This window comes from Phoenix dactylifera, unplaced genomic scaffold (genome assembly GCF_009389715.1).
Source record: "Phoenix dactylifera cultivar Barhee BC4 unplaced genomic scaffold, palm_55x_up_171113_PBpolish2nd_filt_p 000144F, whole genome shotgun sequence".
Taxonomy (NCBI): Eukaryota; Viridiplantae; Streptophyta; class Magnoliopsida; order Arecales; family Arecaceae; genus Phoenix; species Phoenix dactylifera.
In genome coordinates, this window is record NW_024067699.1 from 465243 (window position 1) to 609421 (window position 144179).

General features: G+C 40.8%; 4 protein-coding genes across 9 annotated transcripts; 3 read left to right on the forward strand and 1 right to left on the reverse strand.

Annotated features, from left to right (window-relative positions):
• Positions 1-9712: 9712 nt before the first annotated feature.
• Positions 9713-14318, forward strand: LOC103714798 (alpha-galactosidase 1). Its single transcript, XM_039116914.1, has 15 exons — positions 9713-9893; positions 10184-10242; positions 10351-10407; positions 10530-10564; positions 11120-11223; positions 11375-11450; positions 11632-11690; positions 11836-11901; positions 11995-12078; positions 12206-12270; positions 12558-12640; positions 12734-12824; positions 13250-13299; positions 13386-13526; positions 14001-14318. Exons 1-15 carry the CDS (start codon positions 9754-9756, stop codon positions 14091-14093), a joined length of 1203 nt encoding a protein of 400 aa, XP_038972842.1. The 5' UTR covers positions 9713-9753; the 3' UTR covers positions 14094-14318.
• A 7239-nt stretch (positions 14319-21557) lies between these two features.
• Positions 21558-29119, forward strand: LOC103714800 (alpha-galactosidase). The gene is made up of 15 exons (XM_008802216.4): positions 21558-21839; positions 22088-22146; positions 23225-23281; positions 23419-23453; positions 24561-24664; positions 25261-25336; positions 25485-25543; positions 25698-25763; positions 26776-26859; positions 26949-27013; positions 27139-27221; positions 27343-27433; positions 27530-27579; positions 28509-28649; positions 28818-29119. Exons 1-15 carry the CDS (start codon positions 21664-21666, stop codon positions 28902-28904), a joined length of 1233 nt encoding a protein of 410 aa, XP_008800438.1. The 5' UTR covers positions 21558-21663; the 3' UTR covers positions 28905-29119.
• Positions 29120-34505: 5386 nt separating this feature from the next.
• Positions 34506-49407, forward strand: LOC103714799 (WAT1-related protein At3g02690, chloroplastic). Of its 4 annotated transcripts, none has more exons than XR_005507321.1 (8): positions 34508-35254; positions 35432-35479; positions 41707-41829; positions 46773-46943; positions 47740-47911; positions 48461-48521; positions 48774-48938; positions 49026-49407. XR_005507321.1 is itself a non-coding variant. In XM_039116915.1 (7 exons), exons 1-7 carry the CDS (start codon positions 34520-34522, stop codon positions 48880-48882), a joined length of 1419 nt encoding a protein of 472 aa, XP_038972843.1. In that variant the 5' UTR covers positions 34508-34519; the 3' UTR covers positions 48883-49407. The 4 variants fall into 4 exon arrangements, 1 of the variants encoding a protein (XP_038972843.1); XR_005507322.1 differs by having other exon boundaries at positions 34511-35254; positions 46794-46943; XR_005507323.1 differs by lacking the exon at positions 49026-49407 and having other exon boundaries at positions 34506-35254; positions 48461-48696; positions 48774-48915.
• A 7315-nt stretch (positions 49408-56722) lies between these two features.
• LOC103714801 lies at positions 56723-79521 on the reverse strand. 3 transcript variants are annotated; one of them, XR_605274.3, is made up of 8 exons: positions 78941-79521; positions 78657-78840; positions 77672-77889; positions 77384-77570; positions 77217-77302; positions 76814-76905; positions 57444-57572; positions 57081-57340 (listed from the first exon to the last, which is right to left on the reverse strand). XR_605274.3 is itself a non-coding variant. In XM_008802217.3 (7 exons), the coding sequence occupies exons 2-7, from the start codon at positions 78744-78746 to the stop codon at positions 57084-57086; spliced, it is 930 nt and encodes a 309-aa protein (XP_008800439.2). In that variant the 5' UTR covers positions 78747-78840; positions 78941-79521; the 3' UTR covers positions 56723-57083. The 3 variants fall into 3 exon arrangements, 1 of the variants encoding a protein (XP_008800439.2); XR_005507324.1 differs by lacking the exon at positions 57081-57340 and adding an exon at positions 76519-76719 and having other exon boundaries at positions 57469-57572; XM_008802217.3 differs by lacking the exon at positions 57444-57572 and having other exon boundaries at positions 56723-57340.
• Between the last annotated feature and the right edge of the window lie 64658 nt (positions 79522-144179).

The window sequence follows — 144179 nt, forward strand, 5'->3', positions numbered from 1 at the left end:
TCTTCTGGTTCTGCTAGATGAGCTTTAGCCTTTACAGGATTCAGTTTTCCCGTTGGACTGAAAGGAAAGTAAAAAGAGTGGCCTCATGAATGATCTCATATTCTTAACAAAATAAGATCATTTCATTTGAGATATACTCACCTCCTCGACTGTATACACCTAAATCTTTTAATGATTTTCTCGATCTGGGTTTCTACTTTGGTTCTAAAATTTTGGAATCTATATAGAGCTCCATTCTTAGATTTGATTTAATGTTTAACAATATTGGGATAAACCATCTATAAGTGTTATAAAGTAATGATTACCTTCGCGAGTTAATGACTTAGTAGAGACACACATTTCACTATGAATAAGACCAAAAGAACTTGAACCTGTATGCATAGATTTAAAAGGTTTTTGGATAATCTCAGTCTAATATTTGAAATTTTTATCTAGATACACTTTAGGAATAAGATTTAAATTATCATGTGGTAGATTCAAACAAAGTTCATATGACCAAATCTTCCATGCCAAATATTGGAGATTCAAAATTAAGGACAATGGAAGAATCTTTACTCACATGCTTGAAAAGTACATTTTGTCATGCTCCAAATCTGAAACATATAACACATGCATGCTACCGACGGGTACAATTTACGATAACACAAAACCAACTATTACATCTTTGCAGGAAGAGGAGGAAGACTCTTGCAGGTTGAACGCGTGGTCAGCCCCTTTTTTGGCCGAGCCTGGGCTGGTCAAGTGGACTGGGCCTGGCCTTTTCACATTTAGTTTGAACAAGTTTTCTGACACAAAGCCTTTTCCTACAAATTTTTAATTACAAATGAATCCAATATCAGTAGATTTTGACAAAATTTTGTAACCCTTTGTAAAGTACCAGGATTTTTCCCAAAGCCATCTTCAGGTCCACTCATACAATTTGCCAGCATTTGTGTTGCTGAGACATTCCCAAAGCATCATACCCACTCTACATGATTCCTGAAAGAAGGCTCAGCCACATACAAACACTTTCGGGTTGGTGAAAGAGTCCTTATAACAGGATTAATTTCAAGGAGATGTCCAGAGGTGGAAATTTCAAAAGCATTCCATGCGAGGTCCCCGGCATTAATTTTTCTAAAGGTGGCATCTCTTTCCACTCCCATGCTCTCCTTTGGCCCTAATCTTTTGTCTCTTTGGCAGACGAAGCATCAAGCTCAGCCTGGCACTCTAAAGGTGGATAAGGTGTCTTTGACTACTGGCAGGACATGAGGGAATCTTGTGATAGTAGACTTGGTCAGCCTAATCACATTCAATAGAATTTGTTTGTTTTTTTTTATTATCAAGTATTCGGTAAAATTTGTTGCCACATGAGGATGCTTGCTTGGAATTTGTTTGGGCTTATTTGCTTTATAAATAACTGATGATGAACCTAAATAAAATCACTTTGCTAGCTTCATTCCACCAAGCAATCAAAACACTCCATTGAGCACTAAAACAATAAAAAAAAAACAAAAAAGACTAATAGAATAGAGCAAATTAAAGAAAGGATGCTTTTTGCGATTTTAGAATATCTGATAGGCACTTCTTTAGTTACTCATTTATCTCAATTAGTTAAATTGATAAATAGTTTTATTTTGACTTAATTAAGATTTGTTCCTTATTCCTTTGATTCATCAATTTTGGAAAAAACTTTGCAAAACCAAACAATGCCTGGGGGGCTCTCTTGTGCAATTGGACTGCTACTTGTAGTATTAGACCTGACATTTCTCTGTGTCTAGATGCGAGCGACTTTGATAAATACCTTATTGTTTCTGTTGCTTTGTGATTGTTGCTGAGTTTATGGTAACATCTGCAAGTCTTTTTTTTTTTGAGAAGTAACATCTAAATATCTTTTGACTTAGTCTAAAGTTTGGGTTGGTATGGTAGCTAATAGTTCCACTGGAATCTCATTAAAGCAAGTAAAGAGTAGGAAAAACCATATGTTTGAATTTATGCCTCTTAGACTCATCATTCAATTTGGTGATGAATACAATTTGACAAATTGTTGTCCAGTTCTATTTAAGTAATTTGCACTGTTCATGGTTAGCCAATTAGTTAATTGTACCTATCTCATTTCTAAAAAAATATTTACCTCAATATTTTATTTTAAAATATTATTAGCTCCCCCCCCTCCAAATTTTTTGAGGACAAACTATATTATCTTTCAATAAAAAATTTAGCATTTTAGGTTGGGCGTGAAGTGAAGACTTGTTTTCCATCTTGCCCTCGCTTGTTATCTAGTGGAGCTTTTAGATTTGAAAGTGGATTACCCAGAAGCTTTCAATTTGTCATGTAACATATAATGACAATCATGCATATCATAATCCACCATTCATAATTAAGGATAGGTACAAGCTAAGTTTCGGTTTCCAAGCAACCTAAACCAACTCTATCTTAGAAGTGCTTTGAGGAGGAATGCCAAGAGGCCAGGAGAAATTGAGGTTGTATTGAAATCTCTCTCTCTCTCTCTCTCTCTCTCTCTCTCTCTCTCTCTCTCTCTCTCTCTCTCTCTCTCTCTCTCTCTCTCTCTATATATATATATATATATATATATATATATATATATATATATATATACATACATACATACACACACACATATATTATCTCCAATTAAATTTTCTAGATGTATCATATTAGAACCCTACTTTACATTAGGTGAGAATTCTCAAACCACATTAGTACATAGATATATCAAAATTGACGATATAAACAAACCATGACAAGCATGCATGAGAAAATACATATACCTTAAGAATGAAAGGCACATACATAATACATGTTCAATATAAATAAATGTGTAGGCTCATGGTGCATATATGCTTTATTCGTATTGTTGTAGCATATTATTAGGATGGCAAATGTTTAACCATTTAATTTGCTTAATTTCTTTTAACTTATTGTAAATTAGATTAGATTATTTATTTAATAAAATGTTCAGTTTGTTGAGTAAATTTTTTATCTACTCAATAAATAAATTTTTAATCTATTATATATCTAATTCAATTCATATGTGTATCTATCTGATCTGATTGCCACCCTCGCATCCTCTAATCACATCAATGGAACCATCAATTCAAAGGGGAAGAAGATCTCGTGGGGAGATGTCACCATTACACGTTTTAGTTTCCCTTTAATCCTCAGTCAAATGGAGGACTTCAGATTGTTGCTTTACCTTAGGCCAATAATGGTGGACGAACTCATCATCCATTCTACCTATTTTATCCAGACCCAGTAATCGAAAGGACAATGAATACCGGCCATTACGAGCGGCCAAGATGCGTTTGCCGGTCCTCTGAACGGCGATCCCACATCTCTCATAGAAAATCTATGCGCGCTTACGTAAAATCTAGACACTTCGATTCGCCGAATCCAAGCCCCGCCACCGCGCCTCCCCGTCCGCACGCAATCTCTATCCACTACTAAATTGCACTTTCCTAATTTGTCCTCGGTAAAGATTCCATAAAATATACTTGCAATATCAAAAATTAAAGACTTATTCGGTACCAAAAATTTTTAACTGAAAAAAAATAAAATAATCAAAAAATACTAACCATCCAAATTAGTTTGGATGGCAATGATGCTTTATTAGATTACCAAATCAAACGGTTGGCTTGCTTAGTATATATTCGTAATTAAATAGAAAGCCTGGGCTGAAGATAGACTCCCTATCTCTCTTATCTCATTCCGCAAGCTCCTCTCACAGCAGTCATCCTCCGTTCCTCCTCTCTTCGTCTTCGCCGCTGGGTACTAGAGAGAGCAGCTCTACACCTAAATTTAAGCCCAAGCACATACGACGGAGATTATCTATATATGTTTATCGGACGAGTCTTTGATAGCTCAGAGGATCTGAGGCTCTACATCCGCTCTTATAGCGCCACCAACGATGTTTTTCATCTGGGAGCCTCCACCCTCGAGCTTCCTCAAAGTTAATTTTTATGGATGCGTGCTAGACGGTGGCAGAAGGGATGGTGCAGGTTTCATCATTAGAAGCCCGGACTCTAAGGTGGTTGTTATTGGTGGGTGCTGTATCTTTGACATAGGGTGGAGTTGAGGACAACTTGAGTTGGTCTGTGTCAAGCCCGATGTGTTCTGCAGGCCAACACAATCATGCTCGATAGTGACTCAGCAATGGTAATTGGTTGAATCCAATGGGGCATCGGCAGCGCGGTTGGGTGCCATCTCTTATTTCTGGACATTCGGGCCATGGTTGGTGGAGACGTCGCCTTTCTAAGCCAAATATGTATGTAGTGAGACCAATGAAACTATGGATTAGATGGCCTTGTATGTTATTCAGTGACTGTTTGTTATCTTTTAACTTTTCCAATATATATGTATTTACACTAAAAATGAATGTGTCATCCATTACAACAACAAAAAAAAAAAACCTTGAACCCGATCTCTCTCCAAACCCTAATCTTAACACAATGAGTCCACCGTCATGACTCCATCACCTCCGTGGTACTATTGGTTGTTTTTAAGCGAACTTATGGCGGGTTTTCATGGCAGACGGAGGAGATATGGGTTTCTTAGGAGCCTGTTAGCTTGCTCCCATGGCCTTATTATTCCCTAAGGGATGGGAAATGCCAGCCAATAAAGAGGAAACGCTTTGTACCAAAAAAAATAAAGAAAAAAAAAGAAAACAAAAAAGAGGAGGAAAAGCCCCAAGGGAGTAGGGTTCAACCGTGGAAGGATAGCAACAAGTTCACAGAATCCAAAGGAACCTCGGTCCATCAGGATTCTCTCGCGATCTATTACACTGTTGATACCCTGGTGTCTCGGTAGCTGGCTTTTTTTTTAAGGGGAACTTGCTCAGCGGTCCATTTATTGACCGAACTTTAACATTAAATCCCTGTTGACCGGTTGTTTAACAACCGGTCCATATATATTTTAACATTGCTTTATGGGACAAAAATGCCCCCGCCTCTCCCATTCCCACCGAAGAAGGAGAAGAAAAAGGCAGCCGCCGGCCACGGCCCACCCCCTCCCGCGCCTGCCGCCGGCCACGGCCCACCCCCTCCCGCGCTTGCCGCCGGCCACAGCCCGCCCCCTCCCGCACCCGCTGCCCCCTTCCGCGCCGCCGGAATTACCTCCGCCCCCACGGTGGGGAGGTGCCAAAGAAGAGGAGCCGCTGCCCCCCCGGTGGCCCCATCCTGCGGCCGCCACCGTCCGACCCCCTTCCGTAGCTGCCGGCCTCGCGAGAGGAGAAGGAAGAAGAAAGAAGGAGAAGGGAAGAAGAGAAGAAAAAAAAAGAAAAAGAAAAGAAAAAAAAGAAAATGAAAGAAAAAGAAGAAAAAAATAAAATAAAAATAAAAATAAAATTAACTGTGTTCCTAGACAAGCTAACTGTGTTCACAGACAACTTAACTGTGTTCACAGACCTGGAGTCGACCCCTTAACAGCACGAGTCGACCCCTGCTCACCTGGAGTCGACTCTCAGGCTTTCCTAGACAACTTAACTGTGTTCCCAGACAAGTTAACTGTGTTCCCAAACAACTTAACTGTGTTCCTAGACAACTGTGTTCCTAGACAAATTAACTGTGTTCCTAGACAAGTTAACTGTGTTCCCAAACAACTTAACTGTATTCTTAGATAACTGTGTTCCTAAACAACTTAACTGTGTTCACAGACAACTTAACTGTGTTCCTAGACAATTGTGTTCCTAGACAAGTTAACTGTGTTCCCAAACAATTTAACTGTGTTCCTAAACAACTGTGTTCCTAGACAAGTTAACTGTGTTCCTAGACAACTTAACTGTGTTCCCAGACAAGTTAACTGTGTTCCTAGACAACTTAACTGTGTTCCCAGACAAGTTAACTGTGTTCCCAAACAACTTAACTGTGTTCCTAGACAACTGTGTTCCTAGACAAATTAACTGTGTTCCTAGACAAGTTAACTGTGTTCCCAAACAACTTAACTGTATTCTTAGATAACTGTGTTCCTAAACAACTTAACTGTGTTCACAGACAACTTAACTGTGTTCCTAGACAACTGTGTTCCCAAACAATTTAACTGTGTTCCCAAACAATTTAACTGTGTTCCTAAACAACTGTGTTCCTAGACAAGTTAACTGTGTTCCTAGACAACTTAACTGTGTTCCCAGACAAGTTAACTGTGTTCCTAGACAACTTAACTGTGTTCCCAGACAAGTTAACTGTGTTCCCAAACAACTTAACTGTGTTCCTAGACAACTGTGTTCCTAGACAAATTAACTGTGTTCCTAGACAAGTTAACTGTGTTCCCAAACAACTTAACTGTATTCTTAGATAACTGTGTTCCTAAACAACTTAACTATGTTCACAGACAACTTAACTGTGTTCCTAGACAACTGTGTTCCTAGACAAGTTAACTGTGTTCCCAAACAATTTAACTGTGTTCCTAAACAACTGTGTTCCTAGACAAGTTAACTGTGTTCCTAGATAACTTAACTGTGTTCTCAGACAAGTTAACTGTGTTCCTAGACAACTTAACTGTGTTCCCAGACAAGTTAACTGTGTTCCCAGACAACTTAACTGTGTTCCTAGACAACTGTGTTCCTAGACAAATTAACTGTGTTCCTAGACAAGTTAACTGTGTTCCCAAACAACTTAACTGTATTCTTAGATAACTGTGTTCCTAAACAACTTAACTGTGTTCACAGACAACTTAACTGTGTTCCTAGACAACTGTGTTCCTAGACAAGTTAACTGTGTTCCCAAACAATTTAACTGTGTTCCTAAACAACTGTGTTCCTAGACAAGTTAACTGTGTTCCTAGACAACTTAACTGTGTTCTCAGACAAGTTTACTGTGTTCCTAGACAACTTAACTGTGTTCCCAGACAAGTTAACTGTGTTCCCAGACAACTTAACTGTGTTCCTAGACAACTGTGTTCCTAGACAAATTAACTGTGTTCCTAGACAAGTTAACTGTGTTCCCAAACAACTTAACTGTATTCTTAGATAACTGTGTTCCTAAACAACTTAACTGTGTTCACAGACAACTTAACTGTGTTCCTAGACAATTGTGTTCCTAGACAAGTTAACTGTGTTCCCAAACAATTTAACTGTGTTCCTAAACAACTGTGTTCCTAGACAAGTTAACTGTGTTCCCAGACAAATTAACTGTGTTCCCAGACAAGTTAACTGTGTTCCCAGACAACTTAACTGTGTTCCCAAACAACTTAACTGTGTTCCTAGACAACTGTGTTCCTAGACAAATTAACTGTGTTCCTAGACAAGTTAACTGTGTTCCCAAACAACTTAACTGTATTCTTAGATAACCGTGTTCCTAAACAACTTAACTGTGTTCACAGACAACTTAACTGTGTTCCTAGACAACTGTGTTCCTAGACAAGTTAACTGTGTTCCCAAACAATTTAACTGTGTTCCTAAACAACTGTGTTCCTAGATAACTTAACTGTGTTCTCAGACAAGTTAACTGTGTTCCTAGACAACTTAACTGTGTTCCCAGACAAGTTAACTGTGTTCCCAGACAACTTAACTGTATTCCTAGACAACTGTGTTCCTAGACAAATTAACTGTGTTCCTAGACAAGTTAACTGTGTTCCCAAACAACTTAACTGTATTCTTAGATAACTGTGTTCCTAAACAACTTAACTGTGTTCACAGACAACTTAACTGTGTTCCTAGACAACTGTGTTCCTAGACAACTTAACTGTGTTCCCAAACAATTTAACTGTGTTCCTAAACAACTGTGTTCCTAGACAACTGTGTTCCTAGACAACTTAACTGTGTTCCTAGACAAGTTAACTGTGTTCACAGACAACTTAACTGTGTTCACAGACCTGGGGTCGACCCCTGCTCACCTGGAGTCGACTCTCTCAGGCTTTCCAGAGAGCTGTTTTTTGCCTGATTTCAGGGGTCGACTCCAGCTCTTTAGGGGTCGACCCCAGCTCTTCAGGGGTCGACCCCAGCTCAGCATAAGTCTACAATAATTTTCTAATAACACTTAACTGTGTGCACAGTCGAAATAACTGTGTTCTGGGGTAGAATAAGTGTGTTCCGGGATGATTTAAATATGTTCCAAGCTTATTTAACCGTGTGTCATGTTAGATTAAGTGTGTTCCAAACTTATTTAATTGTTCCAAGCTTATTTAACTTTATTTTTATTTTTTCCTTTTTTCTTTTTTTTTTCTTTTTTTTTTCTTCTCTTCTTCCCTTCTTCTTCTTTCTTCTTTTTTCTCCTTCCGCGAGCTGGCGGCACACAGTTAAGTTGTCTGCGAACACAGTTAACAGGACTGTGCACACAGTTAAGTGTTCTTAGAAAATTGTTGTAGAAGTGAGCGAGTCGACCCAAGATTTTCACAAGTCGACCCCAGCAGAGCAGGAGTCGACCTCAGTTCAAACTTTTTCTTTTCTTTTTCTTTTTTTTCTTCTCTTCTTCCCTTCTTCTTCTTTCTTCTCTTCCCGCGAGGCCGGCGGCGCCGGAAAGGGGCTGGGCCACGGCGGACGCTGGAGGAGGGCGGGCCGTGGCCGGCGACAGCCGCAGGACGCGGGACGGCGCCCTTCTTCCTCTTCTTCGGCACCTTCCCACCATGGGGGCAGGGGTGGAGGCATTCCCGGCGGCGCGGCCGCGGGAGGGGGCTCGGGAGGAGGCGAGCCGGGCCGGCGGCGGCCGCGGGAGGGGGCAGGCCGCGGTCGGCAGCAGCCGCGGCTGGGAGATTACAGTTTGGAAAGTCTCTGAAATTCTTCTTCTTCGGAAGGATGGGAGATCATGAGGGAAGGGGCATTTTCGGTATCTTATTTCAAAATAAAAGGAGCTCAGGGACCGGGAATTACAGTTTGGAAAGTTTCTGGACCGGTTGTTTTAGATTTAATTAACAAGGACTTTTTGTTATAGTGGAGTCTTTAGAGGGATGGGAAAGTCAATTACCCTTTTTTTTATTGGTTACTTTTAACTTTTGAAGGGAGAAAGTGAGGGAACACTGAACTGAATATGGTCATGTGCCAGTTTTCTGCAATGGAATTGGATTTTGGAAGAAGGTCTGGGATTTTTTTTTTCCTCGTGAGAGGGGTGCTGGGAGACACCAAGTTCCATCCAAGCAGTCGTATAGATAAAAAATAGTGTGTTATGAAATTTGGCTTGTAGACTCGAGGTCAATTGCAAATCTTTCGAGGGTCACCCAGCACCTCATAATTATGATGTGATTAAATTAAATTTATCCAATTTTTTTTCCAAAAGCAAAAAAAATGAATCCAACTCTAAATTCGATCCGATTCGAATCCGAATCCGATTCGATCCGGCTCAACCTTCAATCGAGTCGGATTTGGATAAAACCAAATCGAGCCAAAAATATTCAGAATTCCATCGGATCCGACCCATTTGTCCCCCACGTCCCCAGTACTCAATGCTGAATCCCAGCTTCCAGGTCTCAATGCTGAATCCCATCGTTCATCCCGTACCTGACACAACCCAAACTCATCGTTTGATATCTGACACGTATATTTTATTTTATTCTTTCAAAGCTGGATGGAAAGTTCCGATGAATGGACGAGAAATAATTTTTAAATAAAAAAGTACAGATTCAGTTTTTTTAAAAAAAAATTTATTCAAAAGGGCAGTTGGATGGATCAGATCATTGTACTGATTTTTTTTAATTTTAAACCATCAGCCGGTGTAACCGGTTGATATTTTCTTTCTTCCGATTTTACCCTTGTTCCAAGTATATGGACGAGGTGAACCTTATGGAGCTGTTCATTGGTAGATTAGTAGAGAGAGAGAGAGCGAGAGAGAGATGGGGTTCTCGTTGCAAGACATTGTGGTGTTGCTTTTTCTCAGCGCCTTGATGAAGGCTGATGCGAGGGTGACGGCGGTGGACTCGGAGAGCAAGAGGACTCTTCTAGCCAATGGGCTTGGAATAACCCCTCCCATGGGGTATGTAATCCTTGTTACTGTTCTTCACATCAAATATGGATAAAAAGTTAATAATAGATTTTTATCTCCATGTAGTTGTTCCTTTTCCTTTTTGCTTGTTTCTTATGATGTTTTCTTTTAACAAAATATTTAGGACATGGATTTATTACTGTTTTGCTTTAATCTGTTGATGTTTACTTTGAAGTATTTATCAACAGTACGTATCTCTAGATTACCAGACAATCATTGAGTTATGTTGTTTTATGCATAGTTTTTGGTTATATTTATCTGATCTGAATGTATGAATGCAGATGGAACAGCTGGAATCATTTTAGTTGCTTCATCAACGAGACGCTTATCCGAGAAACTGGTAAAACTTAAATTATTTATGTATGAGTTTTGGCTATGATAATGAGAGATTTAGTTTATGTGATTCTTCCTTCTATGCTTTATAAATAACGTTGGATTTATGTATCAGCTGATGCCCTGGTGTCGACTGGGCTCGCAGAGCTTGGATATCAGTATGTCAATATAGGTAATTCTCAATCTTTATGTTCTCTGATGGAATGCTTATTAAGAACTTTGGTTTGGATTTTAAATTGGGTTTTCCTAATGGAGAAAAAACTAATGGAAACATTTTGCTTTTTGAGTGTTCAGATGATTGCTGGGCGGAGCAGAACCGTGACTCAGAGGTTTGCCTTTAATTTTCCTTCATGTCTAATTTTTTTTTTCTTTTTGCATTTATAAACTGTAATTGGGTTGAAGATTGCCTATTAGATTCAGAGTATATGGAATGGTGTAAATTATGTCTTGTTCGAGACAAATTTAGACATGTCTGTAGTTATCAAATGTGATTCGTTGAATTTAATCTTATGGATATGTTCTGTTATGAAATCACAGTCTGAGATGTTTCACATATTTTGAGATGTTTATTTTATCCTAGAAAAACAAATTTAGAAAGTTTATCACTATATTTCAGAAAAAAAATCTTTCATGAAAATAATTTACCTTATCTTTTCCATTTCAACAGATTTCTTTGCAACGAAAACATACCCTAAGATATTCTAGAAATAAATTCCTGACTAGCTTGAAGGTCCTTTTAACTTTAGGATTGAAGGTCACTATAACTCGGTGAAGTTAGCATCGTATGTGTTTTCTAAAGTGGTAATGGTTGGACTCCGAAAATATGAGCACTGTTTATTTCCAACATAAAATGAATGCTTAATAATTTATTATTGCATTCTCAGGGTTATTTTGTTCCAAAGAAGTCGACCTTCCCATCAGGTATTAAAGCTCTTGCAGAGTATGTTCACAGCAAGGGGCTTAAACTAGGAATCTACTCTGATGCAGGGTAAGTATATTTTGTTATACCATCTAGTTTTTTTCCTTTTCTTTTCTCTGTTTTTCTCTGAACAGTTGCAGCAGTGTTGGAAAAACTGGCTTTTGACCTACCACACATGGTTCCAGAAAAGAAACTTAAGGGGATACTTGGAAATTTGTAGGTACCTAACATGCTCCCAAAAGATGCCCGGGTCACTTGGTTATGAGCAGAAAGATGCTGATACTTTTGCATCATGGGTAAGTATAGTGGTATTATTTGAGTTATCACTTTCAAAAGTCTTTTAATTAGCAATATGAATCACTAAACAAGTTAATTTATCTTGGTGCTCTTAGTTAAAAGGTTCACATTCTTTAATTTGGGGATCCATGTATTTCTTTTGTAAGAGTATTTAATTGACTACATACTTGGGGAGTGCAGGGTATTGATTATTTAAAGTATGACAACTGTAATAACGGAGGTTTGAAGCTAATGGAGCGGTACTCTTGATACTCTTCTCTATGTTTCAAGCCTACTGCCTTTTTTCAGAAGTGTATTAATGAATTCTTTAATTTGTTGTCATTTGAGCTCTGTAGTTCATTGAGATTTTTAAGTCCTAGTCTTGTATGTGGAAATCTAACATAGGTACCCCATAATGACTCGTGCCCTTATGAGGACAGGCCGGCCGATCTTTTTCTCTCTCTGTGAATGGTAATAAAGCGATCTTTTTGGCGTCAATGTGCTTCTTGAGGTCCTGCATTTCTAAATTTGATTGATCGATCGACTATACTCACTGATGTTTAGGGGGGACATGCACCCAGCTTTATGGGGTGCCAAGCTTGGAAATAGCTGGAGAACCACTAGTGACATAAATGATTCATGGGAAAGGTATGCCATCCTTGTTGCTTAATTAATTTTCTAATGTATCGATAAATATGAAAGCAAAAAGAAGGGAAGTACTGCAACAAGTTTCGACTATCTTGACTGAAGTGGGATCATGCTGTTTGTATTGCAGCATGGTCTCAAGGGCTGACCAAAATGAAGTGTATGCTGAGTATGCCAGGCCTGGAGGTTGGAATGGTTAGTGTTTCTAATATTTAAACAATAGAACTGGAAACTTTCAAACTCTTGAGCTGTTAAATAATAGAACTGGAAACTTTCAAAATCATGAGATGCATTTTATTGTAGGCCCTCTCAGTACTCTTGAATTTTTATAATGATGTATTTGATGTTTCATTACACCATTCTATGCTCTGTACGAAGGGATTGTGGGGATTTAGATGGAAAAGTTGCATATATAGTATTTTACAGTAACTTTATTTAGGGGACAACTTACAACATCTTTTTCATATCAATTGTCTGATCAGATCCAGACATGCTTGAAGTAGGAAACGGAGGAATGACAAATGATGAGTACATAGTACACTTCAGTATATGGGCTATTTCCAAGGTAACATTATATGGTTCTAGGAGTCGACGACATTTTGAGTTTCTACTGATCTTTATTTCAGTCAATTTAAAGATTTCATGCCTTTTAATGCAGGCTCCCCTTCTTATTGGATGTGATGTACGGAATATGACAAGGGAGACTATGGACATCATTGGAAACAAAGAAGTCATTGCTGTGAATCAAGGTGAGGCACTGCTAGATGCCTTTACAGCAAATTAATTCTACACTAGGTAGCAAGAATTTTGTCAATGTTTGTGAGCAGAAAACAGTGATAAAACTAGCTGAGAAATCTTGTATTGTCTATGAGCTCGGAGGTTTTCAAGCCAACTCTATTGCTAATAAATATCTTGTTTTTGATTCCTCTTCTTTTACAAAGTCTTTGAACTTTATACTGTGGCTTTAATTGATCTTTTGTTACTTCACTTTGACCATAAGCAAGGTTCTGATTTTAGTAATTATCGTCATATGTAACTACTTTGACAACTTAACATTGTTTCACATTCAAAATGGATTTCAAGCTTCAATAACTTGGAGTCATGATCTATAGGATGGCTTCTCATGTACTTTAACATCATGAACATGCTTTAATATTGTGATTTTCACGGACAGATCCTCTTGGTATTCAAGCAAAGAAAGTAAGAATGGAGGGAGATCTGGAGGTAGGCTACTTTTTCAATATATCAGGCAATAGAAAGCTTTCTTGTTTTTTCTACTGGAAGCAGTCGTTAATTAGATATCCCTATAGGTTTGGGCTGGACCTCTTTCCGGATATAAGACAGCAATCGTCTTGTTGAACCGATCGCTTAAACCCAGTCCCATTACAGCCAATTGGGATGATATAGGTATTCCTCCGAAGACAGTTGTGGAAGCAAGAGACCTTTGGAAGGTAAACACTATTTTCTGTATGCATCATTTATGTTTTATGCCTACATTTATTTCAGCTTATCTTTTATCATTAAGTATTCTCTGTGATAATTACACCTCGGCTTGCATGCAAGACTGGACCACTTCTACGTCCAAGGAGCATATCTTTGCATATTAACCAAAACAAGGAAAAAACAAACCAGTAAAAAGCATTTTGGAAACAGTGTATGTAGTACATTAAACACATTTTAAACAATTTGTTAAATTTCAATCTATTTTGACAATTATATTGAATGCAGAGCCATGAAACCACCGCTAATTAATAATTTTCTACCTCCTTGAAATTGTATCCAGTAGTTTGTTGTTAGTAGCTTAAGCTTGTTTACCTAGACTTGGCAATTCTAAGCTTTTTGTCAGTAATCAAGTGAAAGGTTACATATTTTGTTCACCTTTGGAGAGCTGATATCTGACTTGATATGTCCATTGTCTCCTGCAGCATGAGACGCTGAAGAAGAAGTTCATGGACAAAATGACAGTTTCCATAGGCCCCCATTCATGCAGGATGTTTGTCCTAACGCCTCTGTCATAATCAGCATCTGAAAAATGGTGGATCGGGTCATAGTTTCATTTTAATTTAAATTTTTTCAGTCTCTCTTTGATAGATGGTTTATTGTGTTTACATGTAAATTGGGACTTCTCATTGAGATCTTAGATGGAATGAACTGCATGAGTCATCCACGGTTCCTATGCTCGAGGCTTAACTGTGTAATCATGGATACTTTCAGTTAATGAAGGGAAGTCAGTTTGAAAGGTACCTCATTTTTGTTGATAAGTTATTATGGGATGTGAATTTGCATCTGGCTGATGGTGTTGCAAGTCCTGGAATCCCACTGAGAGAAATTGTCCCCACATCTATGTTTTTCACATCGATTGAAAGCAGAACTGGATCAAATAGCATCCTGGACCATGCTTCCTGTGTGATTGATGAAGTTGGCTGTGAGTTTCCGAGTCTGATCCGACCTGATGACATTAGGAGCTTAAAAGAATTTGTTAATAACTAGGCATGTTTCTTACCAGGAGAAAAGAGTAGGTATGATCTTTTTTTCTTTCCTATAAGTTTTGGCCTAAATTTGTGTTAGGATCATTCTGTGGATATTTAACTCTCCATGTTGTTGTCTTAAAAAACCTGAGCTTCTTCATACAAACTGTAATTCCTTTTGTTGCCAGAGAAGTTTACATCCTAAGCAAATGCTATGTCCCAGTGTCATTTGAGGTTGATTTTACTTGGTTCCTTATAGGAATGGAGTCTTTTTAGATTCTCCATCCTTTTAGCAATAGTGTTAAGACTATCTTAGATTTTCTGTGATATTGCAATCAAGGGCAATAGGAGTGCCTCTGAAGCTGAACTTACCAGAACTTTCTAAACTGAGGCAGGGAAGGTATCTTCCCCTTCTACAAATTGCAAGAAACTGTCCAATCTAGCAAGGGCTGGGTAGTCCACTCTACGTGATATCTCTATCTTTGATCTCAAGATCGATAAGATGAAGAGAGGAAATGAAATCCACAAAGACAAGGTTTCATTGCACTCTAGGGATTACCTCTTCCGTCCAATTTTGAGTTGCTATTATTAAAATCTCCTCTAGTTAGCCATGGTCTAGGAAATTAATTTCCAATACCATTGAACTCTTGAAAGAAGTTCGTAGAGCCCTATTCCAGGGCCTATAGACAAACATCATGACCGATGAACTCTTTGGGTCATTACCATTGGCCTTGGGGTCATCAGTGCATATTAAACACCACCTAAAATACTAGTTGAAAAGTGTTATTTGGATTTTTCGATAGACCAGTGTTGCAATATCTCCTAATTCATATGGGCCACGAGCTGTGTCCTCTTTGATACTATTCATAAATCTAGAACCTCATCCTAAAAAACTATTTAGAAAGTGTTATTTAGGTTTCTTAGCCATATATAAGTATTCAAGATTTACTAGTTGTATAGCCAATGTGCGACTAAACAGGAACCTGCAGCCTCATGAGTGTTACTATGGAGACGAGGGAAATGTTAATATATCTCCTTAGTTTCTAATATAATTATTCTGAATGTCATTTACTAATTATTTTTTTTAATGCACACTAATACGTATCTTAGATGTTTGAAGCTTGGCTAGTTCATTTATGATAAGAAGAAAGAAGAAGAAGAAGAGAAATTTGTGAATGCACATGATGGAAATATTGCTATCTATAAAATCAGTCATACCAAATGCTACTATGGAAAATCTACTTCCATTTATGCCATAAGTTCACTTCCATCTATTAGGCGTCAAGGTTGAACTGCAATAACATTTATATCCTTTCTCGTTTTGAAGATGTTTGGATTACAATGTACTTCTATCACCTTATAAGTTAGGAGAGGTGCAGGTCAACAAAATCTAACACTCCTCATGTACCACACCAATCTTCAAATTAAATTTTAGAGAAAGTGCATTAATAGGGGCATTCGATTTTATTCGTTCCATCTCTTGTTGGATAAAATTGGCAATCTCAATATATTTTGATCCAAATTAATCTCTCTCTTTTTTTTGATCGTTGGATTGAGACCTAAGATTGGGATGGGATTTGAACACACAATTTACTTTACAAGTACTTGCAAATAGGTATGACTAATGCATGCTGTATACTGTTTTTCAAAATAGTTGGGTGCAACACAATCCACAAGGGTCATGGATATGTTTAATGCCTCATAGTTAGGGTTGCAAATGAAACAATATAATTTGATAGTCAAAATTGATTGGAATACTCTAATAACCAAATTAATAACTGGTAACTAGTTGGGTGAAGTTTAGATGATACCTCCCTCCCAGGAAATAATGGGATAGACAATCTGATAATTAGGTAAAAGCACAAACACTCAAAGACATATATTATGTATTGTTAAAAATTCCATGTGTCCACATATGCTGTTAGCTGAAACTACTTGTATAGAATATAACAATAAAAAAGAAATGGTATTATAAATATGGATACTCTAGTTATTGGATTAATAGCTCCATTATTATAATATGGTTGTCCATGTTTGAGAAAAGTGTTAAATAAAATACAAAAATTATTCAAAACTTATTATAGAGATATCGGTTATCTACTTACTGGTTAAAAACTAATTCCGATTTCAATCCAGCCTGTTAACATATATATATACACTAATAATTTGCATTTGCACTAAGGTCAAGATATCGGTTCGAATATGCACTATATAATATTTGTAAAATTTGATGTTATTCTCATGTATTGATCAAGATTTTCCAATCTTTCTTTTACAATCAAGTATAGATGTTTCAACAAAGTAGAAAAACAAAAAAAAAAAAAAAAAATCGAAATGGATCAATATCTTAGAAAGAACCGTTAATCTTGATTTTGTTAAACCAGACCGTCAAACGAGAATGTCCAAAGTTTTCATATATAAACTGAGATTTCGGAGTATCTGAAACATCAAAATTAGGAAATTTGGACAATAGCGCAAGTATGTCAAATGCAAAGCGTCAAACAATGCGTCATCTCCAATGCTGCCGGCTTTCTTCGTTTTTGTCTCGCCTCCGTCCAAGGGCCATCCATTATATATCCATTTGGATTTATCCTATCATACAACTTCCTTTGTTTTCTTTGCATGGCATCCATTAGCATCATTCCATATATATATATATATATATCCATACACGCCAGATCTGTAACTATATGATGGAGTTTCACAATGGAAGCTTTGTGCTCACCGTCATCCTCCAGCAAAGTGATAGTCCTTCAGGCTCTCTTTCTCACTCTCTCTCCTGCAGCTACGCTATAAATTAATATGCCATTGCCATCCCATTATTATGTGGACTCGAGCACCAGTTCTCTCTTCCTCTGAAGCGATCGAGAGATGCGAAGGCTGAGACTTGTGATGGGCACCCTCGTGCTGCTGCAGCTGATGATCGTCCTCATTGTGCTCCAGATGATGGTCATGACAGCCAGGAGAGAAACGACGAGCGAAGTAAGGAAAGCCATCAGGAGAAGCTTGTCAGATAACCGGCTCGGCCTTCCTCCTGCCTATCGCTTCATGTAAATCAGTTCGGCCAAAAGAAGAGAAATCTAATAAATGAGAAGCTATGGGAACGACCAGGAGCTGGTGAAAAATAATTGAATGAAGCTATCCTCTAATCCCTGTATTTATCTTATGTAATTGCATGGATCAATAGTGTATGCTCCCATCTCATGTTCTGAGAACGCAACACTTCCCATTACAAGTACCTTCCATAATAGCTGATGTACAACTTAGTGGATTGGACCATCTAATACTTATGGTCCAGGTTGCAAATGGATCGGATCGGGTTGGGTCATGAGTGACTTCGATCCAATCCGATTTTTTGTTCGGATTCTAATTTTGGACTTAGATCCAACCCAATAGAATATTGGGTCAGGTCAGGTCGAGTTCACCGCTACATTTTTTGCTTCAATGAATCATTCAAGTCAGGTCAAGTCCATATATAATCCGGACCCAACCCAAAAAATTCGGATCAGGGTCGGGTCCGGGTCGAGTCCGGTTCGGGTCAACCCATCTATAGCTTCAGAACTTCTTTGTACCTCCGTAAGTTGTGGCCCGCGGGCCTAAATATTTTTACAAATTTGGGCCGGATCGGATCGTAGGATTGAAAATCTAAAATTATTCAAATTTTAAATAGGTCAAATCGGATTGGATCGGAATTCGGTAAATCCAGATCCGATCCAGAAATAGAATGGATCCAATTTTAGGACCCGACCTAGTTCCACGGGTCCTCCAAAATAGGTCGGATTAGATTTAAGCAGGTTGGGTCGGATCGGATCACGGATCAACTCGACCTATTTGTACTCTTACCTATGGTGAAAAAATTGTGGGCGTGAAATCCAGCCTACAATCCTTGAACGATTATTAATGTTGCTTTTTAAAGCTTTTATTGAAGAATAATGGATTGACAATAAAAACATTAGCTAATGATTAATTAGAGTTGCATCAATCCCTTCTCGCCTTGTGTACAAGAATAATGGACCACCTAAACTGTTCATTTCACAAGCCAAACAACCTATAATATTCGTCTTACACTTTTTGGTTACCTCGATGTATCATGCGGGTCTTCCTACCTTTTTATTTGTAAAATTTTCGCAGGCCAACACCACAAATTGTATATCCAAACAAGCCCTTTGAATCTTTTCCATGTGAATTCTTCCATGATCCTAATTTGCCATTAAATTGTATTGCAAATTTATCCATATAGCTGCTCATTGTGCCACGACAGTTCATTATTTGACTGTCATTTACCTTGAAACTAATATTCTTGAAGAATCAAGTTCTCTTCCTCTTTTCCTCCTCCTTCCATGCATGCATGCATGCATGCATGCATCAAGGGACGGTGGCACCAATGGCCGGAAAAAGGGGAAAAGAGATCGAAAAAAAAAGGAAAAGGGGGTTTCCATGTCTTTTTCCAGTGATTCCATGCCGGAATCCGGCTGGCGGTGACTCAATTCAGAAGGGAGAAGGCCAAGGAAGAAGGTATAGGGAGATGAAAGCACTACGTACCTCATCTCCGACAAGGTTCGACTACAATCTCAAGAAGAACACAGACGGTCCGGCAATGAGAAGTCTCAAGAATTTGGAAGAGAAAGAAGAAGAGAGAATTGGCACAGCCTCTTGAGGGGCGATGGGGGTCCTAAATGGCTCAGTGATCCAAGAGAATGAGGAGTTCGACTCTTCCTCGGATTGGAACAGGGGCTCTACCCTGTTTTATTTGGAAACAGACCTTCGGGCCCTATTTTCGCTATAAGGCCGGGCTATCTATAGATGCCATCTGAAGCAGCACAACTATCTATAGATGCTACTACATTTGCCCCTAATGGTTGTTTTGATCGTTGCACGAAGTGCAGTTGAATTCACAAACTCTAGTTGTCGTGGGGCGTGCCATGCAAGCATGAATGCACTGGAAATTTCCATCATGCAGAGTGGCAACTTCCCTATCCATACATCATAGAGTGAAATCTGACTCCCATTCCCAACCTTCAGAACAAGCATTGTTTGAATAAGCCATTGTTATGCATCCTAGCAGGGCTGCATAACGATTCATAAGCATATAAAACAAATTTGAGAGTGTTGATGCTGGAACTCTCCTGCCTTGCAAAACAGCAACATGTCATCCGCAAATTGAAGACACTGAATGTGACCATTAACTTCGAGAGGACCAATTCCAGAGTTGAGATTTTCCGAATTGGCAAGCTTAAGAATTCCAGTAAGAGTGTCAGCTACAAATATAAAGAGAAGAGGAGATAAGGGATTTCCTTGCTTTAACCTCTTCTATTATTAATCACTAACACAGAGTTTGACAAGTGAAGTAGGGAGAGCATCCAGTCGACGTATTTCTTATCAAAACCCCTCCGGTTCAATGAGTTTGGCCAAGAACCCACGATTTGCAGTCAAATGCTTTTTCTAGATCACTTTTTACATAGGATGCCTGGAAATTTAGAGCGTTTACAAAACGAGATAATTTCTGAAGTAGCTATATAACTTTCAAAAATTATCTATCCTTTAAAGTAAGCTGTTGAGAGTCAGACCAGCTCTACAATCTTCTTTTGTAGACGAATGGATAAGGGTTTGGAGATTATCTTGATCATCCCATTCTCTATGCTGGTTGGGCTGTAATCTTTAATGGATTCACAGTCCTACTTTTTTTTTTTTGGAATGAGAAAGAGAAACGTGTAATTCAACTTAAAAAGGTCATATGGAGCGTTATAAAAGTCATTAAACAATTTAATATTTCTGATAGAATGACGCTTGAAACCCATGGGGATTATTTTTGACCAGTTACCACCATTTGTCGTCATCATGGTGTCCTCACTATCAATTAAATGGAATATGTTGTTGTGGTCTTACAGCACTAGCTAAAATTCTTGTTCTCGTTGTGCTTGCTGTCGTGGACAAGTAATTTGCAAGTGAAATCTCTGTGCTTTCTGGAAAAACATATATGTTTTTCATAAGAAGAAAGAGCGACCTGAAATGATCCAAGGAGAGTGAAAAGAAAATAAGGAGCTTTGGATCCGAGGAAGAGCTTGAGCACCTTGATAACATAGAGGCCAAGATACAATGATTTTAATGCCATAGAAACACATATCTTTATACAATGGGGAGGTGAAAATACGGAGCAAGGCTTGAATTTTAATGTCTTCATGGCCATTGGTCTCTAGAATTCTCCACACTGGCTGCCAAAGATGACAAAATCAAGAGAGAGAAAGGAATGAGCACTGAGGAAACTCAGCCCTCTCCTGCCTGCCTTTACAATTACAGGCACTACAACGTCGATGGTTGTATGAAGACCAATTACAACGGGCCATGATGTCTCTCATCCAGCTAGATCATGTCAGAGTTTGTTTGCATGAATTATATCTTTCCCACCTACAACACGTACACTGTTATCTAGATTCACACTGACGTCATCTCTTAGGTGGAAGGAGGGAACAATGACCTCTTCCAACATATCTATCTCTAGAGCTAAAAAGAAATAGATAGATCTTCGAACATAACCTAAAAGAAACTTCCTAAATCCGACAAAGCCTAGCAAACTAGATGCTAATAGCCACCGTTTTAATTACGCTCAGTCCACCAAGTGTCCTCCCACCGTCCAAGCTCCTTTCAGGTGTCGCTCCCCGGCCATGCCATGAGAGCCCCTTCTCCCTCAGGACCGGCCTACCCCTTACCTCTTTCTCCTAACACGTAACCCCACAGGCCACAGCCTCTCAAAGCTAACCATCTCTTGCCACCTTCCAGCAGGAAGACATGGAAGCAAACCATGAGCTAAGCTGCCTGTTTAATGTTTTGTTGGGACAGGAATGCACCGAAGATGGATGTGTAACCGGGGGTCACCCAACTGGCACGCAATACGGAGAAGGCCAGAGGACAAACACTATCCTAACCAAGGTTTACTAAATCCCAAGTTGAGATATGATAAATTACGGCAGTAGATGGCTTCCACCGAGTACTTTGGCCTCTATATAAGGCCTCGTACCTGGGACCATAGGGGCATCATCACTGTTTCACACGCTCTTGCTCAAAGAGTGGGTGTGGAATTACTAGCTCTGCCCGGCCGGCAGTGTAATTGTGCAAGCCAGCGATGGCACGACCATGGACCGGGCTGGGTGGGGCTATGGTGGTGGTATCCTTCTCCTTCCTGCTCCTTGTTTCGACGGCCGTGACGGCCGGTCGAGTCATGAAGGATGCCGAGCCGGTTTCCGAGACTTATAGGAGGACCATGCTGGAGAATGGCGTTGGCCGTACTCCTCAGATGGGGTGAGTCTCACATCCTTTTTTTTTTTTTTAACCAGTATTACATTTACTGTAGCTGTGCTTTTATATCATGGTAACTCTAGGCTTGTTCTCGGATTGTTAGCCATAAAATCCATTGGTTTCGAAGCATGAGCCAAATTATTTTGTGGTTGGTTTTTATGCGCCTCTAGTTTTCATCTACTTTGTATCTTTCTATGATTCCATTGTTCTTCTCGCCTTAAGACTGCGATGGATGAATTGATGGCTCGCAGGTGGAACAGCTGGAATCACTTCACCTGCAACATCAACGAGCAAATGATCAAGGAAACTGGTAGGCCTGCTCAAGGACTCTTTCTCTCTCTCTCTCTCTCTCTCTCTCCCTCCCTCCCTCTCCCTCTATCTTCGTGAGTAACGAGGGCATGAAGGTGGGATCCATGGTGGATTGGGAGAACGTGGGATCCATGGTGGATTGGGAGAACGCGGTTGGCGTTTTGTGGAGAGTTGGTATCCGTGGAAGAATTATTTAGAACGGACGCCGGCCTGGGTTGGCGTTGGTGCAGGTGCGTACGTGTGGGGCACTGTAATATTTGCGCCGACACCACCGACAGCATCGGCATATTTATACTTGATAAATGAGATGCCATCGAGCTAGTAACTTAACCTCCGTACTCGTTTAGTTTTATTTACGGGCCACGGGGTTGTGTCCATAGCCAAAGTAGGGAAGGTTCCACCATATTTGCTAAAAGATATATAAATAGCTAAGCAATTTGGCTGCTGGCGATCTTGGTCAAAATTAGCTGCATCTTGTTTTTCCAGTAAAACAGAAGGAAAGGAAGAACGAAAAGCTTTACTACATCAAGGTGTACTCTGACCATATGGTTAATATGTCAGGAGGACCGGGTGTGGATTCATTCAAGGGAAATTCTTTTCATTTTATGCAATCCTTCAAGCTGATTACCATCAACATTCCATGCAGTATGCGTAGCTACAGAAGAAAATTATCTTGATATGATATCTAACAAGCTCAAGCATTTCAACCTTCATTAATACCATTAAAAGAGAGGAGGAGGTAGTGTGATTTATGTGAACATCTACTATGTGCAAAGGTGTCTCTTTTTTTCCCTTTTGTTTGAAGAAAAAAAAAACAATGATAGATTAATCATTTCAAAAAGGATATGTTTAGGTCAAACGCTTAGGGAAACACCTTATAAGGTTTGAGGAATCTCCCCACTTTCCTTAACCAGATTAAAAGCATGTCCCTCTAACACTGTGGAAAATACTTCTTGGGTTCAAACATTTCACATGCAACTTAGCAGTGCTTTTCTACACTTTAAGCTGCTGATATGCTTAGCATGCATGCAGGCATCCATGAAATAGTAATCATGACTTCCATTGGTTTCTTGATGCAGCTGATGCACTGGTGTCCACTGGTCTCGCCAAGTTGGGGTATCAGTATATCAATTTAGGTCTCTCCATTCCATCCTTCTTTTCACTTCTCATTACAAACATTCTTTTTTTTAAAAAAAAATTATATGTACTTAATGCTACAACCATATGCTAAATTACTTTTCTTCTTTCATGATTTTGTTTGGGTAAATATCAGATGACTGTTGGGCTGAATCGAGCAGGGACTCAAAGGTGATCATGTCTCTTGTCTTCTTTCATTTTGCTTGGATTTTGTTAGGTATCATCCTGTGGCAAGTGGCATGCTGGTTCTCTAATACCTTCATTGTATCTTTACCAACGTAAGAAGTTCCATTATATTGATCCCAGGGTTGTTTGACAAGTGTTAGGCTTTGCTGGCTGACTCCCCTCATTTTCCGTAGTCCATAGCACGCAAAGTGCGACCAGGAGAGAGCCTTTTGCTACAAGAGGCTGATCATCCTTGTTCTCCACTTTAACACCTACAAGTGCTTAAAAGCACAAGTAGACGGGTGGTTGGTATTAGCTTGCGTTTCTTCCTCCCAAACAGTCAGAGGTGCTAACAAAAAGACATTGGTCACTATTTGTTTTGGATCATCACCTTTTTTTTTTGTTGTTGTTATTCTTTATTTTTAGTTGCTTTCTGGAAATAAAACTTAACATCTTAAATCTCTTTCTATTTATCATGGTAGGTTGGCCAAGCCTGGTGTTTCCCATTTGGCAGCAGCCACACATGAGCTGCTACTGCCGGAACATTCATTGGAGCTTTAACTCTGTCATAAACCATTAATGGAGAGGGAAAAAAACTTACTGCTTGCATTCAGTACTGTGAATAAAATTTATCTTCCAAAGAAGTTTTGTATAATTCCATTACCATAATTAACACACAATGGAGCAGCCTTTATCTATTAGGGGTTATGGTTTCTTAAGGCTAGAATTACAAGAACCTAATATTCTTGCTATGGTGTATTTGCAAGGCAAAGCAAATAGTTGGCGGAACTAGGAAGGAGCTTGTGACCATTTGTGTGAGCAGACAATTCTGTTCCCTTTCATGATTGAATCAATCAACTGTAGAGCATGCCTAGCGTTTTGGGATGTCTTTTGTGCAGCATTTTAACTGAAATAGGAAAATGATTTAAGTAATTAAATATCACAAATAATGAATTTGCTAATTAAGCTATAATTAACTTATGTAGTGGTACTTATTTTTCCTTCATGAGTTTTGGTGCTTATGGATCTGACTATATTTTTAACCTATTTTGAACTATAATTGATTCTTCTTGCCTTTCCTATACTAATTGCTACTTTATTCCAACTTTACAGGGTAATTTAGCTTCCAAGTCATCAAAGTTTCCCTCAGGCATAAAGGCTCTTGCAGATTATATCCATGCGAAAGGGCTAAAGCTTGGAATTTATAGCGACGCAGGGTAATGATGTTTAAGCAAAACTTAACGAGCAGATAAACTGACAATACATTTTACATGTTAGAATTAGTTATGATCAGTAAATTATTTTCTATGATAATGATTTTACTAGATGGAGCAACTTGGAATATATTTTGCACACTTGGTTTGTTAGCAAGAACCAATATCTTGCACAAGAGTATTCAGATTAATGTAAAGAGAGATCTTGACATTTCTTGGTAATTTCTTGAGATAAATAGCTAATCGGTCAATGCTATTTTTTGATTAAGAGAAATGGCTATTTTGAAACATTAATTGTTGCAGAGACTGTTTCCCGGTAGGCCATTTCGAGTATTACTGATTTATTTCTTATTCTACCAGCTTCAACAACATACAACTCCACATGACATAAATATAAAGCTAATATATTTGAGAAAAATGATTTTCAGAACATCGTCTATCATGATAATTGCCTAATCCTGCCAATCTTTTTATAAGTATGCTCTATTAGAGACTCAGGTCTCGCGAACTAGTCTCCACTTGTATCCTGAAGCTTTACCTTTAATTCAATATTTTTCCATTGTAGAGAGCTGAATTGTGGATGATGTCTTTCGTTTCAGGTTTTATACATGTAGCAAACAGATGCCTGGGTCACTTGGATATGAAGATCAAGATGCAAAGACCATTGCCTCTTGGGTATGTTCCATTTATTAAGCGTCAAGCTAGAAGAACTTATCCACTCTTATATGGAGTAACATCTAACAAAATATAAACCATTAACACTACAAGTTGGTATCTTTTATTGTTATGTCTTGACCGATGATTTTTATAATTTTATTTTCAGGAGGTTGACTATTTGAAATATGATAACTGTTATAATGATGGCAGTAGTCCAAAAGACAGGTAATTATCTAATCCTTCTTCATAAAATTAGTTGCTATTTTTTCTTCAAAAAAAGAGAGAGAAAGTTTTCATGTGATTTAATTAAACTTCACACATGGTTTAATTAGTCATGGAATGTATGAATCATTTTCTTAATTGTTTGATGACTACACAGATATAATAGAATGGGCAAAGCTCTTCTGAATTCTGGGAGAACCATTTTCTTCTCTCTATGTGAATGGTGAGTTTCTTTCTCCCAATTCAGTCATAAAATTTCAGTTATAGAAAGCAGACATGCAATTTTTATTTTCCTTTGCGGAGAAATACAACGAAATATCATAGAATTCCTAATTATACATGCTTACTGTTAGCTGTTAGAAGATTAGAAAATGATTAAAATAGAACCATTAATCTTACTGATACATGGATTATCCGTAGTGGAACCTTGTTCTTCGAATTAGAATTAACTTGTAATTGGGACACGAAAAGCACCATAACTTGAGTGTGTCAGCTGGTTGGGTTGGTAAATTCTCTTGGTGTTGATACAAGATACCTGTGTTCAACTCCCTCCACCACACTTCAATTATCTCAATAAATCATCAGTGGGCTTCCCTTTCTTCCTCTCAGGGGACGCATAAAAAAAAGGGCACTATCACCTTATAATCTTGTACTGCTTAGGAAACACAGTCACCTTATAATCTTGTACTGCTTAGGAAACACAGTCATGCTTCCTTGCCAGATTCATAGACTTTGTTATGCTTGTACCACTTGCTATTTTCTTCTATGAGTTTCTTTGAATTAATCAAAATTGATGCTCTGTTACATTTCTTTTTCAAATGATGATCTAGATAATAATAATCTTATTTACATGATCTCATAGAATCTTGTTGCAGTATGATTTTTCAATAAAACGATATTCAGTTTTATGCTCTTTTAGGCCCTTGCCAATTACATTTCGGGAGCTTGCCTCCCTTCTCCTGCTTCCAGTGTTGTTCCTCTTGCATCTTTATGAATATTTGGAGGTCACAAGTTGCTCGAGAATTAGACTCCAAAAAGCTGGGATCTAAGAATGGTTTCATCTCATAAGAGCTCATTGGCATTCCTTATACAATTCCTCCTGCATTATAAAATGATGCATTAACTGCACAAGAGCACTAAGGCCTAGATGTTTAATTTTGCCTAGTGTTTTATTATCATAGAAATATTTATAAAGACTCACTACTTGATTTAAAATGAAAAAAAAAAAACTGCAGGGGCGAAGCTGACCCGGCGACCTGGGCACGCGGCGTAGGAAATAGTTGGAGGACAACAGGAGATATTCAAGACAATTGGGACAGGTAGAAGCAGTTAACTTATATAAGCCTTTTTTGAAGCATCATGAATTTTTATAATCTGATTTGGAAACTGATGTTTCCTATGTTATTAGTATGACATCTTGTGCGGATGAGAATGACAAATGGGCAGGTTATGCAGCACCTGGTGGATGGAATGGTAGCTTCTCACAACCTTTTAGAATTTCTCATGTTGCTTATGATCACAATTTTTTTTTAGTTGTCTTCATTTGAGCTTATTTAGTATTAATTTCGATGCATTTCTCATATCGATGATACATTCAGATCCCGACATGCTTGAAGTTGGAAATGGTGGAATGACAACAGAAGAGTACCGCTCACATTTCAGCATATGGGCATTGGCTAAGGTATTCAATCAAAACCAAGTGTTTCATAATATGTTAATGAAGTCCTTATAGTTTCTTTTCTCATTTTCTAATAATCAAAGATTTATTTATCCTTGAGCCACATTACCTTGTATGTCTTCAGGCTCCTCTTTTGATTGGGTGCGACATTCGTTCGATGAGTGATGAGACCAAGGAGATACTAAGCAACTACGAGGTGATTGCAGTCAATCAAGGTAAACACCAAATGAACAATTTTCTGCATTTCAAATGTACATGATTAATATCGCATTAGATGAGTATTCCGATGTGATATATTTTCGTATGAACAGATAAGCTTGGAGTGCAAGGGAAGAAGGTAAAATGGGGTGGTTCTGACGAGGTATGGTTTCTTAATCCTCTTTTATCAGCATAATGTTACTTAAATTTTTAAATTTAAGCAACCCAATAGGTAGTCACAGATGATTGACAGTAGATTTTACATTAAGATTCATCAACTTTTCCAATATTTTACATGGTGGAGATTTTTTACTCTTCTCTTCTTTTCTTTTCTCTTTTCTCCTTTTTCCTTTATGGACCTCTCACAATGGAGAGGGATGCCAACAAGCCAAGGCTGGTTTGTTATATTCCTGCAGCTTTTTCAGATTTGGATATTTTGTGAAGCTGTAAATTTCAAAGTTTCACTTCTTTGCCTTTTTCTTTTAGAAACTTAGTTTTTTTTTAAGGAGTTTTTTATAACAAAATTTCAGTAGTGAAACAAGGTTGCGAGAGTGTAAAATCACCAACTCCAAAAATTGTACTGAAACTAGAAATAACTAATTTTGAGATAGCAAGCTTTCCTTTTACTTTTCGGAACAATCCAAACTTATCTTTTTTCTTCCTCCACCCTATAATTATAGTTTCTTTGATAAAAAGATGCAAGTAGAGACACGTCAAATCAAGGTTTGCCATCTTGGTACTGGACCCCGTACCGGTGCCATACTAGCACAGTGTATGGTATAGTACGAGATGTTTTGGACATACCGAGTATCGATACGCTTTCCATACGGTGTACCGGTACCGAATTGATACAGTATGGTACGACCTGTATCGTCTGGTTTGGGCCGATACGGCGAACCACACCTCAAATGCTAATTATACTATTGGCTATCTAACTAGTGAAATCCATGGATGGGTAGTATTCAAATTTTCAAAGCTTATGTGTATCAAATGATTCTAGATGCAGGCTTGCTTGGATTACATGTCTTATCAATTCTTAGTGATAAGTGAATTGCAGCTAAATGTTGGTCATCACTGCATTCATAAATGTAGGTTTGGGCTGGTCCACTTAGTGGTGGTAGGGTAGCTGTGATCCTATGGAACCGAGGTTCATCACAGACATCTGTCACTGCAAATTGGTCAGATATTGGACTTGATTCATCAGCTGTAGTTGATGCTCGTGATCTTTGGGAAGTAAGTTTTGGAAGCAATCTTCTCTTTTCTACTCCTCTCTCTCTCAAATGTCATGTCCATGACTTCTTATCTATGTTAGAAGCTACTCCGATAAATTCAATATAGATTTAACATTCCACTATAATATGTATATGTTCTTTTACTCCAATGTTTTTTTTTCCCTTTCAGCATTCAACTAAATCGTCCGTTCAGGGAAAGATTACGGCCACATTGGATGCTCATGCTTGCAAGATGTTTGTCTTGACACCAAAGTGATGCTCACCGTTGATGGATATTAGAAATAATGGTAGAAGACATTGGTTTTAGTTTGAGCACATCCAGATTTCAGATGTGCTACTCCAGTGGCAATTGTACCTACTTTTCATGATATTATTCTACCATCTTATATTGATAATATGGAGAATAAAAGAACTTCGATGCTCCTGCTTGGCATCTGATTGAATGTGAAGCACCTTTGTTCTTCTTCTTTATTCTTTTTGTGTTATTTCTTCACTTTAAATCACAAAATTAAAGAGAGAAAGATGGGAACCTGCTCGGTTTATGGCCTTAACAAAACTCTGAATCGTATAAGAGATAGGATTCAGAGGAAACGTAGAATATGTTATCTTGTACATTCTCAAGAATTCGGTGATAACCATTACTGAGACCATTTATATCACTAAATCCTGATATTCTTCTTGATATTGGGGTGTCAATGAGCTGGCTGGCTCCCTGGAAAGCCCATGGTCGGCCTCATGAAGACTAGCAATAATCTGAGAATAAAAGATGTGGTTTCGGGCCTAGGCTTGGGATCTCAAGAAAATTCTGTCCTGATTGTTAAAACAATCAGACCTGGCAAAACTTATTAATCTAGGGACAGGTAGCGCTTGGGTGCTATTTGGTTGGGTTGGGTCTGAGATTCAGTAATCTAGCTCTTGTAAGGTTTCCTGCCTAAATTTTATATCCGACATTTGAAGGATTCGGTAGAGTTTGAGTTTAAGTAGTAAAAATATAATAAGGCTTTGGGTTATTGGCTCGAGTTCAGATTTGTTAAGTGTCATAACTCAGGATCTTATCCAAAAAAGTTATCTGTAAGATGTTTTTTGGATTCCTTAGCTCTGTATAAATATCTAAAATGTACACATTTGTATAGCTGGATATAGGACTAAACATGCCCACACGGATCCTCATATGCTTTCCCCATTTAAGCCATGTCATTCTCATATTTGATCAAATCTAAGTAGCTATCAACATGATCGGGAGCACGGGTTCAATCTAAGTAGGGACAACATGATCTAGGCTGTTGATCACTTGATCTACTAAGATTAGATAAGGATCTATGATCTAGTGGCGTAAAGGCATTAGGGAGGAAAGAAAGAGAGAGCAAAGTGGAAATAGAGAGGGAGAGAGGGGTTAGTCCCTTCTCAACAACCTATGACACGACCACCAGGTAGGTAGAGTTGGCCTTGGTCACCTGAGAAGAGAGGGAAGAGAGGGAGCTGGTTTGATACCATTTGTCACAATATAGGATCTCACGTACCACAAATCTAATCACGAAACTATGAGTGGCCTGTGGTTCTGCCCTAATAATCCTATCTTGTAGTATCTTCTAGTCCACATGGGCCATAGGTCAGGTCCACTCTGATACTGTTTGTCACAACCCATGATCTCATGCAAAAAGCTAGCTAAAAGATAGTATTTAGGTTCCTTGGTTTTGTATAAATAACCAAGATCTAGCCAATATATAGCTGATATAGGACTAAATATATATCCACACAGGTCCTCACATTATGACCCTTACCTCTCCTGATATGCATTAGATTTAGGTCATTGTCGATTGCATATCTAGGTTCCTATTAGATACCAAACAATATACCTTGAACAAATAATCCGTCTAAGATCATTTATGTTTTGAGAAGTTTATCAATGAAACATTCAATTACATGATCCAAATACTAGATCATGAATAAGCACTTAATAGTGAACCATATAACAATGATTAATTAAAATTTGATGCTTACGTTGTAACCATGTATAAACACCCAAACATGTTATAACTTATAATTATTTTTATTTTTCAATCCTATTAAGTTATTGTTGCTCCCTTTTTTTCCTCTAAAGATGGGATAGAAAGGAGAACATGTCGATGGCTGGGTTTGGATAGATGTGCATGCATGCCACTAGTGTGTGAACTAGAAAGAGTTAGACGGTAGTGTGCCTACTCTCTTGATCTTTAAGGACTTTCTCTACCAGGTGTTGCCTTCTTAGAAAAGGAAGTGGTGACAAAGAGCTATGAGATACGAAATACGAACTACAACTAAATGATAATGATAAATGAAAGATAAAAGTAAAATGATAAAAAGACTAGTCATTGATTTTGGCGCAGGGCTTCTTCTCAAAGTTATAAAATATTTCTAAGTGGCTTCTGTTAAGTAATGGGATTTGTGTCACTATTCATTGGCACTTTTCTTTCTTAGTCTATGCCACGTGGGACACTATTTCCATACATAGCATTGACCTCCTTTTCACCACTCTTATATTCTGGATAGTGCTACGTACCACTCTTTCCATGTACTAGATAGTGGTAATATTGGTGTCATTACTCAATTTTGATACTTGTCATTGTTGGTTTGCACCACATGGATTGCTATTGTTATATATAGCAATACTTTCCTTCCACCATTACTATATTCTAGGTAGTCTTATTACTCTTCTCATATTTTCAATAGTGGTAAGTACTAGTTAGCCACCTTCTCTGGATTCCTCCACTAAAGGTCTCATTCTAGGCCAATAGCTCTCAACTTCTGATACCCTAGATACTTAGTTTGCACCTTAGTGTATCAACCTGCATCCATGATTTTTTGGCTTGCATCCTTAGTATTTTGGACTACACCTCAGGTAGTTCACCTGCACCTTTAGTCTTTTGGCGTGCTTCTTTGGTACCCGATCTCAGGTTGGCATTACAGTCATGTACTTCTGCCTGCTAAGCAAGTACAACTTTGGCATGCTGGCCGAGTAAATCTTGGCTTGCTATCTGAGTATAGCTTCTATTTACCAGCCAAGTACTTCAGCCTGCTGATGAAGTTTTTGGTTTGTACCGTGGTACTTGATCAAAGGTTGACATCCTTCTAAAATTTTTTATTCAGTCTATACAAAATGTCCTTGTTGAAGACCTACTACTACTTGGTCTATATTGGATGACTTTTCAAGACTTGTTAATTAGTCTACAAGTTTTAGCCATCAATTTGAATATGGTGTAAGTAATGCCCTCTAACATCCCATTAGTCAATGGTTTAGAGGGTGATAGGATAGATGTGGCACAACATCCATCGGCCTGATTTTAGACTTAGCAATTATCCATTTTGGCTGATTTGAAGGAAAAGTTGATCAAGATCTTGTAGACTTATCAATTATTTGCTTTACTTACTGAGGAGGCGGACATGGTCACCTCTAGAAAAGATGAACTTGAGCAATAGGTAGAGACCATAGATTCGGTATCCATAATTGATTTAGAGGGAGAGACAATCAATATTGTCGATTCCCTGAGTTCTTAAATTTGGAGAAACATAGGCTATTTGTTGGTACAAAGATGGCTCCAAAACTGTCGCATTAGGAGTGTGTACGGGATCTATCTTGGGACAACTCACAAACCAATATTGTTCCTTCTCACACTTTATTATGGATCATGGTGCCCTAAATTCATCTTAGGTTTTAAAGTCAGTCGAAGATTGACTAAGACATCTATGTAGTGATAACTTGCTCGACCTGATTTGTAGGACTCATATTTGCTGGGAGAACATCATCTCCATCACCTTGGTCCTTAGACCTTGACGATTCACCAATGCAATATTTGGCCTTTTCTTTTTCATAAGTGATATATTTTTGAAGGTCAAATTTTTCTAGTATCACAACACTTCCATATTGTAGATAAGAGTTATTATCAGCCACATTCACCACACGATTGACTAACGGATATTGTGGTATCTAGTATTGATTGGATAGTATAGAGACAAGTCTAGAAACTTGGTTTGCAATCAAAGTTGAGAGAGATTTCAACTGCTCTACAAATGGCCTTAACATACTGACCACTTGGCTTATAATTGTTTCTAAGAAGTCTCACTGCCTTTTTTCTACATGAAGTCTGAAATGCAAGACAACATTATGCTAAGAACCGACTAAGGGTTGAACTAATCCCACTTGAGGAATCTGACCTTTGAGGCCATGATCCCTTAGAGGGCTAGAACCAATTTGTGTGTTGAAAATCTCCACTCTAGGATAAGTCATCTATATATGCTCCTTGTTTATTTTGATAACTAAAAGCCTAGACTCTTTTATCAGAAATTTATAAAGGAAGGCATTAATTTTCATGGTTACATGAGATATCTTAAAAGAAACTATCATATAGGGGGATGCAAGTTGCTATTGTTAGTTGCTTAACAATGTGCTAGTTGATACCATGGTGATGTTACATTCCTATTGGTAGTCAGATTTGGTTCCAATTTGAAGGCTAAACATGGATAATATTCTGACTTCCATAGTGTAAATAAATAATTTTTCATTTGTTATTATGAATGGAGTTATCCATACATGCACTTCTTTATTTAGACAACCAAAAGGCTAGATTTTTTTTTATCAACAAAGGCGTTCCTTTTGCCTTTGCCTTGTGGAAGTTTTAAAGCATCGAACAATGTTAAATGTTCATGTGGCTTGTTCTAAAGAATATATTTTACACCTTGGAAGTTGTTGGAAATAAATACTAGATAGTTGGCACTATGCTTTCTGCAACCATTAAAGAGTTTTATGCATTTAAATCCAAGTCTTAAGCATAATACTTTTATATCTAATTCGATATGTCCTATATCACATATTAAATTGGAGGGCTTTTTATATGTTTGTTGAATGGAGAGGTAGGTATCTCCTGTTGTGCGTGATATACTATCGGCTTGTATAGAAACATGTATTAGGCATTTGTCTTATCTTTTCTTTCTGTTCTTTTTTATTTTGGAAACAACATTTGGCTTATCTCTGATGCAAGTGTTGTATAATGACCTTTCTTTTTATTTAATGTAGGGTCAACATATAGATTAATTTGAAGTTGAAAAAGTTTCATGCAAGAACTAAAGTGTATTTGAAATTGGCTATGAACCTAATGTGAACCCTCAAGAGATTTGTGCTAAGTTCCAATGCAAGACAAATGCAAAGTTTCAATTTGTTGTACGCAAATCAAGGTTATAAATCAAAGAAGATATTCCAACAAAAAGATGACAATTTTTAATATAGGTAGTTATGCTTATCTTTAAATTATGAAAAAAATCAAAATGTTAAATAAAGTGCAATCCTACCAAGTTGCACTGCACTGACCAATGGTCTTATCTAAATAGGCTGGCCAAAAGATTATTACAAAACTGCCCAAAATTGAAAAAAAAATCTATAGCTAGGTTATTAGCTTGGTCTTCTCTTGGACCATAAACAACTAGACAATAATGCATGAACCAACTTCTATTACATGTCTTACACAATAATTTCGGCCAAAGTCTAAAGAAACAATAATAACTCGGCACAGGAATATATCGATCTTAAACATGATCGGACCATTTAGTTGATAGTTGAATTACTCTTATGTAACTGAACTTTTTTAGCTTGTGCAAATGGTGATCGGTATAAAGATCCCTGCATGCAGAAATACATTGTTCTTCATGCAAACATTCAGGAGAAATTCTAGCAAACCATTTGAATTAACAAAATAATGTGAATTTCTAGATGGTAGTGTGAAGCATAATTATCAAAATTGCAAGGTGGAATGTGTAATAACTCCTTGCGTGGCTCTTCAAGAACCTGAAACTGGGAGATAAGCCCCCCCACACGTTCAAACTTAACGGTAGCCACTGCCAATGTCAGCTGGAATCCACCTTCCTCACCTTCCCATCATCATAACATCCCACCAACTCCGGTCTCAAATTTCTTGGTTCAAATATGATATCTATCATATAATATTATTATACTTCGTCGCCTTCGAGCTCAAGCATAACGGGCCGATGTCAACGGCCGCCTCCCTCTTTCTCCTACCAAATCTTTTATTCTCTCCACCAAAACCCCATGGACTGCTCCCCCTTCGTCCCAATTCCAGGGTTAGGGGTAGGTTTAGGGTTCCGAGTACCCTCGTCAGTTGCGGCACTGGTGGCGGCAAGAAGACGGCGGCCTCCCGCTCCGACATGGACTCGCCGGCCGTGGACTGCGTCGGTACCGGCGCCGATGTCGAGTGCTTCGTGCCTGAGTCCTCCTCCGAGGGCGACCAGCTGCTGCCGCCGCCGGCGAAGAAGAGACCGGCGGCGAGCTTCGAGATTGGGAGAGGGGAAATGGGGGAGGGTTCCGACGTTGGGTTGGTCCAGAAGGCTTTGGATTGGGCGCTCCTGGTGTCGCCCTTCTTCTTCTGGGGCACGGCCATGGTCGCCATGAAGGAGGTGATCCCCAAGACGGGGCCTTTCTTCGTCTCGGCCTTCCGGCTGATCCCGGCAGGGGCTCTTTTGATCGGTTTCGCAGTGCTGAGGGGGAGGAAGCAGCCGACCGGGGCTTTTGCGTGGCTCTCCATCGTCTTGTTTGGGGTCGTGGATGCTGCTTGCTTTCAGGTGCGCAGGTTCATCGAGTTTTTGCTGCTGAATTATTAAAATGATCAAGTAAGAACTAAGAAAATGTATTCTTTTCTCTTTTACCTTTTCTTTTCTTTTCGCCTTTTTTTTTTCTTGAATTTTTCATATGATGTGGTTTGATGGCAATATTGAATTCTCTGTTTTCTGTGATGGCAGGGATTTCTGGCTGAGGGTTTGCAGAGGACATCGGCGGGATTGGGCAGTGTAAGTTTGTAAGCTTTAAGCTCTTTGAACTTCTTGACAGTGCCGGGTTTGTTTCAAATGCTTACTATTACGTGTCTTATTGCATTTACTGTTGGACTTTAGCAAAAGAATTTAGGACTCTGAATTCTACTATTGGGTTCACTGAAAGGTTGGATCTTGCAACATCTATTTACTTTTTCTTTGTTTATGCGGACTTTGGCATAGTTCTAAGCCTTCTTTGAATCCTAGAATTAGCTATTGATCCTAGGAATTCTGTTAAAGGGTGTTTCTAATTCAATTGATTGGGTTGGATCGGGGTGTCATCTTTTCATTCCTTAGTATTGAAATGAGAAAAGTTCATTTGGAATAGTTGTCAGAGTTTTACAGGCCCCTCTGTCTCTGTTTTTTCCCACCAACAGGTCTAACTAATAGGATTCTGTGTGACTGGGACACCTAAGAATTAGTTTCTGGTCAATGTTGTATAAGCACATTCTGCATATTTGGTCCATTCTTCTTAAGTTTTTTCCATCTTTGAACAAGTAACTTATTTTCCAGTTATGCACCTGAGTTTGCTCATCCTCTAGACAACAACAATATGAATTTTTTTCCAGTTTTACTAGGCAATACACATGCATTGCACATGAGTTTAGTACAGGGTAACTCTGAATAAATCAGCTAACCGACAATTTAGAAAAGGAATGACTAAAAGAAATATATTGCTTATATGGAGCAGCACAAGAGCATCAACTTGAACTTCATGTACACATATTATATTACAATATCATATAAATAACAATTGGTTTGAAGACAATGAATTGAATCCTCCGAATATGATGTTGATCTGGCTCCAAAATTTTAGACCTAAGCATAAGTTGGTTTACTTTGGATTTCATCTATTCAATATAATATATATCAAGGTTTGCCGTTTTGGTACCGGACCCCATATCGGTGCTACACTAGTACAGTATTAGTATGGTACGGTATAAATTTTTTTGGTGTATCGAGTGTTGGTACGTCACTCGTATCGAGTACGGATATCGAACCGGTACGGTATGCTACGTCTCGTACCGTCCCGAACCGAACCGGTACGGTATGCTACGCTCCGTACCACCTGGTTCGGGTCTGTACGACATACCTTGATATATGTATCTTTTGTTTTTTCCTCTTTTTTGGAATTCAATGTATATCTTAGTTGGATATTTACCATATATTTGGTTTTGATCAAGCAAATGCTTTAAAAGGCAGTTGTGGTATGTGAGTGGTCAAGCTGCTACATAGCGCATATGCATTTTATGGGCTCTATGTGTGCATTTAGTATTTTAAATATTTAGAAATGTTTAAAACATATTAACTATAATAGTAAAAGCAATATTTTAAATAAATAGTAGCCATATTAACAAGAATAACATCTAGCGATTAGTGTTTACTATTTAGTATTAAATTCTGACTAGCAACATTTGGAGCAATTATTGTCGGTAGTACTAATGATATCATAGTCAAAATATTGACATTATTAATGTACATGTATCTGGCCTGTTTGAAACCCACATGCAACCTAACCATTAACTTGAACTTGCCTTGTTTACATAGGAAACTAGCCAAATATATGGTTGCACAATATAGAAGACCCACATATGCAATTGTGCAATGATAAGCATGCCATATATATAGCTGCAAAATGTTAGTCCTGCTGCATATGTGTCCTCAAAGTTCTAAGCAAACTATCTTTTTGGTCAATATGTGGCCCAACCAGATCTAGTAGTCGCATATAGGGTATGCTGCCGGAAAGCTGCGAAAGAAGGGCTCCGCTCGGATCCCTTATTTCGTTCGAAACAGGGCCTATAGGGGGCCGTTTTATTTTTGAAGTTTTTAAATGAAAGTCGGCAAAACCATTGCTGACTTCACTTAATTTTTTTATTTTAAAAAAAATTAAGTGAAGTCGGCAATGGGTTTGGCGACTTTCACTTAAAAACTTTAAAAATAAATAAAAAAATTAAGTAAAGTCGGTATTGGGTTTGCTAACTTTTATTTAAAAATCTTAAAAATAAAAGAGCCCTCTTCAGCTCTTGTTTCAAACGAAATAGGGGACCAGAGCGAGCCTTTCTTCCGTGGCTCCCTCCTCCGCGTGGTAGCTATTCGGCCTCTTCCTCCCTTTCTCTTTCTTCCTCTCCCTCTCCCTCCCTCTCCTGCTCTTTCTCTTTTCCTCTTTTTCCTCATCTTCTCCCTCTCTAGCACCGGTCTCATTTTTGTTGTCAGAACTGTCCCGATCCGCAGCCGGTACGGCTCGGGGACTGAGACGGCTCGGGATGTCCGGAATCGGGCGGTTCGGGACGGTTCCGCCAAACTTGTCATGACAAATTGGTCCATCTCATTCAAAGTTTTTGCATTCTTTATAGCACTATGTGACATGGTCTTCTTGGGGGCATATGACGTGAGACATTACATTTATAAACCAGACTTTGATATGTAAGCTTTGCTATAGAAAGCCTACAACTTGATGGGTTACCAACAATCACCCTTATATTTAAGGAATATATCAAAGCAGTATATAAAGTTCCTTTATCCACCTTCCTTGAATGTATGCGTCTTTATACAAATCACTTAGTTCTTATTTAAGTTGGGGTTGTATATTTGGTTGCATCACTCTGCTCGAATATACCAAAGCATAGCCATTGTAAAGTTGGTTATAAAATATCATAAACTAATAGTTGTATTAAAGCTGGCTTCTCCTTCTGGGGAAAGATCCCATTGCCCATGTTTTTTGGTTTGAAGAGACAGGTCATATTGCCAATGTGTATTTGCACAAGATCAGTTTGACCATGGAACATTTAAGTGTGGTAAAAGCTTGAATCTAAGGTAGATATGTTTGATCTGACACTGTGAGGGAACCCTTGTTTGTCCAACAAGTTTTACTTGGATGATGGAAACTTAATGTATAATGGTGATACAAGGAGCTTACTTATGTTTAGTATTATGAGATCCCTGTGATCTGGTAATTGAATCTAAGTTTTAGCCTATTAAATGGGTCTTTAGGTGGTACTGCTAGATGGAACATATTCACTTATTTGGGTGAGGCAACTGGATCACATAGATTAGAAAACATCTAGTTTGTTTCTCCATATGCTGGCCTGTTCTGGACCATGCAATGTCATTCCAATGACTGCTGTCAGTCTTCTTGGCAAATTGCGCATCTTCTTTTATATGATTATGCATGGTATGCAGTTGCTTATTTTGATACTAAGAACAAATTATTCAGATTATCAGTGGTGTTCTGGGTACCCTCTTAATGGGGTGTTTTCTTTCCAGCAGTGGGGTTGGCTTTGTGGGGTAATATGGATCAAGGGGAAGCATGTAAGAAAGAGCTGTGTATAATCTACAAAAGAAGTGAGTCCTCATGCATAATTTCTAGGACAAATTGATGATGTGTAATTGAGTTACAGGCCAATTTTGCCTTGATGCTGGATTATAAGCAGACAGGTCCCAAAAGTATTTCTAATTCCAACATTAAGGGAGCTTGTTGAGTTCCTGAAGGCCATAATGGCCTTGAACTTAAATTATTTGCTAAATTGTGAAGATTGAAGGTAGATTATAAGCCTTTTACAGATGCCATTTAAAAATTTTAAATCCTAAGCGATGAAATGGGACTGCCAGCTGGTCAGCCTATAGGGTAGACTTTTGTTATGTTGTCTCTAACAAGAATCTTAAAGAATAAAAATATTTGATTAATCTACTACAATCCCTTTTTTAAATTATAATCAAGTTAGATGTATATGTAACTGCCAGGTTTTTAAGAGAGGGACAAGCTAGTTGAAGTGGGAGATATTCATGGGAAAAAAGAAAAGAAAATAGCCTTTTCTCTCCATCCCTTTCTCTTCTTTCTTTTCCCCTTTTTCTTGAAATTGTTACATCAAATGCCTATTATTTGAAGATTCTGTCCAAAAGAAAACTAACAACAAATTACATTGAATATTCACAAAATCTCTAAGATCCTCTCAAATCTTTTATTGTCCAATGTCATACTTGTATCAGAACTCAATTCTGATGTGCAACTATTTTCTTGCAGGGATAAAAACACAAATTCCAAGTTGATCTACTTCTGATCCCACACCCCTGCTTCACTTATACCAATCTAACTGTTGATATCTCTTCTTTCCCTTATTTTCATTGTTTTGGCTATCCTGTCACATATGACACTGGGCTTTCCGCAAAAACTTAAACCACCTATTTTTAGACCCAATCTCCTGTCAAAATTTTAGCCCTCCGATCTAGCCCCAATTTTTGGTGATTTTAGTTCTCTAATATTCGCAATCTTTTATCTTCTTTTAATCTTATCTCATATCTGCCCTCGATATCCATACCAATCAGTCCTTGCTGAGAACTTGTAATTCCAAACCTAGGTCCTACATAAGTTGGTCAGCATTCAAAGAAGTGAAGGGAAAGACATTTTGTTAACATGTTAGCCTGTAGTTTTATTATGAGCCTCTGATGTGATGACCTAGCCATGCCTGCCATGAATATTGGAACAATTGATTACCACATCTTTCTAGGTGATATGTACAATGTCTTGGTGCTCTTTGAGACAATGAACAATTGCTTGCTCAAATAACAGGCAGAAAAGCATTCCAGTATATATGCTCCACTGCAATGTACACACTTGTGCTGGGTTATCTGTTAATTTTAGAAGATTGACAGATATGATATAAATCAGGGTTGGTCCATTGAGCTAGTTGCAATAATCATAGAGTGCTTGTAGCATGAAAAAGTATAAGAAAGAATGGAAATTGTTCAGTAAAAATTACTAGCCACTTGTTTTTTCGATAGGGTGTAAGATGGATGTGAAGTTAAACCCTGTCGAAAAAACAAGTGGCTAATAATTTTTACTGAACGATTGTCATTCTTTCTTATACTTTTCCATGATACAAGAGCTTTATGATTATTGCTACTAGCTTAATGGACTCGTAGATTAGGAAAAGGATGCATGAAATTCAGTGTTTGGAGTTTCAATTGAGACTGAAACATTTTGGCTGATGCAAATTAGTTTCAGCCAAAATCTATCTGAAACTTATTGTATTTTATTATCTTCAGCCAAGATCTGCAAATGTTGGTCGAATCTTACCATTTTTGTCCAATTTTTGGTAGTTCTGGCTGAAACTGCTTACAAATAAATATAAGTCCCCAATTTTCAGGTTGCTTCTTTTTTTTTTTTTTTCCCATTTCATTTGGAGCATGCTTATGGTAATAAGTTTGTTACGAGGCAATATTTGCAAGATAAAACTTGAACTATATGAGTTTTCAGTAGATTTGAGAGCAAGATTAGATTACAAGAAATTTAAGAGAGATGCACACACACATAGAGTAGATTTAAGAGCAAGATTGGATTACATGAAAATTATCGGAAATACACATTATGCATGTATGTATGTATATGTGTATAGTATGCATGTATATATAAATATTTGTGTCTATATATTATATAGACATCTTCAAACTTGTGTCTGCAGACCTTGCTCATGTTTCATAAAAAATCACAAGATAATTAAAATTCATAATATTTAATATAAATTCTATAAAAACTTAAAATAGATTTATTGGTTCAATATGAATTCATAAATTGTGTAACTTATTGTAATATGAACAATGTCTAATCTGTGTCTATAACTTGTATTAGTTTTCTAATTTTTTTTCTAGAGCTTTATGTATACATTATTTTTAATAATATATAACAATTGTTTGTAAACGTTCAGACTACTGAAATTACATACTTTACACCCATGGGTTTCAAACTATGATACTTTCTCTTGACTTGCTTAAACTTTTATCCATTTTTATGACATTTTATAATTTTTCCTGATGTTTCTATTATTTTTTGGCTAAGACTTCAAACTTTTAAACTGGAACTATCAAAAAACTTAGTTTTCAACCTTGCTGTAAATATGACATGTAAATATGTGCCAGGTGTTAGCACTTTATAAAATAGTTTTTGCAATAAATTATTGTGAACATTTCTTAGTTTTCTATTCTTTTGGAACATGTTTCTTTTTTCATCATCTTTAAAATTGTCTATATTGCTACTATCACCTCCTATTTTCAAAATACCAGTAAAGATGCGGAACATGATGTATCTAAACTCTTAGACCATATGTAGGGTTGAAGTTTTTATCTGCCTGATGTACATTATATAATATATCCATATACCCTACTATCCTTTACTATGCTTGGTAACTTCTAATTTAAAGTTAAAATTACAGGTCATCATTGATTCCCAGCCTTTAACAGTTGCCATACTTGCAGCGGTGTTGTTTGGTGAAACAATTGGTGCAAATGGAGCTGCTGGCCTTGTACTTGGTGTTATTGGGCTTCTACTTCTTGAGGTTAACTTCTAAAAGATAGTGACCTTTCTCATGAGAAATTCTTTCAAATACTTCAATAGAAACATCCATAATATTCATGAAACAGAATCAAAGGTTATCAAATTAGCTGATGTTTGCATATTTGGTTGGTCAGACAGATTTTTTGAAGAAATACATGCATAGGATTGGTCTGCGCCCTTGTCTAAGTATATGCTTTCGAATATATTCCAATGGCAATGTTTGTTATTCACAACTCTAAGAAAAGGTCAATTTTTTATATCACTTGATTATAAAAGAAAATGACATCATTTTGTCTTCGATTTGATATCAATAGGAACTCAAATATCTATAGTTCTAGTGGTGGCATTTTTAAGTTGCAAACTGATGGAAGCTGAATCTTATATGTTGATAAAACCTCGAGTTGTCAAACTGGACTTCTAATCTTGTTTGATGAGGTATTAACTGTTCTCTGACAGACAAAGTCTATATTAGATTCATTTTTCTCCCTCTTTTTTTTTGTGGTCATCTTTTCTTTTTTCACAAACAAATTGCTACTGCTTTCCTAAACTACCTTCCAATGATAGTTGTTATCTATCATCACAGTCAACATACCAACTTGTCAGGCCACAATATGTAATTTTGGCAATTAAGAGCTAGGTTTAGGCACCAAAGATTTACTTATCTTTTACAATTGATTCAATGTTTGTTTTTCAGTCCATTACTTTGAAATAGGCTCATTGTGGATTGTTTTACTTATTCGATCTTGTGTGTATTTTTCTTTTGGAATGTTTGAGAATTCAAGACCCAAGATATTTTTTTCTCACTAATTAGAAATGACTGTATGTTTTTCTCTGTAGTTTGTTTTCATCTTCTTCCTTCAGGCTTTCTTCGTGTTGTTGATTGTTTTCTTGTGGTCACTTTTCCCTATATAATTTTCTCTTTACTTCTGCCTCCTTAACTATTAAGATATATGTTTTTGATATTTTTGATATAGATATTATTATTTCTGGATTCTGGTTGACTTGTTACCTGGAGATGAAAACCTACTTTTTCCTCCATTTCTTTATTGAAGAAATATTACTGTTGGCTTTAAAGCATCTACTTGTTCAGAATTTTATTTGCTAAATCTTTATGTTTTAGACATTGATATTACATTTGTATCATTTCTTGGTCCTAAAATGAACTTGCTTTTGACATTACTTGAGAAGTCATGTCCCAAGTTTTATGATAGATGTTTGTTCTCTTAGAAAGTAGGTAATGAGATGGATGTGTCCTTCAACAATGTCTGCAGACAGTATTTGTTTATTCATAGATTGATGGTAAAGGATGGAAATGACCTCCATATATGTTATTGGTACCACAAAACATCATAGAATGAATTTTCAAGCCCTAGCAACTAAAGGTCCTATTCTACCTATACTTACCAGCCAATAAGCAAGCCTATTGGCTTCCTCTGCAAGTAGGAAGAAAACCATTGATGGTCATTCCCCTTTCTTTGAAGAAAACCAGTTGCATTAATGCTCTCACTCTCAACTAGGAAGTTTTATGATCTCATGGTCTTGGCGTGGTACATATCCTCCCAGTTGGCTTTAGATTTCATGATTGGGAGTTGGTGAGAAATAAGTACCTTTTCAAGGAGCGATGTTGGCCACTTGGTCTCTAGATATAGAGTTGGCACTACTGCTACCAATATGTTTTGTACCAGTTCATTCAGAATAAGCTTTCATCTAGTTGGTGGAAGGAGATTTCAATGAGATTTCTAGGGAGGGACAAGTGCTACAAATTTCCTGTCTAGGTGCTTCCTCCTTGATTTTGGGATGAGGAGAGGAGTATACTTCAGCATTGTTGACTATCTATAGGAAAAGGTCTGTTACTATTGCCTCAAAAGTTGATGGCTTTCATTTGCCTCAAAAGGTCTCATACTGAGGACCATGCCCAAAACTGCTTATACAAAGAAGGTAGTTTCATAGCCTTTCATTGAAATAACTCCATCCACTGAGCTGAGGTACTTCCTTGTCTGGATGGGCTGAATGATCTCTTTAATCCTTTTGTAAAATGGAAAACCGTGCTCGTTCTTCATCATGATCCCACAAAGGGAGTAAGTGGAACTATAAAGGATTCTGATCTAGCTTAGGTAACCATTTGTTAGGAGTTTACTTGTATTGATCGCTGAAGACAAGTTCTGATCAATCACCAAAAGAAAAAAATTTAAGTTTTGATTCCAAAATAAGTGGAAATTGTCCAAAGTCCCTCCCAATGCTCTTGGTGGCTCCATGAAGTTGCTTACCATGAAATGAGGTTCATAAGCTCCTTGCTAAGCATATGCTTGCATCTCACTTCCCTAGGAGCATACTTATATGGATCACTAAAGAAAAGTTTTGATCAACCACCAAAAGGAAAAATTTAGTTTTGATTCCAGAATAAGTGGGAAATGTCCAAAGTTCCTTCTAGTGCTCTTGATAGCTCAAGGAAGTTGCTTACTGCGAAACGAAGCTCATGGGCTTCTTGCTAAGCATGTGCTTGCATCCCGCTAATCCCAAAGTAACTTATCAATTGGAGTTCCAGTAGGGTGATTAAAATTTACAATCTAGCACATATTGCTTACTACCAAGTCCTTATTGCAGTTAAATGACATAGATGGTTCATTGCTTAGGATTATCGAAGCAACAATGATCATTCATGATGAAACTTTCACCACCTTCTTCTGACCACCACAACCCTTCTTGAAGAAGGGTGATGGTGTTTATGAAAGCTTTGTTAGACCATGAAGATTTGGTTTTATAGTAGATCAGATTAGTATTTAGCAAGTTCGCCAAACCGGTATCGAGGTCATACTAGCCAGTGACTGGTTCGGCATGGTATGGGTTTGAAGTTTGAACTGTGCTGGTCTGAAGCATACTGAAACAAGAAGAGGAAGGGGGAGAGGGAGAAGAAGAGGAGGAGGGAGGGAGAAGGAGAGGGAGAGGGAGAGGGGGAGAGAGAGAGAGAGAGAGAGGGAGGGAGAGCAGCCAGTATTGTTGTGGTTCGAGGAGTGGCCATGGTGGGATCGGCTCTGGTTCTTTGCGGTGAGGCACTTTCCAGTGATAGAAGGTGACTGTAAGAGGGACGAGAGGGTCTTCATCGAGAGATCAAGAGCCAACACGCTGGCAAGGGGTGGAGATTGGAATCCCAAGAGAGAAAGTGGGAGGGAGGGAGAGTGGGAGGGTGGCCGATATCGTCATGGTTTGAGGAGAGCAACGGTCGCAGGGAGAGCGAGCTCCGGTTCTTCACTGTGAGAGGCTTTCCAACGATGAAAGGAGATCGGAAGGGAGACAAGAGGGCCTTCATCGGGAGATCAAGAGACAATATGCCACAAGGTGGAGATTATAACCCTAGGCAAGAGGGATCGAGAGGGTGATTGTTTCGGGAGTTTAGGACTGCTGCGGGGCAAGGGGGTCGGGGGTCAAACCATCCGGATCGGCCAAACTGTTCCGGTTCTTGATCGGTTCGATTCGAACCGCCCTGTTTCGGGATGATTTAACCAACCTTGATATTTAGTATATCGTATTATTTTTGCAAGTATTTAGTATGCATTTTAACTTCATTTTGACATCTTTATTTTTAATTTATTATTATTATTCTTGGCGATTCTAATTGGAGATGCTTCCACCATTATTCTAGACAAACAAAAAAGAAAAAACGGTAGATATAGTGCTTCCAAATCCTCTTGGTGTTTGTGAATAATGACATTCTGCCACCAGAGTATTATTAATCAAATCAATATTAGCTAAGTTACCTTCTATGCTTTTAATGTACTAATTATTTGTGTTTTATGTATGCTACTAGGAGTGTTATAGGTGAGATCTAGTTTTTTAAGATAAGGTATGGTGCAATTGAGAATCCTGTTTTTTAAGATTGAATTTTAGAGAGAGAGATAAAAAAGGTCTGTTTTTTTGAGGGAATTCCAACTTAATTAAGTTTCTTTTTTTTTCCCATTATAGTCAATTTTTCTCCCATGTGAAGATTTTGCTCGATAATTTTGTTTTTTGTCTTACAAGTAATCATGTGAGATGGTTGAACTTTCAAGGGTGTACGTTCACTCAGGAGTTCCCATTATGTATAAAGACTGAGTTGGAAGATGTGTGGCATGGAGATGGGAGAAGAGGTGGAGATAGCAGTGGTTCTTAAGGCAGTTGGGAGAGAGAGGGGATTAGGATGAGAGAACTTTACATAAAGGTGATGAGAGAGGAAAAGAGAGACACTACCTAGGCTATCTTATCTTTAAATTTGAACAGGATTCTTATCCAATGAGAAAAGAATGTATTGTTGCATTTTTAATCATGGATATAATCTATATAATATAAAATTTAATAAACAGATTTATCAGTTTCAATAAACCCTAGGACCTCAACTCTTGCTTTTTGAAATGGTATAGATAATTTGACTTATTATGATATTTTATGCAAAAACAGATGGAGGCACACCTATTGATACAAAATTTGGAGATAGGATATCTTTCTTGATGTAATAGAATATTGCTTTAGTTCTTCTTGATGATCTGAGGCCGGCCTTGTCAGCTACAAACTTTGTTGGCCTTGGTTATGCTTTATGCTGGTTAAGTCTTACATATTAATGTGATATGCCCATTTATCATACTATAGTAACCTGATTTGTTACCAGAAATGATACTGTATTACCTAGACATTGGATACCTGTAGTAAAGATAATTAGGCACATAATTGCTCTTTAAACATTAGGTGGAGCATGTGTTAGAAAATCCAGTAGATTAAGGATGTTTACTATTTCTGTATTGTTGTCTTTTCAAAAAAAGTGTTTGGTTAGAATGTTGCAATGGTTTGTTTAAAGAAAATATATGGTGCATAAGAACCACAGATACATGAGATGAATTATATATTTAGTTCATTCTTTTGCTTTCCCCTCATAAGGAAAAAAACACTTTTGCTTTTATTTTTTTTTCCTGGCAGTCAGTGATGTCTATCCTACAGGTTCCAGCACTTTCATTTGAAGGAAATAGTTCAACAATATGGGGCAGTGGGGAATGGTGGATGTTTCTTGCAGCTCAAAGCATGGCAGTAGGAACGGTCATGGTCCGTTGGGTGTCCAAGTATTCCGATCCTGTCATGGCCACTGGATGGGTATGTTCTGTTATAAGTTGCAGCTTTGTTTGATGTGAACCTAGCAGATGGGGGATTTGGACTTTCAACCAATCTAGTAGAAAGCAAACCTTCTAACATAGGCAATGGTTTCCTGAGCTTTCTTCTTTTTCTTCTTCTACTTCTTGCAACTGTTGGCATTCCAAGATTTACCAATTCCCACTGCTAAAATGTTAGGGTGGTGTAGCATCTAAAGATGGCTGCTTTTCATAGTCTTTATAATTAATTAATCTAGTCAATGACCTATTGTGCTGGAATTTGTAGAGTTCAATTCCTTGCATGGTTTATTATATGAGTCCTTGCAGAGCATCATCGTTTGAAGAGTAAGCTTGTTTGGAGTGAATTATGATATATGAATGCAACAGACAATAAATATAAATTTGCAGGAAATGCTCAATATTACAGTTTATGTTGCGATGGAGCACTTGCCACAGTTAATAATATCAACTGATACCATGTTAATATTCATCAAGTTCTATAGAATTTCTCAGGCATTTCTGTACTGAAGAAACATCTTAGACTATGCAGCTACAATATTCTAACTTCTTCACCTTACATTTCTTGGAATCTGAGGCCAAAAAATATGACAACGAAATCTGGCAAGTTTACACACTCTTTCAATACTTTTTCTTGTTAATTACTTTGTCTCCAAAAGAATGGATCCATATTCTATCCCCAACCTTGCGTGAGAGTTTCATCATGTCTTGGTACTTAGTATACTACCTTCTTACAAGTGAAGCTGATTATGTATTAATTTGATCCTATTATTCTATCACAGCACATGGTTATTGGTGGGATCCCTCTGCTGGTGATATCTGTAATCAATCATGATCCTGCTACGAGTGGGAATATTATGGGACTAACATCCAATGATCTTTTAGCACTTTGTTACACCTCTATTTTTGGAAGTGCAATAAGCTATGGTGTATACTTCTACAATGCAACTAGAGGTTAGACTGTTCTAATTTATTTATGATTTCTACTAACTGCTGTACCATTTCAAATACTTGCTGCCACCTGTGGTTTTCGGTAGACTGTATATAGATTTCTGTTTATATGCTAGGCCATGAAATGAGGCCTTCATTTGTTTTGATTCTTAATTTCTATATAACTAACCTTTTGATGCGAAGTGGTGTTACTGTGTTACCATTCTAATGCACTAGTGCCTGTCAAATGCTACCTACTTGATATATTGAAGTATTTGATGATGGTGTGATCTATTCAATCATGATTATCCAATATAATTTGGAGCAGATTTGACAAATTTACTCCTAATTTTAGTTTATATACTTCGTTTCTTAAATTTTTCGGAGAGCATATATTAGATTCATTATTTATTAAATAAGAGTGTATTTATAGAATGAAAATGATGTGCATGGCCACATGCACAAAAATCCTGCCACTCTGGTTTTTGGGTAGTATTGTACAGATAAGTACTAATTATCTGGACTTGACTAACAGTTGATTTTTCTCTACTGATATGGCCGACATGCGTGCAGGTAGCTTGACAAAACTCAGCTCCCTCACATTTTTAACTCCAATGTTTGCTTCAATTTTTGGGTAAGAAAATCAGTATCTTTGTTTTGTCTCTTGTTTGTTTGAGGAAATTGCTGTCTCTTGTTGCATTATCAGGACTTGTTACTGCAGTACTTTGTTTTGCCTTTACTCTCTTTCAATACATAACATGTCTATCCAAAGAACTAGGGAGACTTGCTTTTGGTTTTGCTTAAGCAGGGTGAGGATTAAATTATGACTTGTTTTCATACACATGGATTATATGCTATCTTATATACAATGTAAAAATGTCCCCAGGTTCCTCTACCTAGGTGAGACGTTCTCACCTTTGCAACTGGCTGGTGCTCTAATCACAGTGGTAGCTATTTATATGGTCAATAGTCGCGACACTGTAGATGAAGCATGAAGAAGTGATTGGTCGCAGCTGGTGGTTGATTGATACCATTACTAGTGTACTTGCTGGTAAATGATTGTATTTGGTGCAGTTCTTTTGCAAATACGAGTAGGTATTGATTGTATTCAATACACCATGTGAATCCAAATTGACAGGAGACAATCCTGGTAAAGGCCTTCATTTTTCTTCGGCATGTCAGCTCCAGTTACCCAGTGAAGCATGCGAGCAAGACCAATTTGCCAGTTAATTCTTGACGTATGAAATCTTGAGATAAATCTCTCCTTGCTCAGATAGATAAAACAGGAAGTCATGCATATCAAGGCTCATAGGGACAAAAATTACAAGCAGCATTTTATGATTCTACCCTTGTCACAGCTGTGCTAGGTGGATATACTTTGGTTTTGTTCTTCTTCCAAATCAGAATACTGTTCAGCACAAGTGGCATGGCACTAAAAACTTTGCTCGTTGTGCATTTTATGTATACATTTGATTTTTGAGAGGAATTTATATAATGCAATTTTTACTACATACTGGTTATATTTCTTGTTGTATATATATTGGAGGAATGTGAGGTTACTTGTGCAGGAAGGGTTGAAATTGAGTAATGCATATGATTATTGAATTGAACCTTTTTTATTCCTTAAGGAGTTTGCAATGTTATTATGCTGTTGTATTTTATTAGTTATCAATAACAAAAACATAAACATCATCTAGTGATATTTGGTGGCTCTTAGATGGCATGCACATGTTCTTTAATAAACATGATTTTCTAACATTTTCTTACATTCATAAAGCATGTAGATGATCACAATGATATTTATTATCCATGGCATGCATTCCTCTTCATTGTGGAACTACATTGCTTGTACGAGACAATCCATCTATTTTGGTTTTACAAAAGATAGAGGACGGGAAAGGGAGAGAGTGAAGTAGAGGGGAGGGGGGGAGAGGGAGAGACAGAGAGAGAGAGCTGCTAGCCAGAATGGAGGTGGAGCTAACAAATAATAGAAGGAGAGAGCAGAGAGGAGAGAGGGAGACACGGATCTATCAGGAGAGACTGAGAGAATGGTAGAGAGAGGAGAGAGTAGCAAAAAAGAGAGTAAAGTGGGAGAGAGAATGAGCAAACAAGGGAGATGTAATATGGAGAGGGAGAAGTGCGTCTTCATTCTTCATCGATGACTACTTTCTCTCTCTTGCGGAGGAATGGGAAAGAAAATTAGCCGGATGTATATAGTGATGGGATTAAATCCTATATTTGGGTGGTTATAACCAAATCTACATCTTATATATATATATATGTGTGTGTGTGTGATGAGAAAATATGGGATATCTCGACCTCAGGCTAGATTGATCTCTCGACCTCGGATATGAATTAAGGTGAATGACTTTAGCTCTAACCGAGTCGCCAATCGAGGAGAACCATCAGCATGCAGCGATCAGAGCTGACAACCCTAACAACCGACAACCCTGGCAGTTCGTAGTTGTGGTAGCTTCACGTCCAGTATCAGACTTGCATTGCATTCTACCCACAAGGATTGAACTCTGCGTTGCGGCCATATCACTGGCCGCTGTTTAGCATTATTGTACCTCACGTTGGCCCAGATAACGACAAGACTGGCTTTCTTATATAAAAGAGGCAACCCAAGGGACTGAGGTACGCACATATCAAGCACTCACTATCACTTACAGAGACCACCCTTTGCTGAGATCTCTCTTTTCCACACTATTGCCTTGTTATTCCGACTTAGGCATCGTAGGGTCCCTCACCGGAAACTCTCCGGCAAGTGGATTTCTTGTAGGCCACCCAGTGGAGGAGACCGATTCCCGACACCTCAACCAGCTTGCTCAGCTCGCCTCTAGCTGACCTTAGGGTTGTTCGAGCTACACTCCCACCTCAGTGCAGATTTGGTGGCAACAGATTGGCGCTAGAATGAGGGCCCAGCCTTTAGCTATATGAACTTCAATTGGAGGGAGGGACAACTAGCATGAGGTTGCGAGGATCCCGCGATGCTTCGTGTGCTTCATAATACCGGCCCCAATCTCCCGAGGGTCGTTGCAGAGCTCCGAACCTACTGCACCAGAATGGCCCACCCTGGCCTCTGATCCACCACCTCCAGAGCAAATTGACAATCGCTCAATGACTGACGTCATCAACACCATCATTGGCAATACTTTAGGCGACCGAACCCCTCAATAGGAAGACCACAGAGCGGCCACAAGTCATGTGCGTGGATGGGTTATTGAGTCTGGGGGGCAGTGGGGTTAGTCCCACTCTTACTAGCCCTAGTGGAGTAATCATGGAGTGCCCCTCAAGTACGAATTCTCCATCTTGAGTAACGAAATCAAGTGCAAGGCACTTTGTACTAGATCTCAAGATCCAGTAAGCCTTCGGCATACAAGATAGGGACCTCGACGGCACGCCAATCTCGCGGGCTTGGATCTACGGCATTCTGCGCACCTGTCATCCGTAAGATTCACTATAGTTTAAACTTATTGCTAATAAAAATTCTCTCATTTTGTTTGTCTTTCAGATCGGACGATCATGACAAACATATTCTACTTGGGACACCTCGAGGATGCTTGGGACCTAATAAAGGAGATGCTTGGGGCCTCCCTAAATCAAGCTTGCTCAAGATTCCTCCGAGACCGCAATTCAGAGATGAGAAGATGAAGCCCACTCAAATTTTCTTTAAGTAGCCAACCCCAGAGATGCCTCCGGGAGCATGCTCTAGAGATGAAAAGACCGTGCCTACTCATATTTTCTCTAGGTAGCTAACTCTAGAGATACCTCTAGGAGCATATTTCAGAGATGAGAAGACCGAGCTCACTCAAATTTTCTTCGGGAGCCAACTCCAAGAATGCCTCAGAGAGTATACTCTCAGGATGAGAAGACCGGCCGTCGTGCCAAAGGCTCAGCGAGTCAACCAACTTCTTCAGGTTGATAATGGCCCGAGTAGGAGAATTGACCGTTGCGTCGAAGGTTTGGTGTGCCAACTGACCTCTTCAGATCAAGAATGGCCCGAGCATGAGAACCGCTCATCGTGCTGAAAGCTTGGCATGTCAACCGATCTCTTTAGATCGAAAATAGCTCGAGCAAGGAGAACCAGGCGTCGTGCCAAAAGCTCAGGGAGTTTACTGACCTCGTCAGATCGAGAATGGCATGAACAGGAGAACCGACCATCATGCTGAAGGCTTGATGTGCCAACTGACCTATTCAAGTCGAGAATGGTCCTAATAGGAGAATTGCCATGGCGTTGAAGGCTTGGCATGCCAACCGATCTCTTTAGGTCGAAAATAGCCCAAGTAGAAGAATCGGCCGCCGCGCCGAAGGCTGGGCGTGCCAACTGACCTTTTCAAGTCGAGAATGGTCCCGAGCAGGAGAACTAGCTGCCACGTCGAAGGCTTGGCATGCCAACTGACCTTTTTAAGTCGAGAATGGCCCGAGCAGGAGAACCGGCTGCCATGCCAAAGGCTTAGCAGGCCAACCGACCTCTTTAGGTCTAGAATGGCCCAAGCATGAGAACTGGTCGCCGTGCGGAAGGCTTGGCCTGCCAACCAACCTTCTTCAGATCGAGAATGGCCCGAGCAAGAGAACTAGCTATTACGCCGAAGGCTTGGTATGCCGACCGGCCTCTTTAGGTCGAAAATGGCCCTAGCTAGAGAACCGACCACTGCACCGAAGGTTTGGTATGCCAACCAACCTCTTCAGATTGAGAATGGCCTAAGAAGAAGAACCAGTTGCCGCGCTGAAGATTTGGCGTGCCAACTAATCCCCCTTAGGTTGAGAATGACCCGAGTAGGAGAATCGGCTGTTGCGCCGAAGGCTTAGCGTGCCAATCGATCTCTTAGGGTCGAAAACGACCCAAGCAGAAGACTGAGCCCATGCAAAATTCCTCGAGAGCCGGACTTTAGAATAATCAGTTGAAAAGCTTAAGACAAGCTAAAGCTTTACGAGTAGGAGGTTCAGTAAGACAATCTGAACTCGAATAAAGAAAAAAAGGATAACAAGTAAAAACCAAAGCCAGTTATTCGTTCACGTTATCTTTTGGCAAGTCCATTATGTCAGCGAAAACTAAGCAAAAAGAGCTACAGTGAGAGGTCGAGGCTTGGCGCAAACTCAAACAAAGAGCAAAGAGCAATACGACACAAATTAGGACCGGAGTCAGGTACTTGGGAACTCTTTGTTTTCAACAAAATTGTGAATTTTTTACATTGACCTCAACAGACGCTAAATAAAAAGAAGAGTACATTAAACTTGGTTCACCTAAGCGAAAAAGAAAAAAAAAGCAACGAGGTAAAGGGCTTCATTCCTCGCTTTCACCGCCTACGCTACTGTTGAGGTACCTAGTTTTCTTTGGTTGAAAAGATGCAGTTCTCGTGGAGAGCCCCATTGGCTAGGCTGCTGCCCAAGGGGTTCGGATCCTCAGATGCGATTTGTCATGTCAAGGCCAAGATCCAGGACAAGGAGGGCATCCTCCCAGATTAGCTCTGTTGCCCCTTCTCCTCGGCGCCTCTGTCGTTTTTGCCACTGCCGTCGGCCTCAATTTCTTCGTGGACTTCGGGGTTGACTCCTTCATTGCCACCTTCACCGACGTCGCCTCCGTCGTCATCAAGGATAGAGAAGTCCATCCCCGAGAAAAGCCGATGAGCTTGAGCTCAACATGCCTCGAAGCCCTTCCCAAAGGCATTAGCTGCAGTCTTCAAGGCCTCCTCTCAGAACTTCTCTAAAGTGTAGTACTCTTCGACCACTTCTGCGACCCTTGCCTTGGCATGAAGGGCCCACTCGTTGGCCTCGGCAACTCGCCAGTCCAGCTGCCTGAGTTGATCGGGCCATGTGTAATCTATGGTGCAATGAGGGCGATTCGTTGGATCACCATAGTAATGGCGTCTCGAAGTTGCCCTGCAATGATGACATCTCGAGATGGCCTGGATCCGGTGATGCTTTGAGAAAACCGATCGGCATGCTTAACACCTCTAACGAAGGTCTCAACCTCAATTGAGATAGTTGCTCAACTTCCATCACTTGAATCGGAATAGAATATGGTCTCGAAATTGGAGGGCAAGTGATGAAAAAAATATGGAAGACCTCGACCATAGGCCAGACTAACCCACTAACCTCGAAAATGAATCAAGGTGAATGACTTTAGCCCAACCAAGGAGTTGCCAGCCGAGGAGAACCATCAGCACACATCGACCAGGGCTGATAGCCCTAACAACTGATAGCCTTGGCAGCCGCAGTCGTGGCAGCCCCATGTCTTGCGTCAGACCTGCGTCGTACTCTGCCCATACAGACTGACCCTCACGCCGCGACCATACCACCGGCCGCTGCCTAGCATCATTACACGTCATGTTGGCTCAGGTAACGACAAGACTGGCTCTTCTATATAATGGAGGCAACCTCGGGTACTTGAGATACGGGCATAATAAGCACTCATTATCACTCACAAAGATCATCCTCTATTGAGATCTCTCCTTTCCACATTATTGCCTCGTTATTCTAACTTAGATATCGGAGGGTCTTCCGCTGAAAACTCTCCGACAAGTGGACTTCTTGCAGGTCACCGAGCGGAGGAGACCAGTGCCCAACGCCTCAACCAGCCTGCTCAGCTCGCCTCCAGCTGACCTCAGGAACGTTCAAGCTGCACTCCCACCTCAGTTCGGATTGGGCGACAACAATATGTATGTATGGTTAGGATTGAGTTACATCTACTATCTTTAAGATACTTACAAAAAATTATATGATTTGGAGGTTCATGGCATATGCATTAAAGTGGTCAAAAAAATGTATTTATTTTATGTTATTTAAATTATCCAAATATTGACCATTTGATATATAGACTAAGATCTTCAAATTATATGATTTTTGGTATATAAGTAGTTTAGAAGTATTAGATCAGATCCAATGGCTCGAATCGTTGACATGGGATCCATCATTCATTCAAAAAAGATATACTATAAAAGTTATATCAAATGTAACTTGAACCTGACTTTATATGTGCATATATATATATATATATATATATATATATATATATATATATATATATATATATATATATATATATATATATATATATAGCCGAATTTTTGGTCAAGCTGGAAACCTTAGCTATCATGTTTTTCATGTAGGATGACTGCTTTGAATTGCCAGGTATATAAGCACTATGCAACAAAGCAATTTATTGGACTGACTAATTTGAGGGATAGATGTTGTACCTTTCATATGGTAGAAGGATCCACCATCCTTCAAGCAAATCCACCATTGGATCACTCATTGTACAGATTTTGAGGTGCTGCAACCTCTACTATTCAACATATGTATACATCTCAAAATAATTATCGAGTCATTAGAAGGTGAATCCATTCCTGCGAAGGATGAAGGAGGGAGAGGAGAGAGTCCCGTCATCTCTCTTGGATTTGGATTCCAAATGGCAGACTCGAGAGGATTCCAATTCCTCTTTCCTTAGCTAAATAAGTAGACTAAACCACTCCGTCTTCCATCTTGATAAATGTGCGACAACGAAGACGATGTTGTTGTTGTCCATTACCGTATCGTGGTATCTTTATCATCATGATCATCATTACCATCATCATCGTCATTAGTATTATAACTTAGAAAATCTTATATTTAATCAATATGAGAATTTATTTCATTGAAGGTGTTCTGCTGGTTGTACCTAAGGCCTGTATTCAAATATAGCTTTCACCAAGATCTAAGAGATCATGGATATTTGGGGACAAAGGCAGAAAAAGAGAACGATAAATGGAGCGAAGATGGTTTACGTAATAGCGACTTCACTGATCATTAGCCATGGCTATATTAGCCAACAGCCAGGATCATGCAACGACCTTGATAACTCTTGGGAGATAAAAACATTTATATCTATAGATTTCAGGAAGCATAACTCTTTTAAAAACATGCTTTTATTCACATGGCACTTGCCACGCTAGTAGAGGTAAATCTGAGAAGGTGTGGAAGTTGATAGGCCAGCAAGATTCGATAGAAACCAAGCATAATCTGACTCATATACTGCACTGTCATGGCCAGTTTCTACAGTAAACAGCCATCCAGCATGGCCAGCCAGCAACTTATCAGTTGGAGATACCTGGGCTACTCTATCATAAAATAGCTAATCTTCCATCACTTTGGCCAGTCATATGACATTTGGATTCCCCATATCATATCCTTGTGAGGAGAGGAATTGTAGAATGGATGAAGGGGAAGTCAACATATTGGATCCCCCGATCCCATTTTCGATTCCAAATATCACCTTTTAGATGAACAATGGGATCCTGAACAGTAGCCTCCCCCTTCTCCCTCTTGCTTCTTGTCTTCAGACCTTCCTACCTGTGCTGTGCAGTTGCAGGACATCCAGACAGGCTCTTAGAGACAAAGTCACAAGCACGGTGTTCGAGAAAATTCAGCAAGAGATATAGATTCACGACTTAGAATTTAGTCATGATCGATTCACGAATAAATTGCAGGATCCATGTTAACTAATTATAAAGTTCTTGACCAGTTTGTGCCAAGAATAATACACAGAACATTAGGCAAGACAACTGAGCAATTCAAGAAAATTCATTGAATTGGAGAATGATGTTACAATGTTTCAAGATACTTCTTCAGATGACATTACCCTGCACAAGCTGTTCAATCTCTCTCCAGCTCCCCAACATCCTTTGAGCCAGGAGGATTTGTAGAACCACAAGAAGATAGGTGCCAACAAGGGGGCAGACAACCAAGTAATAACATCCAACCTGCAGTCATCAACATGAATGTGGCTTCGCAGCATGAGAAGACAAGAGCGCATCCATATTGCTATAGATTTGAGAAATGGGCAAGAGCTTTCCATTGAATATACCAACCCAAGATGTCATATATAAGAGTTCTGTACAATAAACAGTTTTCTTTCTGTTCCATAAGGAAAGTGAAAACTACCCAAGTACCCACCTATTTAGAACCACCACCTTCTGAAGACAAAAAGTTAAAGAGAAAAGCGAGGCCTAAGATCTTTCTGTTCTGTACTCCAAAATCAATCTTTCAATGATCCAATAAAGCCTTCTTCTTCACTAACATCTACAAAATCGACCGGATTCAGCTTTCTCAACGTTCATTGAGTAATCTGAATGCCGGCACAGCAATGTCATGGCATGGGGCCGGTCAGGAGGTTCTCAGAAAACTAGAATGGTTCGTATCATGCACAGTGGGGGGTTCAGTGAGTCACGAAGAAGTTGAAGTCATCGTGGTGAACTTTAAGCTGACTCAGCCAGCAGTTTGCAGCCTCGTGGAGGGAGGCAATTTTTTCATTATCTCCACTTTCAGGATTTACCCAAAGGTTTCCCCGTGCTCTGGAGGTGGTGAGGCCGAAAGGGTGAAGAGAGATGCGGTTGCTCTTCTCCTCAGATATACTTCCATTCCTCCAAGCTCCAGTGTGAGACAAACTTTTTACGGTGCTCCTCTGCATATGATCTGCAAGAGCATCACAGGAAAATGGTCAAGTAAGAAAATGAAGCTTGGTAAGATGTTGAACACAAGTATATATAAGATGAGAACCATAGAAAGAAAGGATAACCTTCCAATATACATGTTGCATTCAGTTCTCATAACACAGCTGACCGAAAGTGGATAAATTCCTAAGATACAAATGTCCAACTGAATGTTGGATTTGGATCCAAACCTGCCTGACGCACAGACTGAACAACTATTGGCAAGGCTTGTCATTAGAAACAGCAATATGATAGTGTAAACATAACTATGCCTCCAGGAAAAAAAAAATATAAACATAAGAAAAAGATAGTTACTGAATCAGAAAAATACTTGGTTGGAGTTATCTTAGAATTGGTTAATGCATAGCTGATAGTCATGACATGATAAAGAGAATATACAACTAAAACCCAACCTGTCACATGTGAGGGCACTGAGGTTGGGAACAGTCGCTATGTTTGGAGAGAATTTTCTAGATCTTTCTGAGTATAGAAAGCAAAGTTTCCATATTAATATATATTGTATTTATTAAGAACCACACGGTGCTATATCATGTTGTTTACCACTAGATACCACTTTAGTATAAGCTTCATAATTTTATTGTCAGATGATAAAGGTTATGAGTTAAATTTTGTCAACTATATCTTCTGCTAAGCTTTCAAATGCATATAGTAAAATGAAAAAAGAAAATCAAATAGGTAGACTATGACAGATAAGAATACATAAAAGAAAGAAAAAATCCCTACAGATTAACTGATCAGAGGTCTTGATATCAAGAATAAATTATCATTTAGGCAAGTCAGCTCAGAAAATGGATATGTTTAATACTCATAACAAATTGAATTGTTATTCTAAACTATAAATCTCAAACATATACAGGATGATGCTAAACTTAATCATAAAGCTTCCTTCGAGAAGCATTTATATGCCTATTGAAGCAAACTCAGATTGGACATTGAACTGCATCAGTCTTTTATCGAAAAGAAGAAGAAAAAGAAAAGGGACATCGGTCTGAGACTCAACCACCATACACCACAATTATCATATGCAACAGAGAAATATCTTTTAGTACTGAATAGTATTATTCCATACATTAAGTAGCACTCATTTAGTCGTATGAAGCTATCCAACATATGGATCCAAAGACCATAATGTTTCTGGTTCTTACTGCTTATGCACACATACCATGAATGACAGAGATATGGTCTCCATACTAAAAATGCACATTAATGGTGGAATTCTTTTTGGTCATTAATTTTTGGAGTATTCAGTTTCACAAGAATCTCACCATCTTGTCCATAAAACCATGCATGTAATGCAACATGTAGCTATCCATCGTCCTTCAATGCAGTCTAGCAAATGCTAATCCCTGCTCATAATTCTTCCATCCATAACCATGAACTATAAACTCTAACAAGAATTTTTTTTAACTTACTCATTGACTTAATACTTGGAAAGTGTGTTAACTGGTAAATATAAAATAGATGTAAAAAAGAGTGCACTACACAATTATCTTATACAAGGTAGGTTAATGATATGAGTGTGGAATCTTTGTGCTGCAAAATTTGCAATTCTCGCATGCCAGTGCAGTACCATGTCATACTGTCCATATTATATTGGTAAGGTACTAATTGGAGACCTTAAACCTTCATAAAAGCCTAACTTACAAAAAGAATATTTTATTCCACCTTTTACATCCAATATTATAATCGTAATTCTTCCCATCTTGGCATATTACCTTTCTCCGACCTCTTCTTTTCATTGGGTCCTCATGTCATCATTTTAATGAACTACGAAGCAATTAAGTTCTACCATGTTTTATGGATTATCTGGATCATGGTCCCACTCGTTGAAGCAATTATCTAATTCACAATTGTGGGTTGCAAGAATCCAAAAGCAAGGAATCAGAGGACATTAGAGATGGCAGGCCTGCTCTTTGTCTATATATTTTGTCATATCTGAACACTAACACTCTGCAGAGTTGCCAATGCAAATTAATCTTGCATTTAGGATGTGGCTTCCATAAATATTGATAATGTTCGAGTAAAAAAAACATAATAGAGAGATTTTTAGTGGATAAGTATATGGAAACTAGCTAATTGAAGAGGGAGACTATTATTGAGTTACAACTATCCAACAACATTAGGGAGGATAGTAGTTTTATATGCAATAGGAATGCAACAAGATTCCTAGACCCTTAGTAAGCATACAGTAAGATGTTTAACCCAGAATAAAAAACCAACTCACATTAAAGGCCAACTCCAAGAATCCACTGACCTATCAAATTGGTTGATAGTTTTAATCCAACAACAGAGTCATTCACTTGGAATGTTTAAACAATTAGCAACAACACCCCCCCCCCCCCCCAAAAAAAAAAAAAAAACAGGGAGAAGGATTTTAGCCTAAGTAAAATGGTTGTTCCTATCTATAGGATGGATGAAACAAATTATCATTAAAATTCTTGCAAAATCCTTGTGCATTAAAATAGTAAGGGATCAAGTAGAGATAACAACAGGTTGAGTTCCACATGCTTTCTGTTGCTGGTGGTCCAAACCGAGAACGATTGACACAGCGGTGTGAACGGGGTTCCGTCTGAGTTGTCTTGGTTAGTGTTGGTTACGCTCCACCTTCCACCGGGAAACCTGCGAGCAAGCCTCGCACCACCACTGGGGTAGTGGGGGCCCTCCGACGATCAAGTCAGAGGAGATTGGAGGAGAAGGAGAGATAATAATCGCAAGCAAGAGAGTGCTCTGGAAGATATTGCTTACCCCCCCCTTCTCCCCCCAGCCGCATATATACCTGGCTGGGGGGTCTCTGAGGGGGGTTTGTCATCGTGGGCGCGGCGGAGTGGCCACTGACATGGCTGTTACAGGGCGTCGTGGAGCAGCGCTGGGTACGGCCATGACAGGGCGTAGTGGAGTTCCGCTTTGTACGGCTGATACAGGAGATCGTGGAACAGCATCGGATACAGCCGTTGCAGGGAGTAGTGGAGCAGGAGGCCTCGGCGTGCCTCTGGGAAGCAGCCTGTCGTTATCAAGAGATCTCCGACTCGGGGTCGGAGTGCTGGATCAGGGGGCAGCCGACCCGGGGTCGGGCTGCGGTGCTGAGGATATCCGACTTGGGGTCGGATTGCTAGATTAAGGGGCAGCCGACTCGGGGTCGGGCCGCGAAGCCGAAGATGTCCGACTCGGGGCCGGACTGCTGGATCGAAGGGCAGCCGACTCGAGGTCAGGCCGCGAAGCCGAAGATATCCGACTCGGGGTCGGATTGCTGGATCAAAGGACAGCCGTAGTCTTCATGGGCGCGCGTGCCGGTCACGTGGAGCATGGCGGCTTAGTTCCCCCGTAACAGTAGCCCCCCACTTCCGAGCCTGGAACCAGAAGGGGAACGGGTGAAGGGAGTGATGCTTCGAGATTGCCGCCATCCCTCGGAGAGGCGCGCACGCTTCGAGCTCCCTGCCTTCTTTATGGCGTATGGCGGTTGTTGCTGACCTGGCAGTCTGAGGATTTCGGCGGACATCCTTCCTTAATGGTGTCGATTTGCCTTTGGGGCGCGAGCGACCCTTCGGCGGCCAGGCGTCCTCTGGCGTCATCGAGGCATCACCCGCCTTTCCGCCTATTTAACCGGGGGCCCTCCCCCGTCCGTCTTCCTCTTTTTTTCTTTTTAACTCTTGGCGGCGTCTTGCCGACTCCTGACTCTCGAAGTTCTTCCGGCCCTAAGCCAGGCATCCGAGGGTTAGGCCTCAGGAAATTCTTCCGGCGCTAAGCCAGGCATCCGAGGGTTAGGCCTCAGAAAATTCTTCCGGCGCTAAGCCAGGCATCCGAGGGTTAGGCCTCAGGAAATTCTTCCGGCACTAAGCCAGGCATCCGAGAGTTAGGCCTCAGAAAATTCTTCCGGCACTAAGCCAGGCATCCGAGGGTTAGGCCTCAGAAAATTCTTCCGGCGCTAAGCCAGGCATCCGAGGGTTAGGCCTCAGGAAATTCTTCCGGCGCTAAGCCAGGCATCCGAGGGTTAGGCCTCAGGAAATTCTTCCGGCGCTAAGCCAGGCATCCGAGGGTTAGGCCTCAGGAAATTCTTCCGGTGCTAAGCCAGGCATCCGAGGGTTAGGCCTCAGGAAATTCTTCCGGCGCTAAGCCAGGCATCCGAGGGTTAGGCCTCAGGAAATTCTTCCGGTACTAAGCCAGGCATCCGAGGGTTAGGCCTCAGAAAATTCCGCTCGTTGGTCGGCCAAAGCTGGCGCAAGCCGAGGCGACCGGTCGGGGCTTCAGGCTAGTCTGGTCCCGGGATGGTCATCGGGTTAGCCTGGCATCCGAGGACCGAGCCTCGGGAGATTCCGCTCGTTGGTCGGCCAAGGCTGGCGCAAGCCGAGGCGACCGGTCGGGGCTTCAGGCTAGTCTGCTCCCGGGATGGTCATCGGGTTAGCCTGGCATCCGAGGGCCGAGCCTCGGGAGATTCCGCTCGTTGGTCGGCCAAGGCTGGCGCAAGCCGAGGCGACCGGTCGGGGCTTCAGGCTAGTCTGCTCCCGGGATGGTCATCGGGTTAGCCTGGCATCCGAGGGCCGAGCCTCGGGAGATTCCGCTCGTTGGTCGGCCAAGGCTGGCGCAAGCCGAGGCGACCGGTCGGGGCTTCAGGCTAGTCTGCTCCCGGGATGATCATCGGGTTAGCCTGGCATCCGAGGGCCGAGCCTCGGGAGATTCCGCTCGTTGGTCGGCCAAGGCTGGCGCAAGCCGAGGCGACCGGTCGGGGCTTCAGGCTAGTCTGCTCCCGGGATGATCATCGGGTTAGCCTGGCATCCGAGGGCCGTGCCTCGGAAAATTCCGCTCGTTGGCCATGCGCCTGTCGCTTGCAGCCCGACGGGGTTTCTCCGTGGCCAGCTGCGATCGTGTTTCTCCTCTTCTCCAAGCGTTGCCTGGGGAACACCAGAAGGGCATTAAACGCTAATTGATGCGTTACCTGGGAAATCGGATCGCCAGTTGCTGCTTGCGAGGAGTGTCAGTTAAGCGGCCGCGATGCGCGCGTTCTTCGAGGCGGATGCGGCCTGGGCGCGGGCGGAGATACGTGGACCTAGGGGTACAGGGCACCCGGAGTGTCCTGCACAAAAAATGTGATTAAGGAGAATGACGCTTAGGAAATCGCGGGAAGATACGCCTTGAGAGCCGGATCGGCTCCGGATTCAATGCGCCCGCATTTATTGGAGCCACCCGTATCGGAACGACCGGGGGGCCGCAGTTTGGCTATAAATATAGGTGCAGGTGCGATGGAGCCTGCCAAGCCGGAGCTGTTCAAGTTGCCATGGATCGTGGACCTTCTCTCTGGCGCATGGCTGAGAGACTCCTGCCGAAGGAACGGGAGGCGCGCCCCTCGCGACTTCAGCCAACTAGCCGTTTCATCTGGGATCAGCAAGGAGGGTCTCCCCGGCGGAACTCCGCTCTAGGCGTTTCATCCGGGATCACATCTCCCCTCCTTGAAGTTCAGCCTCCCGATTGAGCTCTGCACCAGGCGCCTGATCCGGGACCGCGCCTCCATATGCTCTTCCCCCTCGTATTCCTTCTCTCCCCTAACACTGGGGAGGACCGGAATATCCCTTGGAGGTGGCGTTTCTCTGGAGGCAGCGGGAGCTTCGTCGGCGGCGGCTCCTCATCCTCTTCGTGGGGCGTGGATGGCGCCTCCGGTTGGAGGCAGTGTGGACTTCTCCTTCGTCCACTTCTTCTTCATCCGCGCCGGCTCTTCGTCTCTTTCGTGAGACGCCGATGGCGCCTCCGGTTGGAAGCACCCACTTCCGACGGGATTGCAACCGCTTCAGATGGAGGTTTCGGGATCCCAGATCTTCAGCTCCTCGGAGTCTCCACCTCTTCTTTACTTTCTTTACACCCTAATTCCCCCCTGGGAATTCCTTGTAATCACACGAGCACGCCGTTGTAACCAGAAATTATTGAAATGCAAAGCGTTATACATTTTTGAACTGTCTTTCTGGCATCGTCGTTCTACTGGTAATACATCCGCAGGTTAGCGGAATTCCAGCTCCTTAGAATTTCTCGACCATCTAGGGCCTCCAACTGGTAGGAGCCAGGTCGGTTTACCCAGCGAACCTTATATGGGCCTTCCCAATTTGGCGCCAGCTTCCCACCTTCCGCAGGTCGAGATGCTTTAGCTCGCCTTAGCACCAGATCTCCGATTCTGAAAAGCTTCGGTCGGACCTTGGAGTTGTAATATCGGGCCACCCTCCGCTGATACATCGCCATCCGAACCTGCGCCATTTCCCTCGCTTCTTCCAAGAGATCCAGGTTCCCTCGGAGTTGTTCCGAATTGGCCTCGGGTCGGTGCGCGGCCACCCGAGGTGAGGGGAGTCCGAGCTCCACGGGGACAACGGCTTCCGTGCCATAGGTTAGGCTGAAAGGCGTCTCCCCGGTAGGGGTCCGATGCGTGGTCCGATACGCCCAAAGGACATTCTCGAGTTCTTCGACCCAAGCTTGCCCCGTCCGACCGATTCGCGCTTTGATTCCTTGGAGGATTGTCCGATTCGTGACCTCGGCCTCGCCGTTGGTTTGGGGATGCGACACAGATGTGAACCGATGCTCGATCCCGAACTCCTCGCAGAAGTCACGAAAATGCTTGTTGTCGAACTGTCGCCCATTATCCGAGATGAGGACCCGAGGTACCCCAAATCGGACAATGATGTTCTTCTTCACGAACTTCCGGACTTGCACCTCCGTGATAGTGGCCAGCGGCTCTGCCTCCACCCACTTGGTGAAGTAGTCGATTGCAACAATCAAAAATTTCCGCTGAGCTGAAGCGACGGAGAATGGTCCGAGGATATCCATTCCCCACTGGGCGAAGGGCCAGGGTGCAGTGATTGGCGCCAAGGGGACAGAAGGGACTCTCTGGACGTTGGCGTGGCGCTGGCAGGCGTCACATTTCCGCACATGATCCTTTGAGTCCTCCAACAAGGTAGGCCAATAATAGCCTTGCCTCATGATCTTATGCGCCAAGGACCTAGCCCCCAGGTGCGATCCGCAGATGCCTTCGTGGACTTCGCTGAGGGCGTAGGCCGCTTCCGAGGGGCGGAGGCACCTTAAGAGGGGGGCGGTGAACGAGGTCCGATACAGCCTCCCTTCATAGAGTACGTAGTGGGCGGACTTCATGACGAGTCGCCGAGCTTGATCTTCGTCCTCTGGGAGTATTCCTTCGGCGAGGTAGGCGACGAGCGGGTCCATCCAAGATGGCTCCGGATCAATCGCCATCACCGCTCCGGCCTCGCCGATGCTCGGGGCATCCAGGGTCTCCAGGTAGATCGCCCTCGACAAGTTGTGTGCGTCTGCGCCCACCAAGCGGGACAGCCTGTCGGCCCTGGCATTTTCGCTTCTTGGGACCTGCTGAATGTCAACACTGCCGAGGTCGGGAATGAGTGCTTGCACCTTCCAGACATAGCTCTGCATGGTCGGGCTCCGAGCCTCGAACTCCCCTCGGACCTGCCCGACCACCAGCTGGGAGTCGGTGAAGACCTTCAAACGCCGGATGCCGAGCTCCTTGGTGAGTTTGAGTCCTGTGACTAGGGCCTCGTATTCCGCCTCGTTGTTGGTCACTGGAAATCCGAACCTCAAGGCATACTCAGCTATCACTCCATCGGGACTGGTAAGGACCAGCCCGGCCCCTCCACCTTCGGGATTCGACGACCCATCAATGTGAAGCGTCCAGATTGGGAGGTCGAGGCTGGGTGTTTCCGGCGGCCTAGGTTCCGCCTCCTGCACAGTGCACTCAGCGAGGAAGTCCGCGAGCACCTGGGCCTTGATGGCGGGTCGGGGCTGGTAGCGGATGTCGAACTCACCAAGTTCTACTGCCCACTTCACCAGCCGTCCTGCATTCTCAGGATTGCTGAGGATCTGCCGCAGTGGTTGATCGGTCAAGAGGGTGACGGGATGAGCCTGGAAATAGGGGCGAAGCCTCCTGGCCGCGGTGAGCAGCGCGAAGGCGATCTTTTCCGCCTTCGTATACCGCGTCTCGGCATCCCGTAGGACCCGGCTGATGTAGTACACAGGCTTCTGGAGCTTTGCCTCTTCCCGAACCAGTACTGCGCTGACTGCGGTTGGGGAGACCGCCAGATAGAGGTAGAGCATCTCCCCCTCTTGCGGCTTGGACAGCAGGGGAGGAGACGCCAAGTACTCCTTGAGTTGGTCGAATGCCACTTGACATTCGGCCGTCCAAAGGAAGTCTTTCGGGCGCTTCAACACCTTGAAGAACGGTTGGCAGCGTTCGGCCGATTTTGCCACAAATCGTCCGAGCGCGGCGACCCTTCCAGCGAGCTCCTGAACCTCCTTCACTTTGGTCGGAGGGGACATATCTTGGATGGCCTTGATTTTGTCAGGGTTGGCTTCGATCCCCCGCTGGTTGACAATGAAACCGAGGAACCTCCCGGCCGAAGCGCCAAAGGCGCACTTCGCTGGGTTCAGCTTCATGCGAAACTTCCGCAGGGTGGCAAAAGTCTCCTCCAGATCCACGATGTGCTGGTCGGCATGGCGGCTCTTCACCAGCATATCGTCCACGTACACCTCCATGTTCCGGCCGATTTGCCCTTTGAAGATTTTGTTGACGAGGCGCTGGTAAGTGGCGCCAGCATTCTTCAGACCAAAGGGCATTACTTTGTAACAGTACAGCCCCCGGTCTGTTATAAAGGCAGTTTTCTCCTCGTCCTGTGGAGCCATCATTATTTGGTTGTAGCCGGAGAAGGCGTCCATGAAAGACAGCAGCTGATATCCGGAAGTCGCGTCGACCAGTTGGTCTATCCGTGGAAGCGGAAAGCTATCCTTGGGGCACGCCTTGTTCAGGTCGGTGTAGTCGACGCACATCCTCCACTTCCCGCTCGCCTTCCGGACAAGTACGACATTTGCCAGCCATTCGGGGTAGCTGACCTCCCTTATGAATCCTGCCTCCAAGAGCTTGTCTACCTCCTGGTCGACCACTCGGATCCGATCCGGGGCACAGTGTCTCTTCTTCTGCTTTACTGGTCGGTGGGTTGGGTCGACGTTGAGGGCGTGAGAAATGACCTCCGGGTCGATCCCAGGTACATCGGCCGCCGACCAGGCAAATACATCAGCATTGGCTCGGAGGAATTCCACTAACCTGAGTCGAGCTTCCGAGTCGAGGTTGGCACCGACCCGGACCGTACGGTCCGGGCGACCCTCCTCAAGGGGAACTTCGATCACACCCTCGGCCGGCTCCCCGTGCCGCAAAGCCACCTCGTCTCTGGCGTCAAGGGACTCGACGCTTAGGGCCTCCACGGGCTTCTTCCCTTTGAGAGTTGCTAGAAAACATTGCCGTGCGGTCGGTTGGTCACCTCGGACCTCTCCAATCCCGGCCGCCGTGGGGAACCGCATTAGCAAATGGTATGTAGAGACTACCGCGCGAAGGGCGTTCAGTCCGGGTCGTCCGAGGATAGCGTTGTAGGCCGAGGGAACACGGACGACCAAGAACCCGAGCCGCACCGTGGCTTCTGCGGGTGCAACGCCCGCAGTCACAGGCAGCTCAACGACACCTTCGGCCGAGATAGCGTCTCCAGTGAATCCTATGAGCGGGGTGGATGTTTTGTGTAACACTTGTCGGGACAAGCTCATCTTTTGGAAGGCCTCGTAAAACAAAATATCAGCTGAGCTTCCACTATCTACAAGAACACGCCTTACATCATAGTTCGCCATAGTGAGGGAGATCACCATGGCATCATCATGGGGGGTCTGAACCCCCTTTACATCCTCATCACAAAAAGTGATTATATTTCCGACCCGCTGCCTCTTCGCGACGGCCACCCCTGATGCTTCCACCGAGCCCCCTGCATTCCTCACAGGCCGAGAGCAGCCCCCAGTGATGGTGTGGATCACGCCCGCGACGGGTCGATTCTGCTCCCGAGGCTCCTGAGGGGCCGGGTCGGCCGGGCGCGGGTCTGCGGGGGGACGTCGGTCGTTTACATATCGACCGAGACGCCCTCGGCGGATGAGAGCCTCGATCTCGTCCCGAAGCTGGAAGCAGTCTTCGGTGTCGTGGCCGTGGTCTCGGTGGTACTCACAGTACGCTCGAGAGGGCCTCCTCCCAGGGATTTTCTTCATCTGCCTCGGGACCGGGAGGTTCTCCCGCCCCTTGACCTCCATAAGGATCTGGGCCCGGGGGGCCAGGAGTGGGGTGTACCGGTTGAAGCGTCGGTGCGGAGAACGAGGGCGTGGGGCGCCGTGGTTCCTCGCCGGTGACGGGCTTCTGCGCCGATGTTGAGGCGTCGGGCTCCTCCTCTGGGGTGCCTCTTTTCGCCTTTTCTTCCCGAGCTTTAGAGGGGCCTCGGCGGCCTCCTTGTTCCGGTGGGCGGCTGCCTCCTCGGCGTCTGCATACTGGTTCGCCCGAGACAACAGCTCCGGGAAGCTCCGCGGCAGGCGTTTGTCCAGGGAGAAGGTGAGTCTGCCCTTCCGGAAGCCACGCTTCAGGGCTGAGAGAGCCACCTCCTGGCTCAGGTTCCGGACCTCCAATGTAGCCTTGTTGAAGCGGGTAAGGTAATCCCGCAGGCTTTCTCCCTCGTTTTGCCGGACATCAAAGAGGGAGTCGGAAACCAATCGCCGCCGGCTACTGACGGCGAAATGGCTGATGAAGAGGCGAATGAACTGGTCAAAGGACTGGATAGAGTCAGCCTCCAGGCCGGCGAACCACGCCCTGGCTGGGCCACGGAGGGTCGCCGGGAAGGCCTTGCAGAGGAGGGGATCTGATGCTCCATGGAGGAGCATAAGAGTCCTGAAACTCTCCACGTGATCCCGCGGGTCCGCCGCCCCGTCATAGGGCTCGATCGCCGGCATTTTGAATCCCGGCGGATTTGGGGTCCGCAGGATCCTCGAGGCAAGCGCCGGTTGGGAGGAGATCTCCAAGTCGGCGAAGAGATCTTTGGAGTGGCCCTTCAGGACCTGGAGTTGTCTGTGGAGATCGTTCACCCGCCGGTCCAGGGAGCGCGACCGGTGGGTGGGAGACAAGGAGCGGCGCGAGGGGGACCGACTGGAGTGCGGGCCCCTCGAGGACTGGGGGGTCGGAGAACGCGCCCGGGTCCGCCTCTCGTACCCCGCGCAGCTTCGATGAGAAGGTCCTGGCAGAATGGACCGTGCTCGAGAACCTTCCTCGCGCCGGCGCTCCTCCCCATGAGAGAGGAAGGAGCGCGGGTTGAGGAAGACAGGTGAGCGCTCGGGGGCAGCGGCTCCTGGGCCCGCTGTGGCGCTCGAGACATCACACCCTGCAGGTTCTGCACTACCTCCGCGAGGGTGCGAACCTGCTGGGCTAACTGGTCGAACTGAGCGGCTTCGACCATCTGAATGGGGGGTGGAATGGTGGAGTGTTGCTGAGAATGTGTTGGAGACGCAGCGGCCTCCCGGCCGGAGGCGCGAGAGGCCCCGTGACCGGAGGCATTGGAAGCTCCACGACCACCTCGCCGTGCCATTACGATCGCTCTGAGATCAGTCCCTTCCTCTAGCGCCAACTGTTGCTGGTGGTCCAAACCGAGAACGATTGACACAGCGGTGTGAACGGGGTTCCGTCTGAGTTGTCTTGGTTAGTGTTGGTTACGCTCCACCTTCCACCGGGAAACCTGCGAGCAAGCCTCGCACCACCACTGGGGTAGTGGGGGCCCTCCGACGATCAAGTCAGAGGAGATTGGAGGAGAAGGAGAGATAATAATCGCAAGCAAGAGAGTGCTCTGGAAGATATTGCTTACCCCCCCTTCTCCCCCCAGCCGCATATATACCTGGCTGGGGGGTCTCTGAGGGGGGTTTGTCATCGTGGGCGCGGCGGAGTGGCCACTGACATGGCCGTTACAGGGCGTCGTGGAGCAGCGCTGGGTACGGCCATGACAGGGCGTAGTGGAGTTCCGCTTTGTACGGCTGATACAGGAGATCGTGGAACAGCATCGGATACAGCCGTTGCAGGGAGTAGTGGAGCAGGAGGCCTCGGCGTGCCTCTGGGAAGCAGCCTGTCGTTATCAAGAGATCTCCGACTCGGGGTCGGAGTGCTGGATCAGGGGGCAGCCGACCCGGGGTCGGGCTGCGGTGCTGAGGATATCCGACTTGGGGTCGGATTGCTAGATTAAGGGGCAGCCGACTCGGGGTCGGGCCGCGAAGCCGAAGATGTCCGACTCGGGGCCGGACTGCTGGATCGAAGGGCAGCCGACTCGAGGTCGGGCCGCGAAGCCGAAGATATCCGACTCGGGGTCGGATTGCTGGATCAAAGGACAGCCGTAGTCTTCATGGGCGCGCGTGCCGGTCACGTGGAGCATGGCGGCTTAGTTCCCCCGTAACACTTTCTTTTATTGTACTTCATTATATTTTTCTCACCAAGGAAAGTTTAAGTGTTAATTAATCGCAATACCTTGATCTCCTTTCTATTGAATTCAGAAAGGAAGCTTTCCTCATAAAACTTCTTCACATAATGAAGTCTCTTCATTACCAATAAAGAGAACATCTCATTTAGGAAAGCAAGGGCTTAATCTTTGGTATTGGGGCTTGCTTTGAATTTCTGATCTGGGGCTAGGACGGTAATGATATGGACTAGCACAAACAGTTTGGAGAGATCCACGGCCTCAAAGGTGTCCCAAGACCCAGTCTATCTCCGGTTCAATATAGTAACTTTGAGATGGAATATGTCCTTAATCATTGTTGGAAAGTCTTAGGTTGCTCTTAAGGTCTGATTTGAAATCTATCAAATGATTCTTATGTAGAACTAGTTATGCAAAAAACAAAGGGTTTATTAACTAAAAGGAAAACAAAAAAAATATCACCATTATCTAGACCTCTTCCCATCAAAAAGAGATTTATGTGGAGTATAAGTATAAGATAATAAGGAGAAGAACAGAATGGGAAGAAGAACAGAGTCGAAAACGTTTCAGTCAGTGGATTATAATATTTTCCCGTTACACCGTTCTCGTTCACAGTATTCTATTTAAATAGGTTACAGAGTTTGTTTTGATAAGAAGAGGAAACAGAATTGGTTATTAGGTGGGATTGGATAAAGCCTGCCGTTGTGGTTCCGATGGCAGATGACGATGGCTCCCACGATATGAGGAACCGAGATCTTCAACACGCCCCCGCAAACTCAACGGGAGAGGGCGGACGTTGAGTTTGGAGCGCAGACATTGGAAACGAACCGTGGAGAGAGGCTTAGTCAGAGCATCGGCAAGCTGATCGCGGCTGGAGAGGAACCGCACGAGAAGTTGGCGTTGAGCAACTTTCTCTCGAACAAAATGAAAATCCAACTCAATGTGCTTGGTGCGAGCATGACAAACGGGATTGGAGGATAGGTAGGTGGCTCCAATATTATCGCACCAGATCGTCGGAACTGGTAGCTTGGTGAGTCCCAACTCATGGAGCAAGTAGCCAAGCCATTGAAGTTCAGCAGAACCATTGGCCAGAGCTTTATACTCTGCTTCAGTAGAGCTGCGGGCAACAGTAGCTTGCTTCTTACAACTCCAAGAAATGAGATTAGTGCCAAGATAGATGCAATATGCACTGATAGAGCGACGATCATCCTTATCACCAGCCCAATCAGCATCGGTGAAGGCGTGCAACTGAAGTGATGAACACGGTGAAATAAGGAGGCCAAAGGAGATGGAGGACTTCAAGTACCGAAGGATCCGTTTGACAGCTTGCCAATGAGATTGCAATGGGCGATGCATATATTTGCAAACGGAATGGACAGAGAAAGCAATATCAGGCCGAGTAATGGAGAGATACTGGAGTCCCCCAACAATGCTGCGATATAGGAGCGGATCATCAAAGGGAGTGCCATCATAGGCCGAGAGAGAACAACTGGAGGCCATTGGTGTCAAGCAAGGCTTAGCCAGGTCCATGCGGCTTCGACGAAGAAGGTCAGCAATGTACTGACGCTGAGAAAGAAAGAGACCAGAGGTAGTACGGAGGACCTCAACACCAAGAAAGAACCCGAGGTCCCCAAGATCCTTAACTGCAAACTCGGTCCGTAGAGAAGAAAGAAGAGAGGAGACCATGTCAGGATTGGAACCAGTGATGAGAATATCATCAACGTAGATTAAAACACAGAGCAGCCCAGTAGTGCGGCGAAGAATGAACAAGGAAGCATCCGCGGTAGAGGCAACAAACCCAAGGATCTTCCCAGTAATGAAAGCATCTTCCCAGTAATGCAATGGAAGAGAGGCCCTAGCTAAGAGAGAGAGGCCCATCTCAACGATCTGGCGATGACGCCGCTCGACAGATCCCATTTGATGATGAGAATGAGGGCAAGCTAGGCGATGTTGGATACCACAAGAAGCAAAATAGCGATGTAAGCGTCGGTATTCACCTCCCCAATCAGTTTGGATAGCCTTAATTTTCCGAGTGAACTGTCGCTCAACAAGTGATTGAAAACGGTAAAAAATATTCTCAACAACAGACCGCAGTTTAATAGGAAAAAGCCAGATATATTTGGTGCAATCATCAACAAAACTAACATAATAGCGAGAGCCAGTTGTAGAGAGGACAGAAGAAGGTCCCCAGACATCACTGAAGATGAGATCCAAAGGTTCCAAAGATTTATGCACTGATTTTTTAAAAGGTAAACAATGGCTCTTAGCCATCTGACACTCACTACAAACACGAGGAGCAGTATTTGAAGACACCAGGCGGGGAACTCGGGAGAGAATCCGACGAACAGTGGGGTAGGCAGCATGACCAAGTCGGCGATGCCAATCATGGAAGGAAACACGAACACCAGCGAACGCCCATTTTGTTGGGAAGCTTGATGAGGAGGAGAAGCAGTACAGACCATTACGCAGAGGACCGCGATGCAGGATGTTCCCCAAGCAATCCTTAATCAGGAAATAAGAAGCATGAAATTCAAAAGAAACATTATTGTCCTTAGCAAACTGTTGAACGGACAGTAGATTCTTCTGAATATCAGGAACTAAAAGGATTTTATCAAGAAGGAAGGAGGTACGGGATGTGGAAAGAGTAGAAGAACCAATACGAGAGAGATGCAAACCTGCACCATTGCCGACCTGAATCTGATCATCCCCAGAATACTCATCATTACGGATAGTGAGGTTGTTCATGTCCGCAGTAAAATGATGTGTGGCACCTGTATCCGGATGCCAATCAGGGGAAGAAGAACTGTTAGATGCTGCAACCATCGCATGGGCCGAGTTCTGCACATTGGGAGGAGAAGAAGAAACACCCTGCAGTGAAGGGTCAAAACGACGATAGCATTGTAACGCACTGTGACCGAGTTTATTGCAAATTTGGCAGACAGGACGAGAGGAATGACTGTGTCCTGCAGAGGCATACTGGGACGCAGGAAAATGACCACCATTTCCACGGTTGTTGCCACGCCCTCGAGAGCGATAGAAATGATTGTTGCCACGACGACTTCCGTTGCCAGAGCCACGAAACAGAGAGGAGGAATGCCGAGTAGCAACGTGTGCAGATGGTTCAATAACATCAGCAAGAGAAGAGGGCTGATTTTGGTGTATGAGGCGGGATTCATGAGTGAGAAGATGACAATAGAGCTCCTCAAGGGATGGTGGATCAAGCCGAGTTGTAACAGATGTAACAAACGGATCGTAGTCCGATCCAAGACCAGCAAGTAAATAGCTTTGAAGGTCATCAGTGCTTAACGAGTGACCGGCCGAAGCAAGTTCATCGGAGATTTTCTTCAGGTTGAGGAAGTAATCAGTGATAGAGAGATTACCTTTCTTCAAGCTTGCCAACCGGGTGCGCAACTGCACAACTCGTGTGCGAGAATGTGAAGCAAAACTCCTCTCCAAGGCTTGCCAGACTTCATGGGAGGTGGTATAGCCAATGATTTGGGCAAGAATACCTTCTGAAAGAGAGGACATAAGGGTGCTCAGGATAAGTTGATCCTGTTTGACCCATTGATAAAAGGCAGGATTGGGAATCTGAGAACTCTCTGCCTCATCATGTGAAGACGAAAGTAGCCAAGGGGATGGTGCCTCGATCGATCCATCGAGGAAACCGAACACATCTTGTCCCCGGAAGTATGGAACCATTTGAGCCTTCCAAAGGAGAAAATTATCTCGGGTAAGCTTCACTGTAAGCATATGAGGGATTGCTGTGAAGGGTGGGTAAGCGACAGTTTCAGTAGAGGATGCGGAAGGAGATTGCCCGGTGATCGACATCAAGACGTTTGCCAATAAAGCTCTGATACCATATAAGATAATAAGGAGAAGAACAGAATGGGAAGAAGAACAGAGTCGAAAACGTTTCAGTCAGTGGATTATAATATTTTCCCGTTACACCGTTCTCGTTCACAGTATTCTATTTAAATAGGTTACAGAGTTTGTTTTGATAAGAAGAGGAAACAGAATTGGTTATTAGGTGGGATTGGATAAAGCCTGCCGTTGTGGTTCCGATGGCAGATGACGATGGCTCCCACGATATGAGGAACCGAGATCTTCAACATGGAGCAAAACTTTTATTCAAGAAGACTCCCCGGAAGGAGTTAGAACTTTTGTTGCCAATTTCGAGCTTTTTATGCTGACTGGATGCCAACTTGGCTTTCAACCTCTAAGAGTTGGTGCAATATTTTTGGCCAAGGTCGCTTTAGGCAATATAGGGACCTACCATGTAACCTAGGATAATGAGTACGTGACCAACATTACAAGTTGCAATTAAAAGAAAATGACAAGTTTTGGTATTTGAAACCATATTAATCTCAAAGGCATAGTTTGGAAATGGAGTTTGAGATAAAAGAATTATACTAGGGATACATTATTAAAGAGTTGCACATAGATCCTCGACAAGTTGGCCAAAGGCTATAAAATCAGGGATATGTGGTTCCATAGGTTAAACAGGGCATCCTGATTCTTTAATTCCACTTTATATTTTGAATAGGGGTGGCAATGCTTCACCATTTGATCCATTTAACTTGTTTCAACCCATTGTAGATTGGGTTAGATCACCTCCTTAATAAAATGGTCAAGTTTAGCTCTGGATTTTTAACCTATTTAATAAATAAGTTTGATTTGGGTTGATAGATTTTTGAACTATCGTGTATCCAACCTGACCTATATTTGATCCGACCCGACCTGATTACCAACTTTAATTTTGAAATGGCTAGAATACCCATACATTAGGAAAAAAGTAACTTCAAAATCAAGGGCTTCTTTTTCCTCTTAAACAAAAGCAAGCATACCACTATTTTTACTATGGTACCATGCAATCATTGAGTGGGGATAAGAAAGCTTTAGGCAAAAGAGGACTATCCCATTTTAATTGGAAAGTAGTTATACCTATTGAGAATAAGATAAATTATTCTATAATTCTTTATTCCTTTTCGAAAATAGGTCTAGAGCATCTTTACATGCAAAACCATAAAGTTGAATAGAGTCTAGATATTTAAAAGACTAGAAGATCATGCTATAAGATATATTAGAAAACAATTTTACAGCATCGATGTTGGTGCCTAGACTAGAACCCTACTAGTATGGTATGAATCAATAGGGCATTGCACATTACTGACACACATTTTGTCAAGTGTTGTTCTACGTTGATATGGAGGATAATTTGATATACTTGGAAATCTAGCATAAGGGTTGACCACTATATGCACTTTACCAGTTCAATCCCTTATAGCCGAATAGGTGAATAATGGTACTTCACTCCTTGCCAAAAAATCCTAGTTATATGTGGAAGTCATACCTTCGCCCATATATTGTCAAGGGTAAAGTAATGCGTCTTGCTTTTACTATCATAGGCCACGATATGGGTCCATGGCAATCACTGGTTGTTAAGGTACATATGCACCATGGTACCTACCATGCTAACACAAAGCATGAGCTAATCATCAATAAGCACCAACAAGGAAAAAAGGCTGCACAATCACTTTTAAGCTTAGTACCACGTTGTACAAAGCACTATTTTCCTAAGCATGTACCCCTCTAAGAATAAGTAATGAGAGGTTTTGCTTCAATTCGTGTCCAGTATAATATGTGTATTATACCAGCTAGAATAAGCCAAAATGTTTAGCTCCTTATGTTCATGACTTAAATATTACATGCTTGATAAGTCAAGAACATCACCAATAAAAGCATGAGTTTTACTCCTATCATTTGGACTTAATTATCGGTTCAAAATCATTAACCAAAAATATGGTTAATCAAATTACAACATATCACCATATAATGGTCTTATAATTCCAAAAAATAAGGCCCACTTAGTGTTATTTTTTTGTTCTTTGTTTTTTGATGGTGTACCCACTTAGTATTTTATGACAAAGAAACATGTGATTGATAACAACAAGAAGAGGAAAAGACAGGCAAGGAAATGGTTTCAAGCACATAATCTAATATGAGCAACCAAATTATGATTTTTTAGAGGTTCAGCGCTATATAGAAAAGCCTAATTCTTGGTTCTAAAGTAGTTTGACATCTCAGTTTTTGGTTTCAATTTTGATCGTTACGACAAGAAAAACAGAAAAAAAAGAGATATCTTTACAACAAAAAAAGTAGAAAGAATCACTAAAAATATGAAATCTGCAGAAATTAAAAAAAAAACAATTTAGTGCATCTTTAACATGTTTACTTGATGTCATACCAAACTGGTAGTTAGCATTCAGATAATATTATAATAATGATCACACCGAGCTGCATATATATCCATAAAAATAGTGAAAAGAAAATTTTTTTGCTAACATGTAAATGCAATTATATATAGTAAGTAAGAAATATGTAGTGTTAATGCATTTATAGGTCTCATTTTCTTTCCTATGTATCATAGGATCCATGTACTCCGACCAAAACCATGTATTTTGTAAAAAAAGTTAATTTGGAAACAAAATAAAACAGGACCTAGATCCAAGTAACCCATCTAAGCATCTTGTTTCCTCTGGAAAAAAAATCTGTTTTTGATGATGTTGCGTATCCATATGATGAGAAATAGCATAGCAACAAGATTTAAGCTCTAATCACTTGCTGCAAGTTAATTAAGTTCAAATATTTTTTGGTCCCAGAACTGACCACTCAACAACAAGGATTACGATTGGGTCATGTTCCATCCTCAACTGATCTGGCTGGATAAGATGCCTACAATGACCACTAAATAAATTTCACAAAGAATTCTTGAAGAGGAAAAGATCTAAGCAAGAGATACAGTGAAGTCTAACTGAGATAAATGTACTTCAAGCAGTCAGACCTGAGTATATAAGAAGCCCAAGATGATCAATGAGCGGATTTCAGAAAGAAATCTTGAAGAGGAAAACAGCAATAGGAGTTGGAAAGCTGGATAATGTAAGCAAGCGACATTCTCCTATCAAGCTATGGCTCCAAACTAGAGTCTGAGAAATTCTTCATTTTGTATTATATTTGACTCTGAGAAATTCTGAGTCAAGAAAGGCTGGCAAAACATATTTAGAGTTATGAAAAAAGAATTAACAAGGTCATGAGGAGATCGATGCATCTATGAGATTCCATGAAACACAGCTGCATACCTTGATATGGTAAGGTGAGACTATGAAAGGTCAGGAAGCACGCAGACAGGTCCTTCACATTTTGCCTGCGGGGGATTTGATAAATAGGATACCTAATTGATAATAGAAAACAATGAGAGTAGAAATTAGAATAAACTTGAAATGTTCAAATCTACTTCCCTATAGAAGAGAAGAACAGAGAAACAAATAAACAGAATGCTTAGTATTTCCGCAAAATAAACAATTCTTCTGAAAGTTCGAACAAATCATCGTAGGCTACGGAGTAACTTAACCAAATCCAATCTGGGTGCTATTTTCATATGTCAATCCCACTCATGGATTTCCAATGAACAGAATAATAATACAAGATAACATGATTGTTTCAAATCAGAAAACATAGGAGCAATGCAGAACATAAGCCTACCAGGCGACCGACATCCAGCTAGCAGGTGAAAGCTCCGCGCTCTTGAAAGACATGAGGCCCGGATAGATATTGGCCAATTCCTGGACCTAACAAACCGGACAATCAGAAAGCTGAACACAGAAACAAAGAGAAAATCATCCGCCAAAGAACAGGAGCACAGAATGTACCTTTTCTAAGAGAGGCGACCTCCCATAAGGGGAGGCATTCTCAATGAACTGGAAGTAAAGGTATCCCCATTTGTCTTGAGCTTGTCGGGTACCTTCGACGTCGGAGCTTGTATCCGCAGCAGAACGCCGCGGATTGACCAGCTTCTTATAGGCAGTCCCATTGCTCCAGCAGTTGCTTAAACCATTCCTATTTCCAGCAGAACATGCAACCAAAGCTTGGTTAGGGATCTGATTACATGGAAGCAATGCAGAACATCAGCATTCAATTGTTAGGACTCGATGAAGGACCTCGATGCAGCGTGGGACTTGCTGGTGTATATCTGGATCGCCGATAGGGACGGCACAAAGAACTGGTCCACTTTGTCTCCACCGGGGAGGAGGACCTCAACGCCGGCACCATAGGCACTCCACTCAGTGTACTGGTTCCAAAGGTCTCTGAGGTTGAAAAATTCCACAGTATCCCTCCCTGCAGGGAGCCAGAGGTTATCCCAATCTTGGAAGGACCACTGCATTAACAGCATATATATTTCTTATGAGGATTATTTTCCAAACATATAAAGAAAATATGTATCAGCCTGTAAGGAAAGCAATAGGCTTTGAACAGAAATACAGAATTGCCGGAAAAGGAAATAAATATAAGTACATGTAGGAATTCAAAATCTAGATAATAAAGGAAAGTGGCTTTCTTAAAGTAGGAAAGTCTAATCTCAAAAGGAAAATCTAATAGATAACAGAAGAGAAAATAACTATGTTGCCTAAATTGACAGATATCCACATGTACACATCTGTTCATGTATCTAGTTTCCATCAATGGTGACAAAAAATAAAAATAAAAAAATCTTGAGGACCCTAACTAGGTGGGTCTCCATAGAAGGAAAATTTGAATTTGTATGGGATCCCAACAAACTCCAAAGGATCCCCAACTAAACAAAATTCCTAAAAAATGATCCAAAATTCCGCCCATCAATCATCTGGCGTCCATATCCATCCCAAAACGCATATTCCATTAATAAAAAATAATCAAAGCATGGATGCACCAATGAGAAAAGTTAGGAGTACAAAGGGAAAATAGAACACTTCGTAAAAAATTAATCTTTTCAATGTTGGATCTACGAAGCTAGAGTAGAAAAAGTAGTAGAAGAGGATGGTCTTCAAAGCCATGAGTGATCAGCATTGAGATCGATAAACGAACATGAGTAAAATAACAAAACACACCAGAAAAAGAAGAAAGAAAGGGGGGGGGGAAGGGCGACTTTGAGAGCAGAGAGAGGACCTTAGGGAGGTTGTGAGTCAGCACGGACGGCGTCGTGGAGTTGATGAAGGACAGGAGGTTGGAGTCTCCCTGTCGCGAGGTTGAAGCCATCTCGATGCCTTCCCTGCTTTTTCTTTTTAATAGTATTCTATTACTGTCGCTGTCCCTCCTTCCTTTCTAACATAAACTTTTCAACTAGTACCACCTATAAAAATCAAATCTTTTCACCAAAACGCAAAAGAAAAGTATAAAAGAAACGAAGAACAGAGGAGGAGGAGGAAGAAGAGGAACGGTAGAATATATACCAGAGCTGGAGAAGACGAAGAGGACGAGGAAGAAGAGGAGAACGGGAAGAAGAGATCGGGTTGGAGACGGCCGCGCTCTCTCTCTCTCTCTCTCTCTCTCTCTTGTTCTTGGGAAGGGAAAGGAAAGCAGAGCTTAGAGGGCGTAAAATACTGACTCACCGGCAGATTGGCCTTAAATTATGACTCATCAAGATGACTCCGTGGAGAACATCCACAAGGAACCAAATTTGGAAGGATATGACTTCGCTCCATCAATGCCCGATCCCCCACCCCACCCCACCCCCTCTCTCTTCTCTCTCTTCCCTCAGGAACTACCCGTTGTTATAACACCAGAAAGCAAAGCGGAAGAAGATGCTGACAGAGATGGAAAAAGAGGAAGGGAATTGAATGCAGGGGAGGGGGGAAGGGACAGGGAGAAGGGATGACACTTGGAAGGGACTTCTCGTGCTAATGCAACGCTTCTAGTTCTTACTTTGTCCTCTTTGACAACCCCGGCTGTCACTGAAATCTCCTTTTGGATTCTTTCCTCCCTTTCCCCGCCCCCGGATGAGAGAGAGAGAGAGAGAGAGGGAGAAGAGCAGGGGGTGGTGGCCGAGACGGGAAAAGAAAAAGGGGAGGTTTTTTTTTGTCTGCGTGCGAGAGCTCGCTTCGCCGCGGGGTCGGGACATCGGGATACCATTGGTTTGGAGCGAGGTGACTCGGACCGGACTCGGGGAAGTTGGACTGAGTTGGGTTGACTCGGGACAAATGGCAACTGAATCATGGACTCGGGGAGGTGCTCTCTGGGCAATGAATGAATCATGGATCGCATGGTTCTACGTCTACCCTGGGCTTTAGGGTTTTACAAAGAGCAGTAGAACAAAGAAAGAAGTTGAGAGGTTACTGGTCTTTTTCGAGAGCCATGAATGCGTTTAATAAGGATATTGTTCTGGTAACTTAAACGCATTATGTCATTTGTTGGCTTTGGAACAACATGGATTCTATGCATTGAATATGGAATTAATGAAGGTGTAAGATTAATGGGGGAAAAAGTGAGATGAGATACACTAGAGATACGAGGAAATCAAGGCGCAATCCTATTTTAATCTCTATTGACTGAAAGAAATAGTCCCTTCTCTTTTTATCTTGATTGTTATGAATCCACCGTATTTGGGTGGATGACCACTTAACATTCACCTATTGAGTTTCTCTCCACCTCTTGGGTTTTCTATCTTTTGTAACTCCTAAATGTACCCCTTATTCCTTGGGGATGTCTACATTCATCCACCTTTTCACCTTCTCTTGTCCTTTAATTATCTTGTGATTATGACTATTATATCTCCTTATTATAATCCTAGGCCTATAAAAGGGTACCTTGAGAAGGATGAAATGTACAGAAGTGAAAAGAGAAAGAAAGACATAAAAAGGAATGAGAAATATTATTAGTTCTTGAAGAACTAATTTTCTGCAATTTCTGTGACTTATTTATTTTCTTGTCTCCAATCTCTTTACCTTTTATTTTACAACACATTATCAGCACGAAGGCTCTACCAATTATGGAAGTACGTAAGTGTTCTTTCTACAAGAAAAATATTTTCTGTGCCATTCTCCAATCTGTAAGTTTCTTTTTCAAATTAGTATTCTCAATATCTAATTTATGTTTTTTATGATTGACATAGAATGGTCAAATTGTTCACTTGTAATTTGTATGATACAAATTCCTAATCCTATGATTCTTGTTTGTAAAGAATGTCGGATGTTACCAAACTTGAATTCATTGCTCTTGATATTTCTGGCAAGAATTACTTGCCTTGGATCCTTGATGTTGAGATCCATCTTGATGCAATGAACCTTGGAAATACTATAAAGGAAGAAAATCAAGCGTCCCTGCAGGACCGTGCTAAAGCAATGATTTTTTTTCGGCACCATCTTCATGAGGAATTGAAAACTGAGTATCTAACGGTAAAAGATCCTCTCATTTTGTGGAATAATTTAAAGGAGAGATATGAGCACCAGAAGTGCGTAATCCTCCCAAAAGCTCGATATGATTAGATGCACCTGAGGTTGTAAGATTTTAAGAGTGTTAGTGAATATAATTCTGCACTTTTTAAAATCAGCTCACTTTTGAAATTATGTGGTGAGAAAGTCACCGATGAGGATATGTTAGAGAAGACATTTACTACTTTTCATGCTTCGAATGTGTTCCTGCAGCAGCAATATTGAGAGAGAAAGTTCACAAACTATTCTGAACTTATATCTTGTCTTCTAGTGGCTGAGCAAAATAATGAGCTTTTACTGAAAAATCACCAATCTCGTCCCACTAGTTCCATACCATTCCCTAAAGCGAATGGTACATCATTCCCTTAAGCGAATGATAAATCATTCCAAAAGAATCGTAGATATGGGAGAGGACGTGGTAAAAAAAATTATCATGGTGGCACCAGAAGTGAAACCAACAAAAGAGAAAATAACAAGCGGGATGCACCGTACCACCAAAAGTGGAATAACTCAGATAAAAAAGAAGGCTTTCAGAGTAAAAAAAAATCTAAAGATGTGTGTTATAGATGTAGTATAAATGGACATTGGTCACGTACCTGTCGTATGCCTAAGCATTTGGCAGACCTCTACCAAGCCTCTTTGAAAGAAAAAGAAAAGAGAATTGAAACAAATTTTGCTGAACCATCAACACATTTCAAAACCTCTGATGGGGTTGATATTACTCATCTTGATGTTTCTGATTTCTTTGAAGATCCTAGTGGTAGAATTGATCATTTGATTGGTGATGGAAGTGTTTCCTTTAATTAGTGCATTTTTCTTTATCATGGTGTAAGACTTTATGTTATGTTTTAAGTAATTAAAATTTATATATGTTTTGCATATTTGTAGAGACATGAATCTTTCTGATGAATTGAATGGTGATGATGTTTGTCTGGTAGACAGTGCTACAATGCCAATGCCAATGTCAATACCAAATCGGGTTCATCCAATTTAATTGAAGGTTCTGAAAGAGCATATATTATGTTGCCAAAAGGCACAATATTTTGTATTAACGATGCTCTATTTTCTTCAAAGTCTAGAAGAAATTTATTGAGTTTTAAAGATATACGTCGTAATGGTTATCATATTGAAACCACCGACGAAAGCAACAAAAAAATTTCTTCTTATTACTCAAATGAATTCGGGCCGGAAGCTCGTTTTGGAAAAGTTGCTTCCTTTCTCATCTGGGTTGTATTATACACCGATCAAAATGATTGAATCAAATGTTGTAATGCACCAAAAATGCACTGATCCCTATAGAAAAAAGGACCTATCTCGGCGCTTTTTTGGACCTTTAGCGACGCTTTTTATCGTCGGCTAAAGTACCACCGATGCAACGCCAAGCGTCGGAGATACCAGAGTGGCAAAAGTTTTTGCCGATGCAGGAGGAAAGCGTTGGCAAAAATCGGGATTTACCGATGCTTATGTAGCGTCGGCGATAACCCGACGGACAATTTCGTCATGGTTTTCCTCCCGGTTTTTTCGGACGCTTTAGAGCGTCGCAAATTGCCGACGCTTTAAAGCGTCAGCATATCCTCATTTGCCGATGCTAACATAAGCGTCTGAAGCATTTGATCCAAAGATCTTTATGATTTGGCATGATCGTCTTGGACATCCAGGTTCTATAACAATGAGGAGGATTATTAAGAATTCATTTGGGCATCCATTAAAGAACCAGAAGATTCTTTTACCAAGTGATTATCCATGCTCTGCTTGCTCTCAAAGTAAATTGATTGTTAGGCCATCCCCCTCAAAACTTGTTGTTGAATCTCCTTCATTTTTACAAAGAATTCATGGAGATATTTGTGGGCCTATACATCCATCATATGGACCATTTAGATATTTCATGGTTTTGATTGATGCATCAACTAGATGGTCACATGTTTGTCTTCTTTCTACTAGAAATGTTGCATTTGCTAGACTTCTTGCTCAAATAATCAGATTGAGAGCATAATTCCCTGATTATCCAATTAAGACATTCCGATTGGAAAATGCAGGTGAATTTACATCTCAAGCTTTCAATAGCTATTGCATGTCAATTGGAATTGATATTGAACATCCTGTTGCTCATACACATAATCAAAATGGTTTAGCTAAATCATTTATCAAAAGACTTCAGTTGATTGTTAGACATTTGCTTATAAAATCAAAATTACCTATTTCTGTTTGGGGACATGCTATATTGCATGCAGCATCATTAGTTCGAGTTAGACCATCTGCTTATCATAAATATTCTCCCTCGCAACTTGCATTTGGTCAACCACCAAATATTGCTCATCTTCGCACTTTTGGTTATGCTGTATATGTTCCAATTGCACCCCCACAATGCACTAAGATGGGTCCTCAACGTAGACTTGGTATATATGTTGGTTTTGATTCTCCATCTATTATTAGATACCTTGAGCCCCTTACAGGGGATTTGTTCAAGGCACGTTTTGAGGATTGTCATTTTGATGAAACATTCTTCCCATTATTAGGAGAAGAAAAGTTGATGCCTGAAGCACGACGTGAAATCACTTGGAATAATTTGCTCTTATCTCAATTTGATCCTCGTACAAATCAATGTAAACTGGAAGTTCAGAGGATTATACACTTACAAAGTGTTGCAAATCAATTACCGGATGTATTTACTGACACCAGAAGTGTAGTAAAATCTCATATTCCTGCTGTTAATGCTCCAGCAAGGATTGAGGTCCCTGAAGGACAACTTGCTAATAAAGCAGCGAATGAGTCTGACGCACGCCTGAAGCATGGAAGACCTATTGGATCGAAAGATAAGAATCCTCAGAAGAGAAAAGTACAAAGAAAAGAAACTGGAGCTCCTGAAGAGGCCATACCCATAAAACAGACCATAAAATTTGGTGTTTCTGAAGAGACCATAACTCCCATTCTACAATCTCCAGAAACACAACTTCCTGAAAAGGAACCTCCTGAAGAGTTATCCCCTGAAGAGGAACATATACTCGAAAATAATGAGATCTCAATACATTATATAAGTATAGGAGAAATATGGGATAGAAATAAAATCGTGATCGACAACATATTTTCATTTAAAGTGGCTCTTGACATTACCCGAAGTAATGTTTGTAGTACCAAAGGTAATGAGGAAAGTGAGCCAAAGACCATCGAAGAATGCTGACGTAGAAATGATTGGCCAAAATGGAAAGAAGCAATTGAGGCTGAATTAAACTGATTAGCAAAACGGAAAGTTTTTGGACCTGTAGTCCAAACACCTGAAGGTGTAATGCCCATTGGATATAAGTGGGTATTTGTACAGAAGCGTAATGAAAATAATGAAATTGTGCGATATAAAGCACGACTTGTTGCACAAGATTTTCTGCAGAAACCTAGGGTTGATTATGAAGAAACTTATTCCCCCGTTATGGATGCAATTACATTCAAATTTTTGATTAGCTTGGTAGTTACAGAAAAATTAGATATGCGACTGATGGATGTGGTCACTGCATATTTATATGGATCATTGGATCATGATATATATATATATATATGAAAATTCCTGAAGGATATAAAATGCCTGAAGCATGTAATTCAAGTACATCCCGAAGCATGCATTCTATCAAGCTTCAAAGATCTTTATATGGGTTGAAGCAATCCGGGCGCATGTGATATAATCGCCTCAATGAATATTTATTGAAGGAGGGATTTGAGAATAATCCTATATGCCCATGTGTTTTCATTAAGAAGTCAGAATCTGGATTTGCTATTGTTACGGTTTATGTTGATGATCTTAATCATGTTGGAACTCTTGAAGAGCTCACAAGAACCGCTACTTATTTGAAAAATGAGTTTGAAATGAAAGATCTTGGAAAAACAAAATTTTGTCTCGGTCTGCAGCTCGAGCATTTTCCAATTGGAATTTTTGTTCATCAGTCAACATATACAGAAAAAGTCCTGAAGCACTTTTATATGGATAAAGCTCTTCCTTTGAGTATCCCAATGGTTGTTCGATCACTTGTTGTGAAGAAAGATCCATTTCGTCCTCCTGAGGAGGATGAAGAAATTTTTGATTCCGAAGTACCATATTTGAGTGCTATTAGTGCACTAATGTATCTTGCAAATTGCACTCGACCTGATATAACCTTTGCAGTTAACTTATTGGTAAGATTTAGTTCTACTCCAACTCGAAGACATTGGAATGGGGTCAAGCATATACTTCGTTACCTCCGTAGAACAACTGATATGGGATTGTTTTATCCTAATAGATCAAACTCACAGTTGATTGGATATGCAGATACTGGCTATCTATCTGATCCACACAGGGGTCGATCTCAAACAAGATATTTGTTTACTTATGGAGGTACTGCTATATCATGGAAATCTGTGAAGCAAACATTATCTGCTACTTCTTCGAATCACTCGGAGATTATTGCTATCCATGAAGCAAGTTGAGAATGTGTTTGGCTGAGATCAATAATTCACCATATTCGAAAAAAGTGTGGTCTATCCACAATCAATGATAGCCCAACAATTTTATATGAAGATAATGCTGCTTGCATCATCCAGATTAGAGGAGGCTATAAGGTGACAGAACGAAGCATATTTTACCTAAGTTCTTTTATACTCATAAACTCTAGGAGAAAAGTGATATTGACGTCAAACAGATACGGTCAAGTGAAAATCTGGCAGATTTATTCACCAAGGTATTGCCAACTGCAACATTTAAGAAGATTGTGCATAACATTGGAATGCGACAACTTAAAGACCTTTGATCATGCACTTTTCAGGGGGAGCCAAGGACTTGAAGTTCTCTGCTGATTGCACTCTTTTTTATTCGCTAAGGTTTTGTCCCACTGGGTCTACTTTTGCAAGGTTTTAATGAGGCAATCCTAAAGCACTTGATGGTACACAAGAATACTGTACTCTTTTTTCTTCGCCATTGGTTTTTTCCCACTGGATTTTTCTTTGGCAAGGTTTTAACGAGGCATGTTCTTTATGTGTGGTCATCCAAGGGGGAGTGTTATAAATCCACCGTATTTGGGTGGATGACCACTTAACCTTCACCTCTTGAGTTTCTCCCTACCTCTTGGGTTTTCCATCTTTTGTAACTCCTAGATGTGCCCCTTATCCCTTGGGGATGTCTACATTCATCCACCTTTTCACCTTCTCTTGTCCTTTAATTGTCTTGTGATTATGACTATTATATCTCCTCATTATAACCCTAGGCCTATAAAAGCGTACCTTGAGGAGGATGAAATGTACAGAAGTGAAAAGAGAAAGAAAAACATAAAAAGAAATGAGAAATACTATTAATTCTTGAAGAGCTAATTTTCTACAATTTCTGTGTCTTATTTATTTTCTTGTCTCCAATTTCTTTACCTTTTATTTTACAACATTGATGGACTTTTTATGTTTAGAAATAGGAAAAATAGAGTGCAAAATAATTAAAAAAAACCCTTTATTATATTATAATGGATGATTACAAAATGGCAAGCAATTAAAAAAACACTAGATTTTATGATCAAAGGAGAAAGGAAACATGTAATCAATGTTTTTTTTTTTCTAATTGGATAGCTCTGGATTTATTTCTTATAGAAATCATCGCATCTGAATTATATTAAATTTTTTATATAAGGTGAAAATGTAGAACACTAGTTGCTTTCTATTTCCAAAATGCTATCAATCATGATTGATATAGTTGTATTGTTTGTTGCTGTCTTGTTGTTGGTTATAAATATAAAATAGATAGTTCAACCTTTTATTCAAATACATTTAATGAGACTTTAAAAACTTTGAAGGAAATGATTATTTATTCAAATTTATCAAGTTCAAATAATAATAATAAGATGCATAACATTACATGTGAAGATTGAGTTTAACTATCAATTATATAACATGATCTTTTATGATTTTAGTGTACAAAGGTTCTATAGCATGGCATTACATTAATGGTCTTTGATGACGAGAACATGATTATGTATAAATTTGAATAGTAATTAACTCTCTTTCTAAAATTCCTCACTAGGGTAACTGCTAAAAGTTCAAGATGGATAGGAGGGATGCAATAGTACTCAATTACTCATACAAAAGACCCATCTCCTGAAAAATATGTGAAACTAAGAGGAACAAAGTATAATAAGTAAATGGACTTGACCATATTTGAATAGTTGTGATTATGTTGATAGCTTCAGTTGCTTCTATGTGAATATAGAAGACCATTTATTGGTATTGCTCGAATGCGGTTAGCTATGTAGCCAAAAAGTCATTATTATTTGGTCGCGATGGACTTATCATCATTGATTGATTATCACTTCATTAAAGCACAAATGCGATTGTCATTAATTAGATTTCATGTTTAAAACAAAACTAGGAGAATAACCTCCAACCTAACTTTCCCTTTTTGTCCTTGCATACTTTAAATTTCTTATTCAAACTATAGTTTGTTAAATAGAATAACCATTCATGGACTCATCACATCATGAAAATTTCAAGCTCGATCAAGCTTGAGTTGATACTTTTTAAGGGCTTCAAAAATTAGTTTCACTTACTAACCATGATTAGACCTAGGTTCGATTAAGCTATGCTAGTTACAAATCTAACCACTCTCTCTCTCTCTCTCTCTCTCTCTCTCTCTCTCTCTCTTGTTTTTGTTTTGGTGAACCGGCTTCTCACTACACTCGTCGGTAAGAAAGCCCAGAGCAATCACCAATCTAACCTCTCTCAAAAATACTAGATATGCTGCATTATATCTCTTGTTTGATAGTTTATTAATGGCATATTGGTATCATACCTCTTTAATGGTTAATGCAGCTTACAAAGGAGACTTGAAATTTTGTAGGACCTTAGAATTAATTGGAAGGGTCTTTGAGATCAAAAAATAAAGAAAGATGCGAATGAAGAAGAGATCAAAGTTATTAACAGACTTATGGAAACAAGTAGACCATGAGAGGAGAAGGAAAATAAGCATAATGTATAGAAAATTTAAATCAATTAGTGTTTGCATTATATTTTTCTGCTCTAATTTTGCATTTCCCTTTTCACTTGTTCTAATAATACATGATTCTTTGAAGATTAATGTTGTGATTTGTTGTGCACAAAAAATTATCATATTTCCATGCTTAAGTGCATTAACAAGTCAAGAAGAACTAAAATGCAAAAAATAACAAATATATAATAGTATATTAGTAAATTAGGTTTTACTAAAATAATTAAATAGACTACAAGCTTGAGCAGCAATTGGATAGACAAAGTTCAGGTTTTCCAACTAACACGAGTCATAAGATTTTGGTATAATCAACTAATTTGGAAGGCGATTCTAGCTCCTATGTAGCAGGTGTGATCCAACATGGATGAAAAAGATTCAAGTTCAAATGTTTGTCATCACGTAAGCCTTCAAGCAACTCAGGATTAGATCAACATGTTGGCATGAAGTAAAATTGATCAATTAGTACCATTTTATTAATTGGCAGACAACCACACCCTCCATGCTTCCTAAGAGCAAGCAGGAAGCAGGGAGAGGGTGTAAGTTCAGGGGTCTCTAAAAGCGGTGTACACAAAGAAATACATCCTTTCCAAAAGATTCACCAGGGGAGAGTGGGGAGGGTGGTGAAGACTTCTTTATTTCTATTTTATCTTTTATTTTCTTTTTCTTTTTTTGGTATATCGACTACTCACCCTACTCTAGTATAGGTGTAGCCAACCGAATCAAAAGCAAGAACCTAGTACAATGGTGCAGAAAGGACCCCCTGATGAGTCCAGAGAACCTCTCCGAAATGCTGAGCCGTATAGGTAGTAATGCAGTTTGCGGCTCGATTCGCCTCCAGGCAGATATGCATTACCTGAAAGGCGCTGCATCCTCCCATCATCTACCGGATGTCGTGGAGTAGAGGGCTCACATCCCCTCTCCACCCCTCCTCTCGCATCCAATTTATTACCGTGGCGGAGTCCTCCTCCAGGATGATGCACTCCACTCTCAGGAGTCCTCCTTCCATCACTAATAACACTACCATCAAAGTTCACATCGAGATAGGCAGAAAATAGGAGCGTCTAAGAGACAAGGATGAACTTAGGCACTATATCAGTAAAGCGAGTAAAGCGAGTGTTCCAGATGTCCCCAACCATCTCGGATAAAGTCGTCGTAGTGACTCGGATGAGCTCAATAGCCTAGAGAATGGCTCTCACTACTATATTACTCAGTGGCACCTGTTGGTCTTTGAAAATTTGAAGGACGGACTGAGACATCCGACCGAGAACGGGCTGTGCGGAAGGGGCAGACTGAGAGGATACGCGCGAACTTGAAGGCGTGCAAGGGAACAAGACGGCTGCGGCTAACCTCGTCCTGCCACGTGGCGTCTTTCGCTGCCGATCTTCCGAAAGACATCCGACCTTTTTCTTCTGAAAGTGTCAGAATGGTGTCAGTCAAAAATGACCAAGATACGGGCGCGCTCACACTCTCTCCCTAGAATGGTGAGTTTACTTTTGGGGATGCTGTTTGGTAAGTCTATTTTGCTTCAAAAGCTAAATTGCCGGATTGATTTTCTTTAAAAAAATTATATAATCTAAAAATTATATTTTATTAACAAATAGTAATTAAAAATATCATTATTCACTCATTATTATATATATATATATATAGTGGATTGATAACCTACTCTCTGTTATGATAGGTTATCAATCTATCCATTTTTATTGGACAAAAAAACCCCTTACTTTACTTTCTATAACTTTCAAGAATATTTTTTGTCTTTTCATAATTCCATATTAACTAACCCTCCCAACATGCAATTAATACTCTCTCTCACATAATTTATATAGTCATGGAGAGAGAGAGTATTTGCCGCCAAAATAGAAAGAGAGAGAGTACACACTCTCTCTCTCTTCGGCAATAAAGAGAGAGTGGTATTTGCCTCTAAAATAGAAAGAGAGAGTACACTGTAAATATCGCTTCTGTCCCTGCTTGAATGATTCCAAAATAGAAAGAGAGTGTATTTGCCTCCAAAATAGAAAGAGAGAGTACACTGTAAGTATCAAATTGAATGATTCCACACAAAGAATATGCAAACATGATGGATGCTTGAATATGCAAATACGAGTTCTGTCCCAGCTTAGAGATCGTCTGCTCCAAGAACCACATATATCTACTTTGCATTAAAATAATCTCTCAAATATCTGAACAAAGGCTACAACAATTATTTTTGAAATAGTTCATTTCCTCGTTCCATCCCTTCTGTGTCCTAAAAGCATTATTAACATACAAAAATAAGAAGACAAATTCTTTTAATATGGACATGCATCAAGTAATTATAAGTTTATAAAAAAGACTAAAAATACTTGATGGGAGAATTAACAATGGATTCTTCAATATACCTTTTTTTGTTTGGGCAATTCCTTGAATCGTGGTTTGTTCCACCACAATTCGGTACATGACATCTCCTTGGTTTTTTAGCAACCTCAACTCCTCCAACTAGTCTTTTCCCTTTCGGACGTCCCTTAGTTTTGGATTTCGAATGAACTGACAATCATCACGATTTAATGACTCTACAGCGCAACTTTTCAATTCTAATGTTGAATCATCGCCTATTGGCATGCCTTTAATAAGGCTTATAAGTTTTTGCAACTCTTTATTAGTACATTGTGCACGCCCTTTGGACTTGGAAGACTCTAAATGCAGAATTGCAACATGAGATTGAAATGCTTGCTCCAAGTTGTCATCTTTCTTTCTTATGATATGACTGAATTTCAATATTAATGAGCTTTCACATCTCTATCGTATTGGATAATACTTCTCTGGGAGATGAAAGTAGTTTTTTATGGAGAGAACTCTCATAGCATGTCTGCACAAAATACCTAAGAACTCAAATTGTTTGCAGTTACAATGAATTTTCTCATTCATTTGATCCCAAGTCACGAAACGCCCCCCATCATTCTTCGTACAATGTCTTACTGTGTATATTTCAGCTCCCATTTCAATTGCTGCATATTGATTAGACAAAACCATCTCGTTTTGTAGCAATTCAAAAGCATAAGGGGTGAAAATACTAGAGGCATGTTTTTCCATTGGCATAGATGTTTTAATGCCGGGATTGAGATATGTTTGATGCATGGCCGCTTCTTCCCCAGCTTGGTTTCTTATACTCACAGCAATACCCATCTAGAAAATTATAATGAGAACTCATTAGACAAATATTAGAATTTTAACTCAAATATTAAATTTATATGTTCACTAAAAAAATAAATAAAGCATAGTCTAATTTACCTGCTCAACAAAATTCTTTAAACTTGTTCTTGCAATCAACAATACTTTCAAGAATGAATTTATAGATTCTGAACGTCTAGTTGTTGTCATTTCGGCAAAAAAGAAATCTCGCAAATATGGTAGCGCCCAACATGCTCGATGAGAAAATAATAAACCGACGTGTCTATCTGAAGCAAGTCCAAATTGACAAACCATATTATCCCATTGCTTTTCAAAATACTCAATACTCACCAAATGATATAGTATATAGAACTCAGCCTTGAAATCATTATATTGCCCACCTAAAATAAAAGAGAACCAAGTTGGCAGCTTTGCTACTATGTGCCAAATGCAAAATGCATGCTTTGTACTTGGCAACTCTATTGATATAGCCTCTGTGAGTGCAAGATCTTGGTCGGTTAAAATTGTTTGTGGGAATTTTTTGTTCATAAATTGAAGAAAACATATATTAAAAATTAACTTAAATAAAATTTTATGATAAATATATAGAGTCCAAATCTATCATTAGAAAAAATGTAAATATATGTACATACCTTCAAGGCTCATGCAAATGAAGGAGCTTTTTCATCCCGTAATAAGACGTAACAAAAAAAAATTGAATTTCCATGGTTGTCTAAGCCCACCCATTCTCCAAGCGGCATATCGTAACGATTCAAATGATATGTTGTATCAAAGACAAGTACATCACCAAAAGTCTGATATGCTCAAACTGAGTCACCAAAAGACCAAATAATGTGTTGCAGCTTCTGATTTTCATCCACTATGAAGTCATAACAAAAGTCTGCATCTTGGTCTTTCAAACTCTTACACAACTTAATAAGTTCTAGTGCATCATCTTCTCGTCCTTGATAACTTTGAGAGTGAATTAAGTTTCTAACATCCCGATCTGTAAATGGTAAATTATCTGGTTCCAATCCCTTTTCCAATTCAAGAACCCTCGTTGTGATTTTTATTGAACAACTAGCTTTTGATAATATTTCAATACGCTGTTGATCAACGACATCTATGTCACGATATGCCAGAAGAAATCAAACCTCATTATCTTTCAATAATTTATGATTGTGAACATTATCAACTTTAGTACCTTTCCACTGACAAACCCCATCAACAATGTCTTTTGATATTATCATTTTTGCCCCACAGCCACATCTTGATAATTTTCTATTTCTTTGTCATTCAACTTCAAACACTTTGTCTGGCTGAGCTTTACCACCACAATGACAAACAAATTCCCTCCAATAGACTCCCAACGGATGATTTTTACCTCCTAAAAAATGATTCCGCCTTATTGAAAAACCATTCTTTCGAGCAAAGTTAGAATACCACATATAGGCATCATCATCACTATTGAATGATTGTTTGGCATATGGAAAAATACTAGTGTCACCATCTTCATATATAGAGTTTTCAATTTCAAATTGATCATATGAATATAAGGGCTCACTAAAAGTAGATCTAGTGCTTTCCTCATGTCTTTCTTGTGAAAGATAACACTTAGTACTTCCACATGGACATGTTCGCTTTGAGCGATCTCCACTAGTGTCAATAAATGGAATTGTTGACATCTAATTGAAAAAACATATCATAAGTATGAAGTAGTCATATGACACACGTAGTGTAACATGCATTATAAGGTCTTAGCAAAAAAAAAATTGAGCAACAAACATTTTTAGAAATAAAAGGTATATTGCAACGGATGATTTGATACCTTAGTTTGTAATATAAGAGGCTCACTGATGAGTCTCACCCCCTGCCATAAGAACAGAATTTTTATGGAGAGAGAGAGAGAGTATGTGTGTGTATTTGCCGCCAAAATAGAAAGAGTGTACTCTCTTTATTGCCGGAGAGAGAGAGTGTGTGTACTTTCTCTCTTTCTATTTTGGCGGCAAATACTCTCTCTCTCCATAAAAATAAAAAGATTGATAACCTACTCTATATTAAAATGGAGGCTCTATCTAGGCAGAGCTTTTTAATTACCATGTGGCGCTTTCTACATGGATATTAATATTAATGATGAGATTTAAATTTTTCTCGCATTCCATATTAGCATTAATAAGATGAAAACCATATATTAATTAAATTGATATTAATTAAAACTATATATTAACTAATTGAAGGCAATCTATATGGAAATAAATGTTAATGACTAAATTTAAATACTTTTTGCATTCCACATTACCATTAATAAGGTAAAAGCTATGTGTTGCTGGTGGTCCAAACCGAGAACGATTGGCACAGCGGTGTGAACGGGATTCCGTCTGAGCTGCCTTGGTTGATGTTGATTGTGCTCCACCTTCCACCGGGAAACCTGCAAGCAAGCCTCGCACCACCACTGGGGTAGTGGGGGCCCTCCGACGATCAAGTCAGAGGAGATTGGAGGAGGAGGAGAGATGATAATAGCAAGCAAGAGAGTGCTCTGGAAGATATTGCTTACCCCCCCCTTTCTCCCCCCAGCCGCCTATATACCTGGCTGGGGGGTCTCTCAGGGGGGTTTGTCATCGTGGGGCGCGATGGAGTGGCCACTGACATGGCCGTTACAGGGCATCGTGGAGCAGCGCTGGGTACGGCCATGACAGGGCGTAGTGGAGTTCCGCTTTGTACGGCTGATACAGGAGATCGTGGAACAGCATCGGATACAGCCGTTGCAGGGAGTAGTGGAGCAGGAGACCTCGGCGTGCCTCTGGGAAGCAGCCTGTCGTTATCAAGAGATCTCCGACTCGGGGTCGGAGTGCTGGATCAGGGGGCAGCCGACTCGGGGTCGGGCTGCGGTGCTGAGGATATCCGACTTGGGGTCGGATTGCTAGATTAAGGGGCAGCCGACTCGGGGTCGGGCTGCGAAGCCGAAGATGTCCGACTCGGGGCCGGACTGCTGGATCGAAGGGCAGCCGACTCGAGGTCGGGCTGTGGAGCCGAAGATGTCCGACTCGGGGTCGGATTGCTGGATCAAAGGACAGCCGTAGTCTTCATGGGCGCGCGTGCCGGTCACGTGGAGCATGGCGGCTTAGTTCCCCCGTAACAGTAGCCCCCCACTTCCGAGCCTGGAACCAGAAGGGGAACGGGTGAAGGGAGTGATGCTTCGAGATTGCCGCCATCCCTCGGAGAGGTGCGCGCGCTTCGAGCTCCCCGCCTTCTTTATGGCGTATGGCGGTTGTTGCTGACCTGGCAGTCTGAGGATTTCGGCGGACATCCTTCCTTAATGGTGTCGATTCGCCTTTGGGGCGCGAGCGACCCTTCGGCGGCCAGGCGTCCTCTGGCGTCATCGAGGCATCACCCGCCTTTCCGCCTATTTAACCGGGGGCCCTCTCCCGTCCGTCTTCCTCTTTACAGACATTTTCGAGTTTTCCCTTTGCGCTGCCGTTGTTGCCGTCGGACTGTTCGCTTGCTTCTCCTTTGACGCTCTCGGAGCCGTTCTTCCTTCTCTTCCGGTGAGTTACCCCATTCTTCTACTTAGGGCTCTCCATACTTTCTCCTTTTGTACTAGTGTACCCCAGTCGTCCCGGTCTTTCCCCCCTTCTTGTCCCCGTCCTGACCGTAGGTTTATTGGCCATTAGGAATGGGCGAAGTGAGAGCAGACCACATTAAGTCGGAGCTGGTCGCCGAAGATTTAGACAAACTCGTGGCTCGGTACCACCTTCCCGAGGCCTGCAACGTTACGCTCCCGGGGCCTGAGGAGAGGATGTCCCATCCTCCTCCAGGGAAGATCGCCATCAATGAGGGCATTCTCCAGGCCGGGTTCCGCTTTCCCCCTTCGGACTTAGTCGTGCAGGTACTCCGGGGTTTAAGAGTTGCGCCGACGCAACTGGTGCCGAACTCGTGGCGTGCCCTGACGGTCTTCCAGGTTCTCTGCCGCATGCACGAGATTCCCGCCACTCTGAATGTTTTTTGGGAGTTCTACAGCCTGAGTGGCCACCCCCAGGACAGAGGGTGGTGGTGCTTTGCGGCGCGGCGAGGGTGCGGCCTCGTCAAAGAGGCTCCTTCCTCCATTCACGGCTGGAAGGAGCGTTTCTTCTTCATCGATGTAGATCCCTCTTGGGAAATCAGGGCGACCTGGGAGACGCCGATGAAGTCCCCGATCGGCCTATCGAGACTGTCGAGGGAGGAATCCGATGGCTTGGCCGCCTTGAAGGGGTTGGTTGCCGAGGGCCAGCTCCCCCCGGTGGCCCGCCTTATTTCCGAGGACACCTTGGTGAATGTCGGTCTGAGCTCGGTCCCCACCGACCGTGAGCCCGCCACCATTTCTTTTTTGACTCTTTTCTCCTCTTTCGTCTCGTTCTTTCCTTCGGTTTCTCAGCCCTCGACCATCTCGTTCTTGTTGCAGAGATTGACGACGTCATGCGGTCGGACAAGGGACCGGCTGTTGGTAGGTCGTCCCTACTGGAAGCGGTCTGGAGGAGGAAACGAGCTCCTCCGAGCGGAGCCCCGCCGGCGAAGAAGTCCCGCAAGGAGGTGCCTCCGACGCCGACCGACGAGTCCGGGCCCACCGATCAGGGAGACGCCGTGGGCACAGACTGGCAGCTGACGCTGTATCAGCCCTCCGGTGGTGAGACTGCCTCTATTCCGGAGGTATCATCCGAGCCCGCTCGAGACGGACGGGTCGGACGTGATCGGTCCCCGGCCCGGCCTTCGACTCAGCCGGTTCCTGATGATTCGAGGAGGGACGCGCCGAGGCCCCGGCCGAGCGGGGCCCTATCAATTCCTGGAGTGACCCCCGCCCCGAGCACAATCAGCAGGACTCTTCCCCAGGCGATGGATAAGGGTAAGGCTGCAGAACCACCATCCGGGTCCGGGGAAAAATCGGGGTCGGCCTTCACTACCGATGGCGCCCGAAACCTCATCGAAACAGTGCTGCTGGAGAAGGACCGTCGGCGGGTCCGGGAGTTGGGGGTCTCTGACGTCGGGGCTGCCAGCTGCGTCTGTCTCATGTCGGTGAGTGTTCTTCTGGCCGCTTTTCACCATTTATTAACTCTGTTGTTCTCCGCCTGACGCCCTCACTTTTTCTATCTCTTAGCTCGCCCAGTACATGATCCGTCTAGAGGAGTGCTACAAGGAACAGGCAGGGCTTCTGGCGAAGGCCGAGGACCGACTGAAAGCAGTGGAAGAGGGAGGCCAGGCTGTGGCGGGCAGGACGACCGGGGACCTCGAGGCGAGGCTCCGGGAGGCCGAAGAGCGGGCACTCGGCTTCGCCGCCCTCGAGAAGCAACTGTTGGAAGCTCGGGAGCAACTCAAAGTCGCCTCGGGCCTCGAAAGCAGGGTTAAGAAGGCGGAGGAACGAGCTGAAAAGCAGTCCCGGAAGGTCGCGGACTATCGAGAGAGGTGGGAGAAGGCTCAGCGGTCTGCCGACAGCGCCCGCAACCGAACCCGGTCTCTTGAAGCCAAACTGGGCGAATTGGAGTCAGCCTTGGAGAGGTCCCGCGCGAACGACCAAGAGCTCCGTTCGCGCCTGGAGGAAGCTGAGGCCGCTCGCACTGCTGCCGAGGCGAAGCATAAGGAGGCTCAGGCTAATCTGCTGAGGGTCTCCTCCGAGGCTGAAGACCGGATTGTGGCGAAGGTCTTGGAGGCTAAGGCTCAGATTACGGAGCGAGCAGAGGCGACGCTGGCCGAGAAGAGTGCGGAGATCGGGCGCCAGGCGGTACAGGCTTATCGTCAGTCCGCCGAGTTCACCCGTGATATGTCGGAGGCGGTACGGGCCTATCGTCAGTCTGACGAGTTCGTCCGTGACGCGTCGGACGCGGGGTCCGAATCCTTCATCTTAGGCTTCGAGGAGGGCCTGGCAAGGGTGTCGGCTAAGTACCCCGAAGTTGACCTGAGTGGGATTTCCCTTCTCGACTCCTCTCCGGCGCCATCGCCTGCTGATTCTCCTACCGCCTCCCTACCCTCTGCGGACGAGCCCGACGCTCCCGACCCGGGGGTTCCTCCAAGCTGACCTCTTGTACCTTTCATTGTCCTCTTTTTTTTGTATGTCGGCGTTTTGCCAAATTGTATGGGCCTTGGCCCTGAAACAATGAAAATTAATACAAGTCGAATGTTTCTTCATCTCGCTTTCGTCCTCCTCTTTTTTTCTTTTTAACTCTTGGCAGCGTCTTGTCGACTCCTGACTCTCGAAGTTCTTCCGGCCCTAAGCCAGGCATCCGAGGGTTAGGCCTCAGGAAATTCTTCCGGCACTAAGCCAGGCGTCCGAGGGTTAGGCCTCAGGAAATTCTTCCGGCGCTAAGCCAGGCATCCGAGGGTTAGGCCTCAGAAAATTCTTCCGGCACTAAGCCAGGCATCCGAGGGTTAGGCCTCAGGAAATTCTTCCGGCACTAAGCCAGGCGTCCGAGGGTTAGGCCTCAGAAAATTCTTCCGGCGCTAAGCCAGGCATCCGAGGGTTAGGCCTCAGGAAATTCTTCCGGCACTAAGCCAGGCGTCCGAGGGTTAGGCCTCAGGAAATTCTTCCGGCGCTAAGCCAGGCATCCGAGGGTTAGGCCTCAGGAAATTCTTCCGGCACTAAGCCAGGCATCCGAGGGTTAGGCCTCAGGAAATTCTTCCGGCACTAAGCCAGGCATCCGAGGGTTAGGCCTCAGAAAATTCTTCCGGCACTAAGCCAGGCATCCGAGGGTTAGGCCTCAGGAAATTCTTCCGGCACTAAGCCAGGCATCCGAGGGTTAGGCCTCAGGAAATTCTTCCGGCACTAAGCCAGGCATCCGAGGGTTAGGCCTCAAGAAATTCTTCCGGCACTAAGCCAGGCATCCGAGGGTTAGGCCTCAGGAAATTCCTCCGGCACTAAGCCAGGCATCCGAGGGTTAGGCCTCAGGAAATTCCGCTCGTCGGTCGGCCAAGGCTGGCGCAAGCCGAGGCGACCGGTCGGGGCTTCAGGCTAGTCTGGTCCCGGGATGGTCATCGGGTTAGCCTGGCATCCGAGGGCCGAGCCTCGGGAGATTCCGCTCGTTGGTCGGCCGAGGCTGGCGCAAGCCAAGGCGACCGGTCGGGGCTTCAGGCTAGTCTGCTCCCGGGATGATCATCGGGTTAGCCTGGCATCCAAGGGCCGAGCCTCGGGAAATTCCGCTCGTTGGTCGGCCAAGGCTGGCGCAAGCCGAGGCGACCGGTCGGGGCTTCAGGCTAGTCTGCTCCCGGGATGATCATCGGGTTAGCCTGGCATCCAAGGGCCGAGCCTCGGGAAATTTCGCTCGTTGGTCGGCCAAGGCTGGCGCAAGCCGAGGCGACCGGTCGGGGCTTCAGGCTAGTCTGCTCCCGGGATGATCATCGGGTTAGCCTGGCATCCAAGGGCCGAGCCTCGGGAAATTCCGCTCGTTGGTCGGCCAAGGCTGGCGCAAGCCGAGGCGACCGGTCGGGGCTTCAGGCTAGTCTGCTCCCGGGATGATCATCGGGTTAGCCTGGCATCCAAGGGCCGAGCCTCGGGAAATTCCGCTCGTTGGTCGGCCAAGGCTGGCGCAAGCCGAGGCGACCGGTCGGGGCTTCAGGCTAGTCTGCTCCCGGGATGATCATCGGGTTAGCCTGGCATCCAAGGGCCGAGCCTCGGGAAATTCCGCTCGTTGGTCGGCCAAGGCTGGCGCAAGCCGAGGCGACCGGTCGGGGCTTCAGGCTAGTCTGCTCCCGGGATGATCATCGGGTTAGCCTGGCATCCAAGGGCCGAGCCTCGAGAAATTCCGCTCGCTGGTCGTGCGCCTGTCGCTCGCCGCCCGACGGGATTTTTCCATGGCCAGCTGCGATTGTATTTCTCCTCCTCTCCAAGCGTCGCCTGGGGAACACCAGATGGGCATTAAGTGCTAATTAAGGGGTTACCTGGGAAATCGGATCGCCAGTTGCTGCTTGCAAGGAGTGTCAGTTAAGCGGCCGCGATGCGCGCGTTCTTCGAGGCGGATGCGGCCTGGGCGCGAGCGGAGATATGTGGTCCTAGGGGTACGTGCCACCCGGAGTGTCCTGCACAAAGAATGCGATTAAGGAGAATGACGCTTAGAAAATCGCGGGAAGATACGCCTCGAGAGCTAGAACGGCTCCGGATTCAATGCGTCCGCATTTATGGGAGCCACTCGCATCGGAACGACCGGGGGGCTGCAGTTTGGCTATAAATACAGGTGCAGGTGCGATGGAGTTTGCCAAGCCGGAGCTGTTCAAGTTGACATGGATCGTGGACCTTCTCTCTGGCGCATGGCTGAGAGACTCCTGCCGAAGGAACGGGAGGCGCGCCCCTCGCGACTTCAGCCAACTAGCCGTTTCATCTGGGATCAGCAAGGAGGGTCTCTCCGGCGGAACTCCGCTCTAGGCGTTTCATCCGGGATCACATCTCCCCTCCTTGAAGTTCAGCCTCCCGATTGAGCTCCGCACCAGGTGCCTGATCCGGGACCGCGCCTCCATATGCTCTTCCCCCGTGTATTCCTTCTCTCCCCTAACACTGGGGAGGACCGGAATATCCCTTGGAGGCGGCGTTCCCCTGGAGGCAGCGGGAGCTTCGTCGGCGGCGGCTCCTCATCCTCTTCGTGGGGCGTGGATGGCGCCTCCGGTTGGAGGCAGTGTGGACTTCTCCTTCGTCCACTTCTTCTTCATCCGCGCCGGCTCTTCGTCTCTTTCGTGAGACGCCGATGGCGCCTCCGGTTGGAAGCACCCACTTCCGACGGGATTGCAACCGCTTCAGATGGAGGTTTCGGGATCCCAGATCTTCAGCTCCTCGGAGTTTCCACCCCTTCTTTACTTTCTTTACACCCTAATTCCCCTCTGGGAATTCCTTGTAATCACACGAGCACGCCGTTGTAACCAGAAATTATTGAAATGCAAAATGTTATACATTTTTGAACTGTCTTTCTGGCATCGTCATTCTACTGGTAATACATCCGCAGGTTAGCGGAATTCCAGCTCCTTAGAATTTCTCGACCATCTAGGGCCTCCAACTGGTAGGAGCCAGGTCGGTTTACCCAGCGAACCTTATATGGGCCTTCCCAATTTGGCGCTAGCTTCCCACCTTCCGCAGGTCGAGATGCTTTAGCTCGCCTTAGCACCAGATCTCCGATTCTGAAAAGCTTCGGTCGGACCTTGGAGTTGTAATATCGGGCCACCCTCCGCTGATACATCGCCATCCGAACCTGCGCCATTTCCCTCGCTTCTTTCAAGAGATCCAGGTTCCCTCGGAGTTGTTCCGAATTGGCCTCGGGTCGGTGCGCGGCCACCCGAGGTGAGGGGAGTCCGAGCTCCACGGGGACAACGGCTTCCGTGCCATAGGTTAGGCTGAAAGGCGTCTCCCCGGTAGGGGTCTGATGGGTGGTCCGATACGCCCAAAGGACATTCTCGAGTTCTTCGACCCAAGCTTGCCCCGTCCGACCGATTCGCGCTTTGATTCCTTGGAGGATTGTCCGATTTGTGACCTCGGCCTCGCCGTTGGTTTGGGGATGCGACACAGATGTGAACCGATGTTCGATCCCGAACTCCTCGCAGAAGTCACGGAAATGCTTGTTGTCGAACAGTCGCCCATTATCCGAGATGAGGACCCGAGGTACCCCAAATCGGACAATGATGTTCTTCTTCACGAACTTCCGGACTTGCACCTCCGTGATAGTGGCCAGCGGCTCTGCCTCCACCCACTTGGTGAAGTAGTCGATTGCAACAATCAAAAATTTTCGCTGAGCTGAAGCGACGGGGAATGGTCCGAGGATATCCATTCCCCACTGGGCGAAGGGCCAGGGCGCAGTGATTGGCGCCAAGGGGACAGAAGGGACTCTCTGGACGTTGGCGTGGCGCTGGCAGGCGTCGCATTTCCGCACATGATCCTTTGAGTCCTCCAACAAGGTAGGCCAATAATAGCCTTGCCTCATGATCTTATGCGCCAAGGACCTAGCCCCCAGGTGCGATCCGCAGATGCCTTCGTGGACTTCGCTGAGGGCGTAGGCCGCTTTCGAGGGGCGGAGGCACCTTAAGAGGGGGGCGGTGAACGAGGTCCGATACAGCCTCCCTTCATAGAGTACGTAGTGGGCGGACTTCATGACGAGTCGCCGAGCTTGATCTTCGTCCTCTGGGAGGATTCCTTCGGCGAGGTAGGCGACGAGCGGGTCCATCCAAGATGGCTCCGGATCAATCGCCATCACCGCTCCGGCCTCGCCGATGCTCGGGGCATCCAGGGTCTCCAGGTAGATCGCCCTCGACAAGTTGTGCGCGTCTGCGCCCACCAAGCGGGACAGCCTGTCGGCCCTGGCATTTTCGCTTCTTGGGACCTGCTGAATGTCAACACTGCCGAGGTCGGGAATGAGTGCTTGCACCTTCCAGACATAGCTCTGCATGGTCGGGCTCCGAGCCTCGAACTCCCCTCGGACCTGCCCGACCACCAGCTGGGAGTCGGTGAAGACCTTCAAACGCCGGATGCCGAGCTCCTTGGTGAGTTTGAGTCCTGTGACTAGGGCCTCGTATTCCGCCTCGTTGTTGGTCACTGGAAATCCGAACCTCAAGGCATACTCGGCTATCACTCCATCGGGACTGGTAAGGACCAGCCCGGCCCCTCCACCTTCGGGGTTCGACGACCCATCAATGTGAAGCGTCCAGATTGGGAGGTCGAGGCTGGGTGTTTCCGGCGGCCTAGGTTCCGCCTCCTGCACAGTGCACTCAGCGAGAAAGTCCGCGAGCACCTGGGCCTTGATGGCGGGTCGGGGCTGGTAGCGGATGTCGAACTCACCAAGTTCTACTGCCCACTTCACCAGCCGTCCCGCATTCTCAGGATTGCTGAGGATCTGCCGCAGTGGTTGATCGGTCAAGAGGGTGACAGGATGAGCCTGGAAATAGGGGCGAAGCCTCCTGGCCGCGGTGAGCAGCGCGAAGGCGATCTTTTCCGCCTTCGTATACCGCGTCTCGGCATCCCGTAGGACCCGGCTGATGTAGTACACGGGCTTCTGGAGCTTTGCCTCTTCCCGAACCAGTACTGCGCTGACTGCGGTTGGGGAGACCGCCAGATAGAGGTAGAGCATCTCCCCCTCTTGCGGCTTGGACAGCAGGGGAGGAGACGCCAAGTACTCCTTGAGTTGGTCGAATGCCACTTGACATTCGGCCGTCCAAAGGAAGTCTTTCGGGCGCTTCAACACCTTGAAGAACGGTTGGCAGCGTTCGGCCGACTTTGCCACAAATCGTCCGAGCGCGGCGACCCTCCCAGCGAGCTCCTGAACCTCCTTCACTTTGGTCGGAGGGGACATATCTTGGATGGCCTTGATTTTGTCAGGGTTGGCTTCGATCCCCCGCTGGTTGACAATGAAACCGAGGAACCTCCCGGCCGAAGCGCCAAAGGCGCACTTCGCTGGGTTCAGCTTCATGCGAAACTTCCGCAGGGTGGCAAAAGTCTCCTCCAGATCCGCGATGTGCTGGTCTGCATGGCGACTCTTCACCAGCATATCGTCCACGTACACCTCCATGTTTCGGCCGATTTGCCCTTTGAAGATTTTGTTGACGAGGCGCTGGTAAGTGGCGCCAGCATTCTTCAGACCGAAGGGCATTACCTTGTAACAGTACAGCCCCCGGTCTGTTATAAAGGCAGTTTTCTCCTCGTCCTGTGGAGCCATCATTATTTGGTTGTAGCCGGAGAAGGCGTCCATGAAAGACAGCAGCTGATATCCGGAAGTCGCGTCGACCAGTTGGTCTATCCGTGGAAGCGGAAAGCTATCTTTGGGGCACGCCTTGTTCAGGTCGGTGTAGTCGACGCACATCCTCCACTTCCCGCTCGCCTTCCGGACAAGTATGACGTTTGCCAGCCACTCGGGGTAGCTCACCTCCCTTATGAAGCCTGCATCCAAGAGTTTGTCTACCTCCTGGTCGACCACCCGGATCCGATCCGGGGCACAGTGTCTCTTCTTCTGCTTTACTGGTCGGTGGGTCGGGTCGACGTTGAGGGCGTGAGAAATGACCTCCGGGTCGATCCCAGGTACATCGGCCGCCGACCAGGCAAATACATCAGCATTGGCTCGGAGGAATTCCACTAACCTGAGCCGAGCTTCCGAGTCGAGGTTGGCACCGACCCGGACCGTACGGTCCGGGCGACCCTCTTCAAGGGGAACTTCGATCACACCCTCGGCCGGCTCCCCGTGCCGCAAGGCCACCTCGTCTCTGGCGTCGAGGGACTCGATGCTTAGGGCCTCCACGGGCTTCTTCCCTTTGAGAGTTGCTAGGAAACATTGCCGGCGCGGTCGGTTGGTCACCTCGGACCTCTCCAATCCCGGCCGCCGTGGGGAACCGCATTAACAAATGGTATGTAGAGACTACCGCGCGAAGGGCGTTCAGTCCGGGTCGTCCGAGGATAGCGTTGTAGGCCGAGGGAACACGGACGACCAAGAACCCGAGCCGCACCGTGGCTTCTGCGGGTGCAAACGCCCGCAGTCACAGGCAGCTCAATGACACCTTCGGCCGAGATAGCGTCCCCAGTGAATCCTATGAGGGGGGTGGATGTTTTGAGCAACACTTGTCGGGACAAGCTCATCTTTTGGAAGGCCTCGTAAAACAAAATATCAGCTGAGCTTCCCACTATCCACAAGAACACGCCTTACATCATAGTTCGCCATAGTGAGGGAGATCACCATGGCATCATCATGGGGGTCTGAACCCCCTTTACATCCTCATCACAAAAGGTGATTACATTTCCGACCCGCTGCCTCTTCGCGACAGCCACCCCTGATGCTTCCACCGAGCCCCCTGCGTTTCTCACGGGCCGAGAGCAAGCCCCCAGTGATGGTGTGGATTACGCCCGCGACGGGTCGATTCTGCTCCCGAGGCTCCTGAGGGGCCGGGTCGGCCGGACGCGGGTCTGCGGGGGGACGTCGGTCGTTTACATATCGACCGAGACGCCCTCGGCGGATGAGAGCCTCGATCTCGTCCCGAAGCTGGAAGCAGTCTTCGGTGTCGTGGCCGTGGTCTCGGTGGTACTCACAGTACGCCCGAGAGGGCCTCCTCCCAGGGATCTTCTTCATCTGTCTCGGGACCGGGAGGTCCTCTCGCCCCTTGATTTCCATGAGGATCTGGGCCCGGGAAGTCAGGAGAGGAGTGTACCGGTTGAAACGTCGGGGCGGAGAACGAGGGCGTAGGGCGCCGTGGTTCCTCGCCGGCGACGGGCTTCTGCGCCGACGTTGAGGCGTCGGGCTCCTCCTCTGGGGTGCCTCTTTTCGCCTTTTCTTCCCGAGCTTTAGAGGGGCCTCGACGGCCTCCTTGTTCCGGTGGGCGGCTGCCTCCTCGCGTCTGCATACTGGTTCGCCCGAGACAACAGCTCCGGGAAGCTCCGCGGCAGGCGTTTGTCCAGGGAGAAGGTGAGTCTGCCCTTCTGGAAGCCACGCTTCAGGGCTGAGAGAGCCACCTCCTGGCTCAGGTTCCGGACCTCCAATGTAGCCTTGTTGAAGCGGGTAAGGTAATCCCGCAGGCTTTCTCCCTCGTTTTGGCCGGACATCAAAGAGGGAGTCGGAAATCAATCGCCGTCGGCTACTGACGGCGAAATGGCTGATGAAGAGGCGAGTGAACTGGTCAAAGGACTGGATAGAGTCAGCCTCCAGGCCGGCGAACCACGCCCTGGCTGGGCCACGGAGGGTCGCCGGGAAGGCCTTGCAGAGGAGGGGATCTGATGCTCCATGGAGGAGCATAAGAGTCCTGAAACTCTCCACGTGATCCCGCGGGTCCGCCGCCCCGTCATAGGGCTCGATCGCCGGCATTTTGAATCCCGGCGGATTTGGGGTCCGCAGGATCCTCGAGGCAAGCGCCGGTTGGGAGGAGATCTCCAAGTCGGCGAAGGGATCTTTAGAGTGGCCCTTCAGGACCTGGAGTTGTCGGTGGAGATCGTCCACCCGCCGGTCCAGGGAGCGCGACCGATGGGTGGGAGACAAGGAGCACCGAGAGGGGGACCGACTGGAGCGCGGGTTCCTTGAGGACTGGGGAGTCTGGGAACGCGCCCGGGCCCGCCTCTCGTACCCCGCGTAGCTTCGGTGGGACGGTCCCGACAGAATGGACCGTGCTCGAGAATCTTCCTCGCGCCGGCGCTCCTCCCCATGGGAGAGGAAGGAGCGCGGGTTAAGGAGGACAGGTGAGCGCTCAGGGAGCAGCGGCTCCTGGGCCCGCTGCGGCGCTCGAGACATCACACCCTGCAGGTTCTGCACGCCTCCGCGAGTGTGCGGACCTGCTGGGCTAACTGGTCGAACTGAGCGGCTTCGACCATCTGAATCGGGGTGGAACGGTGGAGTGTTGCTGAGAATGTGTTGGAGACGCAGCGGCCTCCCAGCCGGAGGCGCGAGAGGCCCCCGCGACCGGAGGCATTGGAAGCTCCACGACCACCTCGCCGTGCCATTACGATCGCTCTAAGATTCGGCCCTTCCTCTAGCGCCAACTGTTGCTGGTGGTCCAAACCGAGAACGTTGGCACAGCGGTGTGAACGGGATTCCGTCTGAGCTGCCTTGGTTGATGTTGATTGTGCTCCACCTTCCACCGGGAAACCTGCAAGCAAGCCTCGCACCACCACTGGGGTAGTGGGGGCCCTCCGACGATCAAGTCAGAGGAGATTGGAGGAGGAGGAGAGATGATAATAGCAAGCAAGAGAGTGCTCTGGAAGATATTGCTTACCCCCCCTTTCTCCCCCCAGCCGCCTATATACCTGGCTGGGGGGTCTCTCAGGGGGGTTGTCATCGTGGGGCGCGATGGAGTGGCCACTGACATGGCCGTTACAGGGCGTCGTGGAGCAGCGCTGGGTACGGCCATGACAGGGCGTAGTGGAGTTCCGCTTTGTACGCTTGATACAGGAGATCGTGGAACAGCATCGGATACAGCCGTGCAGGGAGGTAGTGGAAGCAGGAGACCTCGCGTGCCTCTGGGAAGCAGCCTGTCGTTATCAAGAGATCTCCGACTCGGGGTCGGAGTGCTGGATCAGGGGGCAGCCGACTCGGGGTCAGGCTGCGGTGCTGAGGAATAATCCGACTTGGGGTCGGATTGCTAGATTAAGGGGCAGCCGACTCGGGGTCGGGCTGCGAAGCCGAAGATGTCCGACTCGGGGCCGGACTGCTGGATCGAAGGGCAGCCGACTCGAGGTCGGGCTGTGGAGCCGAAGATGTCCGACTCGGGGTCGATTGCTGGATCAAAGGACAGCCGTAGTCTTCATGGGCGCGCGTGCCGGTCACGTGGAGCATGGCGGCTTAGTTCCCCCGTAACACTATGTATTAATTAAATCAATGGGATAAGAATGCAACTAAATAAATACAAATTATAAAATAATGGTTTTTAATTTGTTATATAAGCATTATAACAATTATAAAAATACTATTTAATAAATAAAATAAATATATCCAACATTCATAATTTATTTAATATAATATAATAACTAAATATAATAAAAAATATAAAACAAAAATAATTTCTATTTGTTAAAAAATATAATTAATATCATAATAATTACATATTTATAATTAGTTTTAACTCAATCTCAAGCCAATCAACGAATATATGGTCTTAAAATTTAGTATAATGTATATTTTAACCTGTAAATATATAATTTACTCCATCGCTTCAAGTAACTGCTATTATAATGCTCTAATAGCACCGTGATTATTTTGACATATCTATATAAAATTTCAAAGATAATTTATTACGCTGCTATATTACATTTCAAGATTGATTTAAAAATAGATAAAAAAAATTATATCTACAATGCGCGGGTTATATGCTAGTTGTTTTTTATAATAATATTGTTATAAGAACCATTATAAAAATAACTATTTTAGGATTAAAAATTAAAATAAATTTTGACATAAATACTGGTCATTGTAACAAATAAAATAGTTGGTGGGGTCCATGTAAAAGAATAACATTGCTGTTGAAATCACTGTTATGCATGTCCCTTGCTTGTATGATGTATACCACTAAACACTCACCCAATCACGTGCATGTCACATAGAAATTAGGGATGTATGGGTGAGAGCATGCTTTGGCAATAGAGAATCCATGCTCAAGTTTTAGACACACCTAAGTTCAGATTTTTATTGGCTTGTCCTTAGAAACTAATTGGCTCTATGCCTAGGTTATGTTTCTTGAATTATATTGAATTGTAAAATACCTTTTCCTATTTTTGTTGCTTTTTGATTTGGTTCCAATTTTAGGCTTCAAAGGAAATAAAAAGTGATAATCTAGCTATTAAATTTTTTTTATGTTTGGAGGAGGTTCAATAATCAAATTTTGATAGGTTTTTCTGAAAATGGTTGACTTGATTTCCATTCATCTCTTTCAAAAGATCGGTTATGCATGCTACATCATTATCCTTAATAAAATAAGAGATGCCTACTAAAAAGATGTTCCTTTTTTGATGGTTGCTTTATGGTTCAGGCTATGAATTAATTTCTATTTTTCTGATGCAGCACCAAGCCACCACTGGAATCACTTTATTAATCCAGTCAATCCATGCTTCGGTGCCAACCCAATTATACTAGGCTGGATACATGTTTAAAGACATATGGGTTGGATCATGGTCTAAATTTGGACCAGAAATTTGAAAACTAGGTTGGGTCTAGTTTTGTATTTTCTAACTTGACTTGATCCACCTTGGCGTATATATCATCCAAATCTAACTTAGGTCAATGAAAAGAGGAGTCTAATTACGATCCAAACCAACTCAAAAACTTGAATGCTCCTCTTTCACCCTAAATATATTTCCCAATTCATTGCATGAATCCTTAATTAAACTAATCCCTCTCCATTTATCTCATCAACTCTTTCCTACTTTCACTTATATCTAAACTTTCATTGCTTGTTTTAGTGGATTTTATTTGAAATGTAAAAATTCTAGTTTGCAAAATTTGTACCTTTGGAATGATCCATTAATTCCTTGGATCCAATAAAAAATATTTTCAATGAAAATTCATATTTAAATTGACTTTTTATTTTATAATTTTTTTAGTGATTTTCTATATTATATTAAAAAATGATAGTTTTGGAATTAGGGAATATTCTTTCTTGATTATGTCTATCATAGTTTATACCAAGAATACCTTTACTACTTCCTTAAAAATATATGTTAGTAGCTATTAGGTTTCTCACCCTTCTTAATTACAACACACACCATCTTTCCCTATTAGATATGACTCCTTTCATAAAACTTGCAAAAAGGTTAAACTCTATTTTTTTGATTAATTTTGACTTCAAATTTATTGTTCAGTTTGATTTGACTCCTAGATAGATTTACTAGATCTTGCTTCTCTCTCACACAAATCTTCATTACACATGCCTGGTTACTAGAAGCTACAAAAAAGTAACCAAATGCCTGATCCAAATTGCAAACTCGACCTCAGTCATCTTAATCCAAGCCTGACCATTTCAAGTTAGGTCTAGGATCATACTTGACATTTGGAACTAAATGCATTGTAGTTGGAAGCATCGTAACCTGCATATATTGATAGACATTTTTCCTCTCTGAAGAAGAGAAAATCTACTCCTCTTGACTCCAAAGTTAATAATGAGATATCTAAATTAAAGATCCATACCATTGATCATGATTTATATTACTAAGATACTCATAAACAAAAAATCTCATATTTTTGTAGTGTCTGATCGATGCATCAAGTGGGTGAAAAATGAATGATAACTATGATATGAGACCATATCTTGCCATGACCTAAGCACTAAAATTTCTTAATTTTCAATATATATATATATATATATATATATATATATAAATATCGGTAGATTATGATCAATAAGATGGATTATCAATTTAAATGTTTTATCATATATTTTAGAATACTAGCATAATAGAAACTATCCATTTCTTGATCCACATGATACACATATTAGAGATCTTAAAATATGCAATATTTGGTGTCCAAGCATTTTTAGTCATATAGATAATAATCAAGGTTTGGATCTTTTACTTAAATGTCCTATTAGGTATTCTAGTCTTGAGAGAGGTCACAGAAGTAGGTACCTTTTTCTCCCGAAAGCATGAGTTTACGACTAAAGCAAAAAGAGGCTTTGGCGATGCTTTATATGATCTTTACCGATGTTTATAAGCATTGGTAGTTTTCTTCCGACGCTTTTAAAAGCGTTGCCAAAGCGTCGTTTATGTTAAAGTGGAGAACTAAATTGCCAACGTTTTTCAATAGCATCGACAAAAATGGAAAGCTTTGCTGATGCTTTAAAGCGTCGGCAATAATAATTCTAACGATGCTTTAAAGCATCATTAGAATTATTTTTTAAAACAAAATAAAAAAATCTAATCAATTTTTTTGGGAGAAAAAAAATCTGTAGAGGGAGATTAACAAGAAATCCATTCTCCATTACAACAACATGATTCCGCTTCTTCTAATAGCACAGGAACAATAACATAGAAACAACAACAAATGCTTAATTTATTGATGTTTTTACGAATTACAATAGGAATAGAAAGCATAATTTCAAATTACAGTAGAAATGGTCTTCATCTTCTTCCTTTCCGAATCCCTGAAAACCCAACTGCCAACGAAAAGGGCGAGAAGAAAAATCTAGGCGACCAACCTTCTCTACACTAATCCAAAAAAAAAAAATCCCAAATTCTCGAGTCGTTTTGGATCATAAGCCTTTGGAATCGAAATCACTTGCCAGATCCTTGCGATTAGGTGACAGTTTAGGCCAGAAAATCCCATCTCATCTTTTTTTTATTCTCTCTCCTCTTTCAATCGAACGGTAAATAGATCTAACAAATACCAAAAACCAAATGGAAAACGAAAAGAACCCACTGGCAGAGATGAATGAAAGAAGAGAACTCACTCGACAATTCCTCGACTTGCTTCGGAGTGAGCTTGGCGAAGAACCTGCTAGCAGCGTGCATGTAGTGTTAGATCACCGCATCCTTCGCCTTCTCCTCACTAAGGATCATGACAAAAACACAAATAAGATCTCAAGACTGTGAATCAAGAACCCTAACCCTAGAAATCGAAATAGGGAGAAGGGCACAGATCGAAACTTGCTGACAACTACGGCGAGAGTTCGAATGTGGAAGGCCTTGGCCTCCTTGGTCTCTGGTGGGTCAACGTAGACGATATGGATAGCGGCATCACCGCGCTCCTCCTCCAACATCTTGCCGGCGGCTTGGTCAAGGATCTTCGTGGGTTCCTCCGCTATTAAAACCAAGACCAAAAGAAAGAAGATGAAGACCAGAATCAAGACAACGCGGAACAATGAAAACAACATATACACATATCATCAAGTATATCATCAAATATGCATCTTATCAAAAGAGATATATTGTGAATACCAATAAGTAAAGCCTTTTATTCAACAATAGTTTATGTGTCTTATCATCCTTTTTTCATATCAAGATTCTAGATTTGATAATAATTTATTTTCCAGCCTTGGACTAACCACGATCATGCTGTCCTAGTCCAAAACTGATAAAGATAATTTCTACCCACAAGCTTATGGTAGCTATCTATCCCATGCGTAATCTTAGGAAGGCTATGTTATGCATAAGCTTGTAGAGGCTATCCCACAAGTAAGCCTTTAGAGGCTATACCATATATAAGCTTGCAGAGGTTATCACACCCTTAAGCTTGTGGAGGCTATCCACATGATGAGATCAGTCTAGACCACTTCTTATCCGCCTTTTTATTACATATTATTCTTATCAAACAATTCTTTTAACAGTATATTCCTTATAATTTGAAGATAACTTATATTAGAGTTCATACAACCATATCTTCGATAACTAGTACCCATGCATAATAAATACATAAATATACTCATATCAAAAATCGTATAAAATAGTATCATCTCATGCAAAACTCAATTCATGGATACAAATCCAATGATACAAATGTAGCGATACAGATCCTACGGCAGAAATTTATAAATAAACTTGTACTAGTGATCGTGTACAGAAATTCTTCCCTCTTTTATCAATGAGATGTAGATTCGGTGTTTACCAGTCTATATGTCACATGTTCAGTTAATCCATATAAATCCAATTCATTCTTCTTCAATGATTAGTATAAGAAATAAATAAATTATTTTTAATTTCTTAATTTTGGAGTTTTTTTATATTTGAATTACTCCTAACTCGAATTCCATATCGGATCATAATTCAAAACTAAACAAATAAATAAATTAGGGTTTTATCTAGAATTCGGGACTAGATCTAAAATCTCTTATTTAGCATCTTCTTGACATTTGGTTGCATCAATACATAGCCAAAACCAATAACCAGGAGAAATTATAAAGTAATTATGGTAGATGGTGGAAAAATTATGAGAGAAAAGGACACACTTGTCCAGATAACAATGCCTGGCAGCCGAAGTGGATCAAATCTGGCTGACTCAACCAGCAGATTATAAGCGCGAATCCAATCAGTTTGAAGGTTATATAGCAAGTATTGTCAATGATAGGTGTTCTACCTAAGCCAAGGTGGAGATCAACGTGATGGACAGTCATAGCAATGTCAGTTTAGGAACCCCCTATGTCCCCTCTCCCTTGTTGAGGTAAACCAGGTTTCCACTAATGGTTAGGGATCCTCTTGTTGGGTCCAGTGAACGATATAGAGAGAAAAGGAGGAAATAAGAAGAGAGAGAAATATAGAGGAGAGAGGGTAAAGGAAGCAGCCGAGAGCTTGAAGTCCTTGATTCGAAGTGGAAGGCCAGCACAGATGGCGACTAGCACTTGGCAGAAGCCCGACCTCTAATGGGGCTACAAGAGCAACAGAGATAGTAGCAACCAGCAGCAAGAAGAAAGAAAAAAAAAAAACTGACAAGCGGTCGGCCTAAAACAAGGGAACGGAGTATCTTGGCGCGCTCACCAGCAGCCGAGGCTCCTTCTGGTAGTCACGAGGAGTTGCCGAGAGCTCGCCAAAGCTCTGGCAAGGATTCTATCTACGAATCACAATGAGGAGGTGGAACAAGAAAAAAGGAAGCTAGAACAAGGGATGTTGAAACCATTTAAATCTTGGTGATTCACAACAAAATCTCGATCGGTGATGGTTGCACAAGAAAAGGATGGAAGGAGAGAGGGTACTGCCAAGGTGGGAGGCCACAATGCCTCATCTCTAGCAACGATGTGACTATGGTAGGGCAGCAAATTTATTTCTTCTTCTTTCCTTTTCTGGTGATTGTGATTGGCTTTCTTACAACGAGGGTGGGAAAATGGGGCTTTATAGGTGATGGAGTCTAGTGTTTCTTAACCTCTGACAAAAATGGGGGAGAACAGGTGTCGGACGACTCCAACTCGAACAACAAAAGGGAGGTATTTCCTTCCTTTTCATTTTTTCTTGGGCCTATTTCAGTGTTGGGCCAGACCAAATAGGCTGGGTCACACACATCTGTCTAGATAGATAGATAGATATATAGGTCGACATACATACGTACGTACTTACATACACACATACATACACACATATGGGTCAGATCGAGTCTGTTTCACTACAATAAAAGAGGAAAAGGACGATGCTTAACTGCCGATGCTAGGGGAAAGCATCGGCAATATCTGCTCCCGTGCCAAATTTTTCCGACGCGTTTTATGAGTGTTGGTAATTTGAACCAGTTAACGACGCTTCAATATGTCGTCATAGACCAAAGATCAAACGACGCTTTAAAGCGTCGTTTTTTTTGGCCTAAGACGACGCGTATAACCGTGGTCAATTGAAACGCTAATACGACGCTTATAAGCATCGCCGAAGCCGGCTTAAAACCCAGCGGCCGAACTCGAGCCCGCATACTTGCCCTAGCTACTCTCGAGCCCCCTCATTCTCCTCTCCGGTGCTGCCCTATAGCCTTCGTCTTCCTCCTCTCCGGCGCTGCCTTAGCCCCCATCTTCCTCCTCTCCGGTGCGGACCGTCCGACTTCTACCTCCTCTCCTCCTCCCTCCTCTCCGGCGTCGACTGACCGACTCCAAACCGCTCCGCCCGAGATAGTTTTCTCCTCCTCCCTCCTCTCCCTCCGTCTCGCTTGTTCTCCTCCTTCTCCTCCTCCTCTTGGGTGTTCGTGGGTTTTTCTCCTTCTTTAATTTGTCGAGGTAGTCTCGATCGATCCAGGCCCGCCTCTGCCCGAGGTATTTTCTAAAAGTACTTCATGTGTCCCTTCTCTCTGATTACATCTTGGATCTTTCTATTTATTTTTGTTTGATTAATTGTTCTGTTATTCATGTAATCATCGACTGTAATACATTGCACTTTAATTGTTCTATTTTTGGGGTTTTCTGCATTAGGATCTCCCGTTTTCCTGTGCTTGGTGGGTTCTGTGATCTGGTACTGCAAACTTTTTATATATATATAAATTTAAGAACTTGTTCCTTCAAAAAAAAGGGCCTTTTTCTTGGTGATTTAATTAGTAGATCTGGCTTATAACAATTTTTGTTTTTGGTGCAAACATCAATTTTTTAGTGTAAAGGGTCACGCAGTAGCTGAATGTTTTGTAAGGTCTTGAGTGAGCTATTTGTATTCTGCTTGAGAATTGAGTATAACTTGTTATTGTTGCAAGTTTGTATTGATTCGAGTGCATACCGTTAGTGTTCCGATTGCAGACATTTCATGGGATTACTAGGGTGATCATGAAAAGTTACAGATCCACCTGTCACACTTCCAGTGTTAATGTCAATTTCTCCTTAAAGCTTAAAAGCACATGCTCTTACCATCAAAATCAGTTTGAATTTTTATTCTCATGTGTTGTAATTTCTAAATTCTTCTCTAACATGTTATGAATCTACCTTAATATTCTTCTCTTCATGTCGCTCCTCCTAATTTTCTTGGCCATATTTATTTGGTTATTTTTTTAAGCAAAATGGTGGCAGGGCTACCACTGAACTTGGGCTGCTTTTATTGCCTAACACTTGGGCCTGCATGAATTTGCTGGTATTTCTACTATCTTATATAATTTTGCCCGTAAGCATTAGCATGTGGTGATCTGACAACACCCTAAGAGCATCCATGCAACTTTCTACCTTGTTGGTAACTATATTCCTCTCGTTCTATTCTTGTGGATAATAGATCTAGATGGCAAAGATATCATTGATGTATTTCTTGATCATCAGTTCTAATCAAGTGTCTTCTTTTGTTCTCACCAATTTTTGCATTTTATTTGCACCTTTTATTTGTACCATTAAAATTGCTGTGTCTCCTTCACTAATACTTCTTATTTGTAATATTGTGCTCGAATGTTAAGACACCAAAATCCATGAAGAGCCCAACGGGAGCAACAAACTATCTGGAAAGAAACAGAGGAAGAAAGATGGCAGATGGATTATGGAGTCAAATTATCTAGAATTAAGTTGATGAAATTGCTCGTGGCTGATACTTTAATAATTTCACTAATGGTCTCTGAATTCTGGACTTTATTACTTGTTGCAATGGCATTGAGATCAAGCCCAATATAATATTTTAACATTATATTCATTCTATCTTGTTAGTTAAATTGAACTTCTTCAAAAGGAGATGCATGTCAATGTCTTAGGGAGTATTGATGTAGCTGAATCTTGACTGCTAAGTCTATCTATATGCGTGACATTAAACTAAGATAAATAATGTAGCATTCTTGGATTGATCAAAGTTATGTTATCAACATATTTTGGTTTACTTTGAATCATATAACTAATTCAATCATTTCACTTTGTTTCAGATAATCAAGGTTTGATTTTAGGTCAAAGCAAGAGAAGACATTAGTGAACTATTGGTATTCTCTGAAAGCAATACATCCCTTTCTCTATGTTATGATTTTACAACATAAGGCATACATTGCTGAAAGTTTGAAATGAATTGGGGCAGCCCATCAATAGAGCTAGAAGTCTACTATCAAGCTTTTTAGGATCAGTTGCACGCAAGGGTCAGCTGTGTCCGCTCAACTATACGAAGTGGAATAACATGCTTCCTTCGTATAAGGTTGAGCTTCTTAGACTTATACAGGTAATGAATTAAATTTATTCTTTTTAATTCGACACCTCCTGTATGTTAATTTGCTTAGTACCATAATTTTATTTTAGAGGTTTAATATTATTATAACATTATGTATTTTATTGTAGGGTAAGTTTGTACTCCCTCCAGAGAGCCATGATTGGGTGCTAAAGTCCCTCAACCACAAATGGAAAGAATATAAAGCAAAATTGAAGACAGACTTCAAGCGCGAGGGTATGACAGAGGAGGAGGTTGCTCGTGTGACTCCTCCTGATGTATACCCTCAGCAGTGGAGGGAGCTTGTTCACTACTAGTTTTCTGAAAGAGGACAGGTCACGTATATTGTTTCAATATCTTCTATTATCTTTATTATTAATATAGATTGCAAATATATACATTGAATCATATTATACTGTGTGCTTTTATTTTGGCAGACATATTCTAATATTGGTAGAGCTGCACGAGCATCTCAAGCAGTTCCTCATACTTCAGGCTCGAAGAGTTATGCGAGATATAGAAATGAATTCGTAAGTTCTTTTTGAAACTATTTGAAACTCTACTAACATATAGCACATATCATGATATATAGTTTGCCAATATACTTTCCGTATGTGTAGATAGTAGAGCATGGAAGGGAGCCTGGTGAGGTAGAGTTTTATAAGATGATCCACACTCACCGAGATAGCAGCTTTGTCTGGAATGAGTCAAGAGATATAGTTGTATGTATTCATTTTTTATTTGTTTACAATTTTTTATTAATTTTACTTCTTTTAAAATATTAATGTGACTGTTTTTTTTGAGAGATATAGGAAAGAGCTACAACTCTTATTTCAGAGCGCGTCGGGGAGTCATCATCATCTGATGCGGCCAGTCGCGTCGAGGCTCAGGTCTATGCCGAATTGATGGGCCCAGAACATTATGGTCGTGTGAGGGGTTACGGTATCGGAGTTACCCCCACTCAGCTGTCTGCAGTGAGCCGATATACCCAAGATGCCAGATAAGATACTAGCACTGCAGAGGTTTGTAGTTTGAAGACAGAGATGGCACAGATAAAGCAGTCATATGAGACAAGGATAGAGGAGATGAGGTAGAGTCATATGACTGATATGGCGGAGTTGAAGTAGAGCCAAGAGTTGAAGATACAATCTTTGCAGGATCAGCTTGACCATATTTCATCTTTTTTGCAGAGATTTACTCCTCCGGTACATAACTAAATATATTTGAATATTTTATATAATTATAATGTATTCTTGTATGAGCGTGATGACTTTCGTATTTTTAGTTTCTAAAGTATTTTTTTTTGTAGATTGCTGATACTTCATCTACTCGTAGAGATGATGATGCCGTCGACTCTTGATACATCGTAGATTGTGTACTTAAGAATTTGAGATGGATGTTTTTAGAATGTTTTTGAAGTACAATGTAATCAAATATGATAATATGAATATTTTGAATGAAAAGTTCTTGTTTGTGATGTGTATTTTGTTATCTATGTGATTTAGTGTATGTGTTTTGTTAGGAATTAATGTATACAGAGTATTAAAAATTGCTTTTACAAATATTTTTTTTTAAAAAAATGCTATTGCCGACGCTATTTAGCGTCGGAAATACCAAGCGGCAAGAAATCTGGCACGTCTTTAACGACGCTTTATAGCGTCGGTCAAGGAGCATAAGCCAGCGCTTTTAAGCGTCGGCATAGTCCAACAAAAACTACCGTCTGAAGCGTCGGTCCAAGTATGCCGACGCTTTTAAGCATCGGGTTCCTCGAAGATGAACGACGCTTAAAAGCGTCGGCATAGAGCGACCGACGCTTTTTTGACGCGTCAACCTAAACCGGACCCACGCCCACCTGCCCGACGTCTGACCCACGCTTTGGGGTGTGTGGGCTGGAAATTCGCCGATGCTTAAAAGCGTCGGTAGAGACCAACAAAAGCGCCGGGAGATATCCTTTCTTTTGTAGTGTTTGAAATGGTTTTCAAAAAACTCGAATCAAAACCAAGCTGATTTTTTTTGGTTCATGATTTTCTTAAACCGAATTTGAATACAACTGATATAAATGAAACGAAAAATTAGTTTGGGTCAGGTTCACGATTTCGATGATTTTTCGCACGCTGCAACTCACGAAAGAAATTATTCAATGAACAATTGAATAATCAAATAGCAATAGTATTTTCTTGTAATATTTTTATTTCCTATTGTAGTTAATTTCAAATAACAACCATGATGTTAATCCTGAATGAAAAATCTCAGGGTCAGTATTTGACAAAAAAAATGATGATCTTCCATTACATAATGGATAATAACACTTTTGGAGTATCAATTCAGGGTATCTCAAAATCTTGTTTGTCTTTGATAAATTTGTGATATATTGTTGAACAACGTATCTTTGATGACATGTATAGATGCACGGAATCGCAGATAGCTATTCTGTAGCAAGTTATCTCTATGTTCTTTAATTCTTTTGAAAAACATAATGAGGTATAGTCCATGGTTTTAAAAAGTTACAAACTTGAAACTTGGCCAAATCAGCTCGCTTGGAAGATTTTCGAGCCAATTTAATAAAGATCCGGCCTATGGGAAACTTGTCTTTTAGATTTGGTTTGACTTCTCCGACTCGACAATTGTCATCGAACTTGATTCAAATTGTTTGACTTGACTGAATGGCTAAATTATAGATTTAAAATTTTTAATCATGAGAAGTATTGAATTAGTGATATAACTAAATGAAATATTTATAAGAAGTATAGCTATTCTTTTTTCTTTTCTGATAAACCATTGCAAGTGGTAAGCAGCATTCATCGTCTCCATGCCCAATAGAGCAATAGACACACTAATCTATATATACCTAGCCATATATTATCATATCACCTGACTAAGCTGAGTTTCATGTTAAGTCGAAGACTCGCTCATTCTTAGAACTAGCAAGTATAATGCTGATTCAACTAAAAACCCTAATTGAGTAAACTTGGTGGAGTTTTAAGTCGACTTGATGAGTTTAATAAAATAATGATAGAACAATTTAAATACCCCACTTTTCATTTGGGGTTTATGTCATTGTTGTGCTCTTAGATCACTTCTTACAACAAATATAATTTATATTTGTGCTTTCTTTTGATTCTTCTAGCCTAGATTTTCATATGCTTCATGCAATATATATATTTGGTTGGGGAAATATATGTTATGGTTTTTGCCCTTTGAGTTTGGTATCCTTTCTTTAACAACGGTAATGCACCCAAAGAAGCTCAATTTATACTTGACCTACAGCCTAACTTTTAGAACAAAAAGTTGATCATGGCTCCAAAAAAAAGTTTGTACTCCAATTGTGTCATCTATAGGTCTAGTAATACTAGAACTTTACAGATTGGACTTTTAGGCTTAACACATTAAAGAAATCTAACCAAAAAAGGGATCAAAACAAATCCAAAAATGTCAAAGAAGTTGGTTAGATGGATCGTGCCGCCTTGGGCTTAATTGTAGACCCAAAATTAGCATGCATTAACCTGGATCTAAACACTAGTTGACTTGAAAACATACTAAACTCAACCGCAATTTTAATTTGGGACTATATGGATATAGATATAAAACTTCTATCATTTAATTGTAGAAATAAAGATATGATAAGCATGCCTGAGTTTTCTTAAAATTATTAGGCTTCTAATTGTTTCCTAAACCAGCCACCCCAAAAGGTCTTTTCTTGATGGATTAAGAATCAACAAAAACATGAATATGCTTAAGTTATGATAGAAAGCTTAACAGGAGGATACCATTGTTGTACTTTCCAGTGTCAACAAATTATGGATCATATTAACAGAAAGCATGCCTCATGAATCGAAAGGAAATATCAAGTTATATAAATAGGCAATGTAAGAACAATAATTTTTTTTTTGGTTTACAAGTTGATGTCGAAACAATAATTTTAGTACCGCATTGACAACAAGAATATGTTATAGATTTAGTCAAATTTAGTCTGAAACTACATTATCTTAATTAAGCAGAAAAGAAAAGCTATGCAAGTCAAACACAACATCTCACCATGATGAACTCAATAGAATATCATGACATATATAGAAAAGTAATGTATAAACAAATGACAAATGACATATGATTTAGAAGTCGTGTGCCATCAATGTCATACTTTTATATACATAAATACATACAAAAATAAATACATGCTATCACACGCATACATATACATACATGCATATACACACACATAGATTCTCTAAGAACTATTCCATAAAATCTTTCATGTTTATGTAACGATCCCTATCTTTTCTGTATTTATAATTTGGTCAATGAAATCTTGTAACTTATCACTTAATATGTACCTTAACTAAATGATGATAGAATATTCTGCTTATATTTTTCTAATGTTCTTGTTTAATATTTTTTTGGATATTTTTCCCCCTAATTCCCACACTTAACACCGTGCCTCTTCAATGTTGGTTCCCTAGCAGCCATCTTTCGAAAAGGAAAACGGTGTAGTGAGCAAGAAGAGGTCAAATCCAGAGACCCATCCATTGTTAAGCAAAAGATGTTTTTTCCTTTTACAATCTTGGTTAACCTTAACAGGGACTCGGTAAACAAAAACTAGTGGAAAGATCAATTTATACAAATGGAGAACTTTACAACAATTTTATATAAATATGAAATTTACTAATAAATATAAGAGATTTTAGGGACTAATCTTTAATTTAATGATCGCTCAAAATAAAAATTAGTATTTTTGATTGTGATCTACGATTTATAAAATGGTTAAAAATAGCTTTTGAGATATTTTACTTTTGCACTTAATAAAAAATTGAAAATTTTATAGTGTAATATCATGTTTTAGTTTGATTAGGAGCTTAGTCATACAAAATGGTTCATAAGATGTAGGGTTTCTCGCTAATTTGCACCTAAAATCTTTCATATTTACATAGAGAATTAGTCATTGGATTCTAATCAAAATAAAAATTCAAATCCGAGTTATCCCTCAGACCCTAGTTACCCAAAAATAGATATATATTTGAATCTTCACTTTGCCTTTTGCGAATAGGGTTTACCTCACCTTCTATGAATGATGGGCCTCTCCATCTTTGATGCCTAGGTGATTAACTCACCTTCTATTAGTAAAGGTTTACACTTTCTATGAATGAGGCTTTACATTCTATTGCCATTGGAGGTTTACTCTGTGATCAAAAGTATGGAGCTCTATTCCGTCAAGGATTGGAGGCGTACTTAATCAAGGATTGGAGGCTTATTCCATCCAAGAATGAACCATCTATATGCCTCTTGTCATGATGCTTCTCAAGGCATTTTTTCTTAAAGAATGAAAGTTTGTTTTGAAGGAAAAGCTAGTAACCTCATAGGCACTATAGTATATATTGTTGCTGCTGGAAGACCCTCGATCGGTTTGAAGTAAACTTGGAAATTTTCTCCATGAATAGATACCCTAGCTAGTGCACTATCTTTAGGGGTTATTTGGAGAGTTGCATGCAACTTAAATTACATGTCATTTGTTTGACTGTCTGCAACTCAAGTTGTATAGCAAGTTGAGTTGCAACTCAAAACTATCTTGTGGTAGGATAACTCGTAGTCAAAATAGCTATAACACAAGTTACAGTCACTCGAATAGGTATCGTAATGGGAAAAAAGGTTTTCTCTTTCTCTCTCATGCACTCCATCTCCACCTTCTATGTTGCTATTCATGTAACACCTAGCCCAGCTAAAAAAATTAAGAGAAGGCCTCCTAGTCCAAGCAAAGGGACTTAAGCCCAATTTAGAAGGATCTTCCAAGATCAAATTAATGGGTTGGTTACATTCTAGGATGTAGATGAATCAAGTCATAATGCATGTGAACAGGATCAACCCAAACTCATAAACATCAATTCCTCAACCAGCCAAACTTAGAAGCATCAATTCATTGATCAATTTAATTGGATCAAAGCTAAATCAAGGTGGTTTAGACTAAGCCAAGCTCAAAGTGGTCCAAGCCTCCAAAGCCAATCAAACCAGTATTATAGCTCGAAATGCAAGCAAACAACAAGAGAGTTCCACAAGATTTATAGAAATTAACTCTCAACCCAAACACACAGTGAAAATTTAAGTTGCCCTAGGTAAATTGAAATTAGAATTAATCCCTTGACCCTATTCAAAATTCATGCAAGTGTTGGTCCACTAAATTTGATAAAGCTCAAAACTATAGCCCGCAAAATTAATTAACTTCAAGTTTAACTGTCTTATTTTTTAATCAGTGGATTTGGATAATGTCTCTTAGTTAGAGATGCTTCAACATATATTTGGGGGTAATTTTTGATAATTCTTGAGTTTGTTGGAAGCCCCATAAGCTCTCATAAACTAAATATCCTTTTGTGTAAGGCAAATTAATTGGGTCATGATCTGATATTTTATTTACGTATTCCACATCTTCCTATAAGGTGCACTCATTTTGAAGACCATATATTTGACTCTGCAACCTGCATGTAACACCCCTCACCTACTTCATGCACCAATTATGCATATTGGTTTGGCTATATTCTTGCCTTTGTGCCATCCTCCTACCTTGTTTCTAAGTTTTGCATCATCATTTTGAGTAAATTTCTTATGATGCTTGGAGGATATCTATGACGTTAAGTTCAGCAAAATCATTTAAACTTTTATTTTTTAGAAATTTTTTTTAAAAAAAATCTTAGCTATAGTCCATTAATATTTTTACAAAGGTGTTAGAGAAGAATTATTTATGTTCTTCGACATGTAAATAGTCATCAACTATATATTGATACTTTTTTTTAGAGGCAAAACCTTATGTTCACTATATCAAGGTTTATTTTTTCTTATTAGATATGGCATGGACTTGTGATTATTTATTATATCATCTCATGGAAATGGATGGTATTGCATTTTTGTAATATTTTGTAAAGATAGAACCTAGACCACCTGCATGCTCGAGATTACCATAAGGACAAAACGTTTTTGGAAATATAAAGATGACAATTAGCTAAAAGTGTTATGTTTAGTAAGATATGATTAAAAAACACCAAGAAGGGGATGAAAATAATGAGTCAACTGAAAAACTAATTTATAGGTTAACAGATAAGAGAAGATGTGATGAGGATCTTTTAACAAACCTAAACATACAAGGAATTGAGTGAAAAATCCAAAAAGGTATATAATCAAAATTAAAAAGGATAAGTTCTCAGCTAAAATAATTATTTCAGCACAAGAGATATTTGTTTTATACATGTCATTGAAAATATACCAAGTTTGTTACCAAAAGTTATCCTAACATAACATATATGACAAGAAAATTATGTGTAAGAAGTTTTGTCATTCATGTATCACTTTGTCATCATGCATTATTGAGTTTATTATCATGAGCTGTGGTGATCAACATATCTTTATTACTTAACTAAGGCAATGCAACCATTGGTAACAGTTTAAGACAACTATGGCATATGTCTGTTATATATTGTTTATGCATTACTAATAATAGTTAAAGATTTGCCACTTATATACACTACGAAAGTTTTTTGTCATTCTCACATATAAATTATGGGTTACAAAGTTTGTTACAGTCAGCTATCATGACTTGCATTTTTTTTATTTCTAACAACTAAGACAATGCAACAAATGGCAAGAGTTGTAAACAACACAAGACTTGCATTTAATATACATTGCTTATGCGCTACTAAATTTATTGCTATGATAATTATTTCATGTAGAAATATGATATTTATGACATACAACCTATACATTGCAAAAATTTCTTATCATTCTTGCATGATTTTTTATGTTACAAGGTATTCTTCTCAACTTCCTTGTGCATCCTTTAGCATATTCCATGGTTGTTGACACTAAAATTAATAATATTGAAATTACTTTGCCAATACTATTTTAGTCCAATTGTTGGCACCTCCCTTTTAAGACCCAACTTTTGGGAGAGTTCAAACCCTTGTGGTGGTAATGTATTGTATTTCTCAACAAAGTCAAAAAAAATACAAAATTTAATTAAAAGCTATAGACAAATGTTCCAATAGCTGAAATAGTACCTTAAGGATAGATTGTAAGAAATCTTGATAATATGCAGAAATTGTTTGAAAAAGCTCAAATATGATAAAGGGAATTAATAATGAGTTTCTCAAAGAACTATTTTTAGGAGCTGATCTAGTTGAGGGCCATGAATAAATGTTCTTTGCTTAATAGAGACCACGAAAAGTTTTGACTAGAAAAAAACAATAATGAATATGGGTATAGATGAAAGATAGAAATACTTAATAATTGTTTAAAGGAGTTCAACATGATAGAAGGCATATCGATAAAGAGTTCCTTAAAGGCAATTGGTATTAGGATTTAGGAGGTTGAACTATTTGAGGTCGATGACCAAATTTGCTTGCCTTAACAAAGATTATAAGAAAGCCTTGAAGAGAAGAACAACAATGTTGTAGTGGGTCCAAATGAAAAGTAGAAATACTTGATAGCCGTTTGAATATTTGTATTCCTCGATCCTGTATAAGCATCTAAGATTTATCCAGCGAATAATCGATATGAGACTAAACACAAGTCCGCACAGGTTCTCACATACTTCCTCTATTTAAGCCTTGATGTCCTCGTCAAGCTAAAAATCTGAATTCATTCAAATCTAATCACAAGCACCACTACTGGCCCGTGGTTAGCCTCAATGAGTTTGTACTGCAGTGTCCCCTAGTCCACATTGGCTATGGGCTGAGACTGTTTTGAAACCTTTTGTAACCACCCAAGACCTCACCCAAAGTGGCTAGCCGGAAGGCTTTATTTTGAGTTCAATCCTGTATAAGTACCTAAGATCAACCGATGTGGGCCTAAACACACACCCACACAGCTCCTCACAGATAATAAGTTCCTTGAATGAAATGGATATTAGATGATTTATTTGGTCGGAGGTACATTCCTCCATACAATAGTTAGAATTAGCATGTTTATCTTTTGATGAACCAAACAGATGTAGATGATGTTTTCCTCTTCTAAATATATCGGCATGTTCTAATATAGTGTGGTAGGCTTGAATTTTTTTGTCATGTTCAATCAATAAAGTTTTTGCCAGAGCTATATTTATAATAGGAGTTAGGATTTTTGCCTTCAAAACCATATCCAACCTCACATTATTGAAATTTGACTAAGTATAAAACAAGACAGACGCATATAATTGGGATCTAATTTGGCAATCTGGCATTAGCAAAGAAATGACACCAAATTCAAAGGAACTTCTCACCCAACATATATATTGAAATTTCACATAATATTTTGTTTATTTTCATTCACACCAAGAAGATTTCAGAAAAAGAAAAAAGAACTAGTCAACTTATAACATATCAAACTACGTTGGTATTGTAATATTAGATCCATTTCATTTTAAATAAGTAAAAAAGGCTCTGAAGCAAAACAACTATGTTTAAAACTTCTTCACAAAGTAGAAATTCTACAGTAGCAAATATGCTATATAAAATAGAATGCAGAAACAAAGGGAAGTTATCAAACAAAAATTGCATATGAACAAAATTTTGTAATATTAAAGACAACTATTAGCCTTTACAATTATATATTTGATCACATGAAATTATTAAATAATTTACATTAATAAAATTATCTAGTACACTCATTTATTTTGATCACAATTTAATATACCATATATGATTGTTTATCATCAAGTATCGATGCAATTGCTCTAGTCATCAATACATGGAACATTTTCCTCAAGGGACAAGTCTGACATATGTCTTGAGAATCTCATGACAACTATTGTGCGTATGCATTTCCAAGAACGACAAAGACAAATGCATGGTGGCAGTGCATATAGAAAATCTAGTGCATCTCTATGCATCTAAACAAGATCTTGCTTTAGGTGCTTTAACTCGGTTGGGAGGGGAGGGACAGGAGAAGCCGAACAAAAGGAAAAAGAAAAAGAAATAAAAGATAAAGAAGGTTAAGCAAACATTTTCTATTCCACTAATTAGTGTAGAAGACAAATAAACATACTAATAATTGAAACTTTTTACCAACAGGAAAACTTAATTTGAACCAATCTCATTCCACACTACCCTCCTTAGAGAAACTTCTACACAATGTTATATCATGGAGTCCTTTGCCTTTCTTCCCGTATCTCACAAAAATATCCTTCTTTTTGTTGTCATGTATGAGCATAATGTGAATAATAATTCCTTTCTTGCACAAAAGTCTCTCTTATTAAAATTCACCAAACTTGATGTCTTTATTCTTCCCACCTCTTACAGACATGCATGTTTCAGTTTGCAGTAGCTATTGATATTATTACCATGCAATGGTTGGAGATAGTTTTCCAAGTACAACTGAAAACTAAATGTACTAAGTATTATTATGTGGAGTTCAGCATACTAAACCAACTAAAATCTACATTGTTCAACTACGATGACCATTGGTTTTCTTGGTTGGGGATGGCAAAGTTAAAGTTTAAATGCCGCCCATACGCATTTTCTCCCTACTGTAGCGAAGGCCACAAGCATTGCACAATGTCTATATAATGTCAAAGCAAAAACTTGGAATTAGTATGCAATTATACTTGGCAACTGATATGTAATATATTGACACTATATACATTGGTAAAGTTGTAAATGTTAGAACTTCTATGCTTAAAGCTAGAAAGTTTTATTTTAATTAGTATGTTTTCTGAAATTATGAAGATAGGAAAATATGCTTTTGTCTAAAATAGGATGGACATGCTAACTATCTAGTGGTGATATCAAGGGAGAAAGAAATATCTTTAGATATAATTGAAGATCAAATAATTAATTAACAATAGAATGAATCAATAAAGAGTTACCACGTTTACATGGATTAGAAAAATTTCTATTTGAAGTACAAGTTAAGAATAAAAGGATAGACATGTAATTTAATCTTTCATAATTAATAACCTAATGAGAGGTAAGCAAGCATAAGGCAATAAAATAATGAGAAATGTTTCTAAAAAAGTAAACAATGAGAAATATGGTCAGATACTCCAACTTTTCCATTAACAATAGTGTCACAAGACATGTTGTTGTATTACATTCTAAGATGGAAATAAATTGTAGATAATGTTACTATTGCAATGAGCTTGTATCAAAAGTACAAAGCAAAAAAAATACATAGATGATATCTACAATAGGAGCCAGCTCTTTTGCTCAACATGCAAATGATAACTACTACGTAATATGGCTGAATTAGAATATGATGATAATAATTCCAAGTTTAGACATGCTCTTCAAGGAGCAAATCAATTGATTTCATGCATATTTCTTGTTGATTTGTTTATATTACAATTTTCCCAATTACAAAGATATTTTTTTATCAATTCAGGATGATATTACATGATTACTTTTAACAAGATCCATGATCATAAGATTCTTAAAATAGAAAAATGTTGATCTATGATCACAATTTATATGAGAATCTATGTGAGTGACGCTAACACAAGAAGCAGAAAAGATGATGTTTTGTTGATATCCATCCTATCAGTTGTAAATGGTCATATTTGAAACACAAAATAAATACGAAGTTAGTAGAGACCGAATAATAATAAACTCTACTATTTTGACCCTTGTGTGCATCTAACTATGTCGATAACAACAAAATCTTATCTCAATCTCCAATTATGTATGATAAGATTTATAACAATAAGAAAAAGTTTAATTAGTAGGTTAGGTTCTTACATACCCTTTTCACTTATTAACGAGAACAAAAATCTTGCATGATCATCAATCGTAACTTTTTTTTAAAAAATTTTATCCCCTTATCATATCCTTGTCGATTTTTTACTATACAAGTTAACTTAAAGATTCGAAATGCTTATTTATCCAAATATTTGATTAGTCCGATCTTTATTTTAAATATTTCAAGATTGAAACTAAAATGTTATTTATAGTAGTATCATCAGTAAAAAGTACTATTCGACCTACATATTTTCTAAAAGATCACCATGCCATATTAGGAAATAAAGGTAAAATCTATCTAATAATATTTTCAGAAAACACGAGTACAACCCGATGACTATCTAAAATATCAATTCAATGGTTACAATGTAAGTATTTGAAACCACAAAAAATCATGTATATTGGCAAAGACTTCGACCTAAATTTTATCTACTTTTTAAGGAAGAAAGGGTGGGTTCGATATTCCTTTTCTTTAGAAGGGCTTGAGATCATCCACCTAAATATATGAAGATTAATCTAGTGTGTTTATGTTGCACACGAAGTGGGTCCCCAAAAGAAGTTTCCTTTTAGAGTCCTAGTAATCCAAAATGATGAATAAGCTGATATATCCCAAACAATATTGCAATTGTAACAATATGAAACCATACCTATCATTTTACTAAACTAAAAGAAGGAAACAAAATTATAAAACTAAAAACATAGAAAATAAGAATGGGTTTAGTTTTGTAGCATTACCTTAGGTCCATCAGGACCATTTCTCCACATTGGAGTCTCGGTCCTCCCACATAGGGTCAAATCTAGCGCATTTTCTTGATTTTTTTCCCCTCCAAATGACCTATTGAATTCTCGTCCAGCGAAGGTTTGGAGGATGCAGCAAAGAAGTTGTACTCCATGATAGCTGTTGCATAAACTATTAAAAGATTAAGATAAAAATAAAGTACTAACACTAACACTAGAAGTGATGGAAAGAAGGAAGTGGGCAGGTCTTTTATAATGGATCAGTAGAACGCATGTGGTGTGGTAGTTTTTCACTTTATTGACTGGATCAATCTTCAAATTAATGCACGCATAAATTTGAGTTGGATATTTTTATTGGGAGGGAGGGGGAAGGGAGAGAGAGAAAGAGAGAGAGACAGTTGTTGGTTCGTATATTATAAGTGATGGCACCATTAGATGAGTCATTTCAAACCTTCTAATGGTCAAAATTGGACTCTATAACAAGCCTTTGGTTCTAACTATTTATTCCATGAGCTTTCCCTAGCTAAAAAGCAAAGCTTAGAAACTTTCAAAAGAATGGTCCGAAGTGCCAATAAACATTGAAGATAAAATAGGAAATAATAACTACCTCCACTTTTTTAAAAATTTGTCATCTTCTCTTTAATAAGTTCTAAATATTATAATATGTGGCGCGTATCTGCAAACACCTTAATTATCAATAATTTGGTCAATCGAAAAACATCATGAATATACTTTGAAAATAATTCAAGAACTTATTAGATAATGCTCTTTTGTAGAATTTTGATGTAAGAAATATGAAATAACGTATTAGGATAAACATAAGTTAAATATTACTATAAATTTACCAAAAGAAAAGAGAAAAAGATTAGGGCGGGACTTTTTGCTATATTACTGGCGTACAATGTCTAGGCTATATTTTGCTATACTTTCTAATTTATTTAGCCGATGGCACAGATATATAGAAGGGAAACAAGAGTTTTCTAACCTTTTGAAACCTTTTAATTGGCTTAGTCTTCTGATAAGTGCTAAATAATGCATAAATTAATATCTTATTCATAGCACTTATCATTATTTTAATTCACATATTTTGTAAATTCAACTAAAAAAATGTGTTACCTTTATCACTGCATTTTAATAAATTATTAAAGGTAATTGGAGTTTTACTTATTTATTTACTGATTAAGCTTAATATATGCAGGTCGAGTCAAGCTTAATTCGGTAAAGCCTAAACTGACACTGCATCATTTCACATCCTCCAGAGTCAACTCCAAGAACTCTTCTCCAAAACCCAGTGCTTCCCGACTCTTCATATGTTCACCTAAATTTCTCCGCACTCGTTCTAACTCTTTTTCCACATGATCCAATTTTAATCTCAAAAACAATAAAATCCCTTCAATTATTTGTTTCTCGAATCTCAAAGCATACCATCTTAGTTGCACGGATCCTAAAGCCTCATCCCATCCCAGCCATTCATCTTGCTATCACCCAACTCCACGCCTCTCAAACCCATTGTTTTTCCCATGCGTTGGAACAAAGAACAGATCTTCTCCTCCACGCATCTATGGATAAAGATCAATCCCCTGCATCTAATAGATTCATCTTCCTCTCAAATGATCTCATCTCTTCTCAGCCTGGAGCCAGCTCATCCCACATTTTCGGATTTCCTTCTCAGCCGAATGCAGCCATTCTGCTCCACGTCCTCCTCCATGTTAATTCTCCCACGTCTAGCTTTGCGCGTCCATAGATAAAGATCAAAGCCCCAGCTCATCTCCTCCGTGTCCGTCCCAGCTCACCATGTTCGTGATCCTTCCGCATCCAAAGCATCTCCCAAGTATTCTTCGACTTCATCCTCCCAGCATCCTTATCTTCTCTCGTGTCCGTTTTCTTCCTCAACTTCCCTTCATCCCGTTCGCGTTCGGATATGCAGGGATTCAACCATCCACATGTGAAATTCTCTCCCTTGTTTCAAGTTCATTCCGTTTGTAATCACCCTTAACCCGCGGCCAGCCGGATTCCCACGCTTCCCAGGCATCCGTTCCCAAGCCATCAGCCGTATCCACCATTTTCAAGCCTCCTCTGCGTCCCACGAACCGAGCCATATCCAAGTTCATCTCAACCGCAAGCTATCCCAGCATCAGCTCCGCATTCATCCTTATCCTTCCCAGCCGAATCAAGCATCCTGTAAGCCATATCCTTGCATTCGGATTAACTCCCTTCTCCCACGGATCACATCTTCCCCAGCTTCTTCCGCTCACTCCCAGCAGATCTTCAACGCCTCCATCTCCCAATCAATTCGGATTAGCTTTAATCCATCCAGATTCTGAAAACACTTCCCAGATCTCCTCTTCAAAATCAAGTCAGCCTTCCTCTCGATCGCATGCAGCTGCCCATCCTCCACGTGCATCCCAAGCTTCATATATTCCCCTGTTTCGGAACCACCTCCAGCCAGATCCAGCTACAGCCGCACTCATTCCAGGATACGATCGAGATTAGCCTTCATCCACGGATTGCATTCCACCGTTCGCGAGATCTTCCCTGTTACGCGTATCTTCCAGCGTCCGGATTAAAGCCGCAAGTTTTCACCGCATCCAAGGATCGAGAGTAGCTACATTCCATCCTTATCTTGTACTCGAAATAGGGGAAGAGAAAGGGAGTTTGCAGGCTATAAAAGAAGTCAAGATGTGAAGGGGAGAGGGCATTCCTCCTTCCCCACCGGGGGGCATTCCCTCTTCCCCCACCGGGGGCTGCTCCCATCATCTTCTCAGAGGCGGAATCCCACATAGTTCATCGGGAGAAGAAGAAGCTTGGGGGTTCTGAGGCTGAGTTCCCACCGAAGAAGTAATGGGAGAGATAATAGTTTGGGATATTTTGGGAATTACTTCCCACCAAAAAAAAAGAGAGAGAGAAAAGAAATGAAATGATAAGAGGGGAGTCGCCGAAGGAAGAGAAGAAAGTGACGGGAGCCTGCTGCTGTGCTGCTGCTGCCGTCCACCACTCCATGGAAGGCTGATCTCCTCTCTAGGGCTGGATGCAGCCCTAATAAAGGGACACGAGTTTTATATTTTATTTTATATTCTTGGAGTTGTATGAACTTATTGTTTTTAATGAATATCTTCTTTTATTTCATGTTTAATTTCTGTGATTTTAAATGTGAAGTTTATACAACTGTTCTTCATGATCACTAAGTAAATATAAGATAGTCCATGCTTAGGGAAGATGTGATGTGCTGCCACCTTAGATTAGGGTAGACATTTCATGCTAACTGAAGATGGATTATGCCTAAATTACTTTTGTGAAATTTTATTCGAATGTTTAATGGCTTGTAGCCAATTTGCATGTTAATCCAAGAACGAAATAAATTATAAATAACCCTTGTTCCGATGTTAGTGGTGAATTCCTTGTCCTAGGTTTTTCCCAAACTGATATCATTTTAATTGCATTTTTCTTAAATTATTTAGTTCAATAGTCTTCCTAAACTTTCTTTTTAAATATTATTTTTAAGAAAACAACTGTACCCCAATTCCTGTGGATCGATACCCGTAATCACTATCCTACTAGATATGTGCTATTGCGTGGTCTTTAAAGTTGACTATCAATTTTTGGCGTCGTTGCCGGGGATTGTTAGTATAGTTGTTTTTCTTTTCATTAAAAAAAACTTTCAAAAAAAATTAATAATAATATATATATCTAAAATAAAATAAAAATATTTTCTATTTTTGTTACTTTTCTTATCTCCTTTCTCTCTCTTACTAATTTTTGATTTTTTTTAATCAGGAATCGAAAAGGAAATTTGGGACGATCAAAAAGGAACTGCTGAAAAAGGAATGCTGTAGAGGTTTGCCTAAAAAAAAATAAATATAAAAAAGTTGCTGGAAAAATTCTCTTTGGTAACCTCTAAACTTTTCTTATTTAAATTAATTCCCAATTAGCTTGAAATTTTGTGGTGATTGTTTGATTTTAATTTCAGCAAAAGTGTGAATGCATGCTTGATACACATGCACCAATTAATCCGCACATAGTAAGGGCAATCACCCCAACAAGATAAGAACTGGATTTCATCACCAGATTCTTGCCCAAATTAGGTGAATCAATTCTCACATAGCCATCACGTTAATTAATATCAATTAGACGTTGGCCTCTAGGGACATTCGAGCTCAATATGACGAAGATCACCAAAAGTTGCACCAATTTCGCTCTGTGACTCAGTTGATGTCTAGACAAGCTTTGTCCCTTTAAGGGAGACAGTTCATCTGTTCGAGGCAAGTGGTTTTTAAGTGGGACCTTTGCGAACGCATCGTGACCCCCCCACTTACCTGGGAGCTTACTTGGTCAACTAAGTTCATTAGACCGGATTGGAGGCTTAGGTGCCCTCTTCAAACCAGTTAGGAGCTGTCTAGTGATTTTAGGGCAAATACAAGGTGTTGCCCAAGATGACAACCCAAGAGGGGGGGTGAATTGGGTTTTCTAAAAATTGTGTTTCCTAATTTTTTACTTTAAATTGAATGTAGCGGAATGATAAGATGTTAGTTACTTAAGCTCTAGGTAATTATAAGTAATGCAGTGACAAACTAAGCTAGAGCAATTATACTATGGCTTTAGAACGCAATTGATCCTAAATTAACTTATAGTTGTATGATCAATTTAATCTATGTAAATTGTAAGAATAGAGTGAAAGCTAAGAAAGTTCTAAACAATCTCTTATACTCAATTAGGAAATAAAGCTAGAGATATTACACAGTCAAGTATGTATGTAAGGCATGAAATGCAAGAAATAAGGCATCACAAACACAAAGATATATAGTGGTTCGGTGCACCCCAGCACCTACATCCACTCCCCAAGACCTCTTGGAAATTTCACTATAATCCCTCAGATTACAGTCGGTTGTTTTACAAGCTCACAACCCAACTTGTTGTTTTGCGAGATCACAATGAACTCGGTCGGTTTTCACAGGCTCACCGACTAGAACCAACCGATTGTTTTCACGGGCTCACAATCCAACCCAGTTGGTTTTCCCAAAGGCTCACCAACCACAATCTTACAACGATTGTTTTCCGGGTTCACAATCAACCCAGTTGGTTTTCCCAAAGGCTCACCAACCACAACCTTACAACGTTGGTTTTTTCCTTTGGCTCACCAACAAACCTTAACCCCTTGATTCAATCCCTTGATTGAATCAAGTTACAAGATATTTAGAGCAAGAGTTTAAATCAAGTACAAGCTTCTCAAATAAGCGAATATAGCAAATATAAACAAGTAAAGTAAAGGGAAGAAGCCCTCAAACAAATTTGTAGATGGAGGAACTCGGCTTCTTCTTTACTTGACCCTCTTCTGATTTTGCACAAAGTAGAGGATCACCGAGGCAGCACACGGATGGAGAGGAAGCTTTGGGATTCACTTGGATGCTCTTCTTCTCTCTATTTTACTTTGAATGGCCCTTTTGTGCTTATGGGAGATTTTCCGTATAATCTCTTTGAAATCTTTTCCCTAAATGTTCTCTCCCACTTCCATACCCTCTTCCCTAGCTCTCCTCTTGATTTTATAGCTTTAGAGGGAGTGGAAACAAAAATCTAGCCGTTAGAGACAAAAATAGAGCCGTTGGAATCAAGAAAAAACTAGCCGTTATGCCTCCCAGCGTGCTGGAGTCGACTCGGCTGAAGTAGGAGTCGACTCGGCTGAAACAGGAGTCACTTGTGAATAGTAGTCTGTCGGCACTGTAGCTGGGAGTCGGCTCCGCACTGTAGCACTGAAGTTGGAGTCGACTCGAGATCACTGTAGCGCTGAAAATCAACTTTCTGTTTTTTTGTTTGTTCTCAGTCGGAGTCGACTCGTAGAGTATCGGAGTCGACTCGAGCACTGTTTCTTGAAACTCTAGAGTGCCAGAGTCGACTCTAAACTTCCCGGAGTCGACTCGAGGACTATTCTTTTGAATCTTTCTTTGAATTTGCTCCTTCAACTTGAATCCTTTGAACTTGAAACTTGGGCCAATGAAGTGAAGCTTTCTTCCAACTTTTTTTGAGAGCTTTTGAGGCCTTCTTGTATTTTTCAACTTGCTATGTTCCTTGCAAAATAAATTATCTTTCTTCCTGCAACACAAACATTAGTAATTATACTTCAAGGTTTTGTGATCATCAAAATCAATCTTTAACTCAATCTTTGGGTCATCAGTCTCCCCCTTTTTGATGATGACAAAACTTGGAGTATGTGCAATATAAAATATATTGTGTTCTAGAACTAATGCATAGCTAAGTTGCATGAAGTAGAAAACATATATATTTAAAACATACTTCATGATAATGCTTTAGATTTAATCAGCTTAACACAATCAACATATTTCAATTTAAGCTGATTTGTATTCAATTCAAAACATAAAGCATTATGAGCATATAATCAGATATTTCTCCCCCTTTTTGACAACATCAAAAAGGTTGTAATATAATGAAACATTAAGCACAAAGATAAAAATACTCAAATATGTCTTTTTCTTTTTGTACTCTGATTTGCATATCAAATTATTGCAAGAATATGAATCATATAACTCAAGGCAATAATGTTAGAAAAAGATTAATGAGCATAGATCAGAGCCAATTATAATGAGAACACATCGAATGTGGTTCCAAAGATAGTTTTCAAATCAAGTGTAGGTGGAAACTTTCTTAAGTTAATTCAAGAAGTACCACAAATAATATTCAAGGAAAGCACGAATGGAAATCTGACCTCTCTTCAATAATAAGTATGAAAGCTTGTTCATTTAAGATCTTTTGCCCAATATATTAAGTATGATTGCAAAGTTCTTTTATGGTGTAAAAATATTGTGGCATAAATACCAAAATATGAATTCATGCAATTTATGATATATCTTAGAGTATACATAAAGTTCAAAGCTTTGAAGGTTCTTTTAAAGCTCTTTTAAAGACTTTATTCTTTTATTCCTTAAAAAATAAGCACAATTTGATAAAAATATGAATTGGCACAAAATTGAAGTTCTAAAGAGCAAGCCAATTAGGACTCATTAGTGAATTCCAAAATAGATTTTCTGAGAGATACTCAAGAAAATTCAACACATTATTCTCCCCCTTTTTCATTAAGTTAGAGGCTCTTAAGATCAACTGTTTGACTTGCAATTTGGTTCATGATTTATGCATAAGATATATTAACCAAATAACAAGCCTCAAGGTGTATCATAAAGATTTTCAGATTTAAATTTCAGATGATACATATTGGAGAGTATTAGGATCACTTTTCATTTAGTATTCTGTCTCTCTCCTTTAGTTATAGATTTATGCGATTAAGTTCCATAAGATCTCTCCTTTTGAAATTTTCTTTCTTTCCCTTAATTGATCATTCCATTTAAGAGTTTAGAATTTGAAGATAATGTTCAATAAAATTATCAATCTCAAAATATATTTTCTATAAGTTTCAGCTTATTTTCATAAGACTCAAGGTTTGAGATAAGACAACCTTTATAGAACTCATCTCAAGGTATAAACTTATTATATAATTAAAGCAAGTCTTGCTATATAAGGAGGTTCATCAAAATCAATCCATAAAAATCAAGATATGCATCAAATTAAAGTAACTTTAGGATAAGATACTGAATATCTAAAGCTCCCCCTCAAAAGATGCATTCCTCTTTAATCATTCTTTTCTTTTGTTGAATTTCAGATTTTAATGACAAGCGTGAATAAAACTGAAATTCTATGATATCGAGAATGTAGAGTAATCTAGAACTATTCAAAATTTATAGCAATCACTCTTTTTAATCTTTCAAGAACAAGTTATGCTTCCTCTTAATCTTTGAGAAAATGTACTGAAATATTAATCAGAAAATGATTCATTTGAAGCTCAAATTCTTTCAAAAGTACTTACATTTTCTTTCTTTTAAGAGTCATTTGAGTGAGCTGAAATATTTCTAGACTTAAGATCATTCACTCTTTTAATAATATATATATATATATATAGTTATAGATCTCAATTTCTTAATCATAGTTTTTCAGCAATGTATACATGAAGCCCAATAATTTTTTTAATATCAAAATAAAATCATATATTTAAAAAAATATTTGTTTGCAATCAAGATCATCGAAAGACACATCATTTGGACCAATATTAGTACACTTTAAAGATAAGAAATGATATGTTTCAGATGCGTATCGGGGCAAGCAATCAAGGCATTATATTGGGTACACTTTATAATGATATGTTTCAGATCTTTAGTACACTTTAAAGATCATCGAATTATTCTATTTTTCTTAAGTTAAGATTTTATTTAGAAATCATATTGAGTTTAAGCTTTTATACAAAATCAAATTCTGAATTTCATAAAGATTTTCAATAGAGGCTTTCAAAGTCATAATTTGAGATATGTATCTTTCACATTGTAGCTCATCTTAAATTATTACGATTGAAAACACATATTTCAAACATATAAGAGCATATTCAGAATATTTGTATTTATGTTGAGTTTTGGTATGAATTAGAACATTATATACCAAAGTAAAGCAAGTTGAAGGATAAAACAAACTCAATTCATTTTGCCTAAATAGAGATATCCTTCTCTTCTTCTTTTTACAAATTTATTCACCTTTCAGATTTTAACAATGATTGTGAACGACAAATCTGAAATTTCTTTTCAATAATACAAAAAAAAAATTTTATGTAGTATTCCAAACATTCAATCAAATTATCCAAGCATGAAGCATTACAAAATATTGAGAACCCATAATTCAAGACATCATGCCACATGCAAAATATATTATGTGATAAGTCATGCATTAAAATAATAAGAACAAGCATGTCAAGGATCAAAATCAATTCTTTTCAAATAAACTCCCCCTATTTAAATATAATCTTGTATTGATTTCATCCTTAAATTGTGTTTTCAAGTGATTTAAAAAAAAATAAAAAATGACTTGATTCTTCTTATATACTTTCATTAACTTTGTCTTTCATTTTTACTTTCTTATGCTCTATACTCTATTTGCTCCCTATCCGGTGGAGTTGGGAAGAGACACGAGGTACTACCACTAGCCTCCCTCTTGTGCCGTCCCTAATATGTCCTACACCGAATAGTTGGGTCAAATAGTGCCGGGTACTACCACTAGCCTCCCCATTGGCACCATCCCTATGATGAGCAATATAGAAAGGTTAAAATGTTCGCTTCAAACTCTCCCTGTTTAAGTGTAATTAATTATGGATTTTATCCCTTCCAAATGTGCCGAATATATTATGCTTGTTTTGCTTTTCCTTAAGATTGGAGTACTTGCCTTTGCTTAGATTTTTCATCTCTTGAATAATATCCATTTTCTTTTCTTTATCTCTCTCTCTTTTTGTTATTCTCAAGTAATTTACATGAAAGAGCAGAATAAAGAAATAATCTTATGTATCATATAGATGTATATCATGCAAACAACATTTTCATTGTGCTCAAGGATTCATAACTTCTCACAAGTTATTTTAAATCAAAATTTTATGCATATACTTGTGTATTTCATGGTTATGATATAGGCAAAGAAATATTTTAGTTTGAGCAAACCATGAAACAATTTCTAAAAGCATAAGTCAATTAATGCATATATAGACATGATATCTAGAAATTAATATTTAAAGATTTTAATCATGCCACAATAAGATTTAAGTTATTGACTTTGCTTAGCTAATTTATGAGAGAGGTCTCTAAAATTACCGATTCATTCTGCATTCTTCAAGTCAGATACCTACTAGATTTCTTATGTATGAACTTTTGGCTGAAGAAGGTCCTCTCTCTTGTTTGCAGGTGAATGTTTATTGTATCTTATATGGAGATATCCTTCAAGTTGAAATCTCTCATTTTCTTGCTCAAGGATCCTGCATTATTAACAAAATTCTTTTCTTTCTCGAAGGAAAGTCATTAGTTTCTTCAAGATACAAAACATTCATATAGCATATTTCTTAACTAGGTGACTCAATCGTAAGATATGACAACAATTGAATGTTGAGTCATTTTACTCAAGAGATTGCCAAATATAAGCAAACACATGTCACTTGAACTTAAGAGATAGTTTCATTAACCAAGAAGGTTCAAAGATAAGCATGTGAAGCAATAGGAAGATTTATCAAGGTCAAATCAATTTTTTATTTTCAGAATCAATTGAGCTTAGATTCTATTTACTTAAGATAATTATTAATAAGACATGTTAGCTAAGTTTTAATCAACTTTATCTTAAATAGTTGTTTCTATCAAAATTCTGATTATGATTTATTTGTTATCAATAAAATATGATTCATTAAAGTTAGATTGAAGTCTTGCACAAGGTCACATAATGAGCATACAATCTGGTCTACTAGCTGCATGATAAAATAATTATTCTATCATGCTTCAATACAGCTTTAAAACAATAGATCTACTTTGCTCATCCTTTTCAAATTCTACAAGATGGGGTCATAGACATACCTTCTTCATGCCAATCTTCTATAAGAGTTTTCTTGTGGACTAACTTTGGTCAATGAAGATCCCCTTTCTTGTTTGTCTTAATTTGGAGTTTGAGAGAAGATGTTAATTCATTCATCATACATATTTCAAACTCACCTTACATGAGCTAAGTAAAATCTTCATATAACTCTTCATTAGTAGAACCAAAAATGATGTCATCAATGCATACTTTGAGCAAATAAGATATCACAAATTCTTCTTTTTGATGTATAGATTTATCACTATTACTTTCTATCAAAAAGGTTACTTAAGCTTTTATATCATGCTTTTGATGCTTGTTCCAAATTATATATTGCTTTAACATATTTGTAATGAGTGTTTTCAAATATGGTGGTTATTTAACATAGATCTCCTTTTTAATGAAATAACCACATAGGAGTGCATTCTACACATTCATTTGACAGAATATAAAGCTCATGAAGCAAGCAAATGATAATGGTGATCTTTACTTCTAATCATGCAAGGATTTCATCAAGATCTAATTCATCTTTTCTTGATTGAATCTTTTAGTAGTCACCAATTTTTCTTCATTAAGTGCATTTCTGAAAACTCAATTTGGTTCTAATTATTAACAAGTTTTTCGATTTTATCGACAAGATTTCAAATTCTCTCTCTTTTAAAAAATGATTTAGTTTAACTTGACCAATTATAATCTTGCTCATTCTTCTTAAGGTGTTTTAGTTTTAGATTGTTATATGCAAGCAAAAAGATTAACATATACACATATAATCTGATTTTAGTGACTTAATGAAAGATCATTAGTCTCATAAAGAATAAAATGAATTGATATTTCTACAACTAGGATCTTTTCATTGAATATTCTATATGCATTGCTTGATGAATGATATCCAAAGATAGAAGTATCTTTATCAGATTTGGCATTATTTTCAAAAGAACATATCAAGCATAACGTGTATGACTGAAAAATATGAAAGATATGCAATGGTTCATTTTCCATTTTCAGAAGATCAAAAGGAGTTTTCATCAAAAAATAGATCTAATAGAAATCATATGTATGACAAGCAGTGATGATAGCTTTTAAAAATTATTTAAGTAGATGACTATCATACACAATTGTCTTTTTCATTTCTTCAAGAATTCTATTAACCCTATTTTACTTAAGGTGTCCTTGGTGCTGAAATAATTAATTTCTGTATAAACTTTATCAGGATTTTGGTTTTCAACACTGTGCCATGATACCTTCACAGTTTGGAAACCTTTATCATTTGAAACACTTTTACAAGATTTAGCAAATACAGAAAATATTTCAATTTTATTTGCCAAGAACAAATCCAATGTAAGCTTTTGAAAACTTAGTGATGGAAACAACATCTTTAGATTTAGAAATTGATTCTTGTTTGTTTTCTTAGTTAACATGCATAGCAAACTTTGACCTTTCAGAAGATAATCTAAGTAAGGCAATGGCAAGGTCTTTTGAGATTAAGTACATACTAGCATGAGTTGATTTTATATGCCAAAGATGGTTTCTTTAATCTTGGTATTCATAGTGCATATATTCAAAAGCATACCAAGTACACATTATCATATCTATGATCAATAAACAATAATGCCATGGATAAAAACTCTCAATCAAGCATATAGAGAATTCATAGAGTTATTCTTAATAAATTGATTAATCATTTAGCAACTTATCCAATAGTGAGTAAAGCATACTATAAAATGAAGTGATTTGATTATATTTCCAAAAGTATTTTTTATATCACAAAATTGATCAATACTTGCAATTCAAATTTTAATCAAATACTAAAGCAAAAATAATGATGAGATGCGAGGATTACTGATTTCATTATTATTATTATTTTATTTAAAATTACTTTTCATAAGTATATTTTAAGTTTCATTTTTGACGTGTGTCTAGAGCACCCATTTGTATGAAAGTTCTATTTGTTCCATGGGTATCTTGGCACACCTATGTCTACATCCTCATAATTTCATTTTGGGTACCCAAGCTTGCTTGGGTCCTTGAGAGTTAGGACATATGGTTCCTTTTGGAACCCAAATCTGTTTAATAGTAATAACTTTTCCATTTGATTTAATTGTACTAGAACTATAGGTAAGGTTGTTATGTCCATTCTTTTGATGTTTGAAATACGTTATCCTTTTTGATGATTTGCTTGACAAATTTAAAACCTTTTTCTTTTGGGATTCATTGCTAAGTGAAGGAGTTAAGCCAAATTTTGATTTATCAAAATCAGCATGTTGGCTTTCAAACATCATTTTTAATCTTTCTGAACTTACAGTGAACTTGTTAATAAGAGATTTCAGTTGGTCAACTTCTTCACTCAAGTTTTGGTTTGTTTTGATTAAGCTATGATTTTTCTGAATCAATTCTTCTGAATTTAACCTTAAGCTTTTATTTTCAGAATTTAGTTTGTCTTGTATTTCAGCAATAGAATTTCTTTCTTTTGAAATTTGCAAATTTAGCTTTTTAAGATTTTTATTTTTCATAGCTAATTTTCTACATTCACCATACAAATCATGAAAAGCATTTAAAAGTTCATCAAAAGAAAATTCTTCTTGAAAATTATTTGATGTAAAAGTAGATTCAGATTTTACCTTATCTTCTTGTGCCATAAAGCAAAAGTTAGTTACCTCTTGTAGTTCTTTGGAGCTAATATCATCATTGTTGCTCCTAGCTTTCATTTCCTTGCTTGACTCTTCCTTGGTCAAAACTTTCTTCCTTTTTATCTCTTTCTTTCTTTCTTCTTGCTTCCTCTTCTTCTTTGTCTTTAGGAAGCTTTTGAATTTTTTTGTTGTTCTTTCTTCCTCGAGTCGACTCGGGTTTACTTGTAGTCGACTCGACTGACTTGAGAGTCGACTCGAGATCTTCGGGAGACGTCTCGTTCTCAGAGGCCTAAAAGATGATTCTCTGTCTTTTGAACTGTTCTGCCTCGGAGTCGACTCGGGCCTTGTCGGAGTCGACTCGGTTAACTTAAGGGTCGACTCTGAAATACTTGGAGTCGACTCGTTCACAGGATCTCCAAAACTAAGTCTCTGTTTTTCTCTAGGAGTCGACTCGGCTGAGGTGGGAGATTCAACACCTTTTTCTGCAGTCTCATTGTTAGTATGTAATTGAAGCACATGTGAGCTAATCTGAGATTTATCATAAATATTTTCTAAAGTATCCCAGATCTCCTTAGCAGATAAGCATGCAGAAATTTCATTAAACTTCATTTCATGAATAGCACAATATAATATGTTCATAGCATTAGCATTCAATTGTGCTAAGTCCTTTTCATTAATAGTTTGAGAGAGTGTGTGAAGGTCATTTATTATGATTTTCCATAAATAATAGTTTTATGATTGAATAAAAATGCGCATGCGTGCTTTCCAATATGTGCAGTTTATGCCATTAAACAGTGGAGGTCTATCAATTAACTGTCCCTCTCCTAGAAAACTATCTATTTGAGTTGTCATGATCTTTGGCTCTTGATCGTGAGATCAACAATTAATCTTGAGCACCTGCTCTGATACCACTTGTTGCCCAAGATGACAACCCAAGAGGGGAGGTGATGAGAACACAAAAGTGCAATGGTCAGACTATTTTAATTAGCATTATAATTAATAATTAATAATAAAATTAACTAATTAATGTTGTATTTGTGTTTGAGTGCAGTAATCCAAGAAACCAATTAACATTAGGTTTGAGCCCAATGCCCGGCAGCCCGAGCTCAAGTCAAGCCAGCATCTTCCAGGGCCTGCACATCCTGACTTCATCCCGCGATACACCACAACATCACGAGCATCTCCGTATTCACATCCAATGATCCAGATCGGCTCCTCCGGCTTCAGCCCCTCTTCCAAAATAATCAAGCGAGCATCTCACCCCACCACGCCCGATCCAGCCAACCGTCAGATTCACGCCCGTGATCCGACTCTTCCATCGTCCCACGTCCGTGTCCCAGCTCCTTCCCAAATCAGCAAACCTCCCAGCTCATCCAGCAACGGTTCCGTGGCCAGCCCCTCTCCCGTGATCCAAGCCGGACGATCCCACGGTAGCCTCCACCTCCACGTCACTACCAGCAACGCCCGCATCCCAGACTTCCTTCCATTCCAGCGTGTCCCCACCGCATCTCATCCCGCCTCTCCTTCCGCCCATGATGCATCCAAGGATCCGGCCGTTCGAGACGTCCTCCCTTCCCGAATCCACCCTCCCAGCTCATTCCGTGAATCACCCCCTCCACGGATCAAGCTTCCGCATCCAAGGATTCCAGCTTCCGTCCGCGTCGCTCCCAGCATCCGTTTCTCCTTCCGTCGATCCCGCAGCACCCCCCAAGTGATCCCGCGGACAGCCCTTCTTCCCGAGTCCGTGATCCCAGCGGCCAGCTCTATTAATCCAACCGTTTGCGAGCATCCGGCGCCCCAGCAATTACCTGTCCCCCTTCCGGATTCGAGACATCTTCAGCGTCCGCTCCGTGTCCCGGCAAATTCCCGAAGACCCGCGACCGTTTTGATCCATCGCCGGCTTCTAGGCTCGGGCGATCTATAAATAGGGGAGCTCTCGGCAGGAGGGGGGAGTCCTCGGCTTGGTGGGAGCCGGCGGGTCCAAGGGGCGCAAGGAAGCGGGTGGTGGTCGGCTTGTTCAAGGCGGAACAGGGGAGAGAAGAAAGAGTGTTGTGCTCTGTTTTCAACTTCATTGAAAACAGAGCATTGTGTTTCTTTTTTCTTTTTTTTTTAGTTTTTAGCTTTTTGTTTTTTTGTTTTTCAATTAAGAGTAATGTGTTGTTTGTAGTTGGAATTTTAATTGAGAGCAATGTGTTTTGACTTTGAATTTTAATTGAGAGCATGTTGTTTTGGGGTTTTTAGTTTTATTTTAATAGAGAGTTTTATTTATACTAAAGTTTTTAATTTCTGTTGTTTTTAATTTCCGTTCCTCAAATTCTTTAATCTTTCTTCTTTTTATGCAATACATTAAATTTTCCTTTATGCAGTTTCTTCTTGTTTTCATCCATTTTTATTTATGCCAAAGCTTTTCTTTGATTAATTAAATAAATGCTTTTCGAATCTAAGTATCTTTCTTTTAGTTAGTTTCAATTAGAAAATCATATCAACATCCCCGACATAATGTTTTTCTTTTGTTATCCAAAAATCGATTTTGAATCCGAGTGAACGTTCTAATTTTTATGCAACTCCAATCGCCTCCCTGTGGATCGATCTCTTACAACCGCTATTTTTCGAGTAGGAAAGGTAAGAGTAAAATTAAATTTAAACTTTGTTTGTCGGTTCTAACAACGATCTGTTTAGCATATTTTTAGTTAGACAGGAAAGGACGAACAGGAGGTGAATTGGATTTTCTAAAAATTGTGTTTCCTAATTTTTTACTTTAAATTGAATGTAGCGGAATGATAAGATGTTACTTACTTAAGCTCTAGGTAATTATAAGTAATGCAGTGACAAACTAAGCTAGAGCTATTATACTATGGCTTTAGAACGCAATTGATCCTAAATTAACTTATAGTTGTATGATTAATTTAATCTATGTAAATTGTAAGAATAGAGTGAAAGCTAAGAAAGTTCTAAACAATCTCTTATACTCAATTAGGAAATAAAGCTAGAGATATTACACAGTCAAGTATGTATGTAAGGCATGAAATGCAAGAAATAAGGCATCACAAACACAAAGATATATAGTGGTTCGGTGCACCCCAGCACCTACATCCACTCCCCAAGACCTCTTGGGAATTTCACTATAATCCCTCAGATTACAGTCGGTTGTTTTACAAGCTCACAACCCAACTTGTTGTTTTGCGAGATCACAACGAACTCGGTCGGTTTTCACAGGCTCACCGACTAGAACCAACCGATTATTTTCACGGGCTCACAATCCAACCCAGTTGGTTTTCCCAAAGGCTCACCAACCACAACCTTACAACGATTGTTTTCCGGGTTCACAATCAACCCAGTTGGTTTTCCCAAAGGCTCACCAACCACAACCTTACAACGCTGGTTTTTTCCTTTGGCTCACCAACAAACCTTAACCCCTTGATTCAATCCCTTGATTGAATCAAGTTACAAGATATTTAGAGCAAGAGTTTAAATCAAGTACAAGCTTCTCAAATAAGCGAATATAGCAAATATAAACAAGTAAAGTAAAGGGAAGAAGCCCTCAAACAAATTTGTAGATGGAGGAACTCGGCTTCTCTTTACTTGACCCTCTTCTGATTTTGCACGAAGTAGAGGATCACCGAGGCAGCACATGGATGGAGAGGAAGCTTTGGGATTCACTTGGATGCTCTTCTTCTCTCTATTTTACTTTGAATGGCCCTTTTGTGCTTATGGGAGA

Coding starts and splice junctions, on each gene's coding strand:
- LOC103714798 (XM_039116914.1), top strand. CDS start 9,754: ATGGGGTTCTCGTTGCAAGACATTGTGGTGTTGCTTTTTCTCAGCGCC. Junction 10,565..11,119: donor AGCAGAACCGTGACTCAGAG/GTTTGCCTTTAA, acceptor TTGCATTCTCAG/GGTTATTTTGTTCCAAAGAA. Junction 11,691..11,835: donor GGTTTGAAGCTAATGGAGCG/GTACTCTTGATA, acceptor AATCTAACATAG/GTACCCCATAATGACTCGTG.
- LOC103714801 (XM_008802217.3), bottom strand. CDS start 78,746: ATGGCTTCAACCTCGCGACAGGGAGACTCCAACCTCCTGTCCTTCATC. Junction 77,890..78,656: donor TGACTCACAACCTCCCTAAG/GTCCTCTCTCTG, acceptor CTGTTAATGCAG/TGGTCCTTCCAAGATTGGGA. Junction 77,303..77,383: donor GGTCGCCTCTCTTAGAAAAG/GTACATTCTGTG, acceptor CCGGTTTGTTAG/GTCCAGGAATTGGCCAATAT.
- LOC103714800 (XM_008802216.4), top strand. CDS start 21,664: ATGGCACGACCATGGACCGGGCTGGGTGGGGCTATGGTGGTGGTATCC. Junction 23,282..23,418: donor GTATCAGTATATCAATTTAG/GTCTCTCCATTC, acceptor GGTAAATATCAG/ATGACTGTTGGGCTGAATCG. Junction 25,337..25,484: donor CAAAGACCATTGCCTCTTGG/GTATGTTCCATT, acceptor TTTTATTTTCAG/GAGGTTGACTATTTGAAATA.
- LOC103714799 (XM_039116915.1), top strand. CDS start 34,520: ATGTCAGCTGGAATCCACCTTCCTCACCTTCCCATCATCATAACATCC. Junction 35,480..41,706: donor CATCGGCGGGATTGGGCAGT/GTAAGTTTGTAA, acceptor TTAAAATTACAG/GTCATCATTGATTCCCAGCC. Junction 46,944..47,739: donor CTGTCATGGCCACTGGATGG/GTATGTTCTGTT, acceptor ATTCTATCACAG/CACATGGTTATTGGTGGGAT.